The 101,113-nt window shown below is 52.7% G+C and overlaps 6 protein-coding genes and 1 long non-coding RNA gene across 10 annotated transcripts in view; 4 read left to right on the top strand and 3 right to left on the bottom strand.

The window, feature by feature from the left end:
- Nucleotides 1-260: 260 nt before the first annotated feature.
- PLK1 (polo like kinase 1) lies at nt 261-8,043 on the bottom strand. Its single transcript, XM_075010634.1, is given in 11 exon segments — nt 261-930; nt 1,388-1,570; nt 2,145-2,299; nt 3,221-3,298; nt 3,475-3,624; nt 4,408-4,627; nt 5,494-5,587; nt 6,531-6,675; nt 7,113-7,281; nt 7,649-7,957; nt 7,960-8,043. Coding segments are annotated over 11 exon segments (1,794 nt in total). The 3' UTR covers nt 261-723.
- A 1,694-nt stretch (nt 8,044-9,737) lies between these two features.
- LOC142021679 (ras-related protein Rap-2c-like) lies at nt 9,738-11,515 on the bottom strand. The gene has a single exon (XM_075010788.1). The coding sequence runs from the start codon at nt 11,434-11,436 to the stop codon at nt 10,822-10,824; it is 615 nt and encodes a 204-aa protein (XP_074866889.1). The 5' UTR covers nt 11,437-11,515; the 3' UTR covers nt 9,738-10,821.
- A 16,101-nt stretch (nt 11,516-27,616) lies between these two features.
- LOC142021936 (uncharacterized) lies at nt 27,617-54,477 on the top strand. The gene is made up of 3 exons (XR_012647821.1): nt 27,617-27,739; nt 43,968-44,066; nt 54,143-54,477. It is a non-coding gene; the product is annotated as an uncharacterized LOC142021936 (long non-coding RNA).
- DCTN5 (dynactin subunit 5) lies at nt 35,381-54,626 on the bottom strand. Its single transcript, XM_075011280.1, has 7 exons — nt 54,512-54,626; nt 50,245-50,313; nt 48,993-49,111; nt 45,915-46,026; nt 43,223-43,325; nt 41,807-41,898; nt 35,381-35,499 (listed from the first exon to the last, which is right to left on the bottom strand). Exons 1-7 carry the CDS (start codon nt 54,557-54,559, stop codon nt 35,479-35,481), a joined length of 564 nt encoding a protein of 187 aa, XP_074867381.1. The 5' UTR covers nt 54,560-54,626; the 3' UTR covers nt 35,381-35,478.
- Nucleotides 54,627-54,749: 123 nt separating this feature from the next.
- PALB2 (partner and localizer of BRCA2) lies at nt 54,750-70,601 on the top strand. Of its 2 annotated transcripts, none has more exons than XM_075011279.1 (13): nt 54,750-55,076; nt 57,093-57,152; nt 57,297-57,396; nt 58,175-59,911; nt 61,227-61,978; nt 62,684-62,767; nt 65,048-65,209; nt 65,770-65,855; nt 66,956-67,117; nt 67,320-67,433; nt 67,879-67,966; nt 69,005-69,153; nt 69,993-70,601. In XM_075011279.1, the coding sequence occupies exons 1-13, from the start codon at nt 55,017-55,019 to the stop codon at nt 70,222-70,224; spliced, it is 3,786 nt and encodes a 1,261-aa protein (XP_074867380.1). In that variant the 5' UTR covers nt 54,750-55,016; the 3' UTR covers nt 70,225-70,601. The 2 variants fall into 2 exon arrangements, with proteins under 2 accessions (XP_074867380.1, XP_074867379.1); XM_075011278.1 differs by having other exon boundaries at nt 67,317-67,433.
- Nucleotides 70,602-72,841: 2,240 nt separating this feature from the next.
- Nucleotides 72,842-78,521, top strand: NDUFAB1 (NADH:ubiquinone oxidoreductase subunit AB1). Its single transcript, XM_075010640.1, has 5 exons — nt 72,842-73,026; nt 74,654-74,773; nt 75,424-75,511; nt 77,583-77,694; nt 78,368-78,521. Exons 1-4 carry the CDS (start codon nt 72,892-72,894, stop codon nt 77,672-77,674), a joined length of 435 nt encoding a protein of 144 aa, XP_074866741.1. The 5' UTR covers nt 72,842-72,891; the 3' UTR covers nt 77,675-77,694; nt 78,368-78,521.
- Nucleotides 78,522-84,471: 5,950 nt separating this feature from the next.
- The window catches only part of LOC142021533 (uncharacterized), a 28,651-nt gene continuing 12,009 nt past the window's right edge, over nt 84,472-101,113 (top strand). Inside the window, exons 1-11 of one of the 3 annotated variants that reach the window (XM_075010466.1) lie at nt 84,472-84,595; nt 88,629-88,733; nt 89,550-92,018; nt 92,612-92,724; nt 92,879-92,937; nt 93,175-93,338; nt 93,769-93,931; nt 94,233-94,424; nt 96,566-96,790; nt 98,676-98,829; nt 100,913-101,106. In XM_075010466.1, the coding sequence (XP_074866567.1) occupies nt 84,553-84,595; nt 88,629-88,733; nt 89,550-92,018; nt 92,612-92,724; nt 92,879-92,937; nt 93,175-93,338; nt 93,769-93,931; nt 94,233-94,424; nt 96,566-96,790; nt 98,676-98,829; nt 100,913-100,987 (3,762 nt within the window). In that variant the 5' untranslated portion in view covers nt 84,472-84,552 and the 3' untranslated portion in view covers nt 100,988-101,106. Of the gene's footprint in view, nt 84,596-88,628; nt 88,734-89,549; nt 92,019-92,611; nt 92,725-92,878; nt 92,938-93,174; nt 93,339-93,768; nt 93,932-94,232; nt 94,425-96,565; nt 96,791-98,675; nt 98,830-100,912; nt 101,107-101,113 lie in introns of those variants that run through there. The other 2 variants (XM_075010467.1, XM_075010468.1) reach the window with 2 other exon arrangements.

Here is a 101,113-nt window from a genome sequence, read left to right as displayed (position 1 = left end):
GAGAACCTGACAAAACCGGCACCTCCTGAGTGGCTGTGTTAGCAGACCCTGGGCAGGTGCCTCCTACCTCCTGCATGCAGTGGGGAGACTCTTCCTTCTACCTCATGCTTCGTAGTCTCCAGGGGCCAGGCTGGGCCAAGTCCTCAGCCAGGGGGAAGGAGTGCAGCTTAGGCAGGCCCCAGGGAGCTGGGCGACTGCAGAGACCATCTTTACTCAACTCAATGCAATATACAAGAGTTTAATTGGGTGCAGATTAGTTCCAATATTAAAAGGCTGATTGCTCAGACTCAGCGTGTGAGCTTGTTAAATATCTTACAGTCATTACAGGAGAAGGAAGAGCCCCAGAGCATCACAAACATACAAATAACTTACAGCAGAACTCTGCCCTGCCTGTGCACTGTTCTCCACTGGAGACTGTGTCAAGGCCACGGAAGCAACGCAAGGGGTGGGGGGGGCAGGGATTTGACAGTTAGAAAAACTAGATATTTAATAAAATCAACTCTAATAGAGGCTATGGGGCCAGTCCAGCTCTGGTGCACTGTTAAAGCCCCATCTTCTCAGCAGCAGCCCCTCCTGAGGCCCCAGTGCAGCTGCCAGTCCAGGGCAGTAGAGAGGTGGCCCAGTTGGCGGGAGGTCTCAGTCTGAGCCCAGGGTGGTGCAGAGGCCCCTCCCTCTGAAGCCATAACAGTTTGGCACAGCCACAGAGTCAGTGACAGCTGGGTTCTAAGCAGAAGGCTTTACGCGGGCTGAGCCCGACTTGGAGCTCAGCAGCTTCTCCACCATGGTGCGGGCATAGCGCAGCCGGCTGGCCAGCTCCTTGCAGCAGCCATGGTCCTCGATCAGGCTCAGCTTGTACGTGCGGAAGTCCCGTTTCTCATCAATGTAGGTGACTGCCGCCATCAAGGGGCACAGGATGATTTTAGTGTGGTCCTAGAGAGAATGCAGAGAGCTCGAGAGGTCCCTCAGCAATCAGAGCCCATGGGCTCCTCCAATTTCCCTGGGTGAACCCTACCTGAGCAGCACACCCCAGTCACCTAGCACACAGCTGCTGCTGCCAAGAAGCAGGGTCAGGAACGCACCTACTGGATTTGTTCTTTTAAACAGTTTTAAGCCAGTGACAAATAGAACCCCTGTGGCACGGTCAGGCTGCCGGGCAAACAGCAGCAGTGAGGAGTTTAGATACAGTGCCCTGGGCTAAGTGAGCAGTGCTAGGGGATGGATATCACAGGTACTAAGGAGCCTTCCAGTCCTGGGTCAGTTGCTCTGAAATCCAGCCTAAGCTGTGACCAGCTGATATTACCCTCCTCTGTGGCACCAAGTGCCCTGGGTGGTGGCTGAGCAGGCACTAGGGGTCTTGCTCCAGCTGCCACCTGAGGTGCTGGCTCACCTGGAAGAAGTTGATTTGCACAGTGCCGTTGCTGAGGTGCAGGATAATGGCACTGCGAGTCCGGAACCAGGTGCGGAGATAGGGCAGGCGCGCCAGCTCATCCCCCTCCCGGGGCGTGATGTTAGCTCCAGCCTTCAGCAGGTGCTCGCTCATGTAGTTCCGGAAGTACTTCAGTAGTGTTATCTGCAGAGACAGCGTGCGGCATTAGCAGCCTGAACTGGGCTGTGTGGGGAAGACCATATTTCAAAGGCAGCGATTGGTCCCATGACTGCATGGCCCCACTGGGCCTTTGAGTATTAGTCTTCTTCCCCTCAGTAGTGAGACCCTGTGAAGCAGCAGTGACTTCAGGCTGCCTGGTTAGTGCAAGATGTGAACCAACCAGAAGAGTATGCTGGGACAGCAAGCTAAGCTGGTGGTTCCAGCTGGCCTCACTTCACGGGTTTATCTGTCAGCCCAGGCTGTTTCTGGCATTGCAGAGAAACGTTGCTCATATTTCTGCGAAACTAAATTCACTCAGTTTTCGCCAAGTGGAAACAACCTGAACTGCTGCCAGTGTTCTTTCAAGATTGGGGGGCGGGGGGACAGCAAAAGACAGGCTCTCTAGCCAGACCCTAACCACGTCCATCACACTGTTTGCTTAGCTAGCACTGCACACCCCGGCTGGGTCTCCAGCACAGATGCACAGTCTGGCAGGGAAGGAGGACTTAACAGACTAGCTCCTCACTGCTGCTACATTTGCATCTCCAGAGTAACTCACCTTCTTTGTCAACGTAGAGGGGTAGGATCGCACAGTGAAGTAGGACTCGGTGCTGTTTTGCTCAATGTACTGTAAGCTGTCCCCGTCATTGTACATTATGAGTCGAGTGGAGTCGTTGAAGAGAACCCCCACACTGTTATCGCACAGCTGGTAGCCTGGTTACAGAAGAACACGACATCTCCAGACACTAGGTTGGGAAGCTACAAGCTGGACATACACTCATGTCTGACTGGATGGGTGCTTTAGCTGAAGGGCCCTGCTGTGACTGACAGTGGTGCCCCACCACAGCATCTGGAGCAGCCCCTCTCCACCTTTCCAGGCTGCTGTACCCCTTTCAGGAGCCTGATTTGCCTAGCAACCCCAAATTACACCTCAGCTTGTTCACAAAAATCAGATAAAAGTTGCATCACCCCCATTGACAGCTGCTGTCATTTTTACCATATTATCAACTGAACTACAGTTATTGTCCTTGTGTCAGCACGACATACGCCGACAGCCTCGTTAATACTGCTGTGTGACATTTTATAGTTTATACTAACTTTGCTGGGCTTTTCACGTAGCCAGTGGTAAAACCAGGCAAAGCTCTAGATGAAGGAAGATCTTTGCATACCCCAGTTGAGAACTGATGGCCTAAAATTCCTGTGCTCAAGAGTATGTGGGGACCCTCCCGCAACAAGAGATAGTCTTAAACAAATGCGCATCATGCGCATCCCTCTCCACTGTACTACCCTGCTCAGAAGTCTAGTGCTCGCTCTTTCAGCTGCCCCCCACCCCACCCCACCATGCCATGTGTTTACTGGGGCAGAAGGCTTTCAGTGCCTGCCAGGCTGAAGTCCTGTGCTCTTTGTAGTGTATGGGATTGATGTAGGATGGCTCTGTCAGTCAGCTGAAGTCTTTGGTGCTGTTCTCAGGAATGGTGCTGTCTGAGGCAGTGCACATTGACTAACAGGGTGTAAGTACCGGCTATGCAGGATGGATGACTGGCAGCCTCGGCTCTGAGGTCCCACCCTCCCCAGGAAGTCAGGGGAAGCAGCTGAAGTGAACTTGGCTGCTGGCAATGCCAAGAGGCTACCTACCCAATCCATATTTATCGGAGTAGTCCACCCATTTGCTAACCCAGAAGATAGGGATGCAGGCGGGATCCTCAGCCTCCTCTGCAAGAGAAGCACTTTGTTAAATCAGGTTTGCCCAGCAACACCTGAAAGCCTCGACGACTTGCTGGCTGTAAAGGAGAACAGCTCCTGCAACTTTAACCCAAGCACCTCATAGCACATGTAGGGCTCTCAGGACAGGCAGGCTGTGCTGGGACCCGCTGTGGGTCACAGCTCACCTTGTCTCACTAGTGCCCTCTCACAGGGCTTCGCTGCATTGACCACGGTCAGCTGCTGTAACATGTCAGCGAGGTGGCAGTCAACAGGCTCCCCCAGTGCTGGTTCCTCTTCCTTGTCATGCGTTCTCTCTATTGCAGGGCTGTCCGACCCTGAGCCAGAGAAGAGCAATGCGACAACTGTATTAGTAGCACGAAAGCTGATGCCCGCAGACAGTTTTTCAGGCTCAGCTGCAGCATTGTGGGTTATGCCAACAGGCCAGGCAGCAGATACCCATCTCTGCAACGGACAGAAGTTCTGCCAGCTTCATCCCGTTGAGATACCTGCTCCATTAGAGCAGGTGTTCTTCAACTAAGGCTGACAACCTCATCAGCACCCATGCCTCACAGGAGGAGATGGCCTCACCCTGCTTGTGAGAGTGGCCACTTCCTCTAGAGGGCAGGAAGAAAGCCACATTAGGAGCTGCTAAGGGGCACCATCTTCCCTTCCAGTAAGGGCCTCATGTTTGCTGGCAGCAGCCTAGAGAATTATGCTGGCATAAGGCCTTAGCTGGCACAGGGCGTTCACAAGTTACTGTCCAACTGGAGGAAGAGGGTGTAAATCTGCAGTCTTTGGCCCAGTCAGGAGATGGGGTGGTGGGAGCAAGGAACACCATGGCCTGGAGTACCAGCTTTGGGATGCTCCATTCCTAGTCCATTTAACATAACCCTTTCCCCAGGCACTGGAGGGGGAACTGCTCCTGCCAGGGGCAGTAGTGAATTCGCAGGATGTCGTCTCCGTGTGAGGTTACTGGGCATAGCCATACATCACCAGGGCCAAGCAGGGCTTCATCTGTCCTTTACTTGCAGCACCAGTCTCTACCCCCTCCACTCTGCAGCTCAGGGCTCTCTTGTAACTGCCGGACACAACCTACAGCCCTTCCACCCAACGCTTACCTTTGTTGAGAGCAGCAAGAGGTTTCCGTCCATTTGGGTCAAATCCATTGGGGGCGATTGAAAACCTGGGTGGGATGGTTAGGCAGGTGGTGGGAAGCCGGGTGGGGATGTAACCTGCTGTGAAGAACTCATCGTTCAACAGTTCGTCAATAGTAGGGCGGGTGGCAGGGTCAGACCGTAGCATCTTCTGGATGAGATTAGCAGCAATGGGGTTGATGTGCTGAAAAAGGGGGAAAGCCAGAGGTGATGAGTGAGGGCTGGGGAACTGAGAGCCTAGCACTGGTGTGCACAATGGAAAGCTCAACCCTACAACTCATGGGGCATGACTGCTCCCAGCAGAGCTTGTGCATGGCTAGGAGACCAGAACCTAAGCCTAGGGGAGCTTAGGAAGGCTGGATTTATAGTGCTGCTTCAGCATGAAAGCTTGTGGTGCAAATGAGATGAGGGATTGTAGAAGGGTCTGACAGACAGCAGCAGTGGTAGGCTGGATACCCAGAGCCATTTGCACTCTGGATTTGGAAGAGTCTGGTGACGGGGAGTTCAAGCCAACAATACCACCCAATGCGATGTTGTAATGCATCTGTGCCAGTCTGGGGGGCTACTCCCCACCCCCCGTGGCCCGGGGAGTTGGTCTTTTGAGTTAACGCCCCTGCATTAAGGCCTAGAAAGGCCAAACAAGTGCAGCCCCTTGTCAGGCACCTCTCTCTCTTCTCTGGAGACTGGAAGCCATTTGTGTGTTCTGAGAAGGCACTGCAGACAGTTGGACTTCTGTGCTGCTCCCTTACAAAAGGGACAGAGGCTTGGTCTACACTTCCAAGCCCTTTGATGTGGCAGTGCAGTCACAGCGGCAGTGCTGGGAGTGAGCTCTTTCAGGGCTCTAGGTAAACCACCTCCATCAGGTGAGTAACAACCCAGGAGCCTGTTTACACCAGCACTTTAGGACACTAACTTGCTAACCTGGAGGGGGTGGGGTGTGTGTGTGTTCCTTCACCTCCCCCCCACCCCCCAAGTAAGAACTTTACAGTGGAGTAAAGCCCAGAGATCAGCCAGGAGGCCTAACACCTCCTTTTGTAGCAAGCTCCCTACCTTGGGAATGACGTACTCATTCTTCTTAATTCGGATGTATGTTTCTTTCAGACAAGAGGTTTCAAAGGGCGGCTTCCCTACCAGGAGAGTGTACCTGCACGTGTAAGATATATAAAAGCCTGTCAGAAGGAACACACACCATTTCCATAAGTACCACTCGCAAGAAGCGAGAGGCAGGGCAGCAGACGATTGTATCTGAAATGCCAGGTGCGGTTCCAGTTTCCTGCTCCCTAGAGGAGGTGGCTGGAATCAGGTACCCTCCGGAGGGCATTTCAGTTAGAAGGTGGCATCTGGGACAGGAGGTCTTTAGAGAGACTTCAAAAATCACCTCCTTTACAACAAGTTAGCCTGCAAAAGCCAGCGGTTGCAGGTACAGGCAGGTGCCCACACGACAGCTGGCAGGTCACAGCAAGCAAAAACACCACACTCATGGTCATTCAGATGGGTGGACGTTTCTAGAGACTGACACTGGCTACCAAGCAAACAAGCCAGGAAAGATGCCGAGAATCATGACCCATCTCTACTCCTGGATTACAAACTTTACAGGAGTCTTGCTAGGACCTCATTTTCAAACCATTCATATTAAGCAACCTTCACGTCCATACATATTTGAACCCTGTGAGCAAAACTTGAATGCTGTTCTCTCTGGGGAAACAGCACACAGTTAAGTCCAGGGTAGTTCCAGCCTTGGATCGGGTCTGCATGTAGAAATCTGATCTGCGCAACTGTGTTGCTCAGGGTTGTAGTTTGGTCAGCGGGGACACAGCTAGGTCAACAGAAGACTTTTTCCACAGACACAGCAAAGGCATTTCTTGCCCAAGACAGGCCTGGACACCATCGATGGGAAACCCCTTCGGTCAGCGTAGAACACACCTACGCTGTGCCCATCCAGTGACTCACTTGCGACACCACAGCTGGGCCATTTCCCGAGTCTGAACTGACCACACCTCATCTCGCTGCCTAGACTGGCTCACCTTGGTCGGCCAAGCCCTTCCAGGGCACACAAACGAAAGCTAAGGATTTGTTGAAACACTTACATAATGCAGCCGATGGACCAGATGTCCACTTCAAAGCTGTGTCCCTTCTTGCCCAGCACTTCAGGGGCTATATAGTTTGGCGTCCCACACAGGGTCTTCTTACGCTCCCCATCATATTCCACTTTGGTTGCCAAGCCAAAGTCACCTTGACAAGGTTTTGGTACAAGAACACATGTGTCAGTCAGGGTTACACACCAGGGAGACACGTTTCTTCAGCTCAGGCCTCTCTGGTGATGGCTTGTGGACAGTAAGGGGTTACAGACTCTGCTACTGAGCCACTGGCCGCAGAATTAAGAGCAAGAGCCTTCAAATACCGAGAAACGACCCGAGACGGGTCGGTTCCAGGGCCACCACCCGAAAGCTGGAAGTGCACTGGGGGGGGGGGGGGGCGGGCAGTTAAGACGCCATGAGCTGATTTTGTGGCAGCGGGGGCCAGCTTCTCTCTGGCCCTCCTCCTTTCAGGCCCCAGGGGGGAGTCTGCCCAGGAAGCTTTGCAGCCCATGACTGCGGCTGTGACGGGTCCCCAGGCAGGCTGCGCCCGGCACAGAAAGGTGCTGGGAACAGCTGGGCGGGCGCCCGTACCTATTTTCACCTCCATGTCGTCGTTGAGGAAGAGGTTGCCCAGCTTGAGGTCCCTGTGAATGACGCGGTTGCCATGCAGGTACTGGCAGCCCAGGATGGTTTGCCGCAGGTAGTACCGGGCTTCCGGCTCAGTCAAGGCTTTTCTCCGCTTATGCAGCTCCAGCAGCGACTGGGGGCCAGGGGAGAGGCAGCGCCGTCAGCACCCCCGCCCAGCCCGGACCCAGTTACAAGGGCAGGCCCCGGCCTCGAGGGGGCGCTCTCCCTTCTCCCCCCCCCCGCGCCTGGGGCTGGGCGGGGGCCATCCCCGCGGGCATCGCCCCGGCCTGGCGCCGCCGAGAGGCGCCCGAGGGGGCAGGACCCTCCCCGCATTGCTGCGCGGCGCTGCTGGCCCTTTAAGGCGCTTGGAACGCTCGCCCGCGCCGGAACGCCGGGAGTTCGGAGCCCCCCCCGGACAGGCGGATCCCGCAGCGGGCCCCCCCCGGGGGGCAGGAAGGGAGGGGACCCGGCCGAGCTCCCCGCCGGGGGCGGCCCCTCACCCGCCGGCGGCAGAGCTCCAGCACCACGAAGACGAAGTCGGCGTCCTCGAAGAAGCCCTGGAAGCCGACCACGTGGCGGTGCGCCAGGCTGCGGTGGATGGAGATCTCCATGGACATCTTCTCCTTCTGGTGCGGCTTCGCCAGCAGCGACTTGGGCACGATCTTGCCCGCGAACACCCCCTGGCTCTCCAGGTCCGTGATCTCGTAGCACTTGGCGAAGCCGCCCTTGCCCAGGAAGCGCCCGCGCATGTAGCTGCGGCGGGTGCGGGGGTCCACCAGCACCTTCGGGATCTCCTTGGCCGCCGCCGCCGCCCCGCCCCAGCCCCAGCCCCAGCCCCCTTCCCGGGCTCCGCCACCCCCGGCGGCTTCGCCCCCTTGCCGGCCGCCGCGCTCATGCTGCGAGCCCCGCTCCCGCCGCCGGCCGCCGCCGCACTGGAGCGATTTCAAACCTCCAGCCGGAGCGTTAGCGGCCCCAGCGCGCTCCCCATTGGCCGCCAGGATTTAAAATCCAAGCGCCCGCCGCTCGGCACCATGGGAACGCCCCGCCCTCCCCGCTTAAAGGGGCCGGCGCCCCGCGAGCCGCCCGCGCTCGCCCGGCCGGGGTCCCGCGTGGGCGGCGCGGCCGGGGTCCAGCCCCCCCTCCCCCGCCCGGCCCGGCCGGAGAACCGCCTCCCCTTCCCCCGCGGCCCGGCCCCGGGCTCGTTAAGGGGGCGCGTCCTGCAGGGCAGAGCTCGGCATCTTTGCCGCCCGCTCGGCGAGACCCTGATGGGGGGACGTTCCCTGGCCCCAGCACCCCCCGCTTCTCGGCCGCGGAAGGGGATTGGCCTCTCCCGGGAACTAGTTTCCCTAACCTGCGTCTGTTCCCGAGCCGGCTGAGCCGCAGGGAACGAGGTGCCGTCCCACGGCTGGCGGGGGGGCGGGCGCTTGGGGCTGGAAAGCCATTGAACCAGTTGTACCAAGTACCAGGCGTTGCCTGCTGGTGAAGGTGGGGAATTAGGGCTGGTGCAGCACCAGCATTGACGACCCAAACGTTGATCAAGTGCATTAGAAGTTCACCTCCAACAGCAGCACCGTACGTTCACTGGGGCCACCTCCAAGTCATCTGTGCAAGGGGAAGCTTTGCAAACCAAGGGCGAGATGAACAGAACTTCACTCGCTCCCTTTCCCTGAGGCTCGGTTTATCTGGTCAGTTGTGCAGTTAACGGAAATCAAACAAGATCTCAACCAAACTAGGGATGGAAAACCTGTTTAGCTCATCGTTAAAGGGGACATTTAATTGGTTAACCAGATAAATGGGGTGGGGTGTTGCTCTAGCTGAACTGGAGCAGCCCTACGGCCGCAGGCCAGGCTGGCCCACTGAGCTGCCCCTGCACACAGCAGGAGATGCTACTCCAGCCCCACCCATTAACCACAACTGGTAAGAATTAGGGATGTGACTCAGTAACCAGTTAACTGGTAAGCCTGGCCCTCAACACCTAAGCCAAACAAGCTTTTCCAAAAGGTGTTACCCCAGGAGACAGAGCAGTGGTAGGGAACTTCGCCTCTGTGGAAAATACTGGCACCCAGCAGGGCTGTCTGGCAGCACTGGGGCTAGGAGCACTCCTTTTTATGAAGGCTGGAGTTACGTTTACAGCTTGGTGGCAGGAGCTCAGTAAGGACGCTGCCTGGCCCACTGACCTCCATGCTATCACTGCTGGACCTCCCAGGCAGAAGCTGTTTATTAGTTACAGTATCTGAGAGGTAGCTGTGTGAACCTGTATCTTCAAAAACAAGATGTCCTGTCACCTTATAGGCTAACATATGTTAGTCTGTAAGGTGCCATAGGACTTGTTATTAGTTACAGTGGCATTTGGATGGAGGCAGTTTTACATCCCTAGGAGGCTGTGCTTAGGCTCATGAATTACAGCTTGTTCCCTTTGCAGCAGAGAACAGCACTCCTAGCCCTGGGTCCCCCTGCTAATAGGGCTCTACCTACCCCCCCCCCCCTCACCTTGAGGGCACAGAATTAAAGGACCCAGACTCTCCACAGACAGGGGCCTGCTCCACAGATTTATTTCAAGGAACAGGCACTATAGCTGGCAGGTAACAACACAACACAAGGAAACAAGCAATTTCCTGTAAGTGGGATCCTCTTACAGTGTAATTCCTCCTGCATTGTTGTGGTGGAGGCAGCATTGTACCAACCCATCTCTTGCCCCTCCCTGCACCTGTTCACATGCTCCCACCACAGCTGGTGAGATTTCTAGGTGCCTGCTAGTCTAGCCTGCCCTGGAATCCTAGGGCACTAAGGATGCCATCTCCTGGGAGCCCCTGCTGGAAGCAAGGGCTAGAGCACCATAGGCCCCTGCTTGCAGGGTTTCCTTTCAGGGAAAGCTCCTGCTGGAGTCTGACTCCCCTGCCATGAGAGGTGCCAGAGGCCAGGTGCCTTCAACTGCAGCCTTCTCTCTTCTTCAGGCTGACTGAGGAGGTGCAGCACTATGAGAGAAGCAGTAGGAGAACAGGTAGTGCGAGGGGCTCACCAGGCCAGTGCTTGGTGACCAGGACTGCCCCCTCTGCGGTGCTTCCTTTAGGACTTGGCAGCTCAGCCCCAGCAGCCAGGGGATTGCAGATACCCCTGGGGCCCGTGCGGCCGGTTGGCAGCAGCTTCTGCAGTACAGATTAAGCCCCTTCCCTGAGGGGCTGTGCCAGCCTCTTCAGGGAGGCTGCAAACCAGGCCCCGCAGGGGCCGGGGTGGGTCTGTGCTTGCGCGGGTCGGGGGGCCTGACTGCAGGCCCGGGGGCAGAAGCTGCGCAGCGGTTTTTATATTAGCCCCCCTGGGTTGGGCTGCCCGGGCCGGGCAACAGGAGGCCCTGGGAACAGGGCCAGGCCAGAGCGAAGCTGCGCTGACCCGGCCTGGCCGTAGGAGCTGCCTGACCTCCCTGAGCCGCCAGGCGGGCCTGGGCAGCGCGGCGTTCCCTGGAAGCTGGGCGCTCGGGCAGCCACCGCGGGGCCCTCCAAACGCCCCAGCGCCCGCACCGCGCTCCAGGCGGTGAGCGGCGCTCTGCAGCCTCCCTGCGCTGCGAGTCCCGCCCCAGGGAGAGGGGCCCCTCCGCTGGCCAGGGCCCTGCACGCTCCCGGGGCGCTGCCCGAGCCGGCCGCCTGCAGGGGGCTGCCGGCAGACCCCCACCCCCGGCCTAGCAGACGGCGCAGCTGGGGCTCTTGCCGCTGCGGGGGGGCGGCTCCTTGGCGAAGGCCTGGGGCCGGCGGCGCTGCAGGGCCGGGCTCAGCCGCCCGGGCGGGTTGACCTGGCTCAGCAGCTCCTCGAAGAGGCCGAGCACGTTGCGGCCCTGCTTGGCCGACGCCTCCAGGCAGGGGCAGCCCCAGTCCCGCTGCGCCGCGGCCACGCGCGAGTCCGGCTCGCTGGGCGCCAGGTCGCTCTTGTTCCCCACCACCACGATGGGCACCGGGCCCCGCCGGGCCTCCAGGATCTCGTCCCGCAGCCGCTGCACCTCGGCGAAGGAGTCGGGCTCCTGCAGCGAGTAGACCAGGGCGAAGGCGTGGCCGCTGCCGATGCAGAGGCGCCGCATGGCCGGGAAGCTGTAGCTGCCGCTCGTGTCCAGGATCTCCAGGCGGAGGCGCAGCCCGGAGCCCGTCTCCAGCTCCAGCAGGTGCAGCTCCTCCACCGTGCGCCGGTGCCGCGCCTCGAAGGCGTCGTGCAGGAAGCGGCGGATCAGCGCCGTCTTGCCCACGCCCGCAGCCCCGAAGAACACCAGGCGCACCCGGGCCTCGGGGGCCAGACTCAGCGCCATGCCGGTCCGAGCGCCAGCCGCCTCTGCTGCCGGGCGGCGACCCCGCGCACGCCGCTTTATAGCGCCCGCCGGCGCGGCAGCCAATCCGCCCGCGGGGGCGGCGCCGGGCTGCGCCTGGCCGGGCAGGGACCGTCCCCTGCGCCCCCCGCCCGCGGCCGAGGCCGAGTGCCGGCTGCTGCGAGGGAAGGGGGCACTGGGAGAGGCGAGGCGAGGCGGGGAGGGGCAGGGGGCACTGAGAGGGGCCGGGGGCACTGGGGGTGAGCGGGGCGGGGCGGGGGCACTGGGAGGGGCCGGGCGGAGGGCTAGGAGGGGCGGGGGGGCACTGGGAGGGGCCGGGGCGGGGGGCACTGGGGGTGAGCGGGGCGGGGCGGAGGGCTAGGAGGGGCGGGGGGGGCACTGGGGGTGAGCGGGGGCTTGGCGGGGCGGGGGGCACGTGCGCCCGACACCTCCCCCCAGGCGGGGCGCTCTGGACGTTCCGCCCCGCCCAGCCCAGCGCACGTCCCGTCAGAGCCGCCAGGGGGCGCTGCGGGGGCGGCCCGGGGTAGCGCAGCGCCGTGGCGCTGACTGGGCCCTGGGCGACGCTGGGGCGCCGCGGCAGGTGCCGCCCCGTGCAGGGTCCGTGCTGCCGGGCGACTCTCGGCCCCCATTGCACCCGTGGCGCGCAGGTCACCGGTGCCCCCGGCCCCAGCGTCCCTCCACGCCTCCCGGGGCGGTGCTCAGGGAAGTGCCCTGCAGAGAAGCGCGGCTGGGAAGCAGGGCAGCGGGAGGGGCAATGCCCGGGGAGCCCAGCCACAGCTGGGTGTTCGAGCACCCCAGCTCTCCACCGCTGTGGGAGGTGCTGCTGGGGGGGAGGAGAACGAGGCTCCCAGGCCCCAGGGCAGAGTAGGCCCCTCATCCGCCATCTAAGATGTCCCAGGGGGCGGCAGGTCCCAACAGCTGGCCCCGAAGACACCAGCGCAATAGTGCTTCTGAGTCCCACACGAGACAACAGCGGGTAGGGGAAGTGGGGTGTGTTGGGGGCTGGAGAGCAGGTCTTCTGTCGCCGCCCGAGGCCCTGATGGTTAATGTTGAGAACAGACCCCTCAGGTACAAGGTCACTTGGCTGGGCACCAATCCCTTGGGTATCAGGTCACTTGGCTGGGCACCGACCCCTCAGGTATCAGGTCACTTGGCTGGGCACAAACCCCTCGGGTGTCTGGGCACTTGGCTGGGCACAGACCCCTCGGGTGTCTGGGCACTTGGCTGGGCACAAACCCCTCGGATATCAGGTCACTTGGGTGGGCACAGACCCCTCGGGTGTCTGGGCACTTGGGTGGGCACAAACCCCTGGGGTATCAGGTCACTTGGCTGGGCACAAACCCCTTGGGTATCAGGTCACTTGGCTGGGCACAGACCCCTCAGGTGTCAGGGCACCACTCCAACCCCATGGTGTATTCAGAAAATTTTCTAGTGAAAGGTTTCCCCGAAGTTGTCAGCTAGTTCCAGTTCTGTGTTTCTAGTTAATACCGCCACTTCACAGTGGGTGAGAACAAGAGGCAGAGCAGCCAATCCAGTTGGTCTGTTTCCTTTCCACCTGCGAATGCCTACAGGGAGCTGGGAACACAGAGGGGCCTTGGTGCTCCTTGAGGGAATGGAAATGAGCCTTAGCGAGAGTGGGGGGCTTAGGGGGAGGGAAGAGAGGATGATGGGACAGCAAAGAGCAGAACAGAAGGGTGGGGGAAGTGTTCACGGGAGGAATAAGCAAGGGGAGACTGGCTCAAAACAGCCCATGCAGAATAAGTGGCAATGAGTGCAGACAGGCAGCGTGACTGGCCGTTGGGTGCAGCGCCCTTTGAGAACACAGTCTGGGGAAGGTGCTGTCCTTGGACATCTGCCAGCTCAGCCCCAGCACCACTGTTGGGAGCGTGGCACTGTCTGGTCCTGCAGCATGGCTTAGCCGGTGCCCTGAATGAGCAGAGCAGCTTCTAGCAGTAACCCTCGTGGGTTACTCACATGCAGATCTGTAAATGCACATGGGCTGCCAGCCACACTAATGCCACATTGCTTTCCTGCCCTGCAACTTTACCATTCAGACACGGCCTCTGGAACTGAGGGAAGTGTGCAATCTGCGGCTGGGTTGGACTATTGTGTCTCACACTTACCAGGTTATTCATTCATCTTCTCCAGAAAAGAAACTGCCGAATGGATTGTGTGTTCCTCCCTTTGTGTATTATTCTCTGGGTCTCATTTCTCCCTGGAAGTGACACCCATGTTGTGCTAGTGCTGTGAGTTTGCCAGATAGCATATGTGAGGGCATGGCCAGTGACTAGGCTGAGGTGTGTATTGACTAGCCCTGCTGTGTGGAATCAGCCTGTGGTTCTCTGGAAGGAGTTTTCCTGTTTTGCATAAAGCCTGTGTTTGTAAAGCAAGCAGAAGTTAGCACCCTGAGGGCTGCTGTGGAAGATGACACACCAGCCAGTCACATCCTTCCTGCAGAGGAGCAGGGGTTCTACTGGCAAGAGGGTGGGTGTTGCTGCCGTGTAAAACAGAGCAGGGGGGCAGTGATCTTCATGGAGGTTCTGGCTGATCATGTAACAATGAAGAGGTTCTGTGTTGGCTTTCCAGTCCCCTGAGCCAGGCCATTTGACACAGGTGACCTAGACAGGTACGACTCAGTAGCCCGTTCCCCATCCTTTAATTGAACTCATTTAATTTCTCCTTTACTTTGGTGTTATTCCCATCAGGATTAAAACTGCACATGCACACTTGTGTGTTGAGCTCCAAAGAGCAACTGGCAGGAAGTGGCGTGGACCCACCAGTGTAAGTGTGTCACCAGCTCGGGCTGAGCGTTGAGGCTAGGGTATAAAAATGGCTTGCACAGCCCACGTAAATGAGAAGCAAGGGAGATGCTTTAAGAGCCAGACTACCCCAGGGCGAATGAGCATTAATGTGTGGGCAGAGGACTTTGGAGGTGAGGTTACTAAAGACACACGCAGGGGAGCTCTGAGCAGAGAACTGACCTGTAATGAACACTCCCCTCTCCCTCCTGCATCAGATACTCCATCTTGTCACTTGTCTGGATCCTTCAGGCCCACGGGTGTGTCATGAAACAAGTGGATTTAAGCAGCAAGTGCACAGGAGGGGGGTGGGGCAGTCATGGAGCCTAAGAAGGGAGAGGGCTCCCAAAGTGTGGGGTGAGACGCTGGGTGTGCTGCCAAGTGGGGGCCAGAGGTGCCCTGACTGAGACAGCTGCAGAGAGCAGAACATTCCGTTTTGGTGCCCTTAAGGGTTACCAGTGCCCTGGGGCTCTGAGTTGAATAGTTTCCCTGGGTGGGGGGACTACTGCTTGATCTAAAGCCCCAATTAGCTGTGTTTGGAGAGTCCCTGTTGCCTGACTCATTCCCCCATGGAATGGAGTGACCATCCTGTGGGCAGGAAAAGCAGAGTCCTCAGCAGGTGGGCATCCTTCACATGCCCCCAGCTGGCTCACTGCTGCTCTCTTTGCTGGGCAAGTTCTCCTAGGGAAGCAATCTTATTCTCCAGGCTTCCACCACTGCCTGTTCCGGCTCAGATGTTTACAATTAACGCGAGGCAGTTTTCCTTAGCATGGCAGCTGCCCATGCAACAGGAGATTAACTGGTTAAGGGCATGAGGTGGCAAACTGTGGGACAAGGTGGGTATCCATCCATCAGCCTAATGAGCTGGCTGGGTCCTACCACTGCTCTGGGGAGACTCCAGATGAGGCTCACACTGAGCCATCCCTAGCAGGGCACAACCCCAGCCCAAGTCTGGCAGGGCTGTCAGCTTCTGCACAGTCTATATACCAGTGATGGCTGCTATTTGAGCCTTCCTGGTGGGGGAAGATCTTGTTCCAAATATGACTCTGATCAAGACCATGGGCCTTGTTCTCATCTATCTGGTGCTGGTCCCCCACAGGTGCAGGTGAGAGGAGAACTGGGCTGGCCCTGCAGGCTAGCCTATCAGTATGGAGGGTGTTAAGAGCACAGGGAGGCTCAAGCAGAATTAACAAGGTAGCTTCAGAGATCGGGGGTGGGACAGGGCCCGGGAGTGGCCAATGGTCAGATCTGACACTGTGTGGATCTCCAAGTCTCACCCCTGGCTAAGGGGACAGACATGGGGCTCTGAGCTTGTGAAGCTCACCTGGTGTAACCGAGGCAGTGGAAGGCATTGCAAGCTGTCTTGTACGAAGGGATCACATATGGGGGCAAGATCTCTTTCCCACCCCGCCTTTCCTGTGCCAATACGCAGGCTACACACCAGCAGTTCAGCATTTGGGCCTGCAGAGATGTGAACTGCCATGGCCATGTGAATTAACTGCTGACTGAGCTCTAGTGATGACAGTTGAGGGGGAGACTTTTCCCAAGGCACAAGGGGTAGCTGCCCTGAAATTTGTTTGGCAGGGAGGTGCCTGTCTGATTTCTGGGCCTTTGTAAATCTTACACCCTTAAATGTCAGCATTGTTGAGTATTTCCCTTTCAGCAGAAACACCAGGCAACTGGTGTTCCCCATAGGCTGGGCAGCCACTCGGGAGAGTCAGATACTGCCCAGCTGATTAGCAGGGTGCCCACAGCCTGATTTTTTTCTTTTTCCTGGTGTGGCACATTTGCACCTGCCGGGGGCACATCGTTCTATTCTGTACATGGATGGGAAAGATTAACGGGACCAGTGCTGGGGTTATGAGCTTGAGGAAGGTGCCGGTAGTTCCCCTTTCACAGGCTGCCCCTGGAGTTCCTGGGGCTCTGTGCACAGCCCCTTCTGGGCCTTTGTTCTTCACACATAGCAGAGCGGGTGGCATATATGGAAAGCAATTTATACTTAGTGGCTTTGTGCTGCTGGGTCTGGATCTCCCAGTCAGGGGCATCTGTGGATGGGGAGAGGGTTAGGATGCCTCCAGCTGAGCCTGGGGGCTTCCCAGGATCTGCTGGGACAAAGGGGCTATGGGGAAGGAGCTCATGCACCCTGAGTACTGGGTCACTGACCTCAGGCTGTGTCACATCTCATGGTACCATTCCTCATTCCACCTGAGCAGCATTGCTGTGCCCTGCAGCATCACAAGGGTGAGGGACCCTTTACAGACCTCCCCTGCTGTGCTTTTGCAAAAAAACACAGTCGCTCCCACACAGTCAGGACATTATCGCAACTGAGAGCAAGTGGGCAACTCCCTGTTTGTGTTTGGCTGCCTTTGATTGGTGCATGTGGCAGCAGCGTTCTGAGTGCAGAAGGAAAGGGCTGGGTTTACTGTACCCCAGGGTACTGCAAGCTGGGCCCTTTACGTGTGGCTTGGGGCTCATTGCTCAGCCATACCCTGCCTTGTCAGTGTCCCCACAGCAGCAAATGACATTTTAGCCCTTCCAAGCTCTCTGACCTACCATGGGGGGAGCAGCCACAGGCAGGCCCAGCCCCTGTTATACACTCATGCTGCACAGGAATATTTGTGCAGAGCTGATTCTACAGCTCAGCACTCTGCAGAGCTTATGCTGTGTGTGGGATGTCAAAGACCCAGTGGCAGGGATAACCCCAGGCAAGGCAGGATGGCTGCAACCCATGTTTCCTTAAGATGAGCACTTGGGTGGCTGCCCAGGAGAGATTCATGTGCCACCCATCAAATTAGTAGAACACCCTACAGCCATGCACAGTGGTCATCATGTGTTTCTGTTGGTGGTGCACATAACAGAATGTATTCCTCTCCTGGATGGAAAAAATTACAGGGAACCCTGGCTCCAAGGCAAAGGTCCAGGCTGGACAGTTCAGCGCTAAGCTCTAGATTCTGTGATCTCCCTGGCCAGTGGGACCTCTTTGCAATGTTACCACAGAAGGTGTAGAACCTCCAGGTCACCTGCAGCCAGAACCACCTTGTCGCTCTCTGCCTTCACTAGCCAGAGCCAGAAGTATGTCCCTCAGGCATCAGGTCTGCAAAACACTTTGCCTGACTTGGGCATGGTGCGTATATCACAGAAAAACCCCTAGAGAGAACTGCCAGCCATGGGTCCAGCTCTGCCCTGCAGCAGCCGCACAGTGAGGGGGGCCTAGGTTGCAAGGAGCTTGTGCCCTGTCCCCAGTGACCAAATCAGGAGAGAGAGTCACCCATGCGGGAGACAGGCTGGGATCCTCAGTGCCTGTCAGCAGGTCGTTGTCTTTCTCTGCAGGGAGCAATACACAAGCGCCTGCAAGCTGCGGAGGCTGCTCGGGTGGGGCCAGAGAAAGTCAAGAGGGGCCCAGGGATGCTGAGCACACTTAGAACAAGAAGTTTAGGCCTGTCTTCTGGAGATGGGGGAGGGGTGAAAGGCGTTGTGGGGCTGGCGCACTCCCCAGGGCACTCTGAGCACTACCCGAATCCAACCGATGCACAGCAGCCGGTGGGGCCGATTGGCAGCCCTGTGCCTGACCGCTCCTTAGGGTGCACAACCAGCTGCAGCCATGCTCCAGGGTTCCTCCGCACTGAGCTAGAGGGGCCCGGGGGCCTGGGCCTCCCTGCAGAGATTGCCGTGCAGGGGGGCAGTGGATTGGGCGTTTGTTCGCAGGGTTTGGGCAGCCATGTCCTTCTTGGCCTGATCCTGCCCACCCCCCGCCCCCGCCCCGCCCAAGCCAGTCGCTCTGTTGTCCAGGTGCTTTGCTGGTGTTTTGATTCTGCACTGGAGGAGAAGAGATAAAAGTCCCACAGCTTCATTTCCTCCTGAGCTGGGCTTTATTGTTCCTTTTATGACCCCAGCCAGGGCCTGGCCCCTGGGCCCCAGGCTGATGTTTATATACAGCTCAGTTTGGCTGTTGGGAGCAGGGCTGTGTTGGTTTTTCAGTCTCCCGCACCCTGCCCTGTATTTGCCTTTGGCTGTTGACATCAGGGACAATACCATCTGGGCCTGCTGTAGTTAGGTAACAAACAGTAACAAACATTCCTACGTGCGTGAGAGTGGCAGGCTGGTGTTTGCCAGGGGAAGGGGGCTGCAGCTGGAGTAGAACATCCTGGCAGGAGAGCCTGGGGTTGTTTTTAATTAGAAGATAATTAAAGTTTTCCTTGGGCCTTGCTGGTTCCGTTGCAGGGAGTCACCCTTGTAGCAGGATATTTTCCCACAACTGTCTAGCCAACAGCCTGGTCAGCTTGCCTGCTCCCAGAAACCAGGTCCATGTGGGTGTGTCATGGGGCCCTCAGGAGGGAAAATCAGCTGGCCTGGGCTTGCAAACCCAGTCCTGGAAGGTGCTGAGAACGGTGCTGAAGACAAACTCTTCAAAAGACACTGAGCCAAGAGAAGAAGGGAGCAGTGGTGGACGAGGTGCCAATAACCATCCATCACTTGAAGCAGCAGCAAACCTCACCCTCTGGGGAATAGTGACAGAGAGGGAGCTGTGCTAGTCTATATACTATCAAAACAAAAAAGCAGTCCAGGAGCACTTTAAAGGCTAAAAAAATAATTTATTAGGTGATGAGCTTTCATGGGACAGACCCACTTCTTCAGACCAAAGCCAAACCAGAACAGACTCAATATTTAAGGCACAGAGAACCAAAAACAGTAATCAAGGTTGACAAATCAGAAAAATATTATCAAGGTGAGCAAATCAGAGAGTAGAGGGGCAGAAGGGGGGAGTCAAGAATTAGATTAAGCCAAGTATGCAAAAGAGCCCCCCTATAATGACCTAGAAAATTCACATCCCAGTTCAAACCACATGTTAACGTGTCGAATTTGAATATAAAAGAGAGTTCAGCGGGGGAGGAAGCAGATCCGTTCTGCTGCCAAGGAGAAAGCCAAGCTTCCAGCTGATGCTGTGAACCTGGTCCAGACAAAAGTGATCGCTGTCAGTGGGAAGAGGAAGAAACCTGCAGCTTCCCAAGCTGTGAAGATGAAGGAACCAGAGGCTGGGCCAGGACTGGCCAGCTGAACCACTGCCACCAGTTTCAAAGTTTGGAACTTTCCCCACCCATTTGCTGCATTGGTGCCTGCAGCTCCGTGACTTTCCAGCCTCCCTTCCAGGATTCTTGGGGCATCTGGTTCTTGTTCTCATTCCCCGGCTCTGTTTTATGCCAGCCCTCAGGTAAATGGGCAACTGCTAGTGTCTGTGGCCTTTAGCTGCTTTCTTGGGGCTGAAGCAATGCCAGACCCACTCATGTGAGAACTGACTGGCTGACCCGGGGCTCCAATGTGTGACTCGATGGTATCCTGTCAAAGGAAAACATGGCAGTGTGTGCTACAATGCCTCCCTAGGTCAGAGCCCTGATTTCTGGCAGGACGGGGTGGGAGAGCCTGGCTCCCTCAACTGACAATGGCAGGGCCTGGGTCTCTGAATGCCAGGCAGGAACACTGGCGTCTCAGTGGGCTTTCCGGGTGCTCTGTTAGGAGAGCGCCTGTGCTGCAGGGTGTCTCCAGCCATGCTCCCCTCTCACAGAGAAGAGGGAAGACGTTCCCACTGTTTTTGTAGCTTTCCTACCCGGGGGAGTCTGTCAGGCAGCCCTGCCTCCCCTTCATGCTGACCTCTCTCCACTGCTGTCTGCTTGGGTGCCCTGGACAGAGGCCAGGACCGGCAGAGCTAAAGCCTGGGCAGCACTAGGCTAGCTAAAGCGCCGAGTCCCCTGACTGGGTGCGATATCAGCGTTGTGTGCCGGGTCGCTGGGAAATGTTGCAGGAGGTGTGCCTGCTCTGGCAATCGAGCGACAATGCTTTTGTCCTGCAGAGGGGCTAATGCAAGCGTTTGCTGCAGCTGGTGCCGGTGTAACAGCGTGTTGGCGGTGGGAGCATTCTCCCACCACAGCACCGGCACCGCCGCTCATCGGGGCAGGAGTGTTGTGTCGGCAAAAGGCTGACAAAGAGCAGCTGTGCCAACAGGGCAGTGTCGCTGGAAAGCTGCCTGGGATAGGCAGAGCTGGGGCGCGCATGCGAGCTGAACTCCTGCCTCACACTTCCCAGCCATCCTCGGAGCGTCGCAGTGGCTCAAGTACCTCTAGCCTCTGCGTACGGATGGGAAACCATGGCCCGGGGCAATCAGCCTCCCAGCCGTGGACATGACACACCGCAGGCCAGGCACAGTCTGAGCTGGCAAGGAGCCCAGGGCCTGTGGAACGTGCCGAGGACTCCTCTGCCAGATCCCGCAGGTACAGATAATCCCATGTACTGGGGCTGCTGGCAGCACCTATCCATATTGATTCCCTCTGCCTGGAACGAGGGCTCAGGTGTCGCCACTCGCTCACTGCTGCTCCCTTCCCTCCCACCCCCTGGAGTTGGAGCGATGGTGCCAGAGCCTCGCACTTGGGAGCCGATGACTCTGGACACCGCAGCTTTTGCTACATGCAGTGCACGAGGCCTGTGTGCCCCTGTCCCCACATGTCCTCCACAGGCACAGACTGACACGTGCCTTCCTCCCCCAAGCCCAGACTGACACAGCTCCTGCTCCCGGCATCACCAACCGCCTGGTTTTCGCAGGTTCCCAATTCCTGTTCATTCAGCTGCAGCTGTGGACCCCAAGCCCCTCCAAACCTTGGGGCGTGCAATGGGGCCAGCTGTCCCCTGAGTGTCCCTCCTGGCCACATCTCACTCCACAGCATCTGGCCTCTGTCTTCCCCTCTTGGGGCATTCAGAAGAAGTCCCCCTGGGTTTCGTCTAGGTCAAAAATGCCGAGAACTGGCTTAGTGACACGGAATCCTCCCACCTGTCCACATGCAGCAACTGTGGTCCTTCCTCCCCTCAGGCCTTCTGCTTTGGCAGGTTACCTCTCGTCCCTCCCTGTCTGGAGTGTCTGCCCTGACCCTGCTAGAGCCTGCCTGTGCTAAGCTGTCACTGCACATCTGTCCCCGCAGCAACTTCCTGCTGAGTTTCATGGGGAAGCCATCACCTACTCTTTCCCAGGGGTGGCTCCTCTGTAAGGGGGTTGGCTAGCTGGTGAGCCGCCCTGTTACTGCAGGGCCCTGTTCTGCTGGGTTGTAAGCCCAGGGTGGGGAGGGTGTGTACTCTAGGGCAGGACTGAAGAAGATGATTTGGGGAAGAGGGGACCCTCAGCAGAGAGATGCCTGGTAAGGACTGACCTAGGGGGGCCTGAGTCCTGCCCCAGAGAATCCCCACTCCAGCCCATCTCAGACAGAGCTCCCAGGAGGTGCCTCCCTTCTGCCCCCTAGCAGTCGATGCTCCCGCCTGCTGCAGTGTCCCCTGCTCTTGTGCAGCTGCCTGAGTTGCTTTGGCCCATGCTGCTCCAGCCACCATGTAGGGCCCTCAGTTCAAACCAACCCCTTGTTCGTGGCCTCTCCCTGCTGCCAGAGAAGCGTAATGGCCCTGCTGCTGCTGGCACAGACTGCACTGCTTGGTGCCACGTGTCCGGTCCCATTGCTCATGCGCACTGCCTGGGGAGGGTGTTTGGTCTGGCTTGCTCCAGGTCTGTGTGTGTCTTGTAGCCCAGGGAGAGGACCCAGACTTTGGCCCGTTTTTAAAGATTTGGAGAAGCTGCCAAGTGAAATCAAGATTATAGGGAGGATCATTCTAAGGCACGGATGAGTGCCAGGCACCTGCTCCCATCTCTGCACAGTGGGTGCTTGTGCACCTTGGAAAAATCCCTCTTTACTTAGCCAAAGGCACCAGGGGAGGGGTGCTGGGACCCCGGGCTCCACGCACCTGTGGGGGGAATTGCTTTGGTTACCTGCTGGCACATCTGCATGTTGCTTTCAGCACTTGTGGGTGGATGGTTGTTAAAGGCTATGGATGCATGTTAATGTGTCTCCTCCTCTCCTTCCTTGTGTCAGGGAAGCATTGTCTGCTCTGGAACAGCTGCATGGCTTGAGACCTCTTGGCTTTGAGTTTCTGGGCAGCATTTAAATGCATGGAAGAGAGCTGGGGCCTGTAGCATGAAACCAGGGAGTGAGGACCCTTCTGACCTCTCCGGTAAGAGAGAAGAGCCTGGCAGTGCAGGGAGACCACCTGAGCCACATCCTGGCCCCAGGAGCCTTCCTTAGTGAAGCGCTTTATTGTTCTGGGCTGACCCTCATTATGCAAAGATTCGTTTAACTCTTTTAGTGCCCTGGCTGGTGTCTAACCCATCGCCCCTGTCCCCTCTCTGAGCAGTGTGCCAGGGCCTGAGCTCCTGGGCATGCCTGAGCTGTGCAGTGCAGGGGGAACACTGCCCATAGGGAGCTCCTAGCTCTGCACAAAGAGCTGGAGCTGGTTTCTTGTGACTGGTCAGTAGGAGCTTCTCGAATAAATATGCTGAGATTCAGTATGAACTTTCCACTGTGCACCTCCACTAATGACAGGTCCCAGCCTGCATCAAGCAGGAAATCTGGGCTGAATCCTTGCAGAGAGGGCACTTGCCACAATCCTGGTCCAGAACTCGGAAAGGATCTGCCTAGGGCGTCTTGCAGGCTGTGGAAAGGTGGAATCAGCCAGGAGGACGTGATACAAACTTCTGCCAACCCAGGGTAGGACGTGCCCAGCAAATGTCATCTCAGATGGACCCAGAGTAGGCATGAGGCCCCAGCAGACAGGAAAATGAGCAGGTTGCCCCATGTGCAGGAGGTTAAACTGCACAAAATGCTCTGTTTTAATAAACAAGAATCCAAGGGCGGTATTCTGTGTGAGCAGGTGTCAGTGGGGCAGGACCCAGTGCCTTCAGCACTTAAATCACAACCCCCTGCAGATGGGCTACAGGATTATTTCCCTCTTGCTGGTTCCAGTAGCAGATTGGCCATTCCAGTGGCTGACTCACGTAGGAGATCAAAGCCCCTCGGTGTGTTCCTTTGGCAGATGGTGGGAAGGCATCATGTTACCAGGCCCAGAAATCTAACCTTGTCTGATTGGAAACACGACTGGATTTTGCTGCAGACAATGTCCCTTTTTGCCTCTTGCCAAACAAGTGCAAAAAAAAGTGAGTAAAACAAATAGACATTTTATCTGTGCACTTACTATCTAGCCAGTGTTGACACACTGTATAATTGGGGCAGAGGTTATCCTGCTGGATATTTTTAGGTATCTTATCAAGCCTTTCTATGGATGTTAGAAATAAATGTTCCTCTCCTGACCCCTACAAGCTCTGCAGGCAGCATAGTCATTACTGGATCACACAGAAACTTCATATTCTGGCAGCAGAAAAGGACTTCCAGTGCTGGGTATGCTGCGCAAGTGAATTTCCAGTGACTGCTGGCACTGCAGTAAGAGGCTAATACTGCTTCCCAGAAGCCACTGCAAGGCAGTGACCTGGTCTGAATGGGGAGATGCATGAACAAGAAACCCTTTGAAAGGACATCTTTAGCACATGAGCACAGGGGGATGTTTCTATTCCCTGTCGAAGCACTGGGCTATTACCTAGCAAGGACTGGCAAGGAATCCTCAGACCAGCAGTACAAACTCCAGAGGAATGTATCTCCTTGCACAGATAGGGACACTGATGCAGACTGGTTAAGGACTTGCACCTGAAGTCTTGGACATGCCTGGTTCATTTCACCGCCCCACACTGCTGCTCTGGTTATAGAGTGCTAGTGTTGGTGCTGAAAGGGAAGGTGTGTGAGTGCTGTTCTTGCAACCGGCGTCAGTGACCCCGGTTGGGTGTGTTTGTCAGAGCTGGCTCAGAGGATGGGTGGCTTGTGAGTCACGGACTGGAGATCATGCAGGGCTTTTGTGTCAACTTCGGAAGGTCTTGTCCTGTCTGGAGCCAGACACTGGGGTGCTGCAGGGGTGGGGCTCTGGGTCTTTAACTTCAAAGTTATTGGACTAGAGTAGGTTGAGATCAGAGGACCCACCTATTTCTGTGTCTTTCTGCCTCTGGATTCCCTTTCAAGAGGTGTTGTGTGTGAGGGGTGCTACCAGGGGTTGAAAGCCCCAGTGGCACCAATTAAATCAGTTTCTAGTTGGCCACCCAAGTCAGTTTATGAGAACGGCCAGACTGGGTCAGACCAAAGGTCCATCCAACCCAGCATCCTGTCTGCTGACAGAGGCCAATGCCAGGCGCCCCAGAGGGAGTGAACAGAACAGGTAGTCATTGAGTGATCCCTCTCTTGTCATCCATTTCCAGGCTCTGACAGAGGCCAGGGACACCATCCTACCCAGCCTGGCTAATAGCCACTGATGGACCGAACCCCCAGGAACTCATCTAGTTCTTTCTTGAACCCTGATAAAGTCCTGGTCTTCACAACCTGCTCTGGCCAGGAGTCCCACAGGCCGACCCTGTGCTGCATGAAGAAAAACTTCCTTTTCTTAGTTTTAAACCTGCTGCCCATTAAGGCCTAAAGTGGTGACTCCAAACTGATTACCAATTAGCTGGGTCTGGCAGGGATGCACACAAAGCCATTTTTTAAAAGGAAATTCACCAGCCATAAATAAATTAAACCCTCCCTTCAGCCCTATGCACAGGCTGAGAGCAGCCCCCCAACACTCTGCCTAGTTGGTGTGTTTCTGCTAAGCCAGCAGAGATGGCATGTGGCCATTTTGGCCCAAAGCGGGTGTGGGGAAATAAAGGGCAGGCTCCCATGGAAAAGGCACCCCTAACTGATGCCCTGATACCTACTTGGGGGTCATGGAGCAGGACAAACATGTGACTTCAAAGGGGCTCCAACTGCAAGTCTCCTCCTGGGCAGAAGAGGAAGAGCAGAGAGTCTAGGAAATCCCATCCCCCTGCCTCTTTTTGAGGTGCCCCTGCCAATGGCCACTTGACATATACCCTTTGCTCAGTCCTGCTCTGGAATCTGAAGAGGTGGGTCTTACCCACAACAGCGTATTAACTAATCAGTCAATTGTTAGTCTCTAAGGTCCTATGAGACTTCTTGGTATTTCGGTGATGCTTCCATATGAGGTGAGGTTAAACTGACTGGGACTTTTCAGCTTGGAAAAGAAATGACTCCAGGGTGGGCATATGAGTTAGAGGCTTAGCAAATCATGACTGGTTCGGAAAAATCAACTTACGGAAATGTTACTTCTGCCTTCACTAACAACACAAGAAGCTCAGCCAATGAAGTGTAGGGGCAGCAGATGTCACACAAAGCATTTCTTTGTGGTGCCTCGTGGAACGCTTTGCTGGGCGATGACAGAAAGGTGCAAACCATATAAGGGTCCCAATGTGAATAAACAAAGTTCAAGGAGGATAGGTCCATCGACAGGTGTTCACCAGGCCGGGCAGGGAGGGTGCCCTGGCCTCTGTGTGCCAGAATCTGGAAGGGGCGATAGGGGTTGGATCACGTGATTGCCTCTTCAGCTCATTCCTTCCAAAGCACCCGGCATTGGCCGCTGCCAGCAGACTGGGCTGGGTGGACCTTTAGCCTGACTCAGTGTGGCTGTTCTGTTCTTATCCAGCACGGGCTGTCCCGGCGCGGAAGGGGGCTAGCCTGTCAGGGCCTGGGCCTGTTTTGGTTCTGCAGTTCCCATGCTCTTGTGGAACGTGTTCCCATGTCTGTGTTAGCCATTGTCAGCTGGGCACAGTGGTGCTCACAGTGTGCAGGAAGGACCATGGCAGCAGGCTGATCCTGAAGAGCAGTAAGGGGCTTCCTCTGAGCCACACCTGCCAGCACATGTTCTCGTGTGCTTGTACCGTGGGAGCTCCCGGAGCCATCAGCGCTCTGCTGTGCTGGTGCTGTACAGCCATGTGGCAGAGCAAGTCCTGGCCTGGCAGCCATGCAGTAAGAATCGGAGAATCATGGAACACTAGAACAGGAGGGGACCTCGAGAGGTCATCCAGTCCAGTCCCTGCCCTCTCAGCAGGACCAGACACTGCCTAGACCATCCCCAATAGGTGTCTATCTAACCTGCTCTTAACTCTCCCGTGGTGGAGATTCCACAATCTCCCCAGGTAACTTACTCTACCGGCGCTACAGGCCACGGCTCTGCACAGCGGTGACAACGTGTTGTGATCCTATTTCCTGGGGAAGGGCAGCGGAGCCTGGAAGGGCCAGTGAGTGAACCTCGCACTTCTCTCCTCCTGGTGTCACGGGCTTACCATCTCGCATGTGAGAACCGAGGCACCTGGTCCACTCACCAGCTGAGTCTGGGTAGGGCAGGGGTTCGAACCAGCAGCCCGCAGGGCAAGCAGAGGTGCTGAACGAATGGGAAGGGGTTCGAACAGGGGAGACTTGACAAAGAACAAAGCACATCCGAGCCAAGCGCAGGGGGTGCAGCGGATGTCGCGTGGGGCACGCCAGAGGGCAGGGTTCCCTGTGAGCTGAGTGCTTAGGCAGCAGCCCAGGACGTTGTGGCTGCCTGCCTGCTGATTAGCAGAGCGCACACAGACACCCACGGCAGCAGCCGGTGTTTCCTAGGGTGGTGCACATCCACACAGGCCTTGGTGAATTCATTCCATACGTGGATGGAAGACATTAGAAGGCACATTGGTGGAGGGGCGGGGGCAAGGCAGGCCCCGGTTTACCCCCGGCAAATGGAACCCAACACATGCTCAGCTCCAAGGGCCGCCCTGGAGAGTGGGAGGAGCAGGGGCCTCCCCATGAGCACAGGCTGGTTAGCACCAAGTGCTTTGGTTCTTGCCTCTCTCCCTTTGCACTGAGAACGCCCTAGAAAGGGAAAACCCTGGTTTTCCCCAGGCCAGGTCACACTGGTTCTTACCGCTCTGCTCTGGTGGCTGTGCTTTAGTGACAGATTCCCACATTAACCTGGAAAGGGATAACCAGCCCTGACCTCTTTTGGCTAAAATGGAATCTGGACACCTCAGAGGTGGTGAAACTGAGGTGTAGCAGCAAGCCCAGGACTCCAGGGCCCTGTCACCTGAACACAGCATCACCAGAGACAACACTCCACCAAAGGCCAAGTCTTGAGGTCCGGGCTCTGGCAGCTTTCCCTGACTTCCCTGGGGCTTTGACTGTGAGGATGCCAGGCCTGGGCCCCTGGAAGCTTTGTTGGGCCCATTTGCGCTACTCCCCTCAGGGTGTGAGGCTGGCAGAGCTGGGATCACACCTCCCTGTGAAAGGCTGTGAGGCCTTTCTGTGCACGGCTGCCTCAGCTCAGATTACAGGACGCTGTGTCCTTGGGGCAGGAAGAACAGCTGTGGCTTCGGCCCAGAATAATACTGCAGGGACCCAAGAGAAGCTGTGCAGAGGCTCTTTGACAAGACTCCCTCCTGGGGTGTCTTGCTAAAAAGCCAACTGTCCTGGCCACGTGAGGCCATTCTGTGGTCTCTGTGCTGGCTGGTGTGGCCAGGCTGTTTCTGGTTGCTCCTGCTAGTCCGGGGGCAAGGAGGCCAGAGCCTGACATGTACCAGAATACTGGAGGGTTATTGCATTTAACTGCAAGGCTCCCAGCCATATTTGCTCTCAGGCTGAGTGCTCAATTCCCCCTGCCACTGAGCTTCTATCGGGAGGGGCCATCTACAGCTTCCTGATTCTGCACTACCCAGACGTGGGGTGAGTTACAGCAGCCCTGGTGGGGGGTGCTCTCATTTACCGCAGTAGTGTATGACCCCTAAGGGAGGCCCCTTCCCCGGTATGCCTGCTTATCAGCGTGGGGTGGCCGGTGCAGGAGCTAGGTCAGCTGGCTTCATGTCAGGAGTGTTCTCTGCGAGCGAGTTACAGCCTTCGGGCTGCTGGCATGTGACCCCAGGATCAGGTCCTGTGAAGGAGGAGAGTGGTTATGATGTGGTGGGGGTGGCTCCCACAGCAGCCAGTGGGCTGGAGGCAGAGCACGATGGACCCAGGCTCCTGACATTAACACTGGTCCCAGCCTTTGCCTCGGCCAGGAACCCATGTCCGGTGCAGCATGTTTGAGCCCTCACCCTGGGACAGCTGACCCCGCCCATCACCAGAGCTGAGCAGGCACCCTCACGAGTCCCGCCAGCTCCACTTGTTTGATGTGTACTGAGTTGGGGCTCTCCTGGCATACATGGGCAAAGAGGAGCGGACACTCAGGAGCAGGGCCCTGGGGTGCAGAAGGCGAAAGCTCCTGCCACTGTGATTCCCAGCCAGGAGTTGGAGGAGCTTTTGGGCTGCATGAGTCATACTGTCTGTGGAGCATCGTCACCTGGCACAGCCCCATTTGAAATCCCTGCTGCCATCCCCACTGTAGGCACAGCGGAATCAGCTGAGGAAGCCGGGGAGAGATTCCACCCCACAAGGGGGGGTCCAACCAGCGCTCCACCCAGCCCACTGCCCTGTCTGCTGTGAACAGAATGACCAAGTCGTCCTTCCCCTGGCACACCAGGCATGGGGCTTGCATCCTGGACCAGTCTGGCTAATGGCCATTGATAGGCTTTTTCTGCAGGCACTTTCCTAAAACCCACTGCCGCGTTCCTCTGCTGGCTAGCAGTGGGGGCGTGTTAGTGAGGCTCTTGCTGTTTATTTAAATGTGTGGTAGACATGTAGCGTGAGCTGCCACAACGGCTTTTAAATAGCCTCCCTACAGCTTGCAGGCATTTCACTCCTGACTATTCCTTCCCCTTTCCGTTTACCTGCCCCCTGGTTGGTGCGTAGTTCTCTTTTCTGAAGTTAAATGGTGCTGTGGTGGGTTTTGTTGCTTTCCCTCCCTGCAGGGCTGTAACGTTTAGTTACACTGTGGGCACTATTGCTACTCCTAAGCAGCTGAGCTCTATTCCCCTCTTGGACCAGATCCTACATGCCGCTTAGGGTGATTTGAGGAGGGCAAGAATTGCTTCTGCCCTTGTGTGGCCCAGGGCCCGCTGCTCCAAGAAGCAGTTGTTAAGGGTGTCTGCACTCCCAGCCTGGGCGGCCTGTCCCACGCTAATAGATTTGGGGCTGCAGGGGACGTCTCTTTGGGGCTCTCTTCCTCCTTGAACTTGAATTCACAAAGAAACATGCAGCTTCCACCACACAGAGCTTTGATTCTGTTGCGTCCCCTTCTCCTTAGGCTTGTGTTGGGCTCCCTCTCTCCAATCATGGAGACACCAGCTGTGTGCCGTGATTCGCACGACGCTCCTCCCACTGTTGGTTGGGCCTGTGCTGGATAGGAGCCAAGGCCAGGGGTCTGTGGTTTAGCTGTTGAATTCTGGGCTTTCAGTACCTGCACCAGTAGGAACTATTTGTGAGGAGCCTTATGTGCACACTCAGCAAGATGTTCATGTGAGCGAGTGACAGGGCCCTGCATTGAAGAGCCAACACTTCACCTTGCACAGACCTGTCAGACAGTGGCTCAGATAGAACGATGGGGCACACTTGTAGTTAGCGAGATGGATGAAGGAGCCCTTTGCTGGCCCTGGGCCTAGAGATAACCACTGGCTAGACTTCCTTCCTGACAGATGGCCTGCGCTCCTTCAGCTCCTGGGCTGCTCGGGGCAGAAGGGTGTGTTATCTGGGTGCACAGAGCTGTTGCCTTTGCAGTGCCCTATCTGCGTTCTAGATTAAAGCAATGCCAATATTAATAAATAATCGGCGCCAGGTGCAGCAGCAGGGCCTGGGCACCAACAGGCTGCTACGGGACAAGAAACAAAGGGATGGTTGCATAAAACCAAAGGAAACAAGGTTCTCTGGGCAGAGCTCAGAGGCATTGTTATCAGAGCCCTGCTGATTCATCTGGACCGGTGCTCTCGCCCGCAAGCAGTGCTCAGCAGGCTGACCACTCTCCCTGCAAGAGTGGGTGATGCAGATTTAGGACTGAGGGTGCAGATGCCTGGTATGGAGCCTTGAGCCACTGCCATGGAGAACAGTGAATGGGTTCATTGTTGGGCCAGGCAAAAGTTTCTGCTTTCACTCTCTCCCCAGGGCTCCAAATGCACATGTTACAAGTGGAGAGTCCAGTTCGCTGCAGGCAGAAACCTCCAGTCGAGACCAGAATTGCTTGGTTTGCCAACTCCAGGGTAGCCCTGGAAGCTATCTGCTGTGGTTGGGTGGAAGTACCCTAAGGCTACTGCACTCTCTCGCATGCAGCTTGTTTTGCCCCTGCCTGGTTCCTGCCTCCTGTTTGCAGTGCAGCTTGGGGATATCGGTGCCCCTGCTCAGCTGGCACACAGGGCAGCAGCCCGACTGAAATGTGCTCACTGGCCTCAGGAAAGGACTAGTGGTGCTGGGCCCCATTTGAGGAGGGCAGCTCAGGCCCAGAAGCCAGGGACATTAAAGGGGGATCTGGAGAAACACCACTCAGTTGCTCTCTCAGCCTGCAAAGGAGCAGCTCTGGGGTGTGAGATGGTCCCAGGGCAGCCTGCTATTAGGCAGTGGATGGGGGTTGTCCTCTGCCTGGGACCTGCACAGTGCACTGTAACTTTCATTTGGGTTTTCGGTTTTGCAATCGTTTATGCTGCCTGTTCGATACTGGCTCTTATCGGTCTGAGCACAGCAGATTTATGGTGATACCGTCAGGAACAAGGGCACTGTAGGGCACGCTGATCTGCCCCTCCCCCCCCGGCCAGTCTTTCAGCAGAGTTCTTGCTGGCTGCGTTTCCCAGCTGTGGTGCCAGGCCCATGAGGGTGCTGCCAGGCCCCGACAGGCGTGCCATGCAGGGTGCTTTTGAAAAACTTGTGAGATCAGAGAACCCTTCCCTTGCATTTGAATTCATATTGGAGCCGGACGGCCCGGAGCCTCTTTCAAATACTGTGCATGCATCACATTGTGCTCCCCAGAGCCAGGTTAAAATAGCAAATTCAAGTCCTGCAGAGGTGGGGGTGGGTGGGGCAGGGAGAAAGCTGCCTTCTGATTGGGTAGCTACCTCATTGGTCCTTTCCTCCAGGGGCAGAGCAACCAATCAGCGCTCAGTAATCCTCTGCTCCCCCTTCCCCCTCTTGTGAGCAAGGGGTCCATTCCTCTGCCCCCTGCCAAGAGCCCCTGAAGTCATCTCCACCCTGCAGCCTGGATGGGGAATGGGGACCTCACTGCAGCCTCCAGGGTAGGAGGGAGAAGAAAAAGAAGCCGAGGGGAGGCTGTGGGGGCTGGGTGTGAGGTGGGGCTTTCGCGGGGGGATGGAAGTGGTGGAGGCTGGGTGGGGCAGAAGTGAGGGAGGTGGTAGGTTAACTGGTGAAGGGCTGGGGACAGTGCTGGTTTGGAGACTGGGGCAAGGATTGAGTTGGAGGTCGGTGGCAGAATTCATTGCTGGGCAGGGGACAGGCAGACGTGGGGGTGAGAACTGCAAGAGGGGCCAAACTCCTTGTACCTAGTACATGATGTGGGAGCCGGGTCAGCACTACCACACTGGGGTACCTGTTCACCGCTCACAAACAGAAGGGAAAACGGTGTAATCGCTTGGTAAGTAACCACCAATTTAGAAGGCAGTCGCCTGATTTGTTGGGGCGTCGCGTTTATTTTAGCTCTCGTGAGGTTGGTGATACTCTGTGTGGAACGTAACTCATTATATGGTACTTAAAAACAGCAGTAAAAGTAACACACCCATAGGGGAATCAGACAAAATGATTATTAATTGCTTGTTTTCCCAAATTGCTATTCACAAGTGCCCGCCACTTGCTTCCCGGGACATGCAGTTGGCCAGAGTCCTTATATTTCTTAGCCCCCACTGTTGAAAATGTTACTTTTGGCACAAAAGACAGATTGTGACCTAACGTTAGCTGCCATTGTTGTTTTGATGTGAACCGCGCTAGCCTTGTTCTGGATTGGCTTGAGAATATTCATCAGTTCATTTGGAGACAATATGGTTGTGTGCTTCAAAATAATTGAAGGCCTCGAGGTGTGCAGCAGCAGAGAAAAGGGTGGGACCCAGTGGCGTGGGGAACGCTCAGAGAAGCACACAGACCAAATGAACAAGTAGACACACACGCTCTGGGTGTGGCTAATACACAGATGAGACCATGAAACAGAACAGCAGTGCTGTAGCACCTTACAGGCTAACAGTGTTATCTGTTAGGTAATGAGTTTTCCTGGGACAGACCCACTTTCTTCAGATCTGGAGAACCCTGGACTTTTCGTTTTGTGAAGATACAGACTAACACGGCGACCTCTCAGATGAGAACATGGTACTTGGAATGTTATTGATCTAGCTGCATGAGAATACACAGTCAGAGGCAGAGCTGTGTGATACACAACTGTGCACAGGGATATTAGGTACAATGGTGTAAAACTCACATTTAGAATGGTTCATAGTGACAGGTAGGGAGAGGGGCATAGCTGCCAAATCATTTCTCAGGCCTGTGCACACGTGGTTTCTAGTTGGTATAGTTGGAAGATGTGACTCCTAGAAAGCAGAGGGGTGCGATTTTTAGCCTGAGTTTCAGCTCTTGTGTGTTATGAGCAGCTTATTAGCAAGGCCCCTGAAATAGACTCGGGCAAGTCGTATCCGAGGTGTTATCCACTCCTCTCACACTTGCGTCTTTTGTTCAGTCCTATATTAAGAGTTGGAGGATTTTCTCTTGGGAACTATAGGGGTTTCCTTTTCCTGCCACTACCCGTTAATATCGTTTCACTAGTGATTGGTTGGTTGGTTTGCTAAGTGTTTGGGGAAGCGCCTTTTTTCACTGCCTGCATTTTCAGAGACATCTGGTCATTGTTCCTCCCTGCAGGTTCTCTCCACAGAACCCTGCCTAGATCAGCTCTTCCCACAGTATCCCAGATGGGGCCTCTCACCCACTCTGTGTTTCATCTCTTTGTTAACACAACTTGCTGGCCTGACTGAGTTTCACCGCAGCTGTGCCCTGGGCGAACCCTGTCCACTCTTCACCCACAATCTTCAAATTTTCACACCTTTTCTGCACACAGGATGGCTCCTCTTCAGTGGCTAGCCTGGAAGCAAGGGACCCTACCAGATGTGAAAGGCCATGGCCCAGTTTGTCCGAGCACAGTAAACAGGCTCACAGACATGTGCCATGAGGGAGAAGAGACTTGTCTCTTTTACGCTGGCTTTGACAGCTGGTATAGCAGAGAATAAAACATCAGCAAAACTAAACAAAGCACTTAATAGAAAGAAAGCCAGCCACAGCACCTTCTGCCAGGATCCTCCTGTGTCTCAGTAGGGGAGGACCAGGCAGCAGCTGGGATTCACCAGGGAAGAGCCAGATCTGCAAAAAGCAGTGTTGGTAACTCAGGACAGTGGTTCTTCTTTAGCGCTGACTCCATGTATTGTCCTAGGGGCCAATACGCCTGTTGGAAGTTCATCTTTCTGTTGCCTCTGAGGTTCCTACCAACTTTCCCTGGAAGCTGAACACTTGGACAGCTGTCCAGGAAAGATCCAGGTGCCGCCCAGCTGATCAGCACAGCAGCCACAGCCACCCACAGTGCACAGCAGGTGTTTCTGTTGGTGGTGCACAGCCGCATGCGTTGGTGCACCTAACACAACTTACTCCCCCCATGGCTGCAGAAAACCAGTGGGAACACTGGCTCCTACCCCATTCATGGTGGCTGAAGACGCACGGCGCTTTGTGCAAGCAGGGAGCGGCACGTCACCCATGTCCTGGCTAAATTCCAAACAGGGCAGCTCCATTCTGCTGCTCTGACTGTCCCCCGTGACACTCTTCACACCTGACAGAGGGTGCAGTGCCGTGAGAAGTGATCCCCCTCTGCTGGCTGTGTGTGTATCCAGCCGAGAGTCTAGTCATTGCTACCAACAGCCTGCTGCACACCCCTCTGGCACGCAGCCCCTGCTTCTCCAGCAGATGTCCAGGCAGGCCTATGGGAGGAACACCTCCAGCACCCTGTGAGCTATCTCTCAGTCGCAGGCAAGCATGTGCTACCCCCAGCAACTGCAAGCCAGCTGGCCGCTGTTTCAGGGCCGAGCACAGGCTAGCCGGAGATTTGCACAGGGAGACTTGCTGGGTATGGGCAACAGGGGAGGGATCTGTTATGCTCACTCCCTCTGAGGCTCCTGGCATCGGCCACGGGCGGCAGACAGGACACTGGGCTGGATGGACTTTTGCATGTTCTTATGACATTGTTAGCACACAGTAGCTGGTGCCTGCCCAAAGGTCTGCGTCTTGCAGCAGCTGGGCATTACTACTGGACACAGACACTCCATGTCTCTTCCAACAGAATAGGGTCCTGTTCTCTTTGTACTGTGAGGAGAAACAGGCCCATGCGCCAGGTGGTCACAGCCATATGTGGCTCTGCCCTGGGCGTAGCACCCCGTGAATTTCCTAGGAGCCCTGCTCACTGCTAACATCTCACTTGGTCTGTGAACAGGGGTCACGTCAGTGTTCTACGTGTTAATTTACAAATATCCCTGCCCTGGCTTCCCCTCCCCATTAACCAAACCAGCTCCATTAACTGAACCAGCTTCATATAACCCCAGGAGTGTGAGGATGACTCAAAATACAGCCCCAGATGGTAGCCTCACCCCTTTCTAAGCAGCTAGCCCACCCCTCAGAGAAGACTGCCGCTAAGTTTAAATAAACACTGGTGGGTTGGCACCTCAGGCTAGAGGCATTAGGATGTTTTCTAGAAGGGATGTTAGAGTTCCTGGCTCAGCTGAGGCTAGAGTGCCAGACATGAGTAAGGAGCTGATGCCGGACCCTGCAGGTCATGACATTGAAGCCAGTGGGTCAACTATTTCCAAGAAATCCCCACATCCCATCCTGGGACTCTGGTCCTTGTAGAGCAGGACTGACCTCCAGCAATGCTCCTGGGGCCATTGCCTCTCGTGACAGAGCCCTGAAGTTACCCCCTTCCCCTGTGGCTTGGAATGATAGAGAAATCTCCCTGAGAGCTGACCCCAGCTAGCCTGGAAACAGGTTGGGAGAGGGCAGCTTCCTGAAGCTCTGATTTCAGTAGGGTTCCAACAAGGCACACGAGCACAGAGTAATGCTGCCAGCAGCCTTGTCCTGTCCTGACAGGGCATTCACCGCTCCCAAAGCAGCATGGTGGCAAAAGGCAGGGTTGGTTTATTTGAACAAGCATGGAGGTCTTAAAAGGTTCCTGAACAAAGGAATTCAGTAGCAGAGTCCCCATTGCCTACAAAGCCAACAAGCTCTGCTGCAGCTCCTTGCTCCAGATCTGTGCAGCAAAGCCTCCTCTTGGAAGTTGTGGTTCTTTGCACTGTCTCAGGCTAACTGTAGATATCAGGAAACGACAACTCCCAGGAGGCAGCAGTGGTCGGCACCGGCCTACGGAAACTTCATCATTTCAGCCCATGCAGCCAGCCAGCAGCAGAGGTGCAGAGATGAGCCCGGGCAGAGCGATGCTCCAGAGGGTGGAGGGTAAAAGGGGCAGATCTAGTGAATTTTAACAGTGCTGCCTTGGTGAGGTCTTCAAGGTGACTTGGTCGTTAGGCCTTGGCAGAGGCCACCTTAACAAAGACAACAAAACAGATGGTCATTGTGGCAGAGGAGTGGCAGCGCAGTGTGGCAAAAGGGGATTCCACCCTGGTAGGGTTTCGGAAAGCCCTGCAAGTGCAGGCCCCTGGCTTCATAGCTGTGCCAGCACATCACAGCACCAGAAGGCTCCATCCAGCTGTGTGTGGAAGCGTGGCAGGTCCCAGAGCTCATCCAAATGGCTTTTGGCTGCACTCCCTTAATTCTACCCCTCAATACCAGCTCCTCTATTCCAAAGCGGGTTTCCCCTTTATTGAGTCTTCCCAAGTGATGCCCAAGTGTGGTTGCCCATCAAGCAATCCTTGTGAAATGCCCTGTGAGATGCTGAAACTCTGAAGTGGGGACACAGCTGGCCAGTTGGTAGCCCAGGTGCTACTCTGATATGTGACTGAACATGTTACTGTAGCTACTTAACATCTAGCTTGTGTGATCATGCAGGAAGCTCAGCTGTTTAAGAATCCCTGGGCATGTGAAGATCAAGGTGGCAATCTACATGCCTATTGCATGGCAGCTGCAAAATAAGGGCTCTTGCTTCTCAATGGAGAGGTTAGCAGGGGACTAGATTAGAAGATCAAACCCTTTCTGCAGTTAAGCTCCCTTAGCAATAGGACACACTGTCCTCCTGTGCAAAGAACATCAGACTTAATACTTGCTGTGCTCAGGTGAAAGGCAGCAGGCCCATGCCCATTGTCACACTCTCATTACACTAACCCCATACAAGGTGACTCAAAGGAGAAATGTACAGCAAAGCTCCTTAAGCTTCCAGCGACATTTGGATCCAGGCCCAATTTAACAAGTATTTAGTCAGATATAAACTACCTGAACACAACTGCACCCACATGGATCTGGCCAGGCAAGGCAGGAGCAAGTGCTAAAATAATCCAGAAGTGGGTTTAAACCAGTGTCTTTTTTTGACACCCAGTGTAGACAAGCGTTAATAGCACAACACTGGAGGATGCAACCGTCACTACACCAACCCTGGGTCATTTTAGCTCCCACGTGTAATCAAACCTCTGGGGGTTGCCAGTTTTGGTTGGGCTGAGATGCAGACATAAAGTGAACCCCACTCTCCTGGAAAATTAGTGTCAGAAGAAAATGGGCATTTCCAAGTGTTTGATGCATCAGTAATAGAACTGTAACTACTAGAGTATTGAAAGCCATGTACAGCTGAAGATGTGGATATCTGCAGCTCATTTTTGCAGATGTGGATACAAATTTTGTATCTAGGACTCTGCAAATTTGTTGAAATCCACCTCTGCAGGTGGGGAGATTCATGGTTATCGGCACCTGCAGATGGGGATGTCTGCAGGCCTCAGCATACGTAGACATGGATATCCCCAAAACCTTTTATCAGCTGCAGATACGCATTTTGTATCCATACAGGGCTCTATGTATTACAGCGGATTGGCGGTGCTTACACTTCTGGGCTGGAGGGAACTGTCTGGATTGTAAATGGCTGAATCGCTCAGGACTCTCATCTCCAGTAACTCCAATCAGGGTAAGAAGATTGTGTGCTGCAGGGCCAGTGCAGACATCTGTAGCTATTGTTTCACCTGTTGCTGAAGACCATCAGCTCAGAGTGGGGGTGGATGGAACGTGGCAGTTGTTTAACAGTGCACAACCACCTCAGTTGGAACCAGAGACTGCTGTGGCCAACAAACATCACAGGGATAATTGATACAGGCAGAATGCAGTTACCAAACTGGAACGAGGAGAACACATGAGGCTAGACGCCCCAGCTCTTAAGGAATGGGACAAACAGAGTTCCAGCTGGAATATGGCACGCTGGAGACAGTCTCCCCATAGCCTGTACCTCCCTATCAATGATAACTGTGGACTGCATTTGTGGCTGGCTGCCTGTTTCACAAACAATCTTTCCCTCCTCTTTTATCACCAGGGCTCTTTCTTTCCCTGCTCTTCAAGGGGAAGCAGAAATTAAAACTAAAGTTGGCAATTTGCATCACCTCTTCAGACCTGTAACTCGCTATGTGTGAATGGGGCTCACTCTGTGGAAAGGTTACGCACTTCAAGTTGTGGTTTTATCATCTCCGAGAGACTAGGAACATAAGTATGGCCATCCAGCATCACACCAGTGGGTCCATCCAGCTCAGTAGCCTGTCTTCTGTCAGTGGTCAGTGCTAAGGGTGCACAGAACAGGGCAATTTATCCAGCTGATCCACAGCCTGTTGTGCAGTCCCAGTTTGGAGGTTTAAGGACACCTCCTGCTTGCATCTCTGAATATCTTGGTTTTAGCCAGTTGCTCTTATTTTTTTAAACAATTTATACATTTGGCTTTCACAACATCCCCTAGCGAGGCGTTCCACAGGTTAACTGTTTGTTGTGTGAAGAAATAATACCTCAAGTTTGTTTTAAACCTGCTGCCTCTTAATTTCAGTAGGTGACCCCTGGTTCTTGTATGATGGAATAAATAACACTTCCCTATTTGCTTTCTTCACACCATTCAGGATTTTATAGACCTCCATGATGTCTCCCTGTAGCTTTTATTTATTTATGTATTTTAAGATGAAGTCTTGTCATTTTTAATCTCTTCTCATATGGAAGTTGGCCCACACCCTGAGTCACTTTTGTTGACTTTCTCTGTGTATTTCCCAATTCCAGTACATCTTTTATTAGATGAGCTGACTAGAACTGCATAGTATTCAAGGTGGAGGCAATTTATGGATTTATATAATGGCATTATGGTAGGTGAGACAAACTCTTTCCTAATGGTTCCCAGCAGTCTCTCAAGGTTTCCTTACTAGTGATGCGCACAGAGCAAACGTGTAGAGAACTAGCCCTGAGAACTCCATCATTTTCTATGTCTAGGTGGAATTATATTTTCCAATCTGCATAACTTTGCACTGAAAACTGACTTTCATCTGCCATTTTGTTGCCCGGTAACCCAATTTTAAGAGATCCCTTTGTCACTTTTCACAGCTTTCAATTTATTATGTTGAGTAATTCTGGATCATCTGCAAACTTTGCCACCTCACTGTGCATCCCTTCTGTCAGATCATTTATGAATATCTGGAACAGCACTGGTTGCAGCACAGATCCTTGGGGATTCCAGCTATTTACCTCGTTCCACTTGAAAACTGTCCATTGTTCCTTATTTTGTAGTGTGTTACTGATCCAGCAGAGGACTTTCCCCTCACACAAGCTCACTTCATTTAAGAGCTTTCAGTGAGGGACCTCGTCAACGGCTTTCTGAAAACCTAGTGCACTATAGCCACTGGTTCACTCTTTCTCCCATGCCTGTTGACACCTCTAAGAATTCACATTGATTGGTGAGGCAGAATTTCCTTTTAACCAAAGCCTTTCCAACTCTTTCTCAACATACTGTACTCATCTTTGACAATTATCAGAGGGGTAGCCGAGTTAGTCTGTATCTTCAAAAACAGCAAGAAGTCCTGTGGCACCTTCTAGACTAACACATATTTTGGAGCATGAGCTTTCGTGGGCAAAGACCTGCTTCATCAAATGCATGAGTGCGGAGGTTTCAGGAGGATTTAAAGAGGGGGTCTCAGTACTCAGTCTCAGAACTGACTTTATTTCTTCTCTCCTCTCTTGATGTTCACAACTCCACATTAACTGCCAACAATGGGCCACATCCATCCTGACTGAATAGACCTTGTCAGCTCTGACCCTCCCCTTTACTGAGACACCCTCTTTAAATCCTCCTCTGAAACCCCCCCGACTCATGCATCTGGTGAAGCGGGTCTTTGCCCACAAAAGCTTATGCTCCAAAACCTCTGTTAGTCTATACGGTGCCACAGGACTTCTTGTTGCACCCATCTGTGTTTCTGATCATTCTGTTCTTTATTATAATTTCCATCAACTGCCTGGTAATTAAGTTAGGTTTATCATTCTGCAACTGCTAGTTTTATCTTGGAAGCCTTTTTTGAAAGTCAGAGTCACATTAGCTCTGCGTCAGTCATCTGGTACACGGGCTGTCTGAAGTAATATGTAACATGCTAAAGTTAGTAGTGTTGCAATTTCATGAGAGTGCCTTCAGAACTTGTGGATGAAAATCATCTGATACTGGTGACTTATTGTTTAAATGTATCAAATTATTCCAAACACACCTTTATTGACACTGCAGTCAGGGAATACTCCTCAGCTTTGTCATCTAGAAAAGCAGGTCTCAGGACTGGGAATCTCCCTTACACCCTTTGCAGTGAAGACCACTCCAAAGAATTAATTTAGCCTCTTTGCACTGGCCTGGCATCCCTGAGTCCTCCTTTAACACCTCAATCTTCCAGTGGCCCATCTGATTGTTTGGCAGGCCTCTTGCTTCTGATTTACTTAAAAATTGCTGTTAATTTGCACCTTTGGCTAGCTGTTTTTCAAATTATTTTTTGGCTTGCCTAATTATACTTGCCTTGCCACAGTCTGACACTCCCTCTATTTTCCTCACTAGAAGTCCAGTTTGTAAACCATCTCTTTCCTTCTAGCTGCCTCTTTTAATCACTACTAGCAGAATTGGAGGGTTCTTATTTTTCTGTAACTGTTTACATCCACCTTCCATTCTCTACTTGGCTGGAGCTAGTGGTCACATTAAAAGGCAAGCGTTTCTCAGAACAGTTTCCCATCAGCGGCTCTAGAATTTTATTTTTCTGTTTCTAGACACACTGGTGCAACAGACTGCAACGGCACGAGGGATTCTGTTTCTGGTGATACAAGCAGCTCTTTAATGTACTCAAACTAAATGCCTGGTAATAGCTTAGGCCCCTCTCTCTGAACAATAGAATGTGGAACAAGTCCATCAACACAGCAGGAACTCGGTGCCCTTGGCAGAAACTTAGTCTGCTTTCAGAGCAATTTGATTTGGAAAGTTACAACTTTCAAGTCACTTGACCCATATAAGAGGCTTTTAATTTATGTACAGTAAAAAAGACAAACAAACCAGACAGTGGTGTTACATTTGATTAACAGTAGTTACAACACAGGTAGTATTTAGATATCTGCTAGTTAGTTAACGTGTAACAGAGCCCTACCTGACACAGAACAGCTAAAGGCCCTTTGCTGCTATTCTAAGCACCACATGCCTACAACTCTACTGCCATGCACTTTGGCTGCCCAGTCAGTGCACCATGCCGTACAGAGGCTCTGATTTTAAATACCAGGTTCAGCAGGGAAGGGATAATGATAACTTTGAATACAATCCAACAAGAGGAGACTGTTAATCCTTGGCAGGGATCCAAGCTACAGGAGTCAGGTGTGTGGAATTGGTGGCCTCATGTGAGTTAAGCACTCAGGCTACCCCGTAAGAATTACGCCTAACACCCAAAATGCTACACTCTATACTTTTTCTAATGGTTTTAAAAAAAGGTTTATATTACAACTTTACATTGCAATTAAGAGCAGCCAACAGGCTGAGCTCCCCTCCACCTTCTGCTCCCTTCCCTCCATTGCAACCCTGGACAAATATCACACTGTCCCAGTTTTGGTCCCAGGTAATTCAGTGCAGAAGAGGAGTGATGGGCATCCTCTCTCCTTAATCCTGCTGACTCTCTGTGCTGCATGATACTCAGAAGAAAAATGAGCATCAGCCATGAAAGAAACTAACTCTGCAAGGCATTTAGAGTTAGTGCAAGTAAATGTGTCTAAGTGAAAGTAACCAGATGGTGAAACATTTCCCTGCAGACAGGGCAGAGAAAGGCAGGTCTCTCCCATTGTTCTGCGGGGTAGGATTCAGGAAAGCTTGGCTACTGAAAGCTTTGCAGCAAGCTAAGGGAGACAGATGTTCTATTCTTAGTGTGGGGAGAGAATCTCAGTCCAAAGACTAGAGCGGAGATGAAGGAGAACCCTGGCTCTTACGTGGACACAGTGTTTACAGTAGTCACTCATAATGAGAATGTTGGCCCCACAGCCTCTCTGCTCAAGGACAAAGGCTATTTCCAACAGTCATACACCCTGGCTGAATAGAACAGATGTCTGCGATTCACTCTGGCTAGGAAGTATTTACAGTATGGTCCTTCCTGCCCCAGTGCTCGATAGCAGAAGGATGCATTAATCTAGCCGGAACTGTAACTGTGCTCAAAACATTTAGTGGTATATCTCACAGGTGCTATGGAATGAAATACATCTAAGTAAATATACAAAGTTTAAACAAGACACTGACTTTTCACAAGGACCTGCTTGCTGGAGCTGTAGTGCTAATAGCACACAGCCAGGATAGGCTACTCCAAACAGCAAAGGCTCCTCTCCCCTCTCCCCCCCTTCCCCAAGCTCTCTGCAGTGCCGTTAGGTCTCTGAAACACAGTAAACTGGCTACTAGACCTGAGTAAGTGGCAAAAACTTCTGGTAATAGCTCTTTGTAACATCAATCATCAGCTCCTGGGTGCATTCCGGGAGTTCTCCAGAGAAGAGCCCTGAAAAGCCAAGCAGAGCATGAGTGCAAGTGTTCTCCTGGGAAAGTTTTATGTGGCTTCTCCATTACAGGTTGGACCTGCCTTGTCTAGCACCCCTGGGACGTCAGTGGTCCCAAATCAGGGACTTCGCTGGACCAGGGGAGGCCAATGCTCACCTGCTGGCCACCAGCCCCCATTCCTGGGCTCCCCTCCAGGCTGTGGGCCTGGCTCCCAGTCACCCAGCCCTGGCAGGGGTCCCAGCCACCAGCCCCCTGCTACTAGCATGGGTACACTCCTGGCCCAGGTGTGGCTCCCAGCTGCACTCCTGCCTTAGCCAGGCTCCTGGCTGCCAGCCTCACTCTGCTGGGCTCCTGGCTGCCCCCCGCCCCGGGTCTCTGGTGCAGCAATATCCACGGTCTGACATACCAGAGTCTCAGATTACAGAGGTTCTGCCTGTAGTATTTATGCTCTATATCCTGCAGGTTAAACAGCAATCAATATGTTTGTGTAGGGATTGCCCTCAAGCAGATGAATACAATAGTCTGGCTTCCTCTAAGAAGGGCAGTAAGGCAGTTTGTCTCCTTCTAGGTCCCTTAATAGCTTACACTTACCCTAGGTAAACAAGGGTCATGAAAGCTCTCTCTTTCCTAAAGGAAGGCAGGTAACCAAGGGAACAAGGGTTACATTGACCTTTCCACCACTGCTATTTCCAAATGACTGGAACAGATGACACTTCCAGTATGGTCAGCAGGGCTGCTGGGGTGGGCTCTGTACTATGGCAGAGGTGTAGTCTGATGGGAGCATTCACATGTTTCAGTTTGGAGCATCTGCGCATGTATGTAGCACAAGCACAGAAGTCCAACAGAATTCTCTGCAGCTAGGTTTATGAAGGCACCTCCAAATCCCAACCATACAGAAGAGAAAGACAGTCACTGAAGCCAAAGCAGAACTGCCTCGGGGATGCTGCATGTTCGACAGGTCATGCTGCTGATTGTCAACTCTGATCGGAAGCAATTCTGTAACTGAGAATGGGCCCAGCTGGCAATCAGATTAGCAAGGCCGAGCCACTCTACGTGCAGATGCTGTGCTTACTCATACTGAACTCCTGTCCCAACAACATCCCGATACAGCCAGTTCCATAGGTTAGAACCCTTTCTTTTCATTGACTGTCCTTTCATTTCACTAAGCACTGCCCCTTTCTCACCCTCTCCTGTGCTGCCACTTGAAGACAGCACAAGCAGGGAATCTACCCAGCCTTCTTCACATCAATGCTTTGTATTTCTTTTAAATGTCAGGACACAAGTTAGCTGAATTTATGGTGAAAATAAAAGTAAATGGACTTTACCTGGGCAGCCTGAAAAGACTGTGAAAGGTGGGACCACAGTTTCGGGGGGCAGAACTGTGTTGGCTAGAATTTTGCAGCAGTCTTTCAAAACACACCGGCGACCCTAAAACAGAGACCGGATTCCACATGACTGTAGAAACAACAACAAAAATACACTGTCTTGCTCCTTCTCATGCTTCTAATATTCAAAAGTATGTCTTAACTGCACAAAGCCATCACAGGGACTGTCTGTGAGAAGCAAGGCATCTGCCTGCAGCCTGGGGCTTTTCTCCTCTCAGCTCCAATTGCTGATTTCACTGTATGGCCTGGTCTACATTAGAAGTTACACCAGAATAAGTGTGTTGGTTAGGGCTGTGATTTTTTATTGATAGTTGTGCTGGTCTGAGCCCCAGTGTGGATGCAGTTATACTGGATAAAGTTGTCTTACACCAGTCTAGCTTATTTCTGATTTGGGAAACAAGCCCAGTTATACTGATGTGTTGCCCTTATAGTCCAACCACACAAAATAGCAAATGCCCCTTAAATTGTAGCCGCAAAATTAAAGCAGCAAAAGTGTCCTAGTGTAGCTAAGCCCTTACTGTCATGCTGACTGTCTGGAAAGTATTAGGGCACTTACTGCGGTGCATTCCTAGTCCTTCCGTTTGCTTTCAGACACGTCAAGCAGGTGTAAAAATGTTTTATGTAGCTTTGGCCAACAAGACATTTCTGTGTGCTAACAGACATTGCAAACTTTAATGTTTTACAGATCAACACATACTAGCAGAGACTGTCTTCTAGGTGGAATAATTTGAATGTTCATCATAAATACACAGTAGGAATTTTGTATGAAAACAAGTCACTTCAGGTAAGGAGATATTTAAGTTGGAATTGGTAGCCCTAGCCGTGTAATCACTGGGCATAATATTCCCCATTGCAGTAGTCAGTAACCTTGACTGTATGGCATTATTCAAATCTGTTCTGAGTACATCTGTGAAAAGCACTCCTTCCTCTGGATACCCTGACATCAGCAATTCCTCATGCATGCTGATACCCATCTGCTCTTATTTGATTTATAGGAGCAGACAAAGCCCAGAAACAATAGCCAATTAATAGGGACGTCCTCTTGTCTAGCCTTGTGTAAATGCAAGGTTTGAAAAGCACAAGCAGGTCTTTGAAACAGGCAACAGCGATTAGACTGAAACTGCTGCAATATTTAATGAAACTGGGACATTACCCTTTCTGATAGTATCATCCTGTTCAAAGACACTTGGCAGCTGCTCTGGAATGATTAGCAGTTAATGCTCCATGAATTCTTTTATCCGAACGATGACACAGCAAACTGCAAATCAATCTCCAGGATACACTGCCAACTGCTACAAAGGAAAGCCCCTTCTAATAGGAGTCATTATTTGGCCATTCATTACAGGCAGATAGGAGCCATGGAGGCTTCATAATGTCATTATACATCCCCTTCTTCATGAGGCTTTTCTAAAATCTTGCAGCTTGGCTTGATTTGTAAGAGGGAACAAGACACTCCCAGACACTGGCTCTGAAAAAGGGACCTGGGCCATCTCTGCTGCCTGCACCAGCTACTACTGACTAAAAGCTGAAGGTGCCATGTGCTGCAAGGAAGGGGAACAAGCCAGACAATGGAGCAGTGACCATCAGTTTCCTTGAGAAACTGAAACCCAAGTGCGTGTCCCTCTACACCAGTGGTGCTGGGTGTCAGAGGCAACCAGGTTACAGGTCACAGAAACGGCCTTTTACCTTATCTAATTATCACCCCCAATTTTGCTGGCTTTCAACATCACGCCATTAGAAGACACAATTTCATTCTTCTCTTCTAGAACCGCTGTCTCATTCCTGCTTTCCCAGCTAACTTTGACCATTTCCAGGCAGTACACGGTGGCACCTCCCAAACTCCAGGTTCTTACAGAGCAGCAAGCAGCGTGGGCTTTGCTGTGTTGATGTCTGTGATGAAAGACCTAGTGCTATGGGCACATGTTTGGCATCGGTTAATCTGAGCTATTAGCTGGCTGCCTCCCTCCCTCTAAGGAGCCCAGCAGGATGCAGAGTCTGGGATTATCTGTACTGTAAATGTAGAATTCAGAGGATGTCCTCAGTCAAAATAAGGCAGTGTGACTAGTGCATAACCCCCCACTTACCTCAGGTTCATTAGTCAAGGCTTCCCAGGCCTTCCATTCCTGTGCCAATGTCAGAACATTGCTAATACCGGCTATTGCCCAGGTAGCTGGGTGTTCTGCCCTTCACCAACCCCAGTCTCAAGTGTACTGCAGAGCAAAGTGCATACACACTTGAATGGGAGGCATGCAGCAGAGGTACACTGGGATCGAGCACTGACTCCTAACTCTACACTCCAGCCCAAGGGTTTGGCTTGCTTTTTGTAGTGACTTCAATTTAGAAGCACTCAATACATAAGAGTACATTCTGTGCCCAAATGAGCTTTCAGGTTCCAATCTGGGGATAGGGAATTACTGTGGTCAAGGTGACCATTGTCAGCTGTGGCAATACAGACTACTTCGGGGTAGCATCTGTTCCCGAGGATGGGAACCACTGGTGCAATCCAAAATTAGTCCACCCCTCTTAACCCAAGGATGGACTTTCCCTGATACTTGGAGACAGCAAAGGGAAATACAAGGTCTTAGCTGTATTTGAGGGGTTTACAGGAGGAAGACTGATGATGCATACTTACAATGACACAGTTCTTGCCTATGTGAACATAGGAGCCAATCTGGGCTGCATTGACAACACAATCCTCTTCTATAAAGACATGATCACCAATGTGGAGTGGGAAGAAAGCAACTCTGGAGAAGGAGAGGGGATTATATGCACAGGCACTGCACCACAGATTAATCTACAGTAGCATTAAACCCCAAATCACACAACAATGTCCCCTCATCAACACAAGGAGAAGCCAAACCAGCTTGCAGGGATATAAGTAGGTCCTGCTAGCCAGGACTTCATGGACATTCTGTCTGAGGCACTTATCTGGCTACAGGGCCATAGGATCTGAGTGCCTCTCAATCTTTTAATGTATTTATCATCTCAGCATCACCATGATCAGAACAGTGCTGTTCTACCCTTTGGACTAATGCAGAACTAAGGCAGAGAGAGCTTTTGTGGGACGGTCACACAATCAAGCCTATGGCGTAGCAGGAACTGAATCTGAGTCTCACCTCCTAAGCTAGTGTCCTAACTACTGGGCCACCCTTCCACCTCCTTTGTTACTAACCACAGAAGCTCAAATCTTAGTGCCTTTTAACTGTAGGACCCCACATTTTACTTCTCAGGCAGTACCCTAGAATTGTACAGGTAGGAGAATTGCAGCAGGACAGCCACTGTCTGTGCTCATTCATTAGCTCCTGAATTAAATTGGGTCTTATGACTATTTACAAACAAGGCAGCTTGTAACAGTAACAAGGGAAGTTTCTGCAGTCACATGAAAATATCACCTAAAGGTATATTTATTTATTTTTTACAATTTAAGGTCTTAATCCTGGGCCTAGCCAAGCTCTACTTAGCGCACGACCAAGGAGGGAGGGTGGTAAAAAAGTAGCTATAAACCACCCTCTGCTCCTGAGCCTAGATGGGGCCTAAAACAGCAGCCTCCAAGTGCCTCTAAATTATGCCATCTGAGCGGCTGGCTAGGGATTGTAACCACATGATACACTCCAGCTTTGTCACTGCATGCCCCGTATGCCTGAGGGGCAGAGAGTGAGGTAAGAGATGAATAAAAAATTAGCACACTCACTGGTTTGTGATGCTGCCCCAACAGACCATAGGCTCTTCAGGGCAAAAGTACCTTTACGGTTGTCACAAAGGGGCTGAGACAGTGAAGCAATTATCTGCATTTAAAACTCCATCAGTTTGAGGTGTGGGGAGGAAGAAACACTAAATGTGAATGTTTCTGATTACTGATTTTTAACTACTAAATTCCAAGCAGGCAGCAAAAACACTGAGCACATGAAGTCTGACACTTTCTGGGCTTAGCAGATTGTTCAGCAGCTTTAGGTCAGCTTCCTGTTAAGGCACTTTGAATTAGGATCAACAATGGGAAACAAGAATAAGAACAAAGCAAAGAAGTCAAGAGTCCAGAATGATTAAATGGCTGGAATCCTTACAGAGCCACCTACTGGCAAAAACATTGACAAGGCCACAAGAGTACATGACTGGCCATGAAGGTCCATTTAAAATATCTATAGCTAATACATGGTCCCAAAAGGACAGGGCTAGTGTTCAGATTAGATGTAAATAAAGGCCAGTAGGCTGCATGATCATTTAGACCTGGGAATCTCTACAAATTACGTTTGCCAGTATGTCAGCCAAGATATTAAGATACCAGGGGACGTAAAAGTTAATGTGCAAAGGGGGGAAAAGATTTGTGCCTATTTTGCTTTTTTTGGTGCAAAAAGAAAGTCTGACAGGGTACTGAATTCATCTCAAGCGTGTAGTTATTATAAATTCAGGCCTCCTCAACCCTGGGAGGCTTTGATTGGAAAATGGCATCTAAAGATCTGGGCCCCTCACTGTGTACACATAAGCAATCACTGCACTCAGATGGGCTCAGCTGACTCCAGTGACGCTTCATGTGAGTGCAGGGATCCCTGGTCCAGTGATCTGCAGGACTGAGCCACACACACCAAGTAACATATGAATATACTGAAAACTGTTTTATCTGGCATTCAAACAACCAGAATGCTCAAGTAATTGGCATTCCATCCCACCCCAGCCATCTGGTTCTTGCTCTGGTGGCCTCTGAGTGTATGTGCAGCCAGCAGCTGGCTCCTCCACTCTCCTGCCCAGAGCGGCTCCCTGCTGTCCCCACCAACCAGGTAATGGGGAAGTGGTTGAGCAGGACCCACTTAGGGAGGGGATGGAGGAAAATGAACTTTGTTATCTGGCATATATAAATATCCAGCTGCCTCCCTGTCCTGGGGCTGCCGGATATGAAAGAGTTTACTGTATACACGTTTGGATATACTTTTTCTGTTACAAAAAACCCACCACCTCGATCCCTCAATTGCTATACAACCTAGACATCATTCACTGGCTGATTTCCTGTAGCATCTGACAGACTCACAGACAGCATCCAGGACAGAGGCATGTCTTGAAAGAAGTAAATTTAGTAGCTTGATAAATCACTTTGGGGGTGTTTTTCCATGCATATTAGATAACCAGACACCGAGGGACAAATAAAAAGAATCCTGCAGATAATATTTCAGCCTACTTAGCTCCATTACCAGAGATCTGAGACACATATTGTACAATTCAACATTCTTCCTACATAGATATTAAAATATCCTATTAATAGAGTTAGATCTGGCTGAGGTTCCTTGGAAGAGTATGTGCTAAGCCCAGGCTGCACTCAGGACTTAGAAAATCAATAACTGTTTCCCATTATGCATATATTTTTAAAAGATGAACAGAAAAATTTAAACATAATTGTATAAGAATCCTAACCACTAGCAAAATAGATTTAGCCATAACGATTGCACATATGTACATTTAAAAAGAATGAACAGGTCAGCCTCTCCTTCACCTACGTGTCTGAGTTCAGTCCAGTGACTTCCATGCTGCAGTTTGATAAGATTACTGACACACAAAACAAAGCAGGAAATAAAAGAACACGCTGATTTCAGAGGATATATGCAAAACTTTGACAAGAGAAATGGTCCCCTGAGTTCAGCTCTTAGCAAATCCAGAGCTCCTAAATTCACCTTTCAGTTTAACAAGTCTCCCAGAATAACATAAAAGAAACAAAAACTCCTACCCCTTGCTGAATTTCTTGAAAGGCGGCCTGATAACGCTACGGCTTTTCACAACACAGTGGCGTCCAACTCTTACGTTTGCCAGATCACCACGAATAATACAGTCATTCATAACTATCGTCTACATAACAAGAGAAAGAAAGAGAGCCAAATGAGTACTAGTCCTGCCCATGTTGTCAGTACCTTTTTTGTACTAGGCCACACTGAGCACTACTGCAACTTCAGTTAAATTACACCTTACAGCAGAGCTCAGCTGACCCCAAAGAGCACATTTTGCAATGAGCATACACAAATATATATCAATGGTGGCCCTACAGCACAAGCCATATGAATGAGAATAGAAAATGCAGCTTCAAAACTGAAGTCCCTTTCATGAGAGCCATCCAAGACGAATGAATGAAACTTCAAGACACCCGTGGAAAGGGGTCAGTTCTTATCTCCATTCTACTAATAGTCAGGCTGAGGCATAGAAAGGTCAAGCAGCTTCCCCAAAGACTACATAGCAAGTGCAGAGATCCTATAAATGTTGGATCCCAATACAGCAATTGATCCAGCAGCTAGAAGTTCACACTAGACAAACTCAGACTGTAAATTTATAGGAGTGAGAGTAATTAATCACTGGAACAATTTACGAAGGGTTGTGGTGGCTTCTCCATTACCCACATTTTAAAATAATGATTGAATATTATCCTAAAAGCTCAACTCAACTCCCAAATAGGAATAGGGGGATTTTGACGTGTGCAGGGTCCTTTCGCAAGCGCCCTATGTAGATGAGTTGCGCACAATCAAAAATGGCACTTTTGAAGTGCCACGGCTGCCATTATGCTAACGAGGTGCTGCATATTCATTGCAGCACCTCACTAGCATATCCTGAAGTGTCTCGTTAGCATCTCCCTTTTGAAAGGGGGGTGCTAGTGTAGACCCAGCCATAAAGAGATATAACTGGTAAAATCAAAGCAGAAATATCATCAGCTAAAATGTGTAATGTGGGGAGCACACCACTTGCATTAGGTGAATGTAACATTGCTGCATGACATGGCTTCTCAGAGAATGTATTCTATAAACCCTTTTTCTTACCCATTGTCAGTCAGGTTTATTAATGTCGTATTTTGGCCTTGCGTATATTTCATAACAAACCAAAGCATGGCAGTCAGGTCTTTGATTATACAATTTATCAACACATGCACATTTGACTGTAAACCAGTGAAATGCCCAATTTTACAAAAACTACAATTGTGACTTCATGTTACATACCTTTCCGTTTAGAACGATGTTCTGGCTTCCACAGAGCACAGATTGTCTGCTGACTTTGTTGCCAGATGCCTGAGGGAAAACAAGAGCAAGAAGGATGATCAAAGACAGAAATACAGCCTTGTGATACAAAAAGTCTTACTATATTCTATGAGCCCCTTTACTATACTGAATCTTCATTACAGAATGCTATTTGAGAACTCATGGTTTGCAAACAGAATGCATTATTGTTGACTCCAGGATTCCTGGATGCTTGTCTTTAGGCAAGATCTAACATAGTATTAGCTTAATAGTCAACAGTCCTCCACCGAATCCTTCTTCAAACTCTATTCTGGAAGTAAATCTCCCACTGGGACTCTGCTCAGCTAAATCCAGTGGGACATCATGTGAATGCAGAGATCCCTGATCCACCTCTCATTACATATTGGGTCACACATGACAAGTAATGTCTGAATATATACATATTTCTAGATACAGGTTTTCTGTTACAGATTAGCAGCCACCTGGTACCTTCAATTGCTTTACAAAATAGACATCATTAACAGGATCATTTCCTATAGGCATCCTATAGATATTTCTAATAGACTGCATTGAAGGCAGAGGCATGTCTTGAAAGAAGGAAGAACAGTAAGCTGACGGATCAATTTGGGGATGTTTTTGCACAAGTTAAATCACCAAACACCAAGGGACAAATAAACAGCACCCTAAAAGCAATAATAGTTCAGCACAGTTATCTCCAGTACCAGAGATCTGAGACATGTATTGTACAATGCAAGACTCTTCCATAACAGACTGTTTTAAAATAGTCAAGACAGTAATATTGTAATTTAAAGAATACAAGGAAGAAGTGAAATGTGCTAGGCTGACATCCTCATCATACAGGTTGAACCTCTAATCTGGAACACTCTCATCCGACCACAACCATAGTCCGGCATGAGTTTAGTTAGCTGGATGACCACTTATCATGGATATGGCCAAGTTTCCCATGGTCCCATAAACTTTGTTTACGGCCACGAGTCCTGGCTCTCAGTGTTCTGTAGAGTTATTTAGCTGTAATTTAAGAGCCCAGTAAGCAGGATGTGTTGTTAATGCTGCTAGACGATACAGACCTCCCGTGGTTTGGCAAATTCTCGTTTGGCACCAGTCCGGTCCCAAGGGTGCTGGACTAGAGAGATGCAACCTGTACTACTCTTTCCTAAGATTGCTTATTTGGAAGCCTGCATTTAGGAAAGATGAAAACTCTACTAATATGAAAAAAGAAACTCTTAAAAAGAGACTATTTAAAATTACTCCTTCCTTTGGACCTCCCAGGGCAGACTGCTCTTCTTGAACAGGAGCTCTTCCAGGCAAGGGTTGTTTAGATGGCTTGTACACCAAGACCAGGACCTGCGTCTTCCTGCCTGCTCTGCAGTGCTCCCTCACATATGTGTCAAGACTAGCCCTTAGACTGAATGCTCTTTAGGGCAGAGACAAGTGCCTGGGGCACGTTTTGGGAAACAGGCCAAACTAAGCATTCACAAAAAAGCCGTCCAGTAGCACTTTAACAAAATAATTTATTAGGTGATGAGCTTTTGTGGGACAGACCCACTTCTTCAGATCATAGCCATACCAGAACAGACTCAATATTTGCTTCTCTGTGCCTTAAATATTGAGTCTGTTCTGGTATGTCTAAGGTCTGAAGGAGTGGGTCTGTCCCACAAAAGCCTATCACATAATAAATTATTTTGTTAGTCTTTAAAGTGCTACTGGACTGCTTTTTTGTTTTCATAGTACATAGTAACAGAGAGAAAGCCGTGCTTGTCTATTAAGCATTCACAGAGTAAGAAGGATGGTTCTCTTGTGGATCAGGAACTGACTAAAAAGAGGAGAAAATGAGTCTGGATAAATGGTCAGTTTTCACAATGAAAACTGGGAAATAGCTCACAAGAGCTATACTGAGACCTCTCCTATCAACATATTAATAAATGATGTGGAAAGGGGGGTTAAGAATTAAGTGGTAAAATTTGCAAATGGTATTAAGTTACTCAAGATAGTTAAGTCCAAATTTGACTGCAAAGAATTACAAAGAGATCACAAAAACTGAAAGACTTGGCAACCAAATGTCAGGTGAAATTCACGTCGATGAGTACAAATAAATGTATTTTGGAAAAATTAGTTAGTTTCAAATTAGTTGTTGCTACTCAAGGAAAAGATCTTGGGAATCTTGGGACAGTAGTCTGTAAACATTTGCTCAATGTGCTGCAGCAGTCAAAAAGCTAACTATATTAGGAATTATTAGAAAAGAGACAATTAATAAAACAGAAAATACCATAATAACCCTGGTATGACTCCATAGTATATTCACACCTTGAATACTGCATGAAGTTGTGGTTGCTCCTATCTCAGAAATGGAGAATGAATACACACATATGTGGTGTGCATATGTAAGAACTGGGAAAGGTACAGAAAAGGGCAAAAAAAGTATGAGAGTATAGTACAAATTCCATACAAGAGAAGATTAGAGGGTGAAACTGTTCAGCTTCAAATGAGATAACCAAGGGAGACTACGCTAGAGATGCTGAGAAAGTGAATAGGCAACTGTAATTTACCCGTTGGTATACTACAAAGACCAGAGGTCACCAGGTGAAATGAAAAGGCAGGTTTAAAACCAAGAAAAGGAAGCACTTCTTCACATAACCCAAAGACAGACCGTGCATTTAATGCCCCATGATATCATGAAGGCCAAAAGTGTAACTAGGTTCAAAAATGACAGGGCCGGACGAATACCCAGAAACCAACTACTTCAAGATAGGCCCAAAAAAGACAATAACAGAACACCACTAGTCATCACCTAGAGCCCCCAACTCAAACCACGGCAATGCATCATTAAAGACCTACAACCTATCCTAAATCAGGATGCCACACTCCAGAAGGCCCTAGGTGCCAGGCCTGTTCTCTCCTACAGACAACCTCCCAACCGTATGAGTATTCTCACTAGCAACCACAGGCTATATCACAATAATACTAATCATGGAACTTCTCCTTGCAACAAGGCCCATTGTCAACATTGTCCACATATTTATTCTAGAGATACCATCACTGGACCTAACCATATTAATCACATAATCATAGGCAAATTCTCCTGTTCCTCAACAAACATCATATATGCCATCATGTGCCAACAATACACATACACCATGTATATAGGACAGATTGCAAACACTCTTCAACAAAACAAAAAGCAGTCAAGTAGCACTTTAAAGACTAGCAAAACAGTTTGTTAGGTGAGCTTTCGTGGGACAGAGTGGGTCTGTCCCACGAAAGCTCACCTAATAAACTATTTTGCTAGTCTTTAAAGTGCTACTTGACTGCTTTTTGTTTTGATAGTGTATAGACTAGCATGGCTTCCTCTCTGTTACTCTTCAACAAAGAACTGACACAAAATAGACATTACAAAGCTCCAAACACACAAACCTGTCAGCCAGCACCTTAATGGAGTGGGCCATTCTGTTAATGACTGTGTTAATGTCTGTGTTTTACTGAAAAGGAACAATTGTCTAGAGAGAGAATGCCCAGAACTGTCATTTATATTCAAATTCAAGACATTAACGCATGGTTTGAAGCAGAAGAGCAATTATCTGGCCCATTATAAGGACTCTTTTACATACTTTGTTTTGTCTAACTCTTAACTGCCCCACCCCCCTCCTGCCGCCCCTCTGCTTTTCTGATTTGCCAACCTTTATAACAATTTTTCTCATTTGTCAATTTTGACGATTTTTGGACCTCTGTGCTTTGTATATTGAGTCTGTTCTGGGTATGGCTGTGATCTGAAGAAGTGGGTCTGTCCCACGAAAGCTCATCACTTAATACGTTATTTTGTTAGACTCTGAAGTGCTATATGACTGCTGTTTTGTTTTGACAGGTTCAACAACGAATCAGATACATTCATGGGAGAGAGATCCATCACTGGATTTTAGGCAAGATGGCCCGAGGCAGAAGCCCATGTGCCAGGTGTCCCTAAACCTAAACTGCCACAAGCTGGGACTGGAACACAGGGACGAGCCATTTGCTAATTGCCGTGGGTCCCCGCCCATTCCCTCCGAGGCATCTCGGCCCGGCCGCTCTCAGAGACAGGCTACGGGCCTACAGCACATCTCTGACCCACCCCCCAGCCAGTCTCACGAAGCGCTCCGCGAGGGCGGCTGGACGCCCGGCGAGGGCCTGGCGCTCTCCCGTCTTCCACCCGCCCCAGCTCCGCCCCGGGCAGCGCTGGAACCGCAGCGCCGCGCACCGTCTCGATGTACTCGGACTTGTTGTACAGCATCTCGCTCAGCTCCATCGCGCTGCCGCTTCCGGCCTCCCAGCCGCCGCTTCCCTCAGCCAATCCCTGCTCGGCTTCTCTGCGGCTATTTCCGCTCTTCGCCCGGGTTGCTGCAACGTCACATCCGCCTCGGACGGGCTCGGCCAATCCCTTCTCGGAATCTCAGCCGCTGCTTCTACGGCGGCCGTTGGCGCGCGCTGGGGAGCTCGGCCGGGATGGGCGGCTGACGGGAGCCGCGGGAGCGCGAAGACAGGGCCCGGCCCGGCCTGGCCTAGCCCAGGGAGGGGGTTTGGCCTCTCAGACCCGTTTGGTCCCCGCGGCCGGGGCGTTTTTGCCGGGCTCCGCGGCGGGCTGAGGGGCCCGGGGGCGCTCTCCGTGCGCGGTAGCCTCGCTCGGATCCAGCCTGCGAACGTCTCCAGCCAGCGCCCGGCCACGGGCTGCCGCTGCCCCCGGCTGGGCCCTGCGCCGTGCGGCGATGCCGGCTGTGGCGGAGCCCCCCCTGGGAAAGGCGCTGAGCTGGGCGGAGAAGGAGAAGGTGCAGGCGCCGTGTGCCGGGGTCCCGGGAGCGATAAGCGCCTCTCCGAGGCTTGCTGGTTAGGCTGGGGGCAGCCGCGCGCCCCGGAGGCCGCGCAGTCGTAGGGGTGGGGCCCAGCCCCACCTGCCTCACTGACCTGGGCAGACCCATCGGTTAACGAGGGGCCCTGAGTCCCTGGCAGCGTGGGACAAACGTGGGTGCTGCTCAGGCTGCTGGCCCAGAATATTAAAAGTGCCGTCCCTGTGACTAGCCATTCGAGTCCCAGGCGCATGTACGGTCACCTAAGCTGAAGTAGTTGTTAATATGTACTAGTAACTGTGTAAGAGAGTGTTGCTAATGTTCCAGCATAGGGTTACACTCAGAAATATAAACTTCCAGTTACTAGAAAACATGAAACTTTTCCTGAGGTTCTACAGAAATCCCTAACTGTGGGTCTGCCCCAGGAACGTAAGAAGACATCATTTGGTGCTCAAAAAATGCACAGACAATTATATGGGAAATAATGTGATTCTAAAACTGCTACTTGACGTGGTTGAATCTGGAGAAAATTGTCCTACACTGTACTGTATTTTCAGAGGTGTACTAAGTTCTCAGTAGATGACAGTATTGAAGTAAAGGGTCATTTAGTTTTAGGGAAATACATACATTAAACTATCGGAGGGGTAGCCGTGTTAGTCTGGATCTGTAAAAGCAACGAAGGGTCCTGTGGCACCTTACAGACTAACAGAAAAGTTTTGAGTATGAGCTTTCGTGGGCACAGACTCACTTCATCAGATGCATCTGATGAAGTGAGTCTGTGGTCACGAAAGTTCATGCTCAAAACTTTTCTGTTAGTCTGTAAGGTGCCACAGGACCCTTCGTTGCTGATACATTAAACTAATACACTGTAAAAATGTTTCCTGTGTCTGCAGTACTAATCATACATGTTACTTGTTAGACGTTTTGATGAAGTCTTTAATAAATGTTGTGTCCTTTATGTATCTTTGCCTGTGGAGTCAAATATACATTGAACAGATGTACGTGGCTTCAGATGTGTACATATATAGCAGATAATTTCATGCCATCTTACGTTCCTGTAAGCTACATCACTTGGGTTCTGGACCTTGAGGTCCCTAGCCCTAGATACGATAGGTAGGTGTCTGTGATGCATCTAACAATATGCCAGCATTCGTGCTTGGCTCACCTTATATAGCTGGAGACCTGTTCCATGTATTTGGTCTGCTGGTGGCCATGGTCAGTGAATAGTGTAAGAGCTTGTCTCTTCCTGGGGACAGCACCGTGTTTTATATGGAAGATCTGAGTAGTTTATTGTAGTGGTGTGGAGACAGGTGCATGCCAGTTTGGATGAGATGTTACCACTCACTTAACCTGGCAACACAAATAAGTTAACCTAGTCAGATCACGTCTCAGTTTTTAGAGTCAATGTAGATGTGTGTTGGAGAAGAGGACTGCCTCTTGGTTTTACTATGAGTTGTATTACAGTTATTTAGTTAACCTAATTTGTGCATTATTGTGTATTTTAATGATCAAGTTTAACTGTAAGTTTGACTTTCCAGACTTTCTCCCATTTGTATTATTGTGAGAAAACTATACATTATTAAGAGTTTTTTTTCCTCCCACAATTCATAATCACTGTTTCCTACCTTAACACCTGTTTACGGTTTTTCTCTGTATGAATTTTGTTAATTTTAAAATGGATTGATAGAGAAGGTGGGGAAGGTAGTATCTGTTATTAGACCAACTTCTATTAGTGAGAGAATCTTTTGCACAGAGCTCACTACTTTGAGATAATGTCTTGTTCAACTTGTCGCTTGTATCCTGTGACTAACAAGACTACAATTCTGTATGTAACTGTGAGAGGCTTTGATATCCATTATATGTTTCTAAAGGGTGTGTGGATTATTCTGGACGTCTGTGATGTACTGATGTAGTTTTCAATGAACGAGTGGTGCAAAGTTCAATGCACTTATCATAGAATCAGAGGACTACATCTTTGTTGTCATCTTTGTTTTCTAGCTGAAAGAAAAGTTAGCCTTTCTAAAAAGAGAATACAGCAAAACATTCAACAGGCTACAGGTAGGTAAGCACCCCGTCTAACTCTGAATTATGATGTTTGCCCAACTCTTGTGTTTCTGAATGATAGATTTGGTGAAAGATTCTGAGATTTTAGTGCTGACAATGAAATGCTGAGTCACTGATTTATTGTTCTTGTTTTAACAGCGTGCACAAAGAGCTGAGAGGGTTAAAAATTATGTTAAGAAAACAGTTGCAGAACAAAATCAATTGCTTAGGCAAGAGGAAAATGAGGCGAATCATGCAGGTAACATTTCAAAATTTAGTGCCCTGAGACATAATTATTTCTTTCTTTAACCTTTTGGTCTTATGAATAGATATGTGTGACCCCATGCTTCAGTATAGTATAGACATAGTATGAAATGGTACATAGGTCAAGTCAAGATTGAGCTGCCAACTCTGATTTACTATCTACTCCTGCTTGTGCACCTCAGTCCTGCTCCATGTCATAATCCAATATTACTGTCCTAGGATTCTTCCCAGACATGCTAATATACTCATGAAAATTCTGACTTGGATTGTCACCTTTTATTCAATTGTTGCCTTAACCCTTGGCATATAGTGTGTGGCCCTGACAATAATCCTGAATCCAGACCCCACACTATCGGCTCCTATTGCAGCCCTACCACCATTTGCCAGTGCTGCCTGAGCCTGGCATTAGCACCCTTGTTTTCATGTTGGCAGAGTCTGCCGTTTGTGCTTGCCTGGTAGTGACAAGGTTTGAACTGTCTATCTGTGTTCCTTTTCAGGCACAAGAAATGTCTTCCAAGATGAAAGACCAATAGATTAACACATTATACCACCTAGTTTCTTACTAAGCATGTAGCCATTTGGTATATGCTTAGTAAACTGAGCATCATATAGTGTGTCTGCTTTATTTTCTTGGTTGAAATATAAAATGTCAGTGGACTAGTTTTTGTAGAGCCCTTAGTCTGCACTTTTGCTGAAATTGTCTCTGGTTCAGCTTTGTCTTAGTGGGACTATTCTGTGAGAATGCTCTTCACAAATTGCATTTCTCTCCGCAGAACTGGTGGATAAACAGTCTCCCAGTAGTGGTGATAAACCTGAAACATGTCAGCTACAGACCGGTACCTCTTCTGACTCAGGCACTGAAAAAAAAATGTCTGTCACGTTTAAAGTTGAGCCTGAATTCTTCAACAATGACATTAACTTGAAGGAAAGTTCGTGGTCAGAAAGCACAAATAGTGACCAAGAAAAAGTCTTCTCTGGCTTTGTTAAATCTGTTATTGAAGAGAAACAAAATCTTCTGCAAAGGAGAAGAATGACTTTGGTCTCACTGCAGAGAGAATCAGCTTGTAAAGTGCCACCATTTGGTGCTGGTGAAAGGCTGGAAAATCAAATGGCCAGTATGGAGGAGCCTGGGTCTCCCGTGTTCAAGGGAAGGAATACCATCTTAGACACCAAGAATAGTATTCAAAAGGCCTCCAAGCTTGTCATTGTGAGGGAAGAAAAAGATCCACAGACAGAAGATTTGCAGGAAATGCCTGAAGAAAATGTATTTCTGAGTGTCTCCAAACCACATTTGTGTACGTCGGTGGGTGGCAGTATCATTCAGCAGCCTGTGTCTCTATGTGCAGAGGATATCTGTGAGAGCTGTGAGCCAACATCCCAGTGTTTAATGAGTGATATCCCTGTTTCACTTGAAAACATTGAGGAGACAGGAAAAGAACTTGCTTGTATAGAAAACCAAGTGGAGAACGAGTGTGTGGATCAGGAAGAGTTATGTAGGCCCTTGGATTTGTCTGTGGAAAATCAGCCACCCCCAGCAGACAGAAGCAACACTAGCAGGAGTGAAAGTGGAACCCATAAAGAAAGATGCCACAATGAGCCCAACAGCTCAAGTCCTCTGAACACTGACTCTGTTCTGGATAATGTTCGAGAACCTTTGGGGAATCAAGAGGCTCGGACTGAAGCAGGATCTCCTGCCCTAGAGAAGACCCCTCCTGCCGCAGACAGTGCACTGAGCTCTTGCACAATGATTGAAGGACTTCTCTTTCCTGTAGAATATTATGTTAGGACAACTCGGCGTATGTCTAATTGCCAGAGGAAAGTAGACCTGGAGGCTGTCATTCTCAGCCAGTTGGGCAGGAGCAGGAAAGGGTTGCGAAGCAAACATAAACAGGTACATTCAAATTCAGATCAGCTCTACCAAGAAGCAGCCACAAGCAATGTGCAAGCCAGAGATACTCAGTTCACTGTTCCAGGTGCAGAGGGTGACACAGTGAGTTCAAGTGGGTCTCAGAAATCTCTTCTTCCCTCCAATGAGAGCTGCACTTCCAATGAGCCTCTTTCTCAGGAGAGTATTGTTAGTACAAAACGAGCTAAGGGAAGAACCTGGAGGAGAGGACGAGGTAGGTGGGGTTCTTCCTGCAGACCTGCACTGAATGTGTCACAAGCACACCCTGAAAATTCAGATCTCTCAGTGCCAAAGGAAAATAGTCCTCTCCTGTCAAATGATTCCCAAAGTGAAAAGGAAAACTGTGAGGGTGACCCTGAGAGCTCATCTGTAGGAAAAACAAAGATGCCCATCACTGCAGCTGGTGAGACTACAGAAATAGAAATGACAGCAGTTATATGGCCAACTGAAGCAGATTGTCCTGATGGAAGCCAGACATTTGGCAAATGTCACCGGTTTCCATTAGGCTATATTCAAAATCCCCGGCTGGCAGTTAAAGGATCTCTACCTCAACATGATCCCCCAAATTCATCAGAGAAACGTACAGTGAGACTAGGATCTAAAGGTACCTAACTGAACTGTTGCTTGGAAAAAGCCAAGTTTCCTAATAAGGCCTAGTACTCAGGCTCCTTCATGTTCTTAGTCCAGCCTTGGGTTTTTTTCTTTAAATTTACCTACTGCCTTTTTGCTACCTGTTTTTTTACTACCCTGTTCTGGCTGGTGGAAATGGTGATATCTTTCAAAAGTACCTCTGTGGTGGAGACTCCTGTAGATATGTGCTCCTTGTTTTCCATATTTAGAGGCAGAAAAATCAAGGGGACAGTTTCCAGCAAATAACTCAAAAAGCTCATTTTCTGCAGTCTTTAAGCTTTTCCTTTCATGCTCCAGCTTGGTTGCGCACGGTTGTGAAACAGATAAAAAAGAGTGACTGGGGAGCTGTCTGTAAAAATACCTGGGCCAGGTGCAAGGTGTGCATGAGTCACCTGCTTACAATATTCAGTTCACGTGTGCAAGGATGGCATCTGCACAAATGTGCTCTTCTCTTATTTTTTTAGGATACCAGGCACTATAATATCCAGGCATCAGCAGTGCTGGGATGCTGGCAGGGTGCTTGTCACTTTCTGGCCGTGTCTACACTAGCCCCAAACTTCAAAATGGCTGTGCAAATGGCCATTTTGAAGTTTACTAATGAAGCGCTCAAATACATATTCAGCGCTTCATTAGCATGCGGGCGGCTGCGGCACTTTGAAATTGACACAGCTTGCCGCCGCGCGGCTTGCCCCAGCGGGGCTCCTTTTCGAGCAGATGGGAATAAGGGGACTTCGAAGTAGGCAGGGTCCTTTTGAAAAGGAGCCCCATCGGGATGAGCCGCGCGGCGGCGAGCCGTGTCAATTTCAAAGTGCCGCGGCCGCCCACATCCTAATGAAGCGCTGAATATGTATTTCAGCACTTCATTAGTAAACTTTGAAATGGCCATTTGCATGGCCATGTCGAAGTTTGGGGCTAGTGTAGACACGGCCTCTGAGGCACAAATAAAGGAAGCCCTTGACCCTAATAGCTTACAAACAACAGTCTGGAAACAAAAATCATTGGTTAGGGAAACATTTTTAACCAAGTAGCTAGCAACGCCTTCCATCTGAGCAGCCCCTCCTGGCGGAATCTAGCTAGAGTTTGAAAGCAGAGTGACTTTACTTAAGAAATGCATAATTGCTCCAAAATGTGTCTTTGGGAAAATCTTACTTCTCTTGTAAAATGCCGAGAGGCTTTGTTTGAATGCATTAAGTGAGAGAAGAGAATTGCATGTTTGCTGAGTATTTGTACAACGATGTTACAGTCTCTTAAGTTCTCAATTCTGTACTATCATGTTTCCCTATTTCTAGGTAAGAGAAGGCACAGTCAACAGATGGACTTGGAAGGTCTGACTCCTTTGGGCCTTCTTGGTCTGGACCCAGTGGCCTCTGAGCCTCCCTTTCACTACCAGAATGAGATGCTCAGTCTCAAGTGGCTGCCTTCTAAGCTGGACATCAAAGACTTTCATTTACCTGATGAGGAATTTGGTCTCCTTAAATTTGAGAAACTACAGTCCTGCACAGTGAAACAGCTGGAGGCCTTTGTTCCTTCAGGGTCTGAACACTGTCTGCAGAGTGCTGGAGACAGTGTGGCTCTGGGGGACATGAGACTTAAAGAGAATACAGAAGGGAGGAGGCTAGAAAATAGCTTTATTTCTCCTTCAAAGACTGTGTCGCCTAAACTGCCTCACTTAAAAGGACGGTTGTGCAAGAAGGGGCTTTCTCCAAGGGAATTGCTGCTAACCCCAGCAAGTACGGTCTCAGCTGATGCGCTCAACCCGCTTGACACTCAGATTCCCATACCTGCTTTCCCTGTCCTGGGTGCAACCCCAGCTGTCCTTTCACAACCTGACACACTTTCCCTAATTCCCCTGCAAGTGAAAACAAATCTCTTCAAAGAACCTGCCAGTCACGTCATGGAGGGGAAGAACTGTAATAACTCCGCAGGTGTCTGGCACGCAGAGAGCTGCAGAACGGTCTCTGACTATAGGTCTGATGAAGCTGTCACTCCGGAAGAGCATCAGCAACCAGGGAGTGGTTCTAAGCAGTGCTTCAGTGCAAAGGTAAAAGCAGTACCTCCAAGCACGGCACACCAGAGCAGTGGTTCTATCTGTGAGCCATCTTTCCCCAAATCTGGTCAGGTTCCTGGATAAGGGCTTCCTTTGTGCTAGCTCAGTTTGCAGCCAGAGGCAGTGGTTTGCCTTTGCTGCCTGTTTGTAAATGTTTGACTTTGTCCAACCCATCCCAGCCTTACAGCAGAGAAAATTCTTCAAATTCCCACTTGCTTACACTTGAACTGGGGGCTTTGCTTCTAGTTATGGGAGGTAAATTCCAACCATGCCAGTGAACAGACGGGCTTGAACTAGGTACAAAGAAACAATCTGCCTTAAGAAAGGCTCTCAGCTGGAATTTTGTAAGGACAACAGTAGAGAACAAAATGGCCAGTGTAATAGATGGGAGTGCAGAAAGGAAGGAAGAATTGCACCTAGAGTGGCGAGCAACAAAACATGGTTATTCTTTGCATGGGTGCACTTTGTGAAGAGTGGTCCAGGGTGGGGTTGGTTGTGGGAGGTATGAAGGTTAGGCATAAAGAAAATTCAAAGAAGATAATCACTTCTTTTCCCAAATGTATTCGTACAAGAGATGTTTATAAATCTGCTATCCAGCAGTCTGACATAGTGAATGCATTCTTTTGTGCATATACCAGTTCATGCTGAGCATAATTTGCTGAAACTGTATGTGTAATCAGTCTGTATTTTGTTTTACAGAACAAAATGGCAGCAGAGCAGTTGGCAGTGGTGTTGAGTGACAATCTGAGAGAGAGGAGCTTGCAACTGACCTCCAAGTTAAAGGTTGGGAAAGAATATTTTGAGTTACATCCTCAAATGGAGATTTTAAACAAAGTTTTTAATTACTGAGACTTTTAAAATGTGTTTTTCTGTAGTCTAAATAAAAGCATAATACAATGAACATAAACATTGCAAAGCAAAGTGGACCAGTCAGAAAAATATCTTGCCCATAATCAATCAGTCTCCTCTTTGTCTTTCACGAAAAGCAACTGAAGAGCTGGAGTCAAACTTTAGTGCATTTGTGTTTACATGAAGAGCAAACATACAAAAATCTGAAACACTGATGTGTCTCAACAACCGCAGAATACAGACACTGCTGTCCAGCCTCTGGTAAAATGTCAGCCTGATTCTTGCTTCTGCCGTTTCCCCAAATATTGCAGTTTGGCTGGTGGTGCTTCATTATGTGCCTGCCCTCCCACCTGGGTCTCTGACAGTTATTTAGAGATGCTCCTTACTGGCTCAGTGTGTTAATGTCTAGAGCAGCTGTTCTCAAACTTTATTTTCAATGACTCCAAAGTCTATCAATGTTCATGAAAAACTCCATTAAATTGCTATGTTAATGGGTAACATTGATGTTGGTTTTTATTGATATTAATTTTTACACTTTTTATTGATCTAAATTGCCATATTTGTAAGAAATTGGGAGTATCATTAAATGGCAGTAAACATTGAGATTTAAATGTTTTAACGTTTTGTACTCGTGAAAATACAAATAGTCAACGTGGCATGTTAAAGTATACAAAGTAAATATGTTTAAGTCAAACTCAGAACTTCTCATACAGCATTTTTCTTACTTTTCCTTCTATAAATCGATTGTGATGAATGGAAATATTTTTGATTGTTTATGTGCACAGTGAAATTGAAATCTAATCCTTCCAACCTACTAAATAGAATACCCAATACCTTGGTATCTCCTCCTGGCCCTGCATGTGTTTGAGGCCTGATCTAATCCTCCATGCCCTGATACTGCCAACCAGATAAGGCACTGCAAGGAATATTGCCAGGGGAGCAGCTAGTGTAAGGGCTTAGGTATGAGCTAGATGCTATGCATGTGGACTGAGACAGCTGTGCATGTGCCCACTGATGGAACTGCAGGCACTTAAGGATCTTTATTGAAGAAATTTAGATGGCAAAGAAATTTGAGCACCTACAGATGTCTAGTGAGGAGTCAATGTTGCCACGGCTCCAGGCAGTCCCAACAGCTGTGGAGTTGGGGCAGTTCCTGGAGTCAGCTTCTTCCCTATCTTGGCTGCCCCGCTGCCTCCACCCCATGCTTGGAGGGAGAGGAAGGGGTGTGACTGGTATCACATGCAGTTCTTTGACATGCAGTTTATCACTGGGGTCCTGACTAGCAGACTGCCTGGAGCTGTGGCAGCGTTGACTTCACTCTCAGTCCCAGGACCTGGGGACTCCCTAGAGTGCACTCGGGGTCCACAGACCCCACTTTGAGAATCACTGGTCTAGAGCATGCTGAGATTAAGCCTGCTTGATACATTTGTGTGCTACAACTGAGGCAAATATCAACTGGGCTTGTTTGCACAACTCAGCCATCAGATCTCCTTGCCACTTGGGGGTCTTGTCACTGTCTCCCTTACTTTTTAATGTCTTGTAGCGGTAGAGAGCGGTTGGTGGGCAGGGCAGGGGAGTGACAGCTGTGGAAGAGTCCACTGAACTCCAAAGCTTCAGTGGAATTTGCCAAAATTGGGTCACCTCTAACCCTCGGAACCAAAGCCTGCATGGACAACCCAACATAATGAAGCTGGGTCTAAATGTTTCTTTACAAGGACGAAGAAGAATGTTGCTTCATGTTTCTTAAAATTAAACTTTTGTTTACAGTGGTCCTAAGTGATCTGTGTTACCTGTAGCCTCTCCCATCCCACTCGTGAAAGTGAAGCAAACTGCAGCACTGAATACAAGTGGTGTGTAAGCTTTATCACATAGCTTGGCTACTGTACCTCAGTCCTCATGCCCACTGTTTTTCAGCTCTTGACTCTAGCTTTGCAGACTCCCTGGGGTGTACAAATGGTGTGGGGGGAGGGTTGTGCTGTGGGTAATGGACAGATAATCCATTACTTGTAAAATGAAACCACCAAATTCATTTGCCTTTGGGCCTAATTGACATTGAGATCCAGGGCTCCAAAATCAGAATCTAAGGCACTAGCTTCCAGCTGCAAACTCTACAGTGGCGCTCTGGAAGTGATTTTCTGCAATGGTCAATCTGACTCCCTAGGCTGAGTATCCATAGTTCTTGGAATAACTTCCATGCTGTTTTCTTTTGAGCAGAACCCCTCAAGTTCTTGTGCTGTGGACATGAGCACTGTATGGTGGGAATCAGATAGCTGCATGGAGCTGTGTGTCATAACTGCTTGTGAAACTACAGTTTCCCTTTGGACACCTCTGGCTTCCAGACAGTGGAGAAAGATGTATACCTGGCACATTACAGAGGTAAATTAAAAAGAAGTTTCTTCTTCACTTTGGGGCATTTTTCTGGTAGTATTAGGCCACTTTCAAGACATACACAACTTGTAGACTCATAAAGCGGAATGTACGTTTTCTTACATGGAGCTGGCCAGATTCTTAGCTGGCACATGTTGGTGTAACTCCACTGCCGTAAGCTAAGCAACTAGATCTGCACCACCTAAGAAAGTGGCCCAATATTTTGAACAAATCAATTTCATAATAAATTTTAGTTCTTTACAATTGTATAGACCGGCCTATTGATTGTACATCAGTAAATTCTGTGTCCCTTCTATCTCCTCAAACTTCTCAGCTTTTCTTGATCTCTTCTCTTCCCTTTTCCCAAACTCATTGCCTCCCAGTTTAATTAAGAACAGAATTGATGATTGTTGAGTCTCTTTGCATCTAGCTGAGCTTCTTTTGAAGATTGAGAAAATAGATCAGCATCCTGCAAATGATTCAGTCTTGTCTATGTAATGGGGAGAAAGTCAATCTGAGAAGGAGCTTATGGGTGTCCCTAACTAAAACCCTGTACTTTGCCTCCACAGATTCCAGTAATACAAATTGTTCCCTTGCCAGATGTCTGTAATCTTGTGTGTATTGCCTTGGGAGAGCTGGAGATTGGAGAAATAAGGTAAGTGTTTCTGGACTTGTGTGTGTTTTTATGGCATACTGAGCATTTCCAGTCTGACTTCTCCAGCGTGACTACCAATAATTTTGTGTTACTTGCGATGAGTGGCCCCTTTAATTTTTTATGTCCATGTGAGAAATAAGTTTTGTAACATGCACCCATATGGAGGTGACATGTAACTCATCACTTTTCTCTTGGTACACATCACAAACTTATTCCACATATGGATGGCATGTGGCAGGGGTAGAAGGGGTTAAGAGTGTGGGAGGGGACTCAGGGCTGGGGCAGAGATTTGGGGTGTGGGAAGGTGAGGGCTCTGGCTGAGGTTGTGATCTCTTGGGTGGGGTCAGGAATTCAGGGGTTGAGGCACAGGAGGGGACTCAGGGCTGGGGTGTGTGTGGGAGGAAGTGATGCTTCTGATGGGACTTGGGCTTTAGGATGGGGCTGTGGATGAGCAGTTTGGGGGGTGGGTGCAAGCTGTCTTGGGGAGAGAGGACTATGCGCAGCACTCACATTGCAGAGGCTTGGGGCCAGGTAAGAACTGTCCCTCCACAGCTCCAGAAGCTCCAGCAGGGCCTGGATAGGGCGGGGCACTACTCCATGGCCCTGGCATGTCCAGGTTAGGTGGGAGGGGAGCCTGGGAGGCAGCACCTCTCCCCCAAGGTACAGGTAGTTTGTAGTGGGGCTGGGTTGGGACCAGGGAGGAATGTCTTTCCACTGACTATGGCAAGTCCGAGGTAGCTGCGCGTTGGAGTGAGTTGGCACAGGCACTTCTTCCCACCACAGCCTTGAGCCCCCCTGCACAGGGCTTAGTAGGCGGCTGTGCAGGTGAGAGGAAACTTAACTGATGACCTCTTCTCTTGCCCAGAGGCTGAAGTATTCTTGCTGATATGTCAGTTTTAAGTGTTCTTGCGATATTAAAGCATTTTTGAAAAGATCTGAGTAAAGCGAAAATCAGCTCTTTTCAAGGATTGTCTTACTCATTTTTTCACAGTGGTTCAGATGTGAGTGCTGAGAATCGCAATCGTGTACAAACGAAGGCCAGATTTAGGTTCCATTTCCTTCTCCATCATAATTTAGCTTTCTCTTCTGATCTGCTTCAGGTTCCTGCTTTGTTCACCTGAAGATGGATCCTTAAAGCAATCACTAGTGAAAACTGGGACCCTAAAAGCTGTTCTTGGGCTGACAAACAGGAGGCTTGTCATTAGCTCTGGAACACTTCAAGACCAGCAAATCGAGATAATCTCCATTTCGGAGACAGGGAGGTAAGTAGCCTGATATTTGTAGTGCTCTCAGTATGGGAGGGGAGAGCCCTCAGGAGATGTCACAGGCCAGGCAGCGGTATCTCTGGTGCCAAGGGGATCATATGCTTTACTTCCTGGAGTATTGCTGCGTGTGACCCACTCTTGTGCATTGAACTCTGAAAGATTTCCCATCTCCACTTTATGTTCATGTGCTCCCCAGAAGCAAAGAGAGGCAGAGTTTGATGTCCCCAGAAGAAACAATTCTGGCGTTTGCTGAGGTGGAAGGGATTAGAGATGCTTTGGTTGGCACCACTGCAGTGAACAGCCTTGTTGTTTGGTAAGTGCTTTTTTCTGAGATGACATTATATCACCAGGGCTTTTGGGGAGGGACTATTGTTAGTGAAATGATACAATGGGAGGAGGGGATGTATGGTGACTTTTGGCCATAATAGCTAGCTACAGATCCTATGTGGTGGAGTTTGCTGCTGGTCTGTCCTTAAGTTGTTAATTATTTTTAAATCCTAGAGCCAAGAACAGAACACTTTTCCTGATTTGTTTTTATAACTCTAGATAAATATGTAGCTAACAAGCTACGCTACCGTATTAGTGCTCGTCAAGGACCTTGTATGCTGTGTTCCTTTCCCTCACGCTCTGTCTACCACCTTTTTGGAATGGTCATTTGTTTGGGTAGTGCCTTGCTCTCTGGCACTACGGCAGTCGAAATAGTAAACAAAAATAACTAGATAAATAAAAGTCAGATTATTTGTTTCCATTTTCTGCAGGAACTTGAAAACTGGCCAGATTCTGAAAAAGATGCACGTTGGCTATTCCTACCCTGACTCAATCTGCCATCATGCCTATTCTGACTCTGTATGTATGTGAAAAGATGTCATTCTGTTTGTCCTGTGACTGGGGTTCAAACACATAGTTACCTAAAAGAGGCACCTGGATTTAAGGATCTTTTATGTACAAGGTCCACAAAAAAAATAGAGTTAGTTTTGGGGGGAAGAGGCTGAATCACTTCTCTTAATTTCTTGTACTTTTCACTGAAAATATTGGTATGCAAAAGAGTAACACCCCACAGTGGGTTCAAAACCAGATGCCAAAACATTGTGTGTATGTGTTTTACAGCTAGTGTTTATTGGTGAGTTGCACAGGTAGCTTTTCCCAATTTACAGACGGTTAGCTCCCACTATGGTAATGCACAGCATCATCTTTGTAAGTGTAAAATTATTCAATAATCATATGCACCCCAAACACTCAGAACTTAACACAAAAAATTTGTCTTGATTCTCAATCTGATAGATCTTCCCATTCATTCACACCTGTCCCGATTCCTGGGTGCTTTGCCAGCTTGCATTCTTAGGATTCTTGACTGGGATTCAGTGAACATTTAATGCTGTTGGTGTTTAAATGTAGTGCTCATGAATGTTTGGATTAATAGCACCGACTTGAACCAGACCAGTGGGGGATTCCTCTTGATCTCTCTCTCAGTGCACTCAGTCCTGATTCTCAGCCTTGCCTTAAGGCTAAGCAGATGCTCCCAGTCATGCCTATTTGGGCAGTAGATGTGTGAATAAGTGGCTAAGGACTAGACTGAGAGACCAATAAACTCATTTTCGGTATGAGTTAATTCTGATTTGAGGTTAGCTATTCTGAGCCAAAAAAGTGCATAAACAAATCCGAATCAACCAGCCTCCCAGCAGATCCTGTATTTGTTTGTATTTAATTTTATAACTGTCAGGTGTGGTAAGTTCTTACTGCTTACAGCATTATCTGGCGTGGGGTTCTGATTACCGGAGAGTTTTCCAATGATTGATTGGGGTGGGGGGTGTGTGTGGAAAAAAGCTTGTTATTGTTTTTATCTTAACATTCACTCTACTGACGTATTTTTCCTTTGTAAATCAGGGCCTCCTGTTTGTTGTTTTAAGTCACCCACATGCCAAGGAGAATGAGTCCTGTGGAAACCCTGTATTCCGGGTGAGAGCCTTCAATCCCAAGACAAGCAGAAGCACTGGAGTAATGTTCTTTTCCCTCCCTCCGGGACACAGTGGAAGGCAAGTACCCCAGGAATTATGCACATTTGTTTTAGATTATTTTATAAGCAGACACCTGGAATCATTAAATGATCAAAGGAGTCCATTTGTCCTCTAGCTAAAGACAATGAGGTTGTGTTAACTCACTTCAACCTTTGTACATACTGGAGATTGCAGTGAGGGTGTTGCCTATTTCCTGTCTGCTTCCTGCCCATGTCTGTGAGCTAACCTCTGAGCTCCCTGCATCCTGGCACACCAGGGAGCTATTATAAGAGAGCCCTGTAGTCAAGCAAGACAATTGCTTCCTTGCAGATTTCATGCTTTTATTTACTTTCGCAAAATGTTTGTGAGAGGACAGATTCTGTAGCAAAAGCTGTAATTTCTGAATCCACAGGCAAAACCTCTGGGAAAATGTAGGCAAATTAACTGTTTGAGAGTCTGATCTCTCAGTGTAGGTACATTTACTTATTATTAGACTGCCATTTGTCGCTAGTGATCTGTGCTTTTAAATCTGGAGAGTAAGTTATTTAGTCTCCAATCCTGAAAAGAGTTACGTGCATAAGAAAAGTTACACAGGTGTGTAAGAGTTCACAGATGAAGGCTTTAGAATGTGGTAATGCTTAACAATTGTCCCCTTCCTCCCCTGGTCAAATGCAATGAAGATGACTTGAAACTTCAGTATATTTTAGTTTCCTACAATTGGCCTAGACACCAATAGGTTTCTTTCTCAAGAGGCTTTTCTACGTGGAAGTCTTTTATTTCTTTTGCACTCAACAAATCTGAAACAAAACCTTTAAAATCTTCTGTAATGACATTGTGTGTGAAGGAACTCTGAGTTCTAACTCCTCTGTGCATGTTAGGTACCTGGAAGGTGAAGTTAAAGGTGTCTCTGCAGCAGCAGTCTTAACATCTGGAACAATCGCCGTGTGGGACTTATTTTTAGGCCAATGTACTGCTCTACTTCCACCAAATGCTGATGGGCAATGGTCTTTGGTCAGGTGGTCAGTCACAGATTCCTGTCTCCTGGCTGGACAGAAAGACGGAAGTGTGTATATGTACCGTTATTCACAAGCCAAGGCAGTGGAGAACTAAATGGGTCATGTGATGGAGTCTTAAAGCTAACGGAAGAGTTTGCACTGATAATCTAAAGTAATTTGAGCAGGATAGGGTTTTATGCTGACAGGATTCTTCAGTGCCATCTGTCCACTTTCCCCACAAATAAACTGAGCTTTTTTTTCATCACTTTAAGTCAGGTTCACAAGGTTTGTGAGATACTGATCATCCTGGCTGTCTTTGAATGTTTCTTGTCTTGTTTACTAGATCTGTGAAGCCAGTCGCACTGTATTTAACAGGGATTGGTTAAATCTACCTGGTTGCATTCAGTGTTTGTACATTTCATTGTGAAAGGCATTGTCATTGGATTATCTAGATGTAAGATGCTATTAAACTTTATTTTTGTAAACCCTGCATTCTAGCTAAAGTGACTTTTGTGTCATCATTTCATTAGTCAAAAATCTTTATTTCAATAATTGTGGACGGTAATATAAATATAGCTAGCAGCAGACTGTTCTGCTTTGATGAGAACAGCAGGAGAGAACCTCTGCCATCCAGCCATAATGCAATCCCACCCAGTCAAGTCACTGTGAACAAACCCCATCCTGCTGCCCTCAGGTATAGAAATAATATTTTGCTTCTTACACATTGATTCAGCAGCAGCTCAGCTATTGATGGCGGCTTTCTAACTCTCTCTAGCAACTGTTTGCGGTTAGTAAGACATAAGGTGGTATTTAAGTGCAGTCTCCATTAAGTAGGTATCCACACTATAACTACCGGGGGAGGGATGTAGATTGTGGAAACTATGCCCAGGTGTCAGAGTTCTTGAATTAACTGCATCTCTGACTCCCTCATGTCCTCCTTGAGGGCACCTCACTTAAGTCACAGGCTTCTGTCTATCACCATTTTCAGGGTTGTATCATGTGATTGCAAACCCTGGACTTCTTGGACTGCAGACTTCTGTGATTCACTGATCCTCTGAGCAGTGTCTGCCTTCAGCTCAACTCCTGCAGGGGCAAAGACAGGAGTATTCAGTGACCAGCCAGTGCTCCTAAAGCAAAGTTCTATTTAATCAGAACAAAAGCATGTCAGAGGAACCATGTCTTAAGGCTGTAAATATTGCATTCACACCACTGGTGTACCAGGTGGGAGAAAGTTCAGGTCCTCTCATGGGGCCTGTTTCTGGTCACAGTCTCCTCAGTTGTTGGGGCAAGGCTGATATTTTTTGCAATTTTAAGTCCTTTGTCTTTTGAAGCCTCTTGAACCAGGTCAGACCAACCTCTGCTATTTCTTTGGGTGGCAAAACTTGCTTACCTGAAGTGTTTCGGTATTGAGGATCTGTTAATTACTTCAATCTCTAGTTCCTGCAGAAAACACTCTTCACCCATTGAGTGAGGAATACAATAATTAAGAAGCCCATAAAGATATAGAATATTCATAAAGGAAATATGATCAATAATTTTTCAGTAGTGAATAAGGCCCCCAGGCTCTTGGCCAATCTGGACAAGCGCTGAGGAATAGCAGGGCCCAGTCTGGCAGGCATTCTCAGAGGCTGCAGACTGTGCCCCACAGCGGAGGATAACTGATGGATTACCTACTTTGAGACTCCTCTGTCAAGGATTTAGTGGCACAGTTGTGCCACTGTAGTGTAGACACTTCCTCTTATCGACAAGTGGGGTTTTCCATCAAGGTAGATAATCCACGCCTCTGAGAGGCAGCTACTACACCCCAGAAGCATTCCTCCATTGACCTTGCCACATCAACTACAGATTTGTTCTACCTACCCCCATTCTTACCAATCGGGGACACACATACAAAATCAAAACAAAAAGCAGTCAAGTAGCACTTTAAAGACTAGCAAAATAGTTCATTAGGTGATGAGCTTTCGTGGGACAGACCCACTTCTTCGGACCACAGCCAGACCAGAACAGACTCAATATTCAAGACACAGAGAACCAAAAACAGTAAGCAAGGAGGACAAATCGGAAAAAGATAATCAAGGTGAGCAAATCAGAGGGTGGAGGGGTCGGTGGGGGGGGGGAAGGTCAAGAATTAGATTGAGCCAAGTCTGCAGACGAGCCCCTGTAGTGACTCAGAAAGTTCCCATCACGATTTAAACCACGTTTTGACTGTACAGACTAGCACGGCTCCCTCGCTGTCACGAGGACAAAAGTGCCCCATTCCCAACACGTGGGCTACGTCCTCATCTCACACAGCTGCAAAATGCACCACCGGGGAGATGAACGTTTTGCTGTGTCCGCCCGCGGCGCTGAGCTGCAGGGGTTGGTTCGTAGCGGCTTTGCCGGGCTTCTCGCATAGCCAGTTGTGTAACTAGGCAGACGCCCATCTGAGCCGCCGGGCCCCGCCGGGCCCCCGCTGCGCCGCGTGCGGCCGTAGGGCCGGGGACGGCGGGGGGCGGAGCGAGTGCGCCCGGGGGCGGAGGTGGCTGCTCCGCGCCCTGCCGCTGCCAGCCTGGTGCTAGGCCCCCTGCTGGCCCCCGGGGCTCCCCCGAGAGCGGGGCGGGGCCAAGAGCGCGGGGGCTCCCGGCGGGGCGGGGCGAACTCCGCCCGGCAGCCGCCGCCGGCCAGACCCGCCGCAGCCTTCGCTCCTCCCGCCGCCAGGGGGCGCTGCCGGCCGCTCGCGGCGCCTGCCGGGATATCTGCGGGCCCGGCGCCGCGCGGCGCACGCTGGGTTCCAGGGGACGTGATGGCGGCCCGTGTCCTGTCCGCCTGCGTCCGCCGCCTGCAGCCCCGCCCGCTCCCGGCCCGCGGCCCCCGCCCCGCTGCCCTCTGCAGCCGCCGGCCGGCCCCCGCCGCGCCGCCGCCGCCGCCCCGCCCGCAGGTGAGGCCCGCCCGCCGGCAGCCCTGAGCCTGGCCCCGGCCGCGTCCTGGGGCAGCTCCCGCCGCGCCGCGCCGCACGTCGGCCAGAGGGGACCCCGCGCCGGGTCGGCCCGTCCGAGCTACGCGCGGGGCTCCGCCTGCCCCCGCCTCAGGCCGCTCGCGTGGTGGGTTGGCCGAAGCCCCCGGGGCGCGAAGGTGGCTTGTCCCGGGCTGCGAACTGCAGCGTTTGCCTGGGAGAGCCCTGGCCGGGGGTGCGGAGGGGCCGGCCCTGCGCCGGGCGGGGGCTCCACCCGGTGACCTCCTGGCCGGGGGTGCGGAGGGGCCGGCCGGGCGGGGGCTCCACCCAGTGACCTCCTGGCCGGGGGTGCGGAGGGGCCGGCCCTGCGCCGGGCGGGGGCTGCACCCAGTGACCTCCTGGCCGGGGGTGCGGAGGGGCCGGCCCTGCGCCGGGCGGGGGCTGCACCCGGTGACCTCCTGGCCGGGGGGTGTGGAGGGGCCGGCCCTGCGCCGGGCGGGGGCTGCACCCAGTGACCTCCTGGCCGGGGGGTGTGGAGGGGCCGGCCCTGCGCCGGGCGGGGGCTCCACCCAGTGACCTCCTGGCCGGGGGGTGCGGAGGGGCCGGCCCTGCGCCGGGCGGGGGCTGCACTCGGTGACCTCCTGGCCGGGGGTGCGGAGGGGCCGGCCGGGCGGGGGCTCCACCCAGTGACCTCCTGGCCGGGGGGTGCGGAGGGGCCGGCCCTGCGCCGGGCGGGGGCTGCACTCGGTGACCTCCTGGCCGGGGGTGCGGAGGGGCCGGCCGGGCGGGGGCTCCACCCAGTGACCTCCTGGCCGGGGGTGCGGAGGGGCCGGCCCTGCGCCGGGTGGGGGCTGCACCCGGTGACCTCCTGGCCGGGGGTGCGGAGGGGCCGGCCCTGCGCCGGGCGGGGGCTGCACCCGGTGACCTCCTGGCCGGGGGGTGTGGAGGGGCCGGCCCTGCGCCGGGCGGGGGCTCCACCCGGTGACCTCCTGGCCGGGGGGTGTGGAGGGGCCGGCCCTGCGCCGGACCCAGTGACCTCCCGAGGCACCTTCCAGCCCTCGGATTCTGTGCGCACTGCTCCCTGACCCAGCTCGGAGACCAGCTGTGATCTGAATGGGTCTGGGCTGGTGGGCTAATGCCCATGTGTCTAGGGAAGGCAGAAACTGCTCCACTTCTCCACTTCTCCAAACCTACCTCCCATGGGCAGGCCAGGCCAGGCCCGGCCCCTTTATCTTGCTTGTTCTCTGCTCTGGCTGGCGGAACCGAGGCAGCTGCCACCAGAGTTCTGCTCTGCCAAAAGGTGCTTGTTCATGCATGTTGCGATTTCCCTTTTTCCCCTTTGGGGCCAAGTCTGATACTGTGCATCTCTTGGTGGTGGATTATGGAGTCCTTTTGACACAGAGAGGCCTGCCACCTTCAGAGGCAGAGAGGTTTTGTCCTGTGTACTAAAAGGAAAGTCTAAGTCTGGAAGAAACAGTCCTGCCTCACAGGCAGACTGGCATATGTGCTGTGCAGGCCTTTGCAGTCTGAGTTTGTGAAAGGTGTGTTCATATGTGTTGATGCTTAGATTGTCCTGGTGCTTTTGTAAGGTATTTCCATGCTTTCCCTCCAGGTCTCTGGTACGCTCCAGTTGTGCCGCCATTATTCAGACTTGCCACCTCTTACTTTGGAGAATATCAAGGAGCGTGTTCTGTATGTCTTGAAGCTGTATGATAAGGTAGACCCAGAAAAGGTAAGCTATAAACACTATTACAATCCAGATTCTCTATTTTTCAGTAGGAGGAAGGACAGCTGCCCTGGTGGTAACAAGTCAAGTTGGTCCATTAGGCCACTGTAAAAGGAGGAGCCAAAAACCCACCCAGAAGGATGCACTCTTAATTCTATGGGAGAGGGATGAAGGGGTGTTTACACAAGCAGACAGACAGGCTGTAACACATGAGTGGTGGTAAGGTCCAGGAAGTTAAGGCCTTTGGATTAATAAACAGGTCAGCGTCCAGGGGCAGTCAGGAAACAGGAAATTCTCTTTCTCTGAACAGTGACTGTTTAATGGCAACAGTTGTTCGTTTCAGGAAAGATGTTGAGACTGCCCAGGAGTCAAACTGTGCTATCTTCTGTTAGCATTCTTTGGAGAAATTAGTTATTTTAAGTTTTAAATAGTCTTAGTTATTCAGATAATAGTACATATTGCCTAGCTAGCAGAGAAACTCCTGCACGTACATCTGAAAAAAGTCTCATCAGAGGGATGGTAAAGGCCAAAACCACCAGGTAGTCTGGCATCTTTAGGTAAACTCCAAGTGGGTCATGCCCCGAAAATGTAACTTTTCTTCCCTAGTGAAATGACTGGCATCAATCTTATTGTATTTGTGTTTGGCTTGTTTCTAGCTCTCAATAAATGCCCACTTCATGAAAGACCTCGGCTTGGATAGTTTAGACCAAGTGGAGATCATCATGGCCATGGAAGATGAATTTGGTAACTGAAGTTTGTCTCTCCTCCCTGCCCTTCCATATGGAGAGGGAGGATTGTCCAGCTTTTAGAGGGCTACCCAAGGACCTGGGAGAACTAGCTTCGATACTTGCTGTACCACCAGCTTCTGTAACCTTGGCAAGTTGCTCAGCTTCTGCCTCGGTTCCAGTTTGTACAATGTGGATAATATTTCCCAGCTTCCAGAGGGTGGTGTGAGGATAAATAAAGGTTGTGAGATACTCAGCAGCTGTGGTAATAGGGGCCATGTAGCTACATAAGAAAGACATATGCTGCTGTTTGGATGTAAAAGTGGTATTCGACTTCTCCAAGCCTAGCTACTAAAGCAGTTCTGTAACTGCTTCATCTGACCCTGCTAAGTCGTGTATTGTTTCTTTCGTTTTATTGTATCCAAGACATTTTTGTACTTCATATCTCAAGAGTTCTTCTGGTGCTTCATATAAAAACCAGAATGCTGAAATATATAATTATCTTATAGAGCCAAGGGAGGTGGTAGAATCTCCATCACTGGAGATATTTAAGAAGAGGTTGGTTAGATGGCTTTCAGGGATGGTCTAGAAAGTGCTTCGTCCTGCCATGAGGGCAGGGGGCTGGACTCGATGGCCTCTCGAGGTCCCTTCCAGTCCTAACCTTCTATGATTCTATATATAATTAATTTAAAGCAAGTTCTTGCTATTTGCGGTGTAAATTGACAGTCATATTCAGTGCATATACATTCCAGTAGTTTAAAAAAAAACTGTAATAGAATATGTGCACTTTAATTGGAGACATTTTGACTTGCATATTGCCCAGATGTACTTAATTTAATTACTGCATCAATTTACATTTTGGAGGGAGGAGGCTAACTTGTAGCCACCAAGGCTAGAAATAGACAATCCAGTTGTCTAGAAATGAAGTGACCAGTTCTGCTGTTTCAAGGCCAAGTTGTCCTTAACCTGGTGAATTCTGTACAATTTTTGGAAGACACCTGCTGTAATGATACTTGATAGAAGAATATCAAACAAGCTGGTGCTTTGCATTCTCCCTTGCATGTAACTAGGCCGTGCGATCTCATAGCTGCTGCACATCAAAGTCGGTCTCAGAGCTCTGGGGATACAATAGAAGCTTAAGCTGTACTTGGAAGGCCATTGATTCTGTTAGTGAGGCTTCACAATAAGTAGGAACTGCCAATTTCTGCCTAATGCCTCTTGCATGCTGTTCTGCTGCTGGGTATGGCACAGCTGGGTTTGACGTGCAGCACTAGTCATGAGAGAAAAGGACTGGGGGATTACAGTGGATGAGAATCTGGATATGAGCCAACAGCATGCTCTTGTAGCTAAGAAAACTAAGAGCATATTGGGTGTGTTGGTAGGAGCATTGCCAGCATATTTAGGTAGGTGATTGTTCCCCTTTATATGGCATTGGTGAGGCCAGTTCTGGAGTAGTGCATCCAATTCTGGGCTCCCCACTGTAGAAGGGATGTGCGCACATCGGAGAGAGTCCAGTGGAAGGCAACAGTAATGATTGGGGGCTGGAGCACATGACTTACAAGGAGAGGCTGAGGGATGTGGACTTTTTAAGTCTACATAAAAGAGTGAGGGGAGATTTCATAGCTGCCTTCCAACTACCTGAAGGGATGGGGGGTTCCAAATTGGATGGGAGGAGTTGTTTTCAGTGATGACATGACAGAATAAGGAGCAGTGGTCTCAAGTTGTGGTGGGGGAGGGCTAGGTTGGATATTAGGAAAAACCATTTTGCTAGGAGAGCAGTGAAGGTCTGGAATGTTGTGTTGCCTAAGGAGGTGGTGGAATCTCCTTCCTTAGAAGTCTTTAAATCCTGGCTTGATAAAGCCCTGTCTGAGTTGATTGAGTTGGGATTGGTCTTGCTTTCAGCAGGGGTTTACACTTGGTAATCTCTTGAGGTCTCTTCCGACCCTGTGATTCTAAGATGTCACATCAACCTCTTAGTTGCTGAACAACTTCTGCATATGGCCAAGGCATAAGTATCTGAGTTTGTATTAGGCTTTCTCTCTTTGCTGCGTTTCTTCTGTTCCAAGCTAAGCATGTACTCTTTCTTCCAGGGTTTGAAATTCCTGATGCAGAAGCAGAAAAGCTAATGTGTCCACAAGAGATTGTAGATTACATTGCAGATAAGAAGGATGTGTATGAATGAAGATATTTTGTTGAAGCTGAGTAAGTAGAAACATATTTTAATGTAAGTAGCAATGGTGGCCAGGCAGTGTAAAATCACCAGGGAGTCATTGGAGAAGAGAAATACTTTGTTGCTAGGCTGTATAATTTTAGTTAATGCTATGATGCAGGTCAGGTATTGAAACTGGATCAATCACAGATTTTGGTGGCAGATGACAAGTCAGCTGTGAGATCGAAATGGGCTTGTTGCTTCAGTCATGTTTCCAGCTGTATCCCTCAGAGGAAAATGCCATACAACCCTATCCCCTTGTTCCAGTCCTAACAGAGAGTCAAGGACTGACTGCTGCCCAAGCATCCCCTTTCCCCACATCCTGCTCCTGCTGTTTTATCTGTGCTGCCATGAACAGAGGTGGCAGTTTCACCAGAGCTATGGCCCTTTAACTCACTGTCTTTCTTTGGCAGTGCTGGTTCATGCTGGTCATGCATCCATGTTGGTTCCCTTTTTCTATATGCTTTAGTTTACAAGTAGCAAGCAGTTCTGTAGCACTTTAAAGACTAATAGATGCAATTATTAGGTAATGAGCTTTCCTTAAGGTGCTACAGGACTGCTTGCTGTTTGTGAAGGGACAGGGGAACATGGCTTCCCCTCCTAGTTGACAAGGTAACTTGTGAGCTCTGAAATGCCAAGTCTGTGTGATTTTTTTTTTTTAAACAGGAAATTCTCTTCTGCTGTGAAGACTGGGATGATATCAGCAGTTGTCTGAGTGTAAGCGCACATTACTGTACCATTGCTGCAGTAGTTCTGTTGGACGTTGTATTTAACGTTGTCTGAATATATATTGGCCTTTAAAATAAATATAGAAGACCAATATTGTCTTGGTGATTTTGTTCTACGATACTTTATGTCAGCGGTCAATGGCCCAGAATAATCACACCTAATGTCCAAAAGTCCCCGCCACTGACTTTTAAAGTGTGAATTCTGCCTCTGTGGGAAGATGTTCTGATTTCTAGATACCTAAGGAAATGGTGAGTCATGCTATAACTGAGGACTTTCGCATCTGGGTTCGGAGTAGATCCTCCAAAGCCTTGGAAAAAGCTCTGTGAGTTTTGTCAGATAACGTACAAATGTAGCACCGTTGCTCATTTGACTGCTCTGGGCTTATCCTACTGTTGGGGTTTACCTGTGAATCCCTGCCTGAGGCTCTGTGTGAGTGTGTTCTTCATGGCTGCTAAAAAACAGCCTCTGTTCTTAGCAAGGTGCTAAGTTGTTGGTCTTGCACACATGGTTCCCATCTTTCCACTGCTAACACACAATGTTTAAATAAGATGCTTTACTAAGCACAGCTAGGATGCCGTAGTCTGAGGTCAACACCCTGTGCCTGGCAGTGAAATTCAAATCCTGTGTCTCTCCTTTTTTGTAAAACTCAGTATGAAGACTTGATTATTTCTAACCTCTACTGGAGGGTTTCAACGTGTGCTTGTACCAACTTTTTATGGGTCTCATCCAAATCCAAACCAGCTGCCTGTATGTGACAAAAAGCATCTTCTAACCCTGGCCATGTAGATTGTCAAGAATTCAGGGGCTCAAGAATATGTTTAAAACCTGCTCTTTAGGTTGCAGTTAGCACTACATCCACTCTCAGTAACCCTGTAATGAGCACACCATTCATTGTGGTTTCAGAATGCTCTGAGATGGGTCTTAAACTGTTGTTTAGTTTTTGTTAAAGGTGGCTTTTTAAAAGAACTTGTTCTCTCTTGTGCCTGAGTGCTCACTTTTCCTTTCACATTCCACTAAATCAGATTCTTCCTCCTGTTTGGTGTTCATTACATAGATGTTTAAAAGTAAATGTTAGTTTCAAAATTATTGTATGTACTTCATGGAAAATAAAGGAAATGATTTTTCCTGCTGCCAAAGTGCACAGTAGGGTCAGTGCTACTGTAAATTTAACTTATCTCAGCATGAGGGGCTTGTTTTTAAATCCCTCCCAAGATAGAGCTGAAAGTTATTGCTGGACATAACTTTTTTTTCCTTTGACCCACAAAGTGCTTTCATCTGTCACAGAGGCACCGCCAGGCTGAGAGCCAAATGTCACCTGATTATGTATTTTCTTGTGACATTCAGGGTGGTGGGTGGCTGGAAAATAAACTGGAGCCTCCTCCTGACCCACATGGGCTCCTTAAATGTGTAGGCATTTTGTTTTCACAGCCTGCGTTCTCAGCTGCCTGGGAGTTGCTGTGCTTGAAGCTGGTTATGGTTCAAAGTGCACCTCTCTCTGCAGTGGTTTGTACTTTGGTGGTAGAAGCTGCTGAAGTTAAGAGCTCTTAGAGGGGGCCCTTCATTCCTGAGCACTTCAGCAAGTAGACTCTGCCTACATGCACCTGGATTTACTGAACTGCAGTCACTCAGAGCACCCCAGCTGTTTACTAACAGCCTGTGCATGGGTTAACACTGGAGGTGAAGGAGCAACTTTAAGGGGAATTCCACAAAGTGGAATAGAGTGAGCCCAAAGAGCTGTTCTGAAGGCATCAATGTTGGTGGTTTCCTTGGAAATATCCTGCCCAGCTATGGCCTCTGCTTAGCTTCTGAGCATGCAGGGCCTGGATCAACTCTCTGCCTTCAGATGTGTAACTGCCAGTGATATGCACAGAGGGATAATCAGGGTCCAGGAGTATTTAGGTTATGCTATCTCAGGAACTGCAAAGAGGAAACCATCTGCTACAAGGATAGACCCCCCCCACCCCATGTGTGCTGCTCTACTCTCCTAATCCAGCTCCACCCATGCTCTTCCTCACTGTGCTTTTCCAACAGCCCCCTCCCCTCACTGCCCTCGGCCTTGGGATGCCGTTGAGCTGAAGGCCGCCTTTGGCTTAATTCTACTATGGCCAGCAAATGTATTTTCAATACCAGCGTATTGTGTGAATCTGTTTTAAAGGCATAGTTAAAGGCTCCGGGTATGGTTGTCAGTGGATATTCTGTATTTTGTACTGTCTGTTCTCTTCTCCTGCTACAAGGAGGAGGGGATTTTGAAGGTAAGGGAAAGGCAATCCATTTCAAATGGATAGAAAAGAAATACTTTTGACATGCTACAAAATTAACTTGTGCACTCCATTTCCACTAGCTATGGGAAGGAGGTGAAGAATTCAGGGGGATTTTAAAGACTTGGGGCTGAGATTAGCCATCCCTGTTTACACCCAAATTCCCCTAGACAGGAAGCACATCAGGAATTTAACGTCTCACAGGGTGGGGTAAACTATGCCAAAGTTCGGAAACAAATCCCCCCAGGCAGGCTTTTCCTTAGCTGTCCGCTAAGGGGATTGTAGCACTTTCCTCTGAAGCATCCAGTGTTCACGGGCAGGGGGTGGGGAGCAATTGTGCTAGCTGGGCCCATGGGTGGCTCGGTACAGTGGGGAGCCAACAGCCTTGTCCATATTAATTTCACCATCTGTGCGAAAGGGCTGATTTTCAAACTGCTTGAATTTAACTGAACTGAAGGGGGAAAAAAGCCAGGTGTGGACGCACTCAATTTCAATGTCATTTATTGCGACTTTACTCTCCTCGGTGCCCACCAGGGTTTAGTAACATTGCATTTCAAACAGATGTAGAGTTTAACTAGTGCACTGCTGACTAAAGGCAAGGTCTGTTTTACCAACGGCATGGAACGTCCAGTCTACCCTGCGCAACCAGGCCTTGGTGCTAATTGTGAAGTGGTCACTTGCTGCTCTACAGGTCTCCATCTCATTTTGCAGGGGGCCACTACACAGCCCCAGTGAAAGCCAGCCTTGGCTAGTGAATGGGTTGCATCATCTCCATAGTCCACAAGATTGTCATAATCAAGACAGCCTTCTAGGCTAGGGCAGTTCTAACTGGGCTTGTGTCCCTAGAATTCCAGCGTGGGCTGACTGAACTATAGTAGTTGGGTGCAGAAGGAGCATGCAGCTCTCGCAATGCTGTGTGAAGTCAGCACACACCTCCCTTCACATGCCCTGGCTTTACAGGTGTGTCACTTCTGTAATACCAGTAGGGAAAAAACTATGCGGACAGAAACCAGCAGAATCCGAGAGCCCTGGATTGGGCAGTGAGAAACACAATGCCGCGTAGGCTACACATAAAACTCGGATGAGCTACGTGCAGCTTGCAGGTTGCCCACCCCTGGCGTTAGAGGGTAAATTTTCAATCTCCTGGAACCGGGTTCGCTGTCAACACCTGTATTCGGAAGGTTCCGAGCTCACTGCCAAACCCCCGAGCTGGGCCATTGTAGCAAAGGCTTCGGTTCCTGAAACCTAAAGGCTATTTGGCATAGCAGAGTGTGAGATAAAGACCATGCAGCTCACCAAAAATAACTAGAGAGAGAGAGTGTGTGTGTTTGTGTGTTTGTGTTGCATCTGAGGGAGTTTGCTCCTGTGTACAGGGTGTGTGTTGCTCTGAAAGCCCCAGGGCCCAGAATCAAGTGACCATCTCATTTTTAACACGTGAGCTTTTAGTCTCCTTGATTGTAAAGACCGTCCTGAAAACCTGACCTGGTTCACTCTAATGCCTCACGCTAGAAGGCAAACAAAAACTGGACACACATTTTGTATCTTTATATGTAAAAGCAACATCATTCGGGGGCTTGGCTCAGGCTTTCTGAAGTGCTGCCTTTGGCCTTATTGTACATCTTAACCTGCATTTGGGGTCTGCTCTGTGTGTCTTACGGGGTTGCCTGGATACTGCTAGGAACAGTCCAGACTTTCCTCTTCAGCCACTGGGGCAGCCAGACCCTCCTTGACCCATAATGTGTGGTTTCTGGTGAGGGGTGGATGGGACATGTTTAAATAACGTGTATGCGGTTTGCATGTGTTCGGACAGAGCAAAAGCCTGTTTGTATGGGGTGTGGCTGTGGTTTGCTCACACTGTGCCACTGCGCACACTGTGTTTTGTGGTGTGTCTGTCTTGCACTGTGTGCTCTGTGGCTGGTGCATTGGTGGCTCTGCCTGTTTGTGGCTGGCGCAGTGTGCTGGAGGGTGTGTGGCTTGGGGTGTTGGCGGTAAGTATTGCGTTCTGAGGCCATGGGGGTGCCTTTGAGGGGGCTGTGCATGTGAAGTCTGGGGTGTGGTTTACTGAGGGGAGTTTGGGGGGGTGGGGTAAGGGAGGGTGCGGCAATGTGGGTTGGGGGGCTGGGGGTGGGATATGGGGGCAGGGCAGTGCGGGTTGGGGGACTGGGGGCAGAGTTGGGGTTGGAGTGGGGCAGTGCGGGTTGGGGGGCTGGGGTCGGGGTTGGGGCGGGACAGTGTGGGTTGAGGGGTTGGGGCCTGGGGGGCAGGGTTGGGGCAGGGCAGTGCGCGGTGGGGGGGTTGGGGCGGGGCAGTGCGGGCTGGGGGCCTGGGGGGCGGGGTTGGGGCGGGGCAGTGCGCGGTGGGGGGGGTTGGGGCGGGGCAGTGCGGGCTGGGGGCCTGGGGGGCGGGGTTGGGGCGGGGCAGTGCATGTTGGGGGGCTGGGGGGCGGGGTTGGGGCGGGGCAGTGTGGGTTGAGGGGTTGGGGCCTGGGGGGCGGGGTTGGGGCAGGGCAGTGCGCGGTGGGGGGGTTGGGGCGGGGCAGTGCGGGCTGGGGGCCTGGGGGGTGGGGTTGGGGCGGGGCAGTGCGCGGTGGGGGGGTTGGGGCGGGGCAGTGTGGGTTGGGGCCTGGGGGGTGGGGTTGGGGCGGGGCAGTGCGCGGTGGGGGGGGTTGGGGCGGGGCAGTGCGGGCTGGGGGCCTGGGGGGCGGGGTTGGGGCGGGGCAGTGCGCGGTGGGGGGGGTTGGGGCGGGGCAGTGCGGGCTGGGGGCCTGGGGGGCGGGGTTGGACCGGGGCAGTGCATGTTGGGGGGCTGGGGGTCGGGGTTGGGGCGGGGCAGTGCGGGCTGGGGGCCTGGGGGTCGGGGTTGGGGCGGGGCAGTGCGGGCTGGGGGCCTGGGGGGCGGGGTTGGGGCGGGGCAGTGCGGGCTGGGGGGGGTTGGGGCGGGGCAGTGCGGGCTGGGGGGCGGGGTTGGGGCGGGGCAGTGCGCGGTGGGGGGGGTTGGGGCGGGGCAGTGCGGGCTGGGGGCCTGGGGGGCGGGGTTGGACCGGGGCAGTGCATGTTGGGGGGCTGGGGGTCGGGGTTGGGGCGGGGCAGTGCGGGCTGGGGGCCTGGGGGTCGGGGTTGGGGCGGGGCAGTGCGGGCTGGGGGCCTGGGGGGCGGGGTTGGGGCGGGGCAGTGCGCGGTGGGGGGGGTTGGGGCGGGGCAGTGCGGGCTGGGGGGCGGGGTTGGGGCGGGGCAGTGCGCGGTGGGCGGGGTTGGGGCGGGGCAGTGCGGGCTGGGGGCCTGGGGGGCGGGGTTGGGGCGGGGCAGTGCGCGGCGGGCGGGGTTGGGGCGGGGCAGTGCGGGCTGGGGGGCGGGGTTGGGGCGGGGCAGTGCGCGGTGGGGGGGGTTGGGGCGGGGCAGTGCGGGCTGGGGGCCTGGGGGGCGGGGTTGGACCGGGGCAGTGCATGTTGGGGGGCTGGGGGTCGGGGTTGGGGCGGGGCAGTGCGGGCTGGGGGCCTGGGGGTCGGGGTTGGGGCGGGGCAGTGCGGGCTGGGGGCCTGGGGGGCGGGGTTGGGGCGGGGCAGTGCGCGGTGGGGGGGGTTGGGGCGGGGCAGTGCGGGCTGGGGGGCGGGGTTGGGGCGGGGCAGTGCGCGGTGGGCGGGGTTGGGGCGGGGCAGTGCGGGCTGGGGGCCTGGGGGGCGGGGTTGGGGCGGGGCAGTGCGCGGCGGGCGGGGTTGGGGCGGGGCAGTGCGGGCTGGGGGCCTGGGGGGCGGGGTTGGGGCGGGGCAGTGCGGGCTGGGGGCGCTGCGCTGCTGCCGTAGTGGAGGTTTCCCGCTGCCGCCCTGCGGAGCCGACAGCCGCGCCGAGCGCTCCGCCCGCGGGCAGCATGGGCGGCCGCCTCCCGCTCGTGGCGCTGCTGGGCGCGGCAGGTAAGAGCCGAGCGGGGCCGGGCGGCTCCGGGGCTTCGGGCCCAGCCTCGGGGGCAGGCGTCGGACCGGCCTCCACGCCAGGCTGCTGCGTGGGGCTGCGGGACCCTTCGTGCATGGCCCGGCCCCGCCTCTGCCGGGCGGCCTGGCCCGGGGTGCGCCCGCCGCGCGGAGGGGCTGGCACCGGGGGCGGTGCCCCCCAGCAGCGCGGTCCGGGGTCTGCCCCCTATGCAGAGGGAGGGGCTGGCACCGGGGGCGGTGCCCCCCAGCAGCGCGGTCCGGGGTCTGCCCCCTATGCAGAGAGAGGGGCTGGCACCGGGGGCGGTGCCCCCCAGCAGCGCGGTCCGGGGTCTGCCCCCTATGCAGAGGGAGGGGCTGGCACCGGGGGCGGTGCCCCCCAGCAGCGCGGTCCGGGGTCTGCCCCCCATGCAGAGGGAGGGGCTGGCACCGGGGGCGGTGCCCCCCAGCAGCGCGGTCCGGGGTCTGCCCCCTATGCAGAGGGAGGGGCTGGCACTTTCCAGGAGCCAGAAGCCCTGGCCCTACAGTTGATCGCTCCTCCCGAGGGTTGCTGGCTGTGGGGGGACCAGAGAGCTGTGGAGGCATCATGAATGTGCTCAGTGCAGCTGATGGGACCCCACTTGCCAAGGGCCCTATGGCGCCAGCACAACCTGCCCAGGGGTGACAGCGGCACTGCCTTCCGGGACGTACTGTGGGAATCAGCACCGGAGGCAGCCTTGGGGAAGGCGCCAGCGGGAGGGGGCCAATGGACCATGCAGGTCCAGCATCAGCGCGCACCTGGGTGCCTGTCTCACTGTCCCTTACTGGGGTAAGAGCCATTAGGTCAGGCCGGTGTCTCATATCTGCTGCCCCTGGCTGGCCACGGGCACAGTGCAGCATTGCCAGTCCTGCTGCGGGGGCCAGCGGCTCGCTGTGGGGCGTGATGCCCTGTGGCGCTGGCCAAGAGGCAGGTGATGCAGAACTCTGCTGTGGTGGGAGCAAGCAGCACTGTGCGGCTCGAGGTGATTTTCAGGCTGATTCAGGTAACCTGCTGCACAGGCCGCGCAGGCACTGATTTCAGTGTAAACCAGGTTTCTCTTCAGTCTCGTCTGTTAGCGTTTGGCTTAAACTAACCAAGACAATTCACCCTTAATCAGCACAAAGGGAATGCCCAGAGGGATGGGGCTGGGGTGACTTAAACCAGTGCAATGTGCGGACAAAGCCTGGCCTCTGCAGAAGCCCCTGTCTGTGCCCCAGGCGGGCTGCTGGAGAGCACACAGGGGGAGAAGGAATTGACTCTGCTGGTTATACATTTTCCCCTGAGGGTTTTGTCTTCGATTCCAGCTCAGTCCCTGCAAAGGCTAAATAACAGGTAGCACAGAGGTGCCAGCCCAGGGCTGCCCTGCACTCCAGCAAGCCCTGTCTCTTGCTGCTGGCAGTAGCCAGGAGCAGCTGCTTTCAAAGAAATGGCCAGAAGCAGCAAAAGCCCTATGACTTCTACGCCTAGGGTGGGATTATTTCCCCCGAGGGGAAACTTTCTGTAATCTGTCCCCAGGGAGAGTGTCCGTGGTTCATGTTACGTCTGAAAAGAAATGATCACACGCTTTTGCTGCCAGTAACTGCTTTTGCTTGGCGTGGTGGGGAAATACAGACAATGAATTTCAGTGCAGTGAATGTAAATCGTTGTACCTTAATTAATCAGTGCATCTGCTTGGGCTACAGCTGTGTAAATTTCCATGGCAGATACGCTTCCTGTGAGGCTCTGAGCGAACAGGCCTCCGGTGTGCATGGCCCTGGTGAGGTTGGCCTGAACGTTTGTGTGCTGAGACTCTCATTGTGTGCATGTTGCATGGGGTCGCTAGCTGAATGAAATGGGGGATGTGGAGTTTATTGGCTAGACGGGACTTCAGCGAAGTGGGGGCATTATCCATGTCCATGGGGCTATTCCTGCCTGCAGATAGTGGCGGAGTTTTGGCGGAGAGGTTCTGATTTCATTTATTCCTACAGCTGGAGGTGGTTGTAGCAGAGGAGTTTTGCTGAGTTCCAGCTCGGTTTTGAGCCATGCCTCAGCTTTGCCTGTCACAGGAAATGGCTGCCTGTGAAACCTGATGCTGCAAAGGGTTAAATTCCCAAGTGAGGGCCTGTGCAGAGCAAAGGCGCCACCGAAAAAGGACTGTTTTGCAGATTGAAAAAGTGACTGGATTGGTTTTTGGATGACGAAATGTCCTGAGTGGCTGGGGGAGAGCTGGGGATGGGGTCTTCGGTTTGCAGAGACTCTTACTTCTGTAGGAAACCAGAGCGAGAGCCCTGGGGACTGTTGTGATCACAGAACACCAGTATTCTGAGTTTTCTGAAGCTGGTGCTCTGCTCACACCCAACGCCTGCTGCAGAGATGGCGCTGCCCATGCCACCTTAGAGATGGAATCTGTCACAGTTAGACTGGCGGAAGCCTTGTTGTAGTTACCAGCCCATGGATCAGGCCTACCAGAGTGAGAGACTGCGGCACCAGACTAGCCCTCGCCGGTGAGCAGGGGCGGGCACCCAGCGGTAGCCTGGGAACCCAATTTACCGGCTCCAAAGTCTAGTGTCACAGGCAAGAAGGAAACATACACAACTAGGATACACACATCCAGGAGCCTGTGACCATAACAGTGACATATGATGTGGCGGTTTTGCATCCGGCATCTTCGAGTTGTGCATACTCATAAGCCAGTTTTCATGAAGCCGGGTGGGGGCTGTGACAGCCAGCTTTACCCAGCAGTGGTTTCTGGTTGTATGAAAATGTCCCATAGGCAGTCAGCCTGGCCCCCTCGGAGAGCTGGCTGGGGAGGGAGCCCAGAGTTTGCTTGAAGACCCAGAGTGCTGCTAAGCCAGGGACTCCCAAGCCTTGTATTGGCCTGACCCCATTTTAATGATGTATTTCTGCTGGGGGACCCCGGACAGCATGGAGGATGCCACCTGGCACAGTGCAGTGGCATCCTCTGCATAGCATGGTCTTGCACGCACGGTGCTTGTGAGGTCATGCTGCGTGAGGGGTCGTGCACTCGGGGTTACCTCGTGCAGATGGTGTGCCTGGGCGGGACGCTGGGCTTCTCCAGGCATGGTGACGTGGGTGAGTCTCCGCTGTGCGGTGTGAAACGGTCCCTGCAGAGCAGGGGTTACTGTGGCCCCGACCGTGTCTCTTACTTTCAGAGCACGTTGCCAGCCAGGTCGCTGCTGCAAGCTGATTTCCGCAAGGGCTGCATGGCCCTGGGTTCTTGCTGTGCTCCCCGGTAAAGCTGCTGCCCTCCCCGCTGGGGGGCAGAGCTGTGCCATGAGGAAGGGGAGCTCGGGCCCCTCCGTCATGCCCCCGGTTCTGTGGTGCGCTTGGCCAGTGGCTGTATTTTCTTGCCAGGATGTGTAGTGCTTGGAGCACCCTGCAAGCAACAGTGGCGGCAGCAGGGCCCCAGGCCCATTGCCAAAGGCTGGGGTGGGCAAAAGCAGCCTGCGTGGCTTTGGTCCTGTAGGGATGTGGCAGCAGGCGGGGCCTGGTGGGGCGCGTCCCTACGCGCTCAGTGGAAGGAGGGTCTGAGAGGCGGGAGTGCAGCGCTCCCGTTGCCTCGTGGCACGCGCCTGCCTGTGCTCCGCAGCATGTGGGAATCCCCCGGCTCCGTTTTCCCGCCTGGCTCGCTGGAGAGGCAGTGCCTGGCCCACGCCCAGTGGCGGTTCCACCATGGCAGCTGGCTGGGTCTCCGGCAGGGCGGGTGGAGAGTGCCGAGCCCCCTGGCTCCCGGTGGCCCAGGCCTCACCCCAGCCTGCTAAGTTTCTCAAGGGTGGGCAGCTCACTGGTGGGAAACAGCCCAGCCAGCCCCGTGTGGGGCAGAGCTCAGAGCCCGGCAGGCCCAGGCGCCGTGGGGACGCGGGGGTCAGTGCCCGGCCAGCCTCTGGCCGCCTCTCAGGCAGTTCTACAGGTCGTGGGTGCTGGGCTGTCTGTGCTCTGGCAGGACGGGGACTGCCTGACCCATGATGTGCACAGCTCCCACTCTACTCTCCCCCCCAGTTGCTGTGAACTGGTGCCCTTGGTCGGCCCTTTGCTGCTCGGAAGTGGGACCAGCGCAGCCCTGTCAGTGCTTGGGGACCTCGACGGGAGGATGCTGCCAGACAGGTAAATGCGCTGCCTGGTTGCTGGGGGGCTGGTGCCTTAGAAACACCGGCGGGGGGTTGTGTGGGACGCGGGGGTGTGTGTCTGATTCCAGGGAGTCTTGTTCTTGTCCTTGTCGGGTGCAATGCCCCTCCTCTCCCTGGGGGGCCTAGTATGTTTCCATTACCCCCACCGCTCCCATCCACGACAGACAGACTGCAAGGCTGGCCTGGCCTTTCCACGTGTGGCTCCCAGTTCGCGGCCTCCCCTCCTGCCTGGGGCCATGGCACAGCCTGCAGGACCCCCTGGCAGTTCCTCTCCCCAGCCCGGAGATCCCAGTCTGGAGGTGCCAGGGGTGCCTGGAGGGCTGTAGGGCCATGGTGTGATCCAGGTCCCTCCGGGTAGACGGGGCTATTGCAGTGCATTGTGCCGTTGGGGGCGTTCGTGTGACACACCCCCGGCTCCAGCCCCATTCAGAGATGGGGAATGCTGCACTGGCATCGCCCCCGGCTCAGCCCTTTCCACCCCCCTGGAAGCAGGGACACCTCCCACCATTTTGTGTCCTTGCGGCTGGCTGAGCCTGGGATGCTGCAAACCCTCCCAGTAACCCTGCACGGGCCTGAAGGCGGTGGGTCCAGGCCGTAGTGCCCCTGCAGAGTGAGAAACGGCCTGGCCTAAGGGGTTGCAGAGTCAGTGCCAGCCCCAGGGCAGGATGAGACCCAAGCTTCCTGCCTCCAAGCCTGGGCTAGGTAAAGCATTTCCGCCCCCCTTGGCAGGGTGACTCCTTGGGGCTCAGGGCTCTGCCCCAGCTGTCCCTGGTCTGTCCCTCTCTCCACTCAGGTGCGGAGGCCCTGGAGGGGCCAGGCTCTGTGCAGGAAGATCTCGGGCACAAGGAGTCACCACAGGCCACGGTGCAGACAGCCGGCCTCAGCAGTGCAGTCCCAGGCCCTCGGCCCGGCCTTGATGCTTACGCAAGTCCTGTCGCCCGGCTGGCCGGCGCAGGAGAACGGCCTGGCACTGTGCTGAGCGTCACCACGCCAGTGCCCAAAGGTGCTGGCCTGGGCAGGCCTCCAGCTCAGGCCAGACTGAACGCCAGACGCTCAGAGCCACCAGCCTCAGCAGCGGCTGCCGAGCCCTGGGACAAAGCCCACGAGCAGGGAGTGCACCCGCGCCCATCTGCTGCAGGGACGGAGATGCCCTTTGGGAGGACCAGCAGCCCTTTATTCTCTGCCAGGTCCCAGACCAAGACAGCAGATCCCACTTCGGCACCGCTCCCTGGGACAGCCCCGCTTGGGGTCAGGATGGCACAGGATCCCCCTTCCCTGGTGGGCAGCAGCTCCCCGGCAAAGTCCCCCGCCATGTTGCCTGGCTCTGCTCGCTGGGATACAGCTTCTTGGGACCCAGCACCTGCCCACACGTCTGCAGCGACAGAGCCCACGTCCCCTGGGGGGCAGAGCGCACCCCCGCCGGGGCCCCCCAGCCCGGAGCCACCCGGCGCAGAATCGCCAGCTGCTGCTCTCAGCCAGGGCAGGGCTGCAGGGATGCAGACGACAGTGACCTCACCCCTTCCCTCTGTGCCTGTGACTGGCGCCATGCACTGGGCGAGCACAGGGCTTGGTGGGGCTCCGCACACTGGGGGCGAGGGGCTGAGGCTGCCTCCCAGAGGCACTGCTACTACCATGGAGCTGGCCTTCACCGACCGGGGCACAGGAGCCAGCCCGGCAAGCCCCACGGAGAGCTCTGGCACTGCTGTGCACCCTGCGGCCTCGGCCCCTGGCCAGGCTCTGGGAACCAGCCAGACGCCCACTCTGCAGCTGGGTGGCTCAGAGAACGTGACCCAGCCGCCGAGGGACAGATCATCCAGCCTGGCTCAGCCAGCCGTAGAGACTGAGGGGACCCCGGACAGCAGCACGACAGCAGCTCCCTCTGCCCCAGAGCTCCAGTCCAGCACCCATCGCCTGGGGCCCCTGGGAGGCCCCCAGCCTGTGGAGGACCTGGGCCACAAGCTGGTGGAGCCTGCTTCCGCAGAGTCTGCAGGGCACAGAGATGTTGATGAAGGCCCAGAAGCCCTGAACTTGCCTCTGTCTGAAGACTTGCGCACAGAGGAGGACCCTCAGGCAATGCCCTGGGCTGAGCCACTCCCCGGGAGTGCCCCAGGCAGGACCCCAGGTGCCTACGCTGGGACCCGTTGGCCTTTGGCCAACCTCACAGCACCTACTCCCTTCTCGGACTCGACCCATCCCCTGCTGCCACCTGAGCAGCTCAGCACATGGGCCGAGGCCTCTCACCCCACAGCTGCTGCCCAGTTGAATGGGTCTCTCACTGAGCATGCCCAGGAGCCCAGCCTGTCCACTCCAGCCCCAGCCCCACCGACTCTTGCCTGGCTCCCCAACCCTGCTGCTGGGCGGACGCGAGTGCCTGGCACAGGGGAGCCCCACAGCACGGTCCCCTCTGTGGGCCCCTCTTTCCTGCCCCCTTTCTCCCCCACTCCTGGGGCCAAGCAGCCCTCCCTGGCTCCTGTGCCAGCCCTGGAAGTCACCTCTCAGGAGGGAATGTTCCCAGGAGCCTACAGTGTGGAAGCCCTGCCAGCTACCACGGCTCCACCAGCCAGCCAGACGTCTAGGGCAGGTACGCTGGCAGGCATGCTGCCCAGCAGCTCCACGGTGCTCAGCCCAGCCAAGACCCCTGCGCCCCCTGGGCTGGAGTGGAGCTCCCCATTCTCAGTAGAGAAGGACGTTTCGGGATCTCCCACTGCCCTGGGGCCCCTGGATCTCAGCATAGTCACCACCCAATCTCCACTGTGGGACACGGCAGCCACGTCCCCATTGGCGCATGCCCACTGGAGGGCCGTGACCGAGCAGCTGGGCCCGCGGGCAGTGCCTCCTCCGGACAGGGCTGGGGCTGGGGCTGAACTGGGGAATTCCAGCCACGCCACAGATGCACCAGCCCTGAGTGGGGCCGGGGGGAACTTGCCGGCCAGTAGCACCAGGGCTCTCTTCAGCCCCACAGTGTCCACCCCAGAGCCAACTCAAACAGACACCAGCACTGTGTCCCCAGCCGGCAACAGGAGTTTCAGGCCCCCCGTGGCAGCCACCCCCAGGGTGTGGGGCACAGACGTCACAGACCCCACGAGCACTGCCAGGGTGGACGTCCCCTTGGCCAGCACGCAGCTCAGGGCAGCGATGTCCCCAGTGACTCCTGGCCCAGCTGGCACGACAGATGGGCAGCCTTCCCCCGTCACTGCCAGAGGTGCCCAGGGCCGGGCACAGAGCGTGTTTGTTGTGGAAGACCAGCCGCCCCTCCTCAGAGGTCAGTTGGGCAGAGCCTCCCCGGGTGGCGGCCGGCAGCCTGGGCAGGGCGGTCCTGCGAGGACCGGGATGGGGCGTGTAGGCGGGGCGCAGCTGGGGCCAGCCAAACAGAGCATTGTGGGTAAAGCGATGAGCCAGGGGCTGGGCGAGCTGGGTAGTGGCTCTCCTCTGGCCTAGGCACAGCCAGCGTGGGGCCCTCTGCCAGTTGCACCAAGACCCCCTGGCAGGCGCTCCCCCACTGCCTGTGGGTGTTGGCCACCAGTGGTGCTGCCATGCCGAGGGCACATGCCTGCGTGTGGGGCTCCTGCAGGGCAGCATGTGGCATGGCTGAGCTGGGGGCAGCCCCCCCAGCAGGGCCCTGGGGCTCGCAAGGCCTTTGGGTGAGTGCAGAGCGCTGCTGTGACGTGGCTCCAGGCCGGGGGCTGCGCTGCCGTCTCTGTCCCCCGATTGGTCAGGGTTTGGTGCCAGTCGGCCCCAGGCAATGCTGCTGCAGAGCTGGCCAGGCGTAGGGGCCGGCTGGAGTCGGGAGACCGGGGCGGTGCTGAGCAGTAACCGGTCCTCCTCTGGGCTGGGCTTGGGGTGTCTTACCCACAGCGCCCCTCCTCCGCGTCCCCTGCGAGCTGGCGCTGGATATGGACCTCGTTGGCATCGTCCCGAGTGCCGCGTCGGCGGCGCACCCCAGCCTGGTGCAGAGTTTCAATGAGACGGTGAGCAAGGGGCGCTGGGTGGGCAGGCGGCTGGTGCTGGTTAAAGGGGCCGTGCTGCAGGGCAGGGACACGCGGTCAGCCGGGGAGGGGGGGCGTGCTGGGGCCGCTGGCTGTTGGGGTCACTCCTCACATTCGGCTCCCCCACCCACCACAGGTGGCTCCTCTCTTCACAGCTGTGCCAGGATTCCAGAGACTGGAAGTGAAGAGCATCAGGTAGGAGCCTGCCCCGTGGCACAGCTCCCCCTGGGCACAGGGCCCCCGCGGGGCGGGGAGAGCACCACAAGCTGGTCCTGAGTCTGAGCTCGTGGCCCCCCACGTGGTACCCCCGTCAGACCTGGAGCCTGCGGGGCCAAAGCAGAGCAGGCGGAGGAGCAGGGGCAGGGGCTGGGAGGGAGCACCAGGGGCCCGTGGGCACCCTACAGCTCTGACCCCTTGCTGCGGCTCCCCCAGGGACAGGCGCGGGGTGCTGGAGTACGACGCACTCTTCGCTGCGGAGCAGCTGCGTGGGCAGCTGTGGGGCTTGGCAGCCCTGTTGAACCAGACGGTGCTTCCGGGTGCCACCCGCTCGGGTCTGCACATCGCCAATGCCCCCGTGTTGTGGAACGTGGTCCTGGGTGAGTGGCTGGGGCCCAGGGAGCAGGGCAGAGGGATGCTGCTCTTCTACATGGAAACCAAGGGCCCAGGGGCAGGGCGGCCAGGGCCTGTGTGGGGCACGGAGCTTCTCTGGGTTCAGTCCCCTGCCCAGACCTCCTGCTATGGCTCTGTGTGAATCCCCCCACACCCCGTCCCCCATCCCTGCAGCTCTGTGCCACACCCCTAGCCTCTGTCTGAGCAGCATGTGCTGGCCCCAGGGCTGCAGCCTCATGCAGGGCTAGCGGGCAGGCAGGGAGCACGCTGGCATGGCTGGACTGGGCCATGCCGGGGGCCGGGAGAGAAGCAGAGCCCGAGGGGACTGGTGCTGAAACCTCAGGTGCCCCTGGGGAGGTGGCAGCAGGCCAGGACTTTGCAGTGCTCTAGACGGTCGGTCTGTCTGTCTGTCTGCAGCGCAGCAGCTGGACCCGTGCGTGATGCTCTTCTCGTGCCACGCTGGCTTTGAGTGCGTCAGCAGCGAGGATGGCAACGCCAGCTGCACGTCCCTGTGCCACAGAGGCTACTGCAAAAACCGCGGCCTCTGCATACACCTGCCAGAGCAGGCGCCGGCGTGCCAGTGAGTGTCCCTCCGGCTGCAGCCGGGCCCCGGGGCTGAGCGTGGGAGGAGCTTGGCAGAAATTGGGGTGCTCGTGGGTGGCTGCTGCTGGTCACGCCTGGGCTGGTCTGGGATGCGAATTGGTGGGCAGGAGTTGTGCCCGATGCCCAGTGCACCCCCTGGCCCTGGCTGGCCCTGCAGAGCAGCAGGGCTGGGCGCCCCAAGGCGGGGTGAGGCACTGTGGGGGAGGCGGGGTGGCAGGCTGCGGGAGGGGCCTGGGAGCAGAGCCTCCCCTCTGACTTGTCTGCCGGTGGTGCTGCAGGTGCCCGGCTGGCAGTGACTACTGGTTCATGGGCCTGCGCTGCGATTACAAGGTGACCCAGCAGAGCCTGCTGGGCATGGCCTGTGGGGTGCTGCTGGTTGTGGCCCTGGTGGGCGCAGCCATCGCCTGCCTGGTGGTCCGGCGGTTCAAGGTGCTGCTCCTGGAGGCCAGGGTTGATCAGACCAAAAGCAGGTGAGGCTGTGGGCGTGGCATGACTGGTGCTGCACCACATGCGCCGGGGGGGGCCAGGAGCCCTTCGCTCTGGCTGTGGCCCTACGGCTCTGCCTGGCCTGGCCCCCCTCCCACCCTGCGTCCACGCCTGGGGCTTGGGGGGCTGGGAAGAGACGCGCTCCAGCTGCGGTGGCACGTCTGGTCTCATTGAGGCAAAGCCGTCCTATGGCCTCATGTGCACTGACCCACCCCACGCCGCCCCGCCCAGGCACTCAGAGCCTCATGCGCCCCAGCCGGGGAGGCTGCTGGGGGGCGGGGGGGGGGGCGCAACCTTCCCCTCTGTGCATCCCCCACAGGTGGGGTCTTGGCGTCCAGCCCCTCCCCCACTCCCCACCAGGAAGTGGGGCTCCCCCCAGGACCCCTGTGCTCGCATACCCCCCTCCCAAACTGCCTGATGGACATCAAGTCTCCAGCCGCCCAGCGGGGAACCTCACATCGGCCTGTGGCCAGACAGCTTCTGCCCCCCCCCCACCCCCGCCCCCGCCCCCGGCATGGCCACCGCCCCCCCCCCCCCCGCCCGCAGGTTCTGGGCACTCACTGGGGCTGGGGTAGGGGGGCACAGGTGCCCTGGGAGCAGGTTTCATGCCTGTTCAGAAGAGCTGTGCCCTTGAGGGTGGGGGGGGGGGGCAGACACTGGGAGCAGTTTCCTGCCAAAGCCTGGGAGCCCTGAGGGTCCTGGGGCAGGGGTGGGAGGTGCCTGGATCCCAGGTGCCCTTGAGGCTTTTACTGTCTGTCCAGGGCTGGGCCAGCTCAGCATCCTGCCCAGACACAGGTTTGGGGGGGGGGCGCTGAGCTGCTTGGGCTGGGCAGGGAAAGGGGAGCCCCAGGCCCTTGAGCTGCCAGCCCTCGCTGTGCCTACTGGGCAGCAGTGCAGGCCTGTCCCGCCCTCCCCTCCCCAGGCCCAACACTGCCCCTCGGGCTCAGCCCTGCCTCTCCTCTTCCCTCCAGCAGGCCAACCACCTGACCCACAGCCTGCACCCAGCGCTGTCAGGCCACACAGTCCTCCTAACTCAGCCCTGGGCTCTGCCCCCAGTGCTGCCGAGGCCAAGCCCTGGGGCAGGGGTATTGCTGGAGTGCCTGCCTGCCCTCCTTGGCCTGGGCTGAGGGGTCAGGGCTGGGTGAGGGGGTCCCCTCCCACTGGCCAAGTGCTGGCGGGCCAGCCGCACTGCCTGCCTGCGGGAGTGAGAGCTCCCCAGGGCTTCCTTCAAGGGCCGGGCAGCGGAAGCTCCAGCGGAAATCCGGCAGCGGGAGGAATCTGGGACTTAACAAGCACAGAGCCATTGTTCTCGGCCTTGTGTGAGGTCTGGAGTGGTCCACGCCCCCTGCTGTGTGCCAGCACCCTGGGCATCCCTGGGACATGCCTCGCTGCTGGGGTGAGGGCGGGGGGTGGGGGAAGTGCAGTGGGGCCTGGCTCCTGCCTGCTGTGAGCACCAGCCCCTTGTCCCTGCAGGCAGGAGGCCGGGGGGGGGGGCGGGGGGTGAGCGTGTGCAGCCGAACACCTTTCTCTCCTCCCCACTGGAACTCGCTCACACAGACGCCTTGTTCTGGAGTCTTAAAATAGGGCCTGGTCCCGCCCCAGAGCAGTAGCTCCAAGTGCACCTTGGCCAGCTGGGGGTTGTTAACACTTAGGATGCCCATGGATGGCACTGCTGGCTGGCTCAAGCTGCAGCCTGGGGCGGGGTGTGCGTGCCAGTGCCTTTTAGCACAGCTCACACACATTGCTGGAGGGGACGCAGCACCCTAAAACCCACCCAGGCAGCCAACAGCCCTGCCTTTGCTGTGTGGGGAAACCCTGGCTCAGCCACACCTGGTGTGCTGCAGCATTGCTCCACAAGTAGCCAAGCCCAACCGTCCAGTTGCTGCCTTGTCGCCTCGCACTAGACAGCAGTGAGGCAAAGCGTGTGTTTAATGCGCACGTCCCAGAGCAGCGCTGTGTTGGCCTGGTCCCTGTGCAGCTGAGCCCCTGACAGGCTGGATGGTGACGCACCTCTCTGCGAGCCTTGCCTTTGCTAAATGCCAGTGCTGAAATGATTGGCTTGTACAGCTACACAACAGCCTTGCTTTCGGCCGTGCTACAGTGACGGCCCGCCTGGTTCTTTTAGCTACCGCCGGTTTTGTCGCCTGGATGATGTGGCTGCACACTACTGGTCGCAGTCGTGGCTCGCCTCTGCCAACTCTTTGGACAACCCTGCGTTCAGCAACTCAGAGGAGCTGCTCCACTTACAGATGTTAGACCACAGTTGCTGCAGTTGCGACACTGATGCTGTGATCACAGACAGCTACAGGCAGCCAGAAGCACCTCTGCTCAGTACAGTTTGCAGGCCCAGGTAATGCTGCTCATCAGCACTTTCTGTCTCACTGGTGCATGTGCCTTTCAGTGAGGCCTAGGCGTGACAGCCAGATCAGCTGTTATGGACTACCACAGTAGGGACCAGCTTAGTTGGGAGTAGAGCTATGCTAGACCTGAAAGTCCCTCCAAGACAGCAGCTTAGCTGGACTCTCCTGAGAATCTCCTGCCTTTCTCCTTGCAATCAGCAGTACCAGGGTTGACTGTCAAACCCAGGTAGTTCACTGTTGTATGTTCCCAGTAGGTGAGCAAAATCAAACCCTGGGAGAGCAACCCTGACTGGGTCAATTGCCCGACAAGCAGAGCTGGCCCCTTGGATGGGCCAGCATTGAGGGACATAAGGAGCAGAGGAATTAAGCAGCAGAAGTGAGTTGCTTTCAGAGCATGCAAGAGCCCTGCACCAGGGGCTGCTTTCTACTATAGCACAGTCAGCATTTAAGTTTTGGCATCTTAGCTTGGGCAGCTACAAGTATGGGAACAAATCTGCCCGCCCCACACCCCTGCACAGCTGTGCTGCCCCATGGCTTTGTGTAGATGCAAATATACCTGCAGAACCCTGCACCGCCCCCCCCGCCCCGGCCCATTTACTCTTACTGCTTATTTTGTTAAACTGTTTCCTGGTACAATGGGCCTCCCTGCCAGACCTGTTTGCCACTGTTTGTACCCACCAACTGGTGTGAACAGCGGCAAGGACCACTGTCTGCTGTGGAGTCCATGGAGGAGGGTCTGGCTGGCTGGCTCTGGTTAAAGGGACAGCACACAGCAGGGCCTGCGGCGTGCATGCAGGAGGGGATGCGAGTTCAGCGCCCTTTCAGGAAGCCACGGTTGTTCTTGGCACAGATTTGTTGATCTGACACCCAGGGCCATGTTTTGGTTGTAAACTGCCACTGAGCAGCCTGCTGGAGCTTTCCACTCGCCCCGTGGCATGTCAGCAGACCCACTGGCACCACCCACATAAAGCCTGAGCTGAGCTTTTGGGCTCAGGGAGCTCTCACAGGAGCAGCAGCTGGCCATGGCTCTGGTCCAAAGCCGGTCCATACTGCAGGCCAGCGAAACTCGTGTATGGAAGAGGCTATCAGCGTTTAACCAACTTCCCACTGTTGTTGCTTGTTCTGAGCTCGCAGCAGGCAGGCTGAGTGTGTAATTGGCTTCCAGGGGTGTGAATGGAAAAAAGGAACAAAATAAAGTTTCCAGTTTCAGAAACTGCTACCCCTGAGATAACAGCTCCACTGGCCTGCTGCGAGGGCTCTGGCTGCAGAGGGAGATAGGACACTGCAGGGCTCCAGCAAACCCCAGGGGCCTGATTTGACACCACTTTGAAGTCATCTGCTCAGGGAGAAAGCAATGCTGATTTTAAAAGCCAGAGAACAAGTTTTGTCCCTTTCTGGCCCTTGTCTTTTCTCCTGAGTGAACTCCCTCCCTGCCACAGTTTATTTCTGGCCTACATGCAGAGGGGGAGGCCACCTGCAGATCTCACACTTCATTAGCTTTGGGAAGTATTGGGTTAGTCCCCTGTTAAGTCACGGCCTGTCCGGCTCCAAGGAAGTCTTTTAATGCTCCAAATGGTCCACTGAAACTTCAGTGGCTCAACAGCCAACTGGTTCCTCAAGCTGGCCGTGCATGGCAGGGGTCGTGCGCCCCATGTGATAGCTGTTCCTATCCCTCCCCGAGCTTTCTGCACCTGCCCCTGTGCTGATTCCCAGGAACTGACCACTGTGGGGCTAGGAGGTGGCCCATAGATTCTCTAGTGCGTGTCAGTAGCACCAGCAATGATGAAGCTGAAGCTGGCCAAAGAAGAGAAGAATCTTAGCACTTCCTTTTTAAAGAGAGCAAGTCTCTGCTCACCCCTCCATCTTTTCTTCTAGCTTCCACTCTGACTGGGAAACAAGTTCCAGTAGCATAAATGAGCCCATGATTGACTCTGGAAAAGCCAGTGACATTTCAGTGTCGAGCTGGCCCATGGAACCCATTCAGTGGACGCCCTTTCCAATTCTACACCAGCTTTCCAGACAACGGCTGGTAAGTTGAGCACTGACAACCTAATACAAACTCTCTGAACAGCAAGCCAGCTCATACTGGGGCAGGCATAATATAGACCTCCAAATAGCCAGATCTGGCCCACAGCCATCCTGTGGTCAGCAGGAGCCTGGGCTGGGCTCCCCACACACTGCTCCTGGCAGGTCAGCTGTGGGGCCCACAGGCTTCTCTGTATGCACCTGGTGTGGGACTTCACATGCTGCCCGTCCTCACAAACCAGCCAGCGGGAACAGACACTGCTTGTGGCACACAGAGCACATGGTCCTCGCAGCCGCGTGCTCTGAACAGCATCAGGCATGGCAAGCAGCCTGCGGGAGGGTCCTGCTGGGCTGCTGGCCCAGAACTGCCCAAAGAGCCCCTCTGCCAGAGCCTGACCCAGCCTGCCCACGGCCCTGATTCCCTTCTTGCACCCCTGCCCCAGGTGACAATGTCAAACCCTCTGCACCCGTACCCCTCCAGACACCACACCCTGCCTCCCCTTCTCCTGGTCAGAATCCTCCCCCAGACCCTGCACCACAATCACCTGCCCTAAATCAAACTGGTGTTCCCTGTAAGCTGTCCAGGAGAGATTCAGGTGCTACCCAACTGATTAACCTGGGTTTGTACTGATGCCACATCTGCACGTTTTGATTCACATAAAGTTTACTCCACTTGCAGATGGAAAACATTGGCAGGACACTGCCCAGAACCCCTTCCTTTACCTCCAAAGCCTCCCAGACACCACAGCCCCTCCTGCACCTTAATTCCCTACCCCAAGCACCCGTCTACACCCAACCTCCATCCTACACCCCCACACCTCCTCCATTAACATCACAGAAGAGTGCAGTTTTTGATCACTTACCAAACTCTTGGAGTGCCCCCACTTCATCAAAAATTATTGCCTCATATAAACCTGTGATACAACCCACACTGAATATTCTGTGCAAATGATCTCAAAAGAGAGATCCTGGCATAGGAAAAAGTTCAGAAAAAGGAGACAAAAATTATGAGGAGATTAAAAAGCCTGGGACTCTTCAGCTTAGAAAAGAGGAGACTAAGGAAGGGCATATGATAGAGGTCTACAAAATCACAACTGGTGTTGAGAAAGTAAAGAAAGAAGTTATTTACTTGTACCCATAGCACAAGAACTAGAGGTCACCAGATGAAATTAATGGGCAGCAGGTTTAAAACCAATTACATGAGCTATTTCTTCACACAACTCCTTGCCAGAGGATGTTGCAAAGACCAAGACTTTAACAACGTTCAAAAAAGAGCTACATAAATTCATGGTGGACAGGTTCATCAAGGGCTCTTAGCCAGGATGGACAGGGATGGTGTCTCTAGTCAGAAACTGGAAATGGGTGTCAAGGATGGACCACTTGATGATCAGCCATTCTGCTCATTTCCCCCGGTGCACCAATCACTGTAGGAAGACAGGACACTGGATTAGATGGACCTTTGGTCTGATCCAGGGTGGCTGTTCTTGCTCTTGTTGTCTATGCCTGGGTTTAGGCAGTGATGGCAGTCTAATGTGAATTACACTAAAAGGCAGAGGGCAAGGCAAAAATAACAAACAAGCGTTTTCTGAAAATGTGTTACTATGCTAACAAACCGTTCCAAGCTCTTCACTTCCAGCTGTACACTTTACTTTTTGCTTTAGTTATTGACCTAAAATCTGACTCTGTCCCATCAAGGGAAGGGGTCGCTGATTACTGGCATTCTCTGGCCACCCACTTTGTTTCCATTTCCTAAACTGGAATCCACACTCAGGAGGCTACTGAAGAGAAATGGGGTTGTCTTGGGGTTTTGCTCTGACCCAGAGCCCATTAATAGAGACTGTATGCAGCCTCCATGGGCCAATTTTGTCAGGGGGTGGAAGTCTTGCATTTCCTCCTCCTCCACATGCATGTGTTTAACACTCAGAAACAAATGAAAATATTCTTCCAGCTACACATGGGGCGACGACCTCTCACCGAAGTAGTCTATGCAGCGTGAGTGAGGTGAGCTGGGCTCTCAGGATCTAGGTTAATAGCTAGCACCAGACAGCACTAGTCTTCTCACTAAGCTGAAGTTGCTTTCTCCACAGCCCAAAGGTAGGCGACCGCACTCCTACTGTGAGGGGATGGAACTGGTCAACCTTGAAAGAAGCTGGACAGCCTAACAGCTGCAGACTAAAGACAGGCAACACTTGTCAGCTTTTAAAACCAACCACATTTTATTTTCACATAACAAGCTCAACAAAGGAGTTTCAAACACTTTGACAGTACAATCAAAGCAGGTATGATGT

The sequence above is a fragment of the Carettochelys insculpta genome, chromosome 16 (assembly GCF_033958435.1).
Source record: "Carettochelys insculpta isolate YL-2023 chromosome 16, ASM3395843v1, whole genome shotgun sequence".
NCBI classification, from domain to species: Eukaryota; Metazoa; Chordata; order Testudines; family Carettochelyidae; genus Carettochelys; species Carettochelys insculpta.
The sequence above is the reverse complement of the archived record's forward strand: the minus strand, read 5'-3'. Positions and strand labels throughout refer to the sequence as shown.

Bases quoted from the DNA above. Each gene is read 5' to 3' on its own strand.
- DCTN5 (XM_075011280.1), bottom strand. From the start codon at position 54,559: ATGGAGCTGAGCGAGATGCTGTACAACAAGTCCGAGTACATCGAGACG. The intron at 46,027-48,992 runs GTAGGAGTTTTT...CTCCTTCTCCAG, and splicing joins TTCAAGAAATTCAGCAAGGG to AGTTGCTTTCTTCCCACTCC. The intron at 43,326-45,914 runs GTAAGTATGCAT...TCTCTGTTTTAG, and splicing joins TAGGCAAGAACTGTGTCATT to GGTCGCCGGTGTGTTTTGAA.
- PALB2 (XM_075011278.1), top strand. From the start codon at position 55,017: ATGCCGGCTGTGGCGGAGCCCCCCCTGGGAAAGGCGCTGAGCTGGGCG. The intron at 62,768-65,047 runs GTTGGGAAAGAA...TCTTTTGAGCAG, and splicing joins AACTGACCTCCAAGTTAAAG to AACCCCTCAAGTTCTTGTGC. The intron at 69,154-69,992 runs GCAAGTACCCCA...TGTGCATGTTAG, and splicing joins CCTCCGGGACACAGTGGAAG to GTACCTGGAAGGTGAAGTTA.
- LOC142021679 (XM_075010788.1), bottom strand. From the start codon at position 11,436: ATGGCGCTGAGTCTGGCCCCCGAGGCCCGGGTGCGCCTGGTGTTCTTC.
- NDUFAB1 (XM_075010640.1), top strand. From the start codon at position 72,892: ATGGCGGCCCGTGTCCTGTCCGCCTGCGTCCGCCGCCTGCAGCCCCGC. The intron at 74,774-75,423 runs GTAAGCTATAAA...GCTTGTTTCTAG, and splicing joins ATAAGGTAGACCCAGAAAAG to CTCTCAATAAATGCCCACTT. The intron at 75,512-77,582 runs GTAACTGAAGTT...TCTTTCTTCCAG, and splicing joins GGCCATGGAAGATGAATTTG to GGTTTGAAATTCCTGATGCA.